Source organism: Saccopteryx bilineata, chromosome 5, assembly GCF_036850765.1.
Source record: "Saccopteryx bilineata isolate mSacBil1 chromosome 5, mSacBil1_pri_phased_curated, whole genome shotgun sequence".
NCBI classification, from domain to species: Eukaryota; Metazoa; Chordata; class Mammalia; order Chiroptera; family Emballonuridae; genus Saccopteryx; species Saccopteryx bilineata.
Window position 1 is genome coordinate 60,293,358 of NC_089494.1, and position 144,179 is coordinate 60,437,536.

At 36.5% G+C, this 144,179-nt stretch overlaps 1 protein-coding gene across 4 annotated transcripts; it reads left to right on the forward strand.

The window, feature by feature from the left end:
* Positions 1 to 20,064: 20,064 nt before the first annotated feature.
* LNPK (lunapark, ER junction formation factor) lies at positions 20,065 to 112,370 on the forward strand. 4 transcript variants are annotated; one of them, XM_066280842.1, is made up of 14 exons: positions 20,065 to 20,210; positions 25,912 to 26,004; position 26,048; positions 32,473 to 32,514; positions 34,941 to 35,128; positions 45,655 to 45,713; positions 50,011 to 50,051; positions 56,575 to 56,658; positions 56,742 to 56,793; positions 76,726 to 76,938; positions 100,737 to 100,842; positions 102,945 to 103,015; positions 103,796 to 103,966; positions 110,846 to 112,370. In XM_066280842.1, exons 1-14 carry the CDS (start codon positions 20,080 to 20,082, stop codon positions 111,082 to 111,084), a joined length of 1,491 nt encoding a protein of 496 aa, XP_066136939.1. In that variant the 5' UTR covers positions 20,065 to 20,079; the 3' UTR covers positions 111,085 to 112,370. The 4 variants fall into 4 exon arrangements, with proteins under 4 accessions (XP_066136939.1, XP_066136938.1, XP_066136937.1 ...); XM_066280841.1 differs by lacking the exon at position 26,048 and adding an exon at positions 105,464 to 105,546 and having other exon boundaries at positions 20,099 to 20,210; positions 25,912 to 26,000; positions 110,846 to 110,981; XM_066280840.1 differs by lacking the exons at position 26,048; positions 110,846 to 112,370 and adding exons at positions 105,464 to 105,546; positions 105,723 to 106,588 and having other exon boundaries at positions 20,099 to 20,210; positions 25,912 to 26,000.
* The last annotated feature ends 31,809 nt before the right edge of the window (positions 112,371 to 144,179 follow it).

Below are 144,179 nucleotides of genomic sequence, written 5' to 3' on the forward strand. Positions count from 1 at the left end.
TGAAAAAAAAAGGATGAAGGGCACCTTGGTAACTGCCTTTTGCATCTTAGAAAGCTGATTATAAAGAGGTTGCTGACCAACTGTTTCCATGTCTGCAGAGGAAAAACTAGCAGGAAAGAGCTTAAACTGACCTGACAGTAATAGTGATTAAACATTAGAAAAGGCTCCAGAGTAATATTGTAGAATCTCCGTCCCTAGTGAATTTTAAGGACAAACCATTTGTCTTAGACATTTCAGGCAAAGCATTGCAGAAAGAGAGAGGTCTAGATTAAAGGATTCTTTGAGCTGGCTCCCTTTCAATTTCAGGAGTCTGTGCTACTTACTATACAGAGTAGCAGGGAATCTGGCAGCGACATCTCTCACTCCAGTGACGCGACATCTCTCACTCCAGTGACCAGTGAACTGATTAATTGACATCTCTTATCTGTACCTTGAGGGAGTTATTTCTCTGGCTAAGGCTGATGGTATAGGGTGAGATAGTAGGAAGGAAAAAGATCAATTTCTCAAATTAATGATATTAAGAAGTATATTTTGTATCTAGAACTCTAAGATGTTAAGTAATTTTCTTATGATCAATACAAACTAATTAGAAAACTCCTGAGATTTTTGATACATTTCAAGTGCTAGGTTTTATTTAGTAAGATTTAATGTCTATTATAATGATGGAACTATAATAAGTGAATGTCAACAGTGAAATGACACAGAACATAGAGAAACATTTCTTTTGATATTAACTTATAATATTTATTTACATTGGTGTTGCAAATCTAGCAACAGTGTAAAAGCTATTCATGGATACTGCATTAAGATTTATACTATATCTATATTACTCATCAATGGTCATGTTAGAAGTCTCTAAAAACAAACTTTCACTTTTTGGAAGTGAAATTTAGAAGAGAAATTTTTCAAGTCTTAGAAGTTTGGTTTTTCATTACTAAATATCACAGCTATAGTTTTGACGAAAACCTTTTTTATTGGTGTATATAATTTGTCATGTAATTTTGAAAAACAATTAAAATAGAGGATTTATATATTGTGGGGATTTTACTAATAGGTAATTTTAGTGAAACTTTACATGTTCATTACAAGTCCAAAGATGAACTTTTTTCTTTCAGAAAAAGTAGGAAAACTCTGCTTTTATATTCTAAGATGTTGTAGTATTTTATCTATCTATCTATCTATCTATCTATCATCTATCATCTATCAATCTATCTTTCTATCTAAACAGCAGATGTTATAAAGTTGTAACTCAGTAGAAGGTTTTTCTTTCAATGAAGGAAAAAAAACCTAGTCAAATTTAGAAGTGAAGTATTGACCATTTTTAATGTAATGCATCTTGAAAGTAAATATTGTTCTTGAACACATGAAGTGGAGTTCAACCTCCCTCATAATTAGAAAAATATAAAACTACAATGAGATATTATTTTTAAAGGCCTAGTATACTCTAAATTAAAAAAAAATGTAATCATACACTCTATTGTCCAGGATGAGGAAGGAGGCGCATTACCGGTGGTACTGTGATTCAGAACAGCCTCTATAAAGGATAATTTGGCAGTATCTATTGAAATCACAGTTGTATATATCCTTTAACCCAGCATTTTCACTTCTAGGGATTCTTTCTTATGGATGTATATTGATGCACAAAGAAATGGCACATGCACAAGGTTATAGATTGCTGCATTGTTTGTAATTGTAAAAGATTAGAAACAACCTAAATGTTCATTAGTAGGAGATTAGATGAGGAATGCTCTAACCTTTCAATTGGATATAGTGTAGCCACTAAAAAGATGAAGAATTCTTAAGATATGTGCAGAATAGTGTATAAAATGAATTACTTTATACAAAATAAAAATTTAAAAATATATAAAAAGAGAGAGAGAACTATATATTTACAAAATATATCTGAAAAGCTGCCTAAGAACTGACAACAGTGGTTGTCCATAGTCAGGGGAACTATGAGTCCTGAGGATGAAGTTAGAGAGAGACTTGGTTTTCACTGAATGCTTTTTTGCAACTTTTGAGTTTTGTAACATATGCATGTGTTATCCATTCAAAAATAAACAAAATAATTAAAAAGAGAAATATAAGAAATAGTATAAAAACCCATTTATTCTTAGTTTGAAGAATATTACATTATTATTATTTAGATTTAATATAAAATTATCTTCAATTTTTAAGACTCTGTCATACTTTCTGAGAGAATTACTAATATTTAAAATATGAAGACACACTTCAAAGCAATTTTAAAATATCACCCTATGTAAAAATCATAAGATACTCTTTTCTACTTCAAGTGTGAGGTCCTTGAAGCCAGGGACCCAATACACTTTTATCCAGAATGATAGAATGAAAGAAACCTACTTCTTTAAAAATTATTGTTTTAATTATAAAAGTAGTATGTGCCATGCATATTTCAAAGTTGGTCATTCTTTCAAATTGACCTTAAACAAGTACCAGTTTATACTTCTACCAATAGTGTATGAGAATACACATTACAGAGCATATCTCAAGTAAAATATTTGATAGTATGTTACTCCATTATCTCGGAGAAATAGTCATAGATATATTTGGCTAGACAATTTAGATAGAAAACTTACTGATATATATGTAGAGTTCCTATAGGAAGTATACATATAAGGTCTCCAAAGTACTGTGAAATGAACCATTTTGCAAAAGGTTCAAAGTGAAATTTAAATAGTGTAGGAAAACATGGAGTAGATTATTCTAGAGTGAAATTATCTCTAATAGAAATTACTAAAAGATGTCCAAAACAGTAAGCAGTTTTAAATAGAACAATGTTTAACATTGTTCTATTTAAAGATATGTAAGATAAAACACAGATAACTTGGTCATATTTATCTGTTGTGGAGAGTCAAGCTTTAATGCTAGAAAAATTATTTTTGGAGGTGTTGAAAAATGACATCTGTAGAAATAACTGAATTAAATTCAAATTTGAATTTGAATCATTGAATTTGAAACTGAAAATAATTCAAATTTGCTTTGAATAATTATAAAAAGAAATATTTTAAGTTCTTTCATCAAATTTTGATCACTAGAACTAATGTGAGCCATATAAGAGTCTAAAGGCAAAAGAAAAAAAATCAGTAAATGGATCCTGTCTTTATATAAAATGTTGATATTTTATTCATCACAGATTTTTAATAATCTTGAATTAAAATACTTTTATATTGATAACTCAGTTTTTTCTCAATGTTTCTTATATTTTGGACTTGAAGAAAATGCCTCACTCACTTCATCCTGGTTTGTTCTGCTGATCACCCTAATAGCAAAATATTGAAAGAAGGGAAATAAATAAAGTCTCTCTTAAGCACCGTTTTCTCAATGTTCTTAATAGTCTATGGAGAGATGTTAAAATGAGAAGAACAGGATTGATGAAATGCTGAATTAAAAAAAAATTCTTACAAGTCTGCAAGGTGTATATATATATTTTCTTATCCATATTTTATGGATGAAGAAATTGAGACACTAAGAAGTTAGTAATTTGCTTGTGACACACAAATGGCACATGACCCACCCAATATTAAAGCTCAAGTTTTTTCCAATACACTAGGTTCTTTCTCAGGGAATTATTGACATTTGAATCAAGTCCTGAAAGAAGAGTAGGTATAGCCAGGAGCAGAAAAAGGAATCAGACATTCCAGACAGTGGGGGAGAAATTGTGGATAAAGCCTGGAAGTAATGTTCAGAGACAGATTTACCATGAAACTAACTAAGGAGGTTGATGTGTCACGGCTCCTTGGTAGAAACTGTTACAAAGCTTCGTGACAGGGACTCAAATGGCTTCGCAGAATCAGGTATTTTAGCAACATTTGCCCTGGTTAGTTATTTTTATTCCAATCAGAGAAGATGGCTCTGTCATTCCCTTTTGGCTTTCCCTCCATCTTATTTCCCCTTGTGCCAGGTGGCTTTGTAATTGCTCAGGCATTTTTAGGATCTAGTTTAGGGGCAGTTGATTTGGAGATGGGCTATTTTGGGTTTAGTGCGATAATACTTACATGGTTTACAGCCACTCCTGTCGTGATTGCTAGCCCTCTCGGGGTAAGAATAACTTCTAGGCATATTCCAATTGCTCATTCTGCCGATTGACTTGGTTTGACGGTATAAAGGTGCAAGGCCAGAGACTATCACAAAATGAGTGGTACCAGGGTAGTGGGAATATGTTATTAGTGGAGCAGAAACAAGGTTTGCAATATATGAAGCTGGAGACTAGTCTGTGAAAAATTCTTTCAGTCATCAGATGAGTAAAATTTAAGAGAATGATTGAGTTCCCATTAACATCTAATGAAATTAAATGTTCTTTCTTATCAGGAATGTACTTGATAATACAACATATGTAATTATATATGACTTACATGGTTTTTCTTTTTTGGTGGGCACTGTGAAAAATAGAGTTTATCTGAATTTCTGTGTTTGTAGGACACATACTTATAGCAAAACTAAAACAATAAGCATTTTGTGCATTTTTCTGCATCCCAATGTATTGTAAGGTATCTAAGCCTTATTCATCTTATCCTGACAATGTCTGGTTGTTCAGGGGACTACGTATGCAAAGTTGCTATGAACACAGTGCAGAGAAGTAGTCCAGTGACAAAATTCCTGCATATATTTATCAATAAATCAATGTATGCAATATGAGTAATTTGCACAATTTTTCAGTTCATTACAATACAGCAACAAATTAAAAATGCATTTGAGTTACTCCTTTGCATGTTTTAATTTCAGGATTTAAAAAAATGTAGGCTTATTGTTCATTCTAAACATTCAAATATAGCTAGAAAAAAAGTGTCCTTTTGGAAGGCAAAAATTTAAACTGAAGATTCACAAAAGCTTCAAAATCTCTTATTATATTGGAGTGTGCACTGAATGTGTCAACATCATGAAGAAAGCATTTGAGAGAGCAAGAAAATCTATACAATTAAGATGACAACAGAAAAGATGAGATTATAAGAATCAGGACACTCGCGAAGAGGAAATAAAAAAATGAAATAAAAAATAGTAAAGTAAAATACAATTTGCATAGTCAACAAAGGTTGGAAATAGCTTTATGTTAATGACTTCATTGACTTTAATAAATATTATGGTGTTTCACTGTGGCCTGCTACAAAAAGTAATAATGTTATTTAATAATTTAAACTTTTTTCTTCAATCTTGTGATTTCAATATTTATATAAAATCAACAGAATATGAAATGGGCAAAAAATATTTCTCAAAAAAATTAAAAAATAAATAGTCATACTTTTAGATTCTAGCTGGTTTATTTCAAGGGATAAAAATGGTCATAAATATTGCTTGTTTGTAAATTATTTCCAATAAGACAGACGTTACTTATACTGGATGGTTTTTCAGACTTAATATATTGAAAAAACTGAGCACAAGACAACTATCTTTTCTTAGATTACAAAATCAAAAATCAGCTAAGAATGTTCTATTTTACTTTGAAGTGCTAAAAAGAGTAGTTGGGGTTATTGCATTTTGAGGGAAACTCCAGAGGTCATGATGAAGATAATGATCATTGTTTAAAAAAAACAAATTTAATAAGAATCCTAAGTAATTGTTAAATTTAACTCATTTTTGCATGAGAACTTGGGGAAAACCCCCAAATGAAAGGGTTAACAAATAATAAACCAGACACCAAATATTGCTTCATTATTGTAGGTTCTATGCCGGATGTGTCCAACACTGATTAGGTGGCCATTATTGTGCTCTACTGCTGTGACTGAAAACTGTATAGTTTTAAACTTTTTCACTGACTGAAAACCAGCCTGTGGCTTTATTCAACAATGCGGAATAATAACATTTGGACAATAGTAACCTGTGGTTGAAAACATTCATGGAGTGTTGTCCAACAACATGGCTGCTATGAAAGGTGAGGAAAAGGGCTCCTAGCACTCTTTAAAGATATTAATAAGTGTGCAGGATGTACACCATGTGCGGCTCATTTCTTTAATCTGGTAAGAGAAAATGCTGCCTCCACAGTTGTTAACCACGTTGGCATTTTACGACACGTATTTTCCTTTCAGGTTCTTCTCATAAATGAAGTATTTTACATACACATATTAACTTGGATTAAAAAAAGTCTAAGTGTAATTTAATGCGTTGTCCATTATAAAGCTGTTCAAGTCTTGCAACATGGGTCAAGGACATTTTATGGACTCTAAAACATATTTTTCAAAGATTTGAAAGAAGAACTGCAACACACAAAAAGCAAAAAGCTTATTGAAAAAGATGATAGAAATAAAATATGATACTTTAATTGCAATTCAGACACTTTGAAAAGTTTCTGTAAGATATTTAAGAAACAGCAATCATGTAATCTCAATTATACGAAGGAGATAATCTTTTGTCATTTTTAAATCCATTTGTTAAGACCTGAGAAAAAAATTCAGGAAGAAAATGGAATATAAAACAAAAGTTAAAAAAAAAAAAGCAATTAAATCAATAGAAAGTATTCTGATATCAAGAAGTATTTGTAACAAAAAATATTTTAAATCACCACTAAAAGCATGAATTCACTAGAAGGAAGAGATACATTTCAAATAGAAATAATGAATAGGCTCTTGGATTATTTGCTAATCCAGTTAATGAGAGGTGGGAGTCATATAAACACATTGGAAAAGGATTTAACGTACTTGTTGATAAAATTATTACTTTGAAAAAGTAATATTGGGTGATGGACACACAACACAATCAACAGTTCAAACGCTATAGAGATGTTTACCTGAAATCTATGTATTCTTATTGATCAATGTCACCCCATTAAATTTAACTTCTAAATAAGAAAAAGAGAAAAGTAATATAAAACTCATAATTTGCTATGACAACAGGGATATCACTGATGGGTAATAACTGTCACTGATTCAAGGAACACTTCAGATTAATTATTGCACAAGGAAATTTGCAAAGTCCTGACATGTAACGGTATATATATGGAAAAACAAACAAACAACTAACAACCTGGTAGTACTTTTCCCTCATTTGACAACCAGTCTAAAAATCTATATAAAATTAATACAAAGCTGAAATGTTTTCCTAAAATATAAATAATGCAAATTTTGTTAATCAATTAAAAGACTGAGTTGTCTATTTTTTTTTATAGAAAATGACATTTTACAAAATCATTGTCATATAAAGAGGCAATTAAAAAGTATACAGGTTGAACTTCTGATGTGGCCAAGGTGGAGTAAGGCCATTGAAGCCTACCTCTCTGCTAATTACAATTCAAATCTGTAGACAAAATACACAAAGCAACTATCTGAGGACTTTGAAAAGTTAAGCAGGTAGATTGGGGAAAGGGGTCAAAACCTAGAGTGGTGAATTGTATAGGGGTGAGTTTCCCATTTCCCCTCCTCTTTTTGCTCATGGTCTTAAGCCAAGGGTGGGCCCCTGGCAAAGCTGGGGTATCCAGACTGCAGACAGCTAAGACTCAGAGAAATCCCATCTTTTTGTCCAGAAGACCAGGAAAGGGGATACTGTGGACAAGGGAGTGTGGGGATAATACCTTTTTTCTTTTATATCACCCCCCCCCCCCCCATTTATGGCTTACAGAGGCCTGGCCGATGGTAGAGCTGGAGCAGTGGGTTTCCTGTCTTTCCGTTCAGACAGGTTGACATAGGGATCCAAGGGCCAGGAGAAGGTGGGGAGAATTTTTTTAACTTTTTATTTTTTTCATCTCTGCCTTGCCCCATGAGTGGCCCCAATTGTTGGAACTGTGCAGCAGCATGGGCATCTAAGAATCGAAGAGTAATCCCATCTTTCAGTCCAGAAAATCAGAAAAAAGGACCCGACGGCTGGAGAGTGTGGGGAGATCCTGGGAAGAAGTGACTTGGAGAAAATGATCTTCCAGTTCCGTAATGAACCAGCATATCAATCGGCCTTACCACTGAGTTGTGCATGTGTGGCTGAGCTGTTTTTACTCACAATACTTCTAACATCAAATGTGTTATTTTTTTTCCTGCATGCCAACCAGTTTTCTAACTCTGGACATCAACTGGGTATCCTACAATTCAATTCTGAGACCAGTGGTGGAGTTAGCCTCAGACTCCACGGATTTAAGGGCTCAGTCTCACAAGACTGCCTTCACTTCAGATGCCAGTCACAAATATTGAGTCTCCAGGTTACCCACACTTTCATCTGATTTAGCTATAAATCAGGGGTTTCCACAACCTTCTTCCCTCTGGTTCAATAATTTGCTCAAACATCTCATAGAACTAAGGAAAACAGTGTACTTACTATTTCTAAATTTATTATTAAGGCTACAACTCAGGAACAGCCAAATGGGAGAGAAGCACAGGGCAGGGTGAGGAAGAGGAGAGAGTAACTCAAAGCTCTGTGCCCTCTCTGGGCCCACCACCTCCTAGTACCTCAATGTGTTCACCAAGCCAGGAGCTCCTTGCACCGTGTAGTTTAGGGTTTTTATGGAAGTTTCATTTATATAATAAGCACAATTGACGGAATCATTGGCCATTGGTAATCACCCTCCCATCTTACCTTCCTAAAGGTCAGTGGATGGGACTGAAAGCTTAAAAAGGTTTGATCTTGGCCTGACCTGTGGTGGCACTGTGGATAAAGTGACAACCTGGAATGCTGAGGGCTGAAGTTGACAGTTTGAAACCTTGGGCTTGCCTGGTCAAGGCACATATGGGAGTTGATGCTTCCTGCTCCTCCCCCTTCTCTCTCTCTCTCTCTCTCTCTCCTCTCTAAAATGAATAAATAAAATCTTAAAAAAAAATATTTGGTCTTTCTAGTGACTAGCTCTTATCCTGAAACTATCTTGGAGCCCCTGAGACAACAGTCATCTCTTAGTTTGCCAAAGGAATTTTTATATAGGAGAATGCAAGGGTTTTTAGGAGTTTAGTGCCAGGACCCAGAAACAAAGACCAAATAAAAATATTTTTATTTTACCACAGTAGGAGACACAAAGTTACATAGCCAAGGCTTTGAGAATGGAATTAAAAACCTTAAAACTTAGACTAAGTAAAACATGAGACAAACACAAAACAGCCTAGCAAATCAATCACTCAAAACAAAACAAAACAAATCCTGAACACTGGAACCATCACCTATAGAAGGAATGGTGAAACTTGTGTGTTGAGCCTAAATTGATTGCATGCTACCTAGAGTTAGCTAAAGTGTGAAGTTTAAGAGTACAGGTTTCCAGATAGCCAAGTCTACCTAAGTTTACTGACACAAACTGCAAGTTCAGAGGGGTTCTCAAAACCACATTCAGGTTTGATCATTCACTAGAAAGATGCACAGAACTTAGAATTATTATACTTATGGTCACAGTTTTGTACAGGATTTAAGAGTGAAAATCAGTATCATTCATCGTATCTTCTCAGTGAAAAAGAAAAACCATGTGATCAGTCCAGTAGATGTTTCAAAAGCATTTCACAATATATATTTTTTATCAGATAATTCTCTGAGTATGACCTATTTGGGGAATAAAGAGAAGTCTATATAGCTTCTGAGTCTACAAAGGTAATGCCAGAAGATGGTTTGGGCACAGGAAGTTGGTCTTTATCTTATAGGAAAACATTTTGCCTTATTTCAGTACTGATTCATTGGGACTTATGTGTATATATAAGGAAAAACGGGCCCTGGCTAGTTGCCTCAGTGGTAGAGCATCAGCCTGGCGTGTGGATGTCCTGCGTTCTTTTCCTGGTCAGGTAACACAGGAGAAGTGCCCATCTGCTTTGCCACCCCTCCCCCTCTCAGTTCTCTCTTTCTCTCTCTCTCTTTCTCCCTCTCCTCCTCTTGCAGTCATGGCTTGATTGGAGCAAGTTGGCCCTGGGCACTGAGAATGGCTCTATGGCCTTCACCTCAGGGGTTAAGAGCTCAGTTGCTGAGCAACAGAGCAAGGCTCCAGATGGGCAGAGCATCACCCCCTAGTGGGCTTGCTGGGCAGATCCAGGTCAGGGTGCATGTGGGAGCCTGCCTCTACTGTCCCTCCTTTCACTGAATTAAAAAAAAAGAGAGAGAGAAAAGAAAATTAGTGCTTCTAAAGTGAAATTTCTATAACACTAAAGCTCAAAAATATCCTTAACTTTTTAAGTTGTTCACAATTCAGCTGCATAAAGATCTGTATGGGGCCCTGGCCGGTTGGCTCAGCGGTAGAGCGTCGGCCTAGCGTGCGGAGGACCCGGGTTTGATTCCCGGCCAGGGCACACAGGAGAAGCGCCCATTTTGCTTCTCCACCCCTCTGCCGCGCTTTCCTCTCTGTCTCTCTCTTCCCCTCCCGCAGCCAAGGCTCCATTGGAGCAAAGATGGCCCGGGCGCTGGTGATGGCTCCTTGGCCACTGCCCCAGGTGCTAGAGTGGCTCTGGTCGCAACATGGCGACGCCCAGGATGGGCAGAGCATCGCCCCCTGGTGGGCAGAGCGTTGCCCCATGGTGGGCGTGCCGGGTGGATCCCGGTCGGTTGCATGCGGGAGTCTGTCTGACTGTCTCTCCCTGTTTCCAGCTTCAGAAAAATGAAAAAAAAAAAAAAAAAAAAAAAAGATCTGTATGGAATTACATATATAGATACATATGTTTTAGATAGAATAATATGGCTTGAACAGAGGTTTGGTTTAATATCTATTGTTTGGGAAAACAAGATCTTAAGTTTTATAACAAATGAATTATATAGTTAGAATTTTCAGTTGTCTAATTTTTGTCAAGCAAATCAATCTTACTTTCTTTTTCACATATTGGTTTGTATCTTATAGCACCAAGTCTTTTCATCCACCTTTATCTTCCTCTTTCCTCATTTCTTAGAACTTTGTCTTTCATTTCTCTCAGCTCTTTTTCACCCTTTGAGCTTTCAATGTTGCCTTTTACCCAAATCCCTGGAGTTTTCCAATTCTCTATTTTTATAGGACATCTATTTTAGGACATCCATTGGTGATCACTTTGTAAATCACCATGACTTAATATTTTTCCTGTTAGCTATTGCATGCACATGTTTTACTAAGCTCTTCAGGGAAGAAAATTTGTCTTTCATATTTTATGCTTTGTAAAGCGCCATGTACTCTTATGACTTTTATAAACAATAAATCTTATTATGACTTAGCTAAAGCTATGTGTTATTTTATGTGTAAGCTTTACATGCATACAAGAGAAAATTCAAGTTTCACCAGCTACCTGATTTGTCATGTGTATCATTGTTTTTTAAGTAGCATTAGAATGCCACCTTTTGGAATTACTAGATATCAAGCCAAGAATTATTTTAACCTGCTTAATTTACATATATATGTTATATATATATATATATTTTTTCAGAACAAGCAAAGTTTTTTTGTATTGTAAGAAGGAAATGTTTCTCTTCTTCAAAAACTAGATTGAGTTCACATGGAATTGTGTACATCCAGATACCTTGTGTTTTAATTTTAAATCATGATTTTCAGATACAAATAGCTTCTGGAATTATGCATTTATGATAATAGGAATCTTTAATTTAATGTTAGCCTTGACAAATGTCAATATAAAAATACATTGTCTTTTCACAGGGGTATAGACTTTATTTTCTACTTTTTTATTGGAACATGGGAACCAAGGTTAGCATACATTGCTCCAGGAGAGTGTGATGGATGAGTTTATAGTGAAGTGAGCAAGCTGTGGTTGAGGAGCCACACTGTTCATTCTGCTCCATTCCGAGCTCTTGACTTAGGTGCTGTCCTTTCCCTGACTTGTCCCTCTTCTCCCAATACTCTCTTATCTTGTCTACCCAACCTACCTTCTGGAGGCAGCTCAGAGTAGCTTTAAGTTGCCACCTGCCTTAGATATATGTGCATTTGTAGTCTGGATCCTAAAAGGTCAATCTCAACTGTAGGATTTGAGTAGTGCAACCTTCCTGGTTTCATTCTGCATAAAGGCTTACTTGATGAGCCAACAAACATATTTTAGTTTAATAAGAAAGGTATTAGTTTTATTTTCCTGCCATAACACATTATCACAACTTGAGCATCTTAAAACAGCACTCATTTATTAATATTATTTCACAGTTCTGTAGATCAGAAATCCAGGCAGTTGTGGCTCAGTTGGTTCTGTGCTCTGGGTTTCATGAGGCTGAAATAAAAGTTTCAGCAGATGATGCACCTTTCTGGAGATTGCAAGGGAGAATATATTTCTAAGTTCATTCAGGTTGTTGACAGAATTCTGATCCATACAGTTGTGTACTGAGCTTTCTATTTGCTTGCTAGCTATCAGCCAGGAGGCATTCTCAGCTTTTAGAGCTGCCTGCACTCCTTGGTTTATGATTCTTGTCCTTCATTTTCAAAGTTAGGAAGAATGGGTCAAGTCCTTCTTATGCTTTAATGTCTCTCACCTCTTCTGCTGCATTTCTCTTCAGCTTTCCTCTTATGCCACATCTCTGTGACTCTGGCTAGAAAATTTCTGTTTTAAGGGGCTCAAGTGGTTAGATTATTCAAGATAATGTATAACTTTAATTACATCTGTAATTGTCCTTCACAGTAGTACCTAGACTAGTATTTTATTTACTAACCAGGGGATGGGAATCTTGAAGAAACATTTTCAGCCTGACCTGTGGTGGCACAGTGGATAAAATGTCAAGCTGGAATGCTGAGGCTGCCAGTTCAAACTCTGGGCTTGCCTGGTAAAGGCACATATGAGAGTTGATGCTTCTTGCTCCTCCTACCCCCTCTCTAAAATGCATAAATAAAATCCAAAAGAAAAGAAAAGAAACATTTTAAGAATTCTACCTACTATAAGGTATGAGATCTATATGATAAAAAAATTTTTTTGAAGAACACATGAGGTCAAATGTAGAGCTAAACCATATTCCAGAACAGGTTCATGTCTAAGAATGTCATTCTCCCTGAAATTAATATACACAATTAAATAAATATTAATAAAAATAGAAATGTTTTTTTGGGGGGTTCTTGACAATTTTATTGCAAAAACAAGAAGAGTAAGTGGGTAAAAATGTCAATAGAGAGAAAAAAGAAATTATATTTCCCAACTCATTTTATGAAGCTAGCTAGTATAACTGATACCAAATCCAAAGGATATTACAAGAAAGAAAAATTACAGATCAATCTTATTCAAAGAGTTTTCCACCACCCTCCCAATCTAAGTCTTAAAAAATATTAGCATGTTGAATCTAGTAACATATAAAAAAATAAAATAGGCCAATGGAACAGAAGATCAAGGTCAAAACAAATCCACGCATATATGACTTCCTGATTTATGACCAAGATAGCACTGCAAGTTAGAGGGCAGAGAACCACCTGTCAACAAATGGTGGTTGTTTACATTTCCACATTGGAAGAAGGTGGAGGAAAGTGAGTACTACAGATGTCTTAATTTCTTCATACATAAAAAAGTTAATTTCAGGTCTGCTTAGAACTAAATTTGAAAAGCAAAACAATATACTTTTAGAAGACAGTGTGCCTTTAGGGTAGGAAAAATCTCTTAAACAGAATACAGACATCCCTAATTATAAAGGAAAAGAGTGATAAATTTGACTCCATTAAAAATTTCTTTTCATCAAAAGACATTATTAACAGAGTGAAAAGGCAAGCCAGAGAGTGGAAAAAATACGTGTAGCACACATAATCAACCAAATACTTGTTTCCACACTCTATAATCAATTAATACAAATAGATAAGAAAAAAGACAAACAACTCAATATAAAAATGGGGAAATACCTGAAGAATGAGGCAATACTCACATGAAAAGATTCTATTCTTCATTAATAATCAGAGAAATGCAAAACAGTGTCACGATAAGTTGGCAATACACATCCATTAGATTGACAAAAATTAAAAATGTTCGACAATGTTGGTTATATAAATTGGTACAATTATTTTGAAAAAGTCTAGCATAGTCTTGTAGAGAGGAAGATAAACATCCCTATGAATCAGGAATTCCATTCCAAGGTAAAGATTCTATAGAAATCAGTGTTTATGTGTTCCAGTACACACACACACACACACACACACACACACACACACAACAGCATTCTTTATAATAGCCCACAGTTTGAAATAGGCTATATGTCCATCAATAGTATAGTAGATAAATTATAGCATATCCGTGCAGCATAGTAATGTAAGCAATGAAAATGAATAAACGACAGCCACATTCCATGTCTGAATCTTAAGGACATAAGATTGATCAAAAAACTTTAAGATGTGAAAAAAACTTATTCTATAATTCCATTTACATAGAGTTCAAAAACAGATATAAACTATATTGTTTAAAAGTGAGCAATTAGGCAGTACAACAACAAAGGAAAGCGAGAAAATGAGTAATTTGATAATCATGACAGAGGTGATAACTAGGTACTTGGGGAAGGGGCACATTGGGGTCTTTTGGTAGTCCTACTTTTTGGCCTCTTGTAGTTACATGAGTGTTATAGTCTTTACATAGTATATTTCTGTTCCAGAACCTTTTCTGTTTGTTATATTTCCTATCACAAAAAAATAATTCTAGTCTTCTTTTCCCTCTATTCTTCCTGATTATTTCTCTAGTTAGAAGCATCTATAGTGCCTCATAGAGACTTAGAATTGTTCTAGCAAGACTACAAAGAGAACAAACAATTCAGTCTTTAAAAACACTTCCAAAGTAGGTTTTCAGGAATTAAAAAAAAGAAAAAGTTTGCGGAGAGTGAAATATAACATTTCACCTTATTTCCCTCCCAGTCCTGGCCAGATTAATTATAAAACTATTGAACTGGAAGGAGTACAAGGTAGGGAATTGGGAGGCCAGGGAGGGAAGGTTGAGGTTTGATGGGAGTAGTGGAAAAAGAGCATCAGAGAGGGCTGAGTGCTATTGCAGTGGACAGGGAAGGAAGCTCGGCCAGGAAAGCTGTTATCAGAGCAGCTTTCAAGGCCTGCCTACTGCGTATGTATACATCACCCAGCAAAGGACATCAGCTTTCCTCTGAACCTGGTAGTGAGCCTACAAAACTTCTGTCAAATATGGAGGCTGGGATTGTACAATTTTCCTCTTTCCATTCATCCCACCCATTATACCCCTAGAGATTTTAGTCTGCAGGGCCCAAGAATCTACATTTTAGCAAGCCCCTTGGATAATTCTCATGCAGGTGGCCTCTGGTACTGGAGTACCATCACCCACGGAAACTCCCACCAGTGTCACTTGTTAAAAATTCAAATTTGCCCTGGCTGGTTGGCTCAGCGGTAGAGTGTCGGCCTGGTGTGCGGGGGACCCGGGTTCGATTCCTGGCCAGGGCACATAGGAGAAGCGCCCATTTGCTTCTCCACCCCCTCCCCTTCCTTCCTCTCTGTCTCTCTCTTCCCCTCCTGCAGTTGAGGCTCCATTGGAGCAAAGATGGCCCGGGCGCTGAGGATGGCTCCCTGGCCTCTGCCCCAGGCGCTAGAGTGCTCTCCCGTTTCCAGCTTCAGAAAAATACAAAAAAAAAAAAAAAAAAAAAAAAAAAATTCAAATTGATGTGCCTCATACCAGACATGTAGAATCAGAATTTCCAGAGAAGGGTTCTGAGAATTTGTTTTTTTTTTAAAACAAAGACCCCAGTGATTCACAGGGAAGTCTGGAAAACTGCTCTAGAGATGTTTATTTATTTTTTGTTTTTCAACAATGTGGTTAAAAACAAAACATTTAGCCCTGGCCGGTTGGCTCAGCGGTAGAGTGTTGGCCTAGCGTGTGGAGGACCCAGGTTCGATTCCCGGCCAGGGCACACAGGAGAAGTGCCCATTTGCTTCTCCACTCCTCCGCTGCGCCTTCCTCTCTGTCTCTCTCTTCCCCTCCCGCAGCCAAGGCTCCATTGGAGCAAAGATGGCCCGGGCGCTGGGGATGGCTCTGTGGCCTCTGCCTCAGGCGCTAGAGTGGCTCTGGTCTCAACATGGCGACGACCAGGATGGGCTGAGCATCGCCCCCTGGTGGGTGTGCCGCGTGGATCCCGGTCGGGCGCATGCGGGAGTCTGTCTGACTGTCTCTCCCTGTTTCCAGCTTCAGAAAAATGCAAAAAAACCCCCAAAAACAAACAAACAAAAAAAAACAAAACATTTAATTTTATTTTGAAAACAAAACAAAACAAAACAAAAAACCACAAGTATCTTGTGGGAAAGAACAGATTAGAAACAGTAAAATGTTTTTTCTCCAGTCCAGATTTCTCTTCAGTGCTGAAGATCCATAATCCTTAATTTGTTTACAGGACATCTCTCCTGGTAGTCACAAAAACATCTCAAACTCACTGTGTTCAAACTGACATCACCATCTTCTTCGAAACCCAACTCTTATTTCATTGTTCCTACATGTCATTAATAGCATGACTATCCTCTCACTGGGCCTGACAGAAATCCTGTTATCTCTGACTCCTCCCTCTCCTTCAATCCCCATTTGACCCCACCAAATCTAAATCCATTACCAAGAGCTAACATTTTACATCCTAAATTGTTCCATTTCCTAATGTGTCTTCATCTCCTTGTTTCCACCCCAATCCACTTGAACTACTACCAACACGTTAACCCAGGGGTCCCCAAACTTTTTACACAGGGGGCCAGTTTACTGTCCCTCAGACCGTTGGAGGGCCAGACTATAAAATAAACTATGAACAAATCCCTATGCACACTGCACATATCTTATTTTAAAGTAAAAAAACAAAATGGGAACAAATATTATACAATATTTAAAATAAAGAACAAGTAAATTTAAATCAACAAACTGACCAGTATTTCAATGGGAACCATGCTCCTCTCACTGACCACCAATGAAAGAGGTGCGCCTTCCAGAAGTGCGGTGGGGGCTGGATAAATGGCCTCAGGGGGCCGCATGCAGCCCACGGGCCGTAGTTTGGAGACCCCTGCGTTAACCACTACCAATAAATCCTAATTGGTCCAGTGTTGATCCTGTTTGTATTCTAACATTGCCACTGGAATGATCTTTTCAAAACACAGATCTGGGCCCTGGCCAGTTGGCTCAGTGGTAGAGCATCGACCTGGCTTATGGAAGTTCTGGGTTCGATTCCCAGTCAGGGCACACAAGGGAGGTGACCATCTGCTTCTCCCCTTGTCCCCTCCAATATCTCTCTCTCTTCCCCTCCCTCTCCTGTGGCCACAGTGGTACAGTGTTACTTGCAACCATGTACATAATGGCTTGATTGATTCGAGCACATAGGCCTCGGCACTGAGGATGGCTCCAATAAGCCTCCGCCTCATGCTAAAATAGCTTGGTTGCAAGCACGGCCCCAGATGGGCAGAGAATTGGCCCCAGACAGGGGTTGCCAGGTGGAGCCCAGTTGGGCGCATGCGGGAGTCTGTCTCTGTATATTCCCTACTCTCACTAAAACAAAAACAAAAACACCAAACCCCAAAAAACCACACAGATCTGATCTGATCAAATCTCTTCCCCACTTTGTTCTCAAGAAAATAAATGACGGTTCTTAGTACGGCCAATGAGGTAGAGTTCACTATGCTTTTAGTGCTTCACACTGTAGCACCATCTCCCTGCAACTATACCGTAGCCACAATGGCCTACTTTCAATCCATCAGGTTTGTCATGCTCTGTGCTGACAAAAGACCTTAACACAAAGTGTTCCTTGTTTCCTTTTCTCCTTTCTTCAGGTTACTATCCTTTAGATTTCTGTTCCGGAGTTACTTCCTCAAAGAGGTCTTCCCTTAACTTTCTGATTAGATCAATGAATGACTCCACTGTAGCCCTCATGGCGCCTATCTCTTGCAACTTTTATTTATTTCTCTAAATAAATGTGGTTCACTTATTTAATTAGACCTTTTTAGAATTCCTTTGGCTAGTGTGGTTTATTTCCTTTCCATCTTTTCTGGTGCTCTTCCAATTTTACTTTCTTGTAATTTATCATGGTATAATTTTAGGATTACTAGGGAATAACTAATATTTAGACTCAGCAAAAGCACCACTTTCACTGGTTGTCCCGTATCACTTCTGGCTGTTGCCTTATTATTTTTCAGTCTCTTGAACATTTGTATGTCACAGTACTTATTTGCTCTCTATTTTTTTGTTTTCTTGTAGGTTTCTTTCACTAGTGTCAGTTGCTTTAGGGCAGCTGTTTTATTTATTTCTGTATCCTCAGCACTTACACAAGGTATAGTCCTCAATAAATATTTAGAAGGACACCTATAGCCTGTAGTCCAGCAATACAGTGCATCTGTTGATTTCTCAGCTTGTAATGTCTTCCCTCATTGTGTCTAACAAATCTTACCACTTGATATAAAGTACAGTGTTACTTGCAACCATGTACATAATCTTTTTATTTTTTAGTTTCCTCATTTGAGAAATAATACTTACCTTAAAAGTTTGTTGGGAGGATTAAAAGCATTAATGATTCAGTACTTCTTTTCCTCCCCTTGACAGGCCAAATCTCTGCTCTTCTGGAGCAATTACCTATAAAATTTTGTCATTGGATTAGGTTTTTGGAATTTCTTGAATAGAGCTAGTTCTTGTCTCCTATCTTTTGTCCCCCCCCCCCCTTTACAAATAGACCTTGATGGCTCAATTAAAACTAGAGAACAGCCTGATCAGGCGGTGGCACAGTGGATAGAGCATCCGCCTGGGACGCTAAGGCACTGGGTTCGAAACCCTAAGGTTGCTGGCTTGAGCAAGGGGTCACTTGCTCAGTTGGAGCCCCCTGGTCAAGGCACAAATGAGAAAGCAATCAATGAACAACTAAAGTGCTTAACACTTGAGTTGTTAAGCTAAATTAACAAGTTAATGCTTCTCATCTCCCTGTCTCTCTTGCTCGCTAAAATAAGCAAAAAACAACAACAACTAGAGAACAAATTAGCAAGTGGAAAACATTTCTTTCTTATTTTCTTAAGAAAAGAGATCTTCCTGAGGTTAGATCTAATAATTGCATAACTGCACAGCCCTCACCTTCCCCTTAAAATTAATACGTTGAAATAGCAAAGGTTGAAAAAACGGTTTCTATATCAAAATAGGTGAAACCTTTTCTTTTTTCTTATTTTCTTCTTGACTTGTGAAGTGTCTGACCCAGAACACCCAACAAGCAAACTTTGGTTCCCTTTCTTTCATTTTGTAACTAAAGACTTGAGCAGCTACTACAGGCAACTCCACACTGAATTATCTGGTAGCTTACAGGATAAATTCTTCTTACCAGCTAGATACTACGTTTTCTTTTCTTTCTTTCCTTGTTTGCATATTAAAACAAGTATATTCTTTAAAAGTAATCCTTTTTTTTTTTAGAGTGTGTAAGTAAAATAGAAAAATCTCATGAAAATGTTAGCACATACGGTTAAAACACGTCATGGGGGTAATACAGGACAAAAAGCTTTTGCTGAAGTTTCTCTGCCCTTGTCCTACGTTACCCTGACGGTTCAATTATCTTTTCATTTAGGATTGTCATGCCCAGTTGGCTAGGAAATTGAATGCTTTTCGGTAATGTTTCAAATCTGAGGCAAATGTAGGCTGGGTGGTTCAATGTGGGCCCACCTATCAGGTGCTGTGGGAGTGTTTTCGGAAAATTCGCCTTATGTTGTTATCCACAGTTTGAAATCAAACTCATTTGGCATCTGAAGCTTGCCACGCCCGGGTGAGGTAAGCGTCCAGTTATCAAATGACTCATTTTGACGTCCTTGGGGATACGAGCCTCCAGCACTGCTGGAAGCGAGGCTGAGTTTTCTCCACTATCTTCTTCGGGAACCGGTGTCTTCTAATACGTGTAGTACTACTACCTTGCTCTGCTGCCCGCTGGACGACAGCCAATCGGGGACTCTTCAGGGAGCAGTACCTCCCAGAAGCACCCACCTCCACCTTCAACCCCCCTCCTCCCTCGCGGCGGTCTGCCACCAGTTTCGAGGATTTCCTTTCTTCAGTGAGGTTTGCAGAAAGAGCTTTAAAAGAAAAGGAGGGGGCAGAGCAAGACTAAGAATTAACTGTAGTGGTACGAGTCAAAATTAGCAGCATCACACCTCTGGGACGCGACGACGAGCACCACATTTGACCGTAAAGTAACAAGAGAAGGGGTCCCGGGCAGAGCGAGCAGCTCGCCCTCCCCAACCACCCGCTCGAGTCACAGTCACGTGGCGGGGGAGCGGCGCGCGCGGGTCGCGGCGCCGATTGGCCGGCGGCGGGAGCGCGGGGTTTGATGGGAAGGAATTGGCCGGCTGCGTTTCTCAGTCAGGGGCGGCTGCTGCTTGCTCCGGAGGCGGGCTGTGGAGTGGCGGCCGAAGCTGGCAGACGTGAACGCCAGCGCCGGGCTTTGCCCGCTTCCCGAAGGTAGAGCTCTTAAAATGAGGGCCGTTGGAAGGGCTCAGCGGAGAAGAGGCGCGCTGAGCTTTTTCTTGGGCAGTGCGCTCCCGCTGCCCCCGTGCCGAGTGGCCTAAGAGCTTTGCGGTGAAGGCTAGTCTGCTTCACTCCCGGCTGCGCGCCGACCCAGTGTCGCCGCCCGGTCTCTGCTCTCCCCGCACTGGGGCCGGGGTGGCTCTGGACTGCTGGAGACCCCGTTCTTCCTCCCCAGGGGCGGCGGTTCCCAGCCCTGTCTCGGCGGGGCCGGGGGCGGGGGCCGGGGGTCCTGGGGTGAGCTGAGCGGCGGCTAGTCGGCCCACCTACGTGGAGGCGAGGCGAGGGGTCAGGAGAGCCTGCGTTACGCTTTTGTTGAGAGGAGCCTACCCAGGTCTTTCAGAGGTTTGCCGGCCGCCACGGGTTGGAGACACCGGGAGGGACCGAAAACTGTCAGTGTCATGCGGCTCGGCCCAGGCGTGTGGGCGTGGATTGTGTGCAGTTTAGAGGAGCTTGTGTACAATTGTCCTTATTTGAGGAATGGTGGGCGGTGTCGGGGGGGGGGGGGGGGTTAGGGCAAGATTGTTGTCATAAAAGCATGGCAGAAGGAGACCGAATCTAAAAGTACATCGATAGTTTTAATTCTTTTAATATTGTATATGGGGGTTGAGAGAGAATTGTGTTTGGTGAACTCAGTTATCCTGATGGTTCCCTGACAGTACTAAGTAAAACCCGTGACTCACTGAGTTTTCCATGTTCTGCTTTTCCTAGTTGGATCCTGGTTTGTGGTGCCTAGTGTCGGCTGTTTCCTCCTTTCTCTGTGGCCTGGCTGTCACAATTGGCAAAACTGACACTATTCAGCAGGGGTTTATGTGGATGTGTGTAGGCTTGGTTTCAGGTATATGTTCAAACAGGCAGAGAATGCTAATTTCTTGTCCCCATAGTTGCGATTTAGGAGGACCAAGTTGATTTTGAACACATTAAAAACAAAAACAAAAACAAAACATGAGTGATGCGTTTAATATTAGAATTTTAAGTTTCTCTGTCATCTACTGAGATCAGCCAATGCTATTAATAAACATATAGTGTTTATGCATATATTGTTAAACTGAAAAAGAAGAAAAGGAAGAAGTTATTGGCTATCATAACTTCATACAGAAATCTTTTAAATCAAATGATTATTTTTGGTAGTGTTTAATTCAGAATGAATGTTGACTTACCATGAAGACCAGAACTGAATCATCATATAGTAAAAGTGCTTTGCAGGTGTACTTCTTTTCCAATAATTTTATTTTTAAGTAATAAATGTGGCAGTTTGGGATATTTCAGAATTGCCTTTTCAATTATGATATTTCCAAGTTAGAGTTCTAGAACAAATCACTTTTAACCTTAAATTGAATAGTACAATGTGTTAGGTACTGTTGAAAGTGATTGAATAGTTTCTACTTAAGTTTTAAACTTGATAAACATAAAACTAAACTTCTTTTGCACTTAATAGCCATCATGTTACTTTATGGAAGAGTCTGCAGAGTATTTTGCTTTATATTTTATACTAGAGAAAATGCGAGCTATACAATTTCAGTTAAAATACAAACTACAATTTTATTTTTCAATTTTAAAATTATGAAACATTCTTTCTTTATAGGAAGTAAGAAATGTGTTCCATATTAGAAGTATTGTCTGTACTACATGTGTTTTTTGATAATAGTAATAACAATGGCTTATTTTATTACGCATTTAAAATTTGTTGGACACTGTGCCGGGTGGTATATAATTTCATTTAATTCATACAATAATTCTATGAAGTATAGATATTTTGCCAGTTTACAAATGTGGAATCTGAGGCTTAGAGAGTTTAATTTACCCAACATCACATAGCTAGTATGTGGCTGAGTCATATTTTGAACCTTAGACCTTTTCTACTCCGTTATTTTAACATAACTTGAAATAAGCTGAAAATTTAAAAAGAGCATGCCCCAAGACTTTAAATTCATCCAAACCTGAGTGTGAGTTGTAATTAATAGCAAAAACATCCAAATAATATGAAAGCATTATTATTCATTGGAAACATGTTAGATGCACCTAGCTTTTAAGGTCATGTCAGGTCCCATTGTGATATCAGAGTGGAAAGAGACTCTGTACATGTTCATGGGAGAGTTGGGGACAAGCCACTTGAGATTGAACCATCTGTCTACTCAAGAGCAAGCAAACTGATTTATACTTGAGCAAGAAATGCTGGTTATTTGGTTCCAATGTAATTAATATGTGGAAAGGAAGCAGAGTAGGGCTAGAAAACAGCAATGATCACAGCAGTTAAAACAACAATTTGTATTGAGAAATTAATATGGGTCAGGCACTGTTGTAAATAGTTTAGAATGCATTATGTCATTGAAGCCTTTTAACATTTAAGAGGGTCCTTAACTATCCTTTTTTTGCAGATGAAGATATTGAGTAACTGAGAGGGTAGGTAACTTATTTGCTCAAGGTTTCATAGTAAATAATGGGCCACAGGAGTTGAAGTCAAGATGTTTCAGTGGCAAGGAAGGAGAAAGTGTTTGAAAATAGAAGAGATATGAAATTAAAGCTATAAATAAATAGTTGATTTATTTAATTTTGTTATGTTTTTGTATCTTTTGGTACTACCATTTCATGTGCATTATAGTAAATCATCTATTTAAACAAATACCAGAATTTAATAGGAAAATTGCTGGAACAATGACAGTTGACTGTCTCTTTGATTATGAACCTGAAAGCATGGATATGGCGTTTAATGACTGTTACTCTAATGTTGTTAGAGGACAAATTGAAAAGCACAGTCCTTTGCTTCAGGGATCTTGAAGGCTAAGCCTTAGTTTGTTTCATTAACATCAAAATATCTTTCCAAGCAAACGACTGATGTCAAAGTCAGTATGAATTGCAATTTTATGCATATATTTCATGTTGCACTTATTTTAAAAGTGATATAGAGTAAGCAAGTAAAAGAAGTGCTTGCAGATTTCTAGTGCCAGTTTTGTCCCTAGCTGGAGTTGTCTGATTTTGGCAAATCATTTAGCATCTGTTCCATGAAGATTTATGCATTCAAAGTTAACCAAATGAAGGAATTAGACTACATGATACACTGTACTAACACTGTCTCTTGTGTTTATAACTCACTTTCCACTTAAGTAGCTCTGTTTACCAGCTATTTGAGATTGTCAGAGGTATTTTCATGTATTTTATATATAAATATTCCAATCTAATTAAGCAGATTTTATTTCTAATTTTGTGTTATTGGGAATAACTGGTTGCCTTAAAAATATCAAAACTAAGATGCGATGTCTGTCTCTACTAGTTAATATTTTTGGGGCCTTAATAAATCACTTCTCTAGCCTCAATTTCTTCACTTATTAAATGAAGCAATAGAAGTATCTAAATGATACAATTTTTATAATGCATTTGTTATAGGATCTGCTAGAGATTAAGTGCTTACCAAGTGTTTAACTGATGTTATTGTTGTTATTACTTTCAAATATTAAAAATTTTGATTTGTGATGGCTACAAATTTAACTTGGAGGAATGTAAGTTTGTTACAAACCAAAATATGTAGGTCAGTTGTGTAGACTCTATACATTAGTTCCAAAATAGTGGGATGATATTTACTTTGAAAATACCAAGGTAAAGTGGATCATCTGAATCTCTTCTCCCCGCCTTTTTTGGTCTAATTATTTTTAGTATCTTAAGGTTTTAAGATCTATTTAATGTCTTAACTCAGAAATTTATACTTTCATTCATTAAAGTTTCTGGATTTCCTACAACTGCATTTTAGAAATTTGAATACTGAGTTAATATTGAAGGATTAATAATATTTAGATTGCAACTTGAATATGGCTTGTAACATTCATTATATTTATAAACTTCAAAAAAATTCAGGACAGATTATAGTTATTTCTGTCCCTGTAAATTACTTTGTAAGTTCAAGTATTTCATAATGAGGCTCTTTATTACTTCTCTAGCCCAAAAAATCCAAGATGTGTATGGTTTATGCTAATTTTAACCTATTAACAGTGTTGTAGAGAGTACTTACTTGGTGTTGGCATTATTTTTTTTATTATATTTATGGTTTTAAAAAAATAAGAATCAAAGTGTAAGAATCATTGGCCTAACTTTTTTTTTTTTTTTTAATGGAAATGAGGTAATTTTATACGTTGGCAGTATGTAACTATAATCTGGTAAAATATATATAAGTTTGAAAGTGTATTTTCATTGGTTTAACTTAAAGGAATAGAAATTTATATAATTATTGACTGGTAAATTGATTTAGAATATAATGTTGATACGTTTTCAAACATATGGTAATATAATTAAACATTTCAGAGTAATAGAAAAACAACTAAACAAAAAGGGGATATACAGGTAGTTGACATGAAAGTCAACTAACTCAAGGGGTACTTAGACATAGTTTCAGAGAAAAATGTTTATTTGGATATTGAACAGTAGTGAACAAATGAGAATTCTGCAGATAGAGTGGCTTTGGGCCTTGTTTCTTCTGAGCTATTGGGCAAATCACTAAACCTCCTTTCACTTAATTTTCTTATCTGTAAAATGGTAATAAGGCTATCCTGTGAAAAGTGGTTAGTATTATTAACTCTAATTTACAGAAAAGAAAATTAAAGTTCAAAAACATTCATTGATTTGCTCAAGGTCACAGGTTGCCTTTAGACTCTTATTTTCTTACTCAGAATTACAGTTGGCTTTCTATTACTTGTAAAATGATGTTATTCTAAACATTGTAAAACACCCTTACTTCCAAAGAACTAGTTTAGTTGGGAGATAGGCGAAGGATAGAAAGTGTTGTGTCATGTAGAATGAAAATAATACAAGAAAAGCTCAGGGTACCTATCGTATTTCCCCATGTATAAGACACACCTTTTTTGAAAAATTTGGGGTCTAAAAACTGGGTGCATCTTATGTAGTGCTTGTAGATTTTTTTTTTACTTGCATTTCTCGCTTTTTCGCTCGGATAAGGAGTTGTATGAATTTTATGATGAATAAAACTTGAGTTCAATAACTTTATTGTAATACATTTTTTTTTCAAATTTTGGGCCCCAAAATTAAGGTGCGTCTTATACATGGGAGCATCTTATACATGGGGAAATATGGTACTTTAAAAAACAGAAAATCACAAAGTGGTATGAATACACACTTCTAAAATGCCTTGCTATTAACCCATTGATGTTGGAGGTTGAAATTTTTGAAATTCAGTTCTTCAAAAATATTCTAAAAATTCACAGCACCTTTTGACAAGTTCCCAGCACACCAGTATCTGCAGCAGTGACTAACTCTGTGTACCACATGATAACATGTACCTTCAGGAGGCAGACATGTGCGAAAAATCAGACCCCGGCAGTGACCTTGAGCATTAGGATATAAATAACTCCCATGTTATTATCGTTCCAGTAGTGGAAGATGAGGCATAAATAGTTTAAAAAAAATCTTTCCAACTTTATTTTCACTTTTAAATATGTTCTGGCTTGGAAGAAACGATTTTTTAAAAGGTGGATTCTATCCCAAGACTTTCTAAAATAAAATTTCACAAAATTGGAGTGCACAGAAATTAATCTTCTATAGTATTTTTAAGCAGTATTACAACATATAGATTTTATAGTGGGTAGGCTGTGTGTTGTAACTTACAATTTTAAAATACTTGCTTTATTTCTAGCTGTGGATTTCTTTGGACAATTGATGATACTTATCATTGTGCCCAGTTTCTACAAATAAAAGATGGGTGGATTATTTTCTCGCTGGAGGGTAAGTTACTTTTTTTTTAAATTGATTTTAATTTGTTGTGTTTACAGAGTTACAAGTTACCCCCTGAATATATCTCCCTCCTTCCCCCTTTGTTCTCCTTGATACCTCCGCCCCTAACACCTTCCCCACTTCCTCCATGATTTACTATCCTGCCCTCTATCTCTCTGTGTTATGTGTATATACTTTCACTAATGACTTTCCTTTCTTTGTTCCCCTCCTCTCATTCCCTTTCCTTCTGCCCACTTTCCTTCTGGACTCTTTGACCCCTTCTGCCTCTCTTCCGTTCCTAAGTTCACATTGTTCATTCGATTCCTCATATGAGTGAAGTCATATGTTATTTTTCTTTCTCTGCCTGGCTTCTTTTGCTTAGCATAATAGACTCTGGGTCCATCCATGTTGTTGCAAAGGGTAAGACTTCCTTTTTCATGGCCAAGTAGTATTCCGTTGTGTATATATACCACAGCCTTTTAATCCACTTGTCTACTGATGGACACTTGGGCTGTTTCCAGATCTTGGCTATTGTAAACAATGCTGCAATAAACATGGGGGTGTTTTATTTATTTTGTCCTCTAATTCTTCGTTTGAATCAGTGATTTGTTATTCTTAGAATATATTCCTAGAAGTGGGATAGCTAGGTCAAAAAGCAGTTTGATTTTTAATTTTTTGAGGAATCTCCATACTGTTTTCCACAGTGGCTGCACCAGTCTGCATTCCCACCAGCAGTGCAGGAGGGTTCCCTTTTCTCCGCACTCTCACCAGCACTTGTTAATGAGCGCCATTCTAACTGGTGTGAGGTAGTATCTCATTGTGGTTTTAATTTACATTTCTCTAATGATTAGTGATGTTGAACATTTTTTCATATACCCATTTGACATCAGTATGTCCTCTTTGGAGAAGTGTCAATTCAGTTCTTTTGCCCAATTTTTGATTAAATTGTTTACTTTCCTGGTGTTAAGTTTTACAAGTTCTTTGTAGATTTTGGTTATTAACACCTTATCGGACATGTTGGCAAATATGTTCTCCCATTGTGTGGTTTGTCTTTTGCTGTGCAAAAGGTTTTTAGTTTGATATAGTCCCATTTGTTCATCCTGTCCTTTATTTTACTTGCCTGTGGAGATACATCAGCAAATATATTGCTACGAGAGATGTCGGAGAGCTTACTGCCTATGTTTTCTTCCAAGATGATTATGGTTTCATGACTACATTTAAGTCTTTTATCTATTTTGAGTTTATTTTTGTGAAGGGTTTAAGTTGGTGGTCTAGTTTCATTTTTTTGCAGATATCTATTCAATTTTCCCAACACCATTTGTTAAAGAGACTGTTTTTACTCCATTGTATGCTCTTACCTTCTTTGTCAAATATCAATTGTCCATACAAGTGTGGGTTTATTTTTGGGTTCTCTATTCTGTTCCATTGATCTATATGCCTTTTCTTATGCCAGTACCAGGCTGTTTTCAGTACAATGGCCTTGTAATAAAACTTGATATCAGGAAGTGTGATATTACCCACTTTATTTTTCTTTGTCAAGATTGGTGAGGCTATTTGTGTTCTTTTTTGGTTCCATATAAATTTTTGGAATCTTTGTTCTATATCTTCAAAGTATGACATTGGTAATTTAATAGGAATTGCATTGAATTTATATATTGCTTTGGGTAGTATAGACACTTTAATTATATTTATTCTTCCTATCCATGAATATGGCATATGCTTCTATTTGTTTATATCTTTTATGATTTCTTTTATCAATATTTTATAGTTTTTCGAGTACAGGTCTTTAACCTGCTGCATAAAGAATTCTTGGTTGTGGCCTCTTGTTTTGCATTACTTTGAATATTTCTTGCCATTCCTTTCTGGCCTCAAGTGTTTCTCTTAAAAAGTCAGATATCATCCTTATGGGAGCTTCTCTATATAGGTAATTGACTTGTTTTCTCTTGCTGCTTTTAGTATTTTTTCTATCTTTTAACTTTGGTATTTTAATTATGATGTGTCTTGATGTAGGCTTCAGAGGATTTCTCTTTACCAGGACTCTCTGTGTTTCTTGAACTTGTGTGTCTTTTTCCTTCATCAATTTTCATCTATGATTTCTTCTAACAGGTTCTCTATCCCTTGTTTTTTCTCTTCTTCTTCAGGAACCCCTATGATGCAGATGTGATTTTTCTTCATATTGTCACAGAGTTCTCTTATAGTTTCCTCAGACTTTTTGAACCTCTTTTCTTTTTGCTACTCTGTTTCTGTGTTTTTATTTATTTTGTCCTCTAATTCGCTGATTTGATCCTCTGCTTCATCCAGCTTCTGTTGATTCCTTCTAGTGTAGTCTTTATTTTTGATATTGTAATTGCCATTTCTGATTTATTCTTTTTTATGATTTCAGTGTCCTTTTTGATGCTTGCAGTTTCTTTATTTAGGTGCTCATTAAGTCCATCCATTGTAGCTCTGAGATCCTTAAGCATCCTAACAATTATTATTTTAAACTCTGCATCTGGTAATTTGGTTACTTCCATCCCATTCAGTTCTTTTTCTGGGGATTTCTCTTGTTGATTCATATGGTTTACATTCCTCTGTCTTCCCATTCTTTCTTTGTGCAGTTTGCAAGCTTGTTAGAGTTGTTGATTTGATGTTGGTTTATGGAATGCAGCTTCTCCTCCAGGACTTTATCCCTCAGCCTCTGCTGGTTGCTTGGATTTTAATTCTCCCTAACTAGTAGAGTCACTTAAAAGTTTTAATTTCCCTGCTGTTTGTTTGCTGAGCCCAGCAGGGAGTTTCTGTGTTTGCTGAGCCTAGCAGGGAGCTTCTGTGTTTGTTTGGGGGGAGTAGGTATATCTTGATCTTTGGCCCCAGTTGAAACTCTATCCAGGAATGCGGTGGATGTGACCTCTGAGAACCAGAAGGTGTGATCTGCTCAGTGTCTCTCCAGGGGCAGGCACATTCTCCATATCAGAAGGAGAAGGTGTAGCTCACGTCTCCCCAGAAACCTGAGTCACTGCCCCTCCCCTTTACTTCCTCCTTTCCGCACAATGTTTCATGCTGATTGGAGCTGGATAGCTTTTTGGAGGTTCGTCAGCTGGGTCCATGCTAGGTTTGTGCTGGACAGAGGGAGTGACCTCTCCCCCAGCTATGGCCACCTCAGCACTGGAGAATGACTCAGCTCAGGTATTCCTCTCTCCATCACCATTTGTGTCCCCGTGCCTTGAACTCCCCACTCTCCTCATGCAAAACCTGTCCTCTCAGCCCTCCACGCCCCTGGAGCCCCAGGTAAGTGGCTGTGTGCGATGTTTTCTTCACTGGCCCTTTAAGGCTGCAACTTCTTTTGGCAGCCGTTTCCCACAGACAGAACTTCCACTCTTCTCCTTACTCAATGCTGTCATGCTATCTCCTCCAGTACCTGGGTTTCTAGGCTGGGGCTCCAGTCCTGGGACTGAGGATCCCCACCTCTCAGGGTCTTTCTCCTCGCAATGAGAAACTCTCTGGACTTCAGCCTCAGCCTCCCCTCGCTCCTGGGAGCTGGGGAGCCCCCACCGTGCCCCTGCACTCCCTCCCAGTCTCAGTGTGGTTTCTTCAGTGCTCCTTGGTTTTTGAGTCCTGTTCTTTTAGTCCAAAGTTGGTTTTTCATGATGATTGTTCTTAAATTAATTTGTAATCCAGTTTGGTCACAAGAGATGTCAGTCTGTGCATCTGCCTATTCCTCTACCATCTTGGAATTTCCTAAGTTACTTTCCTTTATAGACAGTTTTTAGTCTAATATGAAAGTGTCAGATAAAGCTATTTTTAAAAGTTTTGTTTGACATGTAGACTTGATAAGTAGTTTGATATTATCCTAGACTCTAAGTTTTCTTTCTTTTCTTATAAGTTAGTTTTTTATTTGTACGTTAATATGTAGTTCTACTTGCTATATAGGTATCTAATAACTCTGTTTAACAGAAATATTTCACTCTGACTTATGAATTGTTTTTATTTCTCTATGTATTCACTGTAAAAATAGTTATCTTGTTTTTATCTCATAGTGCCTAAGTTTCAATCTTGTTTGAAAGATAATTGAACTTAGTGTATTGTATAATACTAATGTTTTTACAGGCAATATATTTTTGCTTAAAACTTTTTACAGGCCCTGGCCAGTTGGCTCAGTTGTAGAGAGTCAGCCTGGCATGTGAAAATCCCATCCCACGTTTGATTTCCAGCCAGAGCAAACAGAAGTGCCCACCTTCTTTTCCACTTTTCTTCCCCTTCTCATTTTTCTCTTTCTCTTCCCCTCCTGCAGCCAAGGCTCCGTTAGAGCAAAGTTGGCCTAGGTGCTGAGGATGGCTCCATGGCCTCTACCTCAGGCACTAATATGGCTCCAGTTGCAAAGGAGCAATGTCCCAGATGGGCAGAGCATCGCCCCCTAGTGGGCATGCCAAGTGGATCCTGGTCGGGCATATGCTGGAGTCTGTCTCTCTGCCTCCCTGCTTCTCTCACTTTAGAAAAATACAAAAGAAAACACCAAACTTGTTACAAATATTTACTGAAGTCATACTAAATGTACTTTTAGAAAATATAGGTTAAACATGATTAGAAATGTAGTCTGAGTTTATTGGTTAAGCCCTTAGAGGAAGTAGCTCAACTTTAGAGCTTGAAAAATATAAAATATATTGATAAATGCTCTTATGTAATATAAGAGGAGATAATATAGTCTAGGAAAAATTACTTTGCTTTATTTTCAGACTCTTTTTTCCCATAATGATGGAGTCTAGCAGTACTTGGTATACAATTTACTTTTGAACTATTTTGGAACTGTTCTTTTTGAATCGGCATTATATGGGCCCTTTTATAAACCTTTTACAGTTCTACCTGAAGATCAAATTTATCTGTTCTTTCTTTATCCTTCTTGTTCGGTTGAACCATATAAAATTGCCAATATTCAGCAGCTTTGACTTAAATGAAAAGCAATTTCATATGGTTCAACCTAATGTTAATAAGTCTTGTGGGATCTACAATGAATTGATATTCATTACCGTCCTAGATTGTGGAGTATATAGTTGGTAAATATTTTCTCAAGTGTTGTATGAGTCATTTTGGCTGGTTTTTATTCTAGGTGACATAAAAAAAAACCCTTTAACAAACAAGCTTTGTTATAATGAAGTATTCTTAGATGTTCTTTTTAAATCTGATCTTCAGAAAAGTACTTCGGGAATTCACAATGAAAGTAGCCTATTTATTTTGACCTCCAGAGTCCTAAGTGAACTTTTAAAAAAATTTATTGGTTTTAGAGCGTGAGAACAGAGCAAGAGAAAGAGGGAGAAAGAGAGAGAGAAAACATTGATTTTGTTGTTCTACCCAGCCGTTCATTCATTAGTTGCTTCTTGCACATGCCGTTACTAGTGATCAAACCCACAACCTTGGTGTATTGGGATGATGCTCTAACTAACTGAGCCTACCTGGTCAGGGCCTAAGTGAACTTTTTTTTTTTTTTGAACATTTATTTATTTATTTTTTTATTGACTGTAGAGAGAGAAGGGAGGGGGAGAGAGAGAGACAGACAGACAGACAACATAGGAACATCGTTTTGTTCCTGTATGTGCCCTGGCCAGGGATTGAACTGTCAATTTCTGTGCTTCAGTACAACGCTCCAGCCAGCTGAGCTATCCGGCCAGGGCCTAAGTGAACTTTTTATTTATTTATTTATTATTTATTTATTTTTTTGTATTTTTCTGAAGCTGGAAACGGGGAGAGACAGTCAGACAGACTCCCGCATGCGCCCGACCGGGATCCAACCAGCACGCCCACCAGGGGCGAGGCTCTGCCCACCAGGGGGCGATGCTCTGCCCCTCCGGGGCATCGTTCGGCCGCGACCATAGCCACTCTAGCGCCTGGGGCAGAGGCCAAGGAGCCATCACCAGCGCCCGGGCCATCTTTGTTCCAATGGAGCCTTGGCTGCGGGAGGGGAAGAGAGAGACAGAGAGGAAGGAGAGGGGGGGGGGGGAGAAGCAAATGGGCGCTTCTCCTGTGTGCCCTGGCCGGGAATCTAACCCGGATCCCCCGCACGCCAGGCCGACGCTCTACCGCTGAGCCAACTGGCCAGGGCCCTAAGTGAACTTTTTAACAAGAGCAAATCAGACCAATGTTAGTCTTGAATTTTTAATATATGAATATTTTGAATAATCAGTGCCTAAGAAAATTTTTCTTCTAGGAATTTTTTTTCTCTTGATAAAGGTATGTTCTGTTGGGATTAAGAATGGTAAAATTGAGCTAACAGAATTGAAAGCACTTCTAGGACTAAAAAAAAGTAGAAAAATGCTTATTTAATCATTTCATCCTGTTTATAATTATAATTTTTTATTTATATCTAAATCTTATAAACAAACAGGAATTCACATTGCTTGCCATAACATATGAAAAACAGTTTTGGATGAAAGTGTTCTTTTCTGATTATATAAATCAAGGTGTTTCTAAATTTGCAATAAAAAGTTTTAATGTCTCATTTCTATTTCTATAACAGACAAAACCTTCAACTGTAGAAGTTCTGGAAAATATAGATAAGGTATGGTCTTTGCATCTGGGGTGTTTCATTTAGGTGTTACCCTAAATATTATTTTGAAGACTGGATCTGGTATGAGAATTTAGAGATGATAGAGAGTAAGCATGAGAACTTCAATGTTACATGATCTCAGAGAAAAAGCCAAGTCTGTCACTGACTTAAGACTGTCACATAGTAGAGCTTGTTCAAATGAAATTAGATGTATAACATTGTATGAATAAGTGAAAGGTAGGATAAAGTAGATTATAAGATAGTCTGCAACAATTTTTATTAGTCTGCAAACTTCTCAGCTTTTTATGCTTTCCATGATTATTAAAAATGTCTATTTCATGCGAATACTGAGAGTGATAAATTGAAAAAAAATAGATCACTGTTTCAATGTTTATTCTTTTTATAGTCAGATGTTTTATAGACTTCTTTAAAAATTTTTTTTAAATTAATTTTAATGGGTTGACATTGATTAATTAGGGTACATAGATTCAAAGAAAACATCTCCAGGTTATTTTGACATTTGATTATGTTGTATACTCATCACCCAAGTCAAATTGTCTTCCATCACCTTCTATTTGGTTTTATTTGTGCCCCTCTCCTCCCCCCACCCCTCCCTCTCATCCCTTCCCCTCCCCCTGGTAACCACTACACTCTTGTCCATGTCCCTGAGTCTCATTTTTGTGTCCCACCTATGTATGGAATCATATAGTTCTTAGTTTTTTTCCGATTTACTTATTTCACTCAGTATATTATCAAGGTTCGTCCATGTTGTTGTAAATGATCCTATGTAATCATTTTTTACGACTGAATAGTGTTCCATAGTATATATGTACCACATCTTCTTTATCCAAACATCTACTGAGGGGTATTTTGGTTGTTTCCATGTCTTGGCCACTGTGAACAGTGCTGCAATGAACATGGGGCTGCATGTGTCTTTACATACCAATGTTTTTGAGTTTTGGGGGTATATACCCAGTAGAGGAATTGCTGGGTCATATGGTAGTTCTATTCTTCATTTTTTGAGGAACCACCATACTTTCTTCCATAATGGTTGTACTACTTTACATTCCCACCAACAGTAGATGAGGGTTCCTTTTCTCCACAGCCTCTCCAACACTTATTACCTGTCTTGTTGATAATAGCTAATCTAACAGGTGTGAGGTGGTATCTCATTGTAGTTTTGATTTGCTTTTCTCTAATAGCTAATGAAGATGAGCATCTTTTCATATATCTGTTGGCCATTTGTATTTCTTCTTGGGAGAAGTGTCTGTTCATGTCCTTTTCCCATTTTTTTTATTAGATTGTTTGCTTTGTTGTTGAGTTTTATGAGTTCTTTGTATATTTGGATATTAGGCCCTTATCTGTGCTGTTGTTTGAAAATATCATCTCCCATTTAGTTGGCTGTCTGTTTTGTTGTCAGTTTCTCTTGCTGTGTAAAAGCTTCTTAGTCTGATGTAGTCCCATTTACTGTATTTATCTTTGCCTTCACTTCTCTTGGCTTTGGAGCCACATGCAAAAGAATGAAACTTGACTACAGTTTGTCCCCGTGTACTAAAATTAATTTAAAATTCATCAAAAACCTAAATATAAGACCTGAAACAATAAATTACATAGAAGAAAACATAGGTACTAAACTCATGGACCTTGGCCATAAAGAGCACTTTATAGACTTTACACAGGAGAATAGTTGTTTGGTTTGACAAATACTATGTATTGGTGCTAATTTTGTATCTCTGACCTTTACTAATTTGATAGGTTAAAAGTACTATCTTAATATTAAATTTTAAAAAGTTATTTATTTTAGTATAATGTTATCAACGTCCATCCATGTTGTTGTAAGTGATGCTATGTCATCATTTCTTATGGCTGAGTAGTATTCCATAGTGTGTGTGTGTGTATATATATTTTACTGAGTGAAATAAGTAAATCAGAAAAAGCTATGAATTGTATGATTGCATACATAGGTGGGACACAAAATTGAGGCTTATGAACATAGATAAGAGTGCAGTGGTTACCAGGGTAAGGGGAAGGGAGGAGAAAGAGGGAGATGGGGAGAGGGGAAGGGGCGTAAAGAGAAACAAATAAAAGGTGACGGAGGATGATTTGACTTTGGATGATGGGTATACAACATAATCAAATGTCCAAATGATGTGGAGATGTTTTTTCTAAATCTATGTACTCTAGTTGACCAGTGTTACCCTGTTAAAATTAATTGTCTAAATAAAAAGAAAAAAAGTTATTTGTCAGAAGAGGCATTTTTATTTATTTTTAACTTTATTTTCAGTTTTTCATATTCTGTTTTAAAATATTTAGGTGTTAGAAACGTTTCATTGTATTTTAAGAGTTCTTTCTATATAACCTATCATGTGAAAAAATTTTAACATTTTATTCTTTATGAAATTTGAAATTTAATAGTATAAAAATTTTTTTCTTAACAGGAAATTCAAGCATTGGAAGAATTTAGGGAAAAAAATCAGAGACTACAAAAATTATGGGTTGGAAGATTAATTCTTTACTCCTCAATTCTCTATCTGTTTACATGTTTAATTGTATATTTGTGGTATCTTCCTGATGAATTTACAGCAAGACTTGCCATGACACTCCCATTTTTTGCTTTTCCACTGATGTAAGTAAATTGTTCTTTTTGTTGACCTTTCCTTATTCTTCTGATGAGTTAATATATTCAATCTTTTTATTAGAAAAAAAGCAGTGTCTCAGATTGAATGAATTTTCCTTTTCTTTATAGTTTGAAAAATGTTCTTTTGAAAAAGTAGCACAATGTTTTAAACCTTTATTTACTTGAAGAATATGACCCTGTAGCATTAGTAATAATGTCTCTATATGGCAGTCTTTGCTGATTCTCTAATAGATGGTTATGCTTCCCTTCATAACTGGAATAGGCATTTCAGCTTGTGGTTAGTGGCAAGTGAGGGAGGGTTTGTAAAACAAAAAAGGACAACCGCTTCAGTGATTCTGAATATATTCCATTCATCCTACCTATCTTCCCCTCTTTTTTGTCACTGTTATAAACAGTAGGCACTTATGATAGAAATATTTTATTATATAGTACATTACAGAAGGTATGTTGTGGATTGACAATTTTGAGAGACAATTGAATAAAAAATTTATTCCATCAACAAATCTCTATGGCTGCCAATTGTGTAGACATTGGAATGGTGTTTGGTACACAAAAATACAGAATTTCCAACTGTAGATCTTAGCTTGCATATATTAAGTAATAAGTACCTTTAACGGGGGCATTTACACTGCCTAGGTTGAAGGAGGGTGTCAGGAAAGGGCCTTTATATTCACTTTTTATTGCTGCCACAAATTTAGTGGCTTACGGCAATACCCGTTTATAATATCAGAGTTGTAAAGGTCAAAACAGATGGCTTGACTGGATTCTCTGTGTAGGATCTTACAGGTTTAAATCAAGGTTATCAGCTGGTCTGGAGTCTCTGTAGGGAGAGTCTTCTTACACTCACTCAGGGTATTGGCATCTCTCTGACTTCCTATTCTGCCTTTGGGCCTAGAAAGCTCTGATTGTAAGGGTTTAGCTGATTATATTAGACCCACTAGGATAATCTCTATTTTAAAATCAATGGGGTAATAATTGTATCTAAAAAATTTCTTCATAGCTGTACCTAGATGAATATTTGATTGTATAGCCAGAGGATAAAAATCTTGGTTAAGGAGCAGGATAGCTTTAGTATTCTGCCTACTGCAGGCTCTCTCTAGAAGTGATGTTTGAGTTTGAGACTCAAAAGGATGAGTGTGTGTATCAAGGTGCAGTGCCTTGGTGGGTAGTGTTCTGGCAGAAGGAATAGCATATTTGAAAGCCTTGAGGAAGGATAGAGCATGGAAGGTTTTAAGAATTAAAAGAACTGTTAGAAGGAAAGGAGAATGTTTTGTGGAACATTTGGGTTTTTTTTTTGTGTGTGGCAGTTTTTAAGTTATTAGTTTTTATAATCGGTACTTTTTAATGGAAACAACTTGACCAAAAATCTATCACAGAATTTTGAGACCTATTAAAACAAAGTTTAATGAGATAAATAAGCCTGACCAGGCGGTGTCACAGTGGATAGGTGTTGACTTGGTTTATGCTGAGGACCCAGGTTCGAAACTCCAGGGTCACTGGCTTGAATGCAGGCTCATCTGGCTTGAGCGTTGGCTCACCAAGCTTGAAGCATGGTGTCACCATCTTGAGCATGAGATTCTAGACATGATCCCATGGTCGCTTGCTTGAGCCCAGTGGTCACTGGCTTGAATCTGAAAGATGCTGGTTTGAGAAAGGGGTCACTGGCTCAGCTGGAGAACCCCTGTGAGGGCATGTATGAGAAGGCAATCAATGAACAACTAAAGTGCTGCAGCTATGAGTTGATGCTTCTCCTCTCTCTCCCCTTCTGTATGTTTGTCTGTTAGTCTGTCTACCTCTCTTGCTTAAAAAATAAAAAGAAAAAAGAATCAAAAGAAGGCCGAAGACTGGATTATAGAGAAAAATATAAGTAGCCAGGCAAGTGATATTTCTTGTGGGCCTTCTAGTTCATAATAAAGATTTTAGGCTCTAATCTAAGAGTATTGGGAAGCCATTGAAGATTTTAAAGAAGGAATACAACATGATCATATTGTTATTTTAAAAATACCATTGAGGCTATGGTATGGAGAATCAATTAGAGGAGAATAAGAATGGGTCTGGAACAGCAAGTTAGAAGTTATTGTAGTTTTCTAGGGAAGAAATGATTGATGGTGATTTGCACTTGACTACTGGTAGCAGCGAAGCACAATGGATAGATTGAAGAGATTTAGGAGGTAGAAATGAGGCAATATGGAGAGGCTCTTGATGGTTAGTTGGGTTTGGGGTAAGGGGGGAGAATTCCATCAAGGATAAAATTCAAGTTTATGGCTTGGGAAATTTGATTGATGGTAGTGCTATTAAAATAGGGTGTTCAACAGCCTCAGGAGGAGCAGGTTTGGTGACCTACTGAGACCGAAATACTCATGTTCTATTCAGATAGAGTTGCCAAGTGGGATGCTTAAGTATGATTATGGAGCTCAGGAGAAAAATTTGAAGAGGAGATACAGGATTTGTCAGTTTATAACTGTTAATCAAAGCCATCTGTTTATTCTTTAATATTGGGTACTTGCAATCTGTTAGGTATTAGATTAGACCTTAGTGATAGAGAATGTAGTGACAAGATTCGTGCCCTGGAACTTACATTCTATTAAAGTTGGACAGACAAAAAATGAAGAGACAAACATAAGTAATTTAGAGATAAGTGCAATGAAGAAAATAAAACAGTGATCTGAGCAAGAGAAATAAGCTACTTTAGGTTGGTCCTGAAAGGTCTCTTTTGAGGAGGTGGTATTTGAATTGAGAACTAAAGTATGAGAAAGAACCAGCATGGAAAGAATTGGAATTTATGGAATATTATTAATAGATGTGGTATATAGTAGCACATTTATCCATAGGTAGATGTAGGAAAGGGTTAACCTAAAATTATTAATGGTAATTCTCTCTAGGTGGTAGAAAGCAGCTTTTTTTCATATTCTTTTGGTATTGTATGAATTTTTTACTTCAGTGTGTTCCTCAAGTCCTAAAAACAAAACCAAAATTCAAGTCCTGAGAGAGCTTTCCAAGAGGAGAGAACGAAAAATGCTAAGGTCAAACAGTAGGAGAGAGCATGACTTATTTGAGCATCAAAAAGATATCTGGAATGTGTAATGGAAAAGAAGAGTGATAATGAAGCAATCTTGCAGAATCGGGCATGATCTAGATTATGAAGAATTGTAGAGAGAAGTTTGAATTTCATTTCGGGCAAAACAGGAAGTTTGTAAAGGTTTTAGAGGAAGAATGGCATGATTTGTTTTTAAGTTGAGAGATTCAAGTGCACTGCCTTGTAGAGATTAAGACAAGAATGAGTAGAGAGGATAAGAGTAGAAACAGGGAGGAGCCTGTTATAGAAGTTTAATCTGAAGATGGAAGATGAAAAAAAAAAAAAAATAAATAAAGATGGAAGATGGATTGGATTGCCCTGTGGCAGTGGAGATGAGTAGATGGCTTGTGAATTATTTGGAAGTAAAATTTGAGAAAACTTGATGAGAGGAAATTATAGGTAAGGAAAAAGGAGAAATCACAATGATACTTAGGTTTATTTTGTTTGACATGGGGGAGGGATAGGGATCTTTTTATTTGGGCCTATAGTAATTTTGTGTGTGTGTGTGTGTGTGTGTGACATTTTTAAAATTGGAACTCCTGGACCTCATGAAATTTTACCTTTGAATGTGAATAAGAGAGCCAAAAATGGAATGCATACATACTACAAAATAAATGTCTCTGCCATTTTATTTTCCTTCTCTTTTGAAATCCTTTGGAATGCTTCTTATTTTAGGTATAATAGCAGATTTTTTTAATGTCGTGCTTCCTTATGTTTCCCTTGTATTTTTTCATGAAAAGGGAAGAGAAAAGAAATTTAGAAAGGAAATTAGCATTACTGGGCTCATTTTAATGGCTACCCACAAATTGAGATCTAATGTATCTGTTCCTATGATTTAGAAGACTTTTTTTTTTTTTTGGCAAATCATATACTGATTGTTTTTAAAAGCAGAGAAGAACTTCAATTCCTTAAAAATGTTTGCTTTTTCTTCAGTTTGATCTTTCTAGTCCTTTGAGTGTGAGGCTTTATTATTCTTACGGTGTCCTCTGCCTGTTCTGCATCACCTGCATCTAGTATGTCTTGGCTTGTTAAGCTTCAGAGCCATTTCTCACTTTGTCTCATTCATATCTGTGACCTGGTTCTCAACTGCTGCAGCTTCTATTTCAGCAAGCTTTTCACTTTTGGAAGCATAAGCCAGTTACCCAACAAAGAATAGAATTGTCCTTCTGATTGATGACAATCAAAAAAGCATGAAATAAAATACAACAACGTAAAAGTGGATGTTGTGGAAGATAGAAGGAAGACTTACCAAGGGACATTTTCTTTTCTGTGTAATATGAGCTGTTGCCCAAGCTTATTCCTGGACTTTTTTCCTTTGAAAATAAATGTTTTGAGGTCTGGACCTGGGTTTACTTAAAGGGATGGAGGTAGAAGGAGCAATAAAATGTATAGATTTATTCATCACTGTTTACATAGATGTCAAAGCTTAGAAATCTACCCAGTAACTGCAAAAAGTTACTGCTCTATCTGTAGTCCAAGTTTTCCAAATGCTTTTACTGGACAGAGAGGCCATGGATTCAGGGCAAAGCATATATTGCATAATCATAACTATTCCAATATTATCTTCTTCTTCTTTTTTTTTTTTGTAAGAGACAAATGAGAAGCATCAACTTGTAGTTGCGTCACTTTAGTTGTTCATTGATTGCTTTTCATACGATCCTTGACCAGGGGGCTCTCGCCGACCCAGTGACCTCTTGCTCAAGCCAGCAACCTTGGGCTTCAAACCAGCGACCTTTGGGCTCAAGCCAGTGACCATGGGGTCATGTCTGTGATCCCATGCTCAAGCTGGTGACCCTGTGTTCAAGCTGAATGATCCTGTGCTCAAGCCAGTGACTTTGGGGTTTCGAACCTGGATCCTCAGCGTCCCAGGTTGATGTTCTATCCACTGCGCCACCACCTGGTCAGGATCCAGATGATCTTTTATGGTATCAATACATTACATGAGATACTTTAAGATTTTTATTATATCTTTTCAGGAGGTAATGTGAAGGAACTAACTGTGATTCCAACCTGTTTTTCTACTTTTCAGATTCACTACTATGTATGTCTCTGATCTTTTCAACTCCTATGAAACTGAAATTATAATATAAATGCTGAATTTAGAAGTCATTAAGGCTATGCTTAGTGAGGGAAGATATGGGTTATGGTTGGATTTTTGTATTTCTGCCTTATACTGGCAGGTATGCATTACCTTGAGAGTTGCTTCATTTTCTAACAGTGAACGAACATTAAACTTTGCCTCTACTTTAACTGACTCTATAAGCAATCTTAGAGGTTTTTACTCCTGGATACCTTATTTTTACAGATTATAACTTTCTAGAAGTTTCATTCTCTGTAAGATCCTTTTAGAGACCAATTAGCATAAAATGTTGACATCCCCAGATGATTATTTTCCCTCTGTGTGCTTTTTTTTTCATTTTAAATGGGGTTATTGGGGAAAATTTTAAGCAAAAGAACTAAGGAAAGGTGGTTCTGTCCCAGTTTCTTATGTTTTCTTATTTTCAGTGATTTTCAATCTTTTTCATCTTATGACACATGTAAACTAATTACTAAAATTCTGTGGTACACCAAAAAAATGTAGTTTTTGCTGATCTGACAAAAAAATAGGTATAATTTTGATTCATTCACACTATACGGCTATTGTTTTGACTGTTGTCATTTTTATTTGACAGTCTAAGGAAAAAGAGGTCAGTGTTTCTGATAAAATAGTTAAGTATTGCACATTTTAAAAATTCTTGTGGCATACACTGGTCCAAAATCGCTGTTCTATTAAATAGCACATTATTTGAGGATAGGGCTTTGATTTTTGTATAATTTCCGTCTTTGCATTCCTCCTCCCAACTGATTTGTAACAGATTTTCTCAATCTAGATTAACAAATATAATTTGTAGACTTTTGAGGAAAGTTAAACATTTGTTTCATGGCACTCTAATAAAAATACAAAGTGTCTCTCATCAAGTACAGTTGGCTCTTAAAGGAGAAGTTATCCGTGAATATTTCCTGATATTTACTCAAGGAGAGTACAGTTCACCCTTCAACAATGTGAGGGTTAGGGGCAACGACTCCCACCCTCTTGTGCAGTTAGAAACCCACATATAGCTTTTTAACTCCCCAAAGTCTTAATTACTAATAACCTATTGCCTGGAAGCCTTACTGATAACATAAACAGTTAATTAATATATATTTTATATGTTGTATGTATTATGTACTGTATTTTTTTTTTTTTTTTTGTATTTTTCTGAAGCTAGAAACGGGGAGAGACAGTCAGACAGACTCCCGCATGCGCCTGATTGGGATCCACTGGGCATGCCCACCAGGGGGCGATGCTCTGCTCCTCTGGGGCGTTGCTCTGTTGCGACCAGAGCCACTCTAGCCCCTGGGGCAGAGGCCAAGGAGCCATCCCCAGCGCCTGGGCCATCTTTGCTCCAATGGAGCCTTGGCTGCAGGAGGGGAAGAGAGAGAGAGAGAGAGAGAGAGAGAGAGGAAGGAGAGGGGGAGGGGTGGAGAAGTAGATGGGCGCTTCCCCTGTGTGCCCTGGCCGGGAATCGAACCCAGGACCTCTGCACGCCAGGCCGACGCTCTACCACTGAGCCAACCAGCCAGGGCCATGTACTGTATTCTTTTTTTTTTTTTTCATTTTTTCTCTGAAGCTGGAAACGGGGAGAGACAGTCAGACAAACTCCCGCATGCGCCCGACCGGGATCCACCCGGCACACCTACCAGGGGCGACGCTCTGCCCACCAGGAGGCGACGCTCTGCCCCTGGGGGGGGGTCGCTCTGCCGCCACCAAAGCCACTCTAGCTCCTGGGGCAGAGGCCAAAGAGCCATCCCCAGCGCCCGGGCCATCTTTGCTCCAATGGAGCCCTGGCTGCGGGAGGGGAAGAGAGAGACAGAGAGGAAGGAGGGGGGGTGGGGAAGCAAATGGGCGCTTCTCCTATGTGCCCTGGCCGGGAATCGAACCCAGGCCCCCCGCACGCCAGGCCGACGCTCTACTGCTGAGCCAACCGGCCAGGGCCATGTACTGTATTCTTAAAGTGAGCTAGAGAAAAGAAAATGTTGTTAATAAATCATAAGGAAGAGAAAATAAATTTATTGAAAAAAATCCACGTATAAGTGGACCCACACAGTTCAACCTGTGTTGTTCAAGGATCAGCTGTATTTACTTTGGTGGATAAGAAAATTACTTTTCAAGCCTTCCTTTTGCAATATTAATAAATATTTGAATATTTATAAATATTCACTTGATAGGATTTTGTAAAGAATTATGTACTGAGACTTGAATGAAGCACATCTTATTCTTGGATGAGAAGAGTCATTGCAATGAGATCAATTCTCCCTAAATTAATCTAAAAATGTGTGATGATAAAAATGCCAACAATACTTTTAAACTTGGCACACTTCTATAATTTTAGTGGAAAAATCAGCACATAAGAATAGACTTGAAAATTCTAAAAAAGAGAAGTCTACCAGATATCAAATACATTATAAAAGTTTATTAACTAAAAGTTTGGTATAGTGTATAACTATAAACACAGACCGAAGAAAGAAACACAGAATCCAGAAATAAATTCCAAAAGGAATTTTTATGTGTGATTTGTTTTATATATAATAGAGATGACAATTCTGGTCATTGGGGGTGTTAGCTATATTGAAAAATAAGTAGATAAAAATAAGATTTAAAGCTTGATTCCTGTTTTACTCCTTATATCAAAATAAATCATTGTTTTTTGTCTGAATATGAAGGTTATTCTTGCTAAAGCCTTTGGTAGTTAAATAAACAGACAAAATATTCAACATAGTTATAAATATTCAGATCTATTTTTTTTTTCATTTTTAGTTTTGTTTAGTATTTAAATCTCATCTAAAACATTTCAATAATTTGGATAAGGGCTTGTGTGGTTTTTGGAAAAAGAACACTTAAGTTTGGCAGAAAGAATAATTTCTCTTTAGGCTCTTCCTTCTCTGTGTTATTGTTGGAACCAAACTGGGGAGTTTCGGCCTGTAGCATGTGTATCTTATTTTCCTTGTTATAAACAAGGGTTTTAGGTTTTACACTTTGAGAAGTTTATCTTGCTGCCTCTTTGTGAGATAAGCCGTTGTCCTTTGTTTCTACTCTTTTGAGCCCCTGCATGATCTCCATTGCTTTTGAGAGCCCTTCCACATATTTTGAGTGTTGGGTTTTAGCTATCTCTTCATTTTATTATAGAAGGAATTTGTGTTTTTGTTTTTGTTCTTTGGATTATTTCTAAGAAGAGGGGGAGGAAATGTTGATTGATTATGCCACTATTCTCAAATTGGGAGTCAGTAATATCTTTAATATCTTCCCAAAATATGTTGCCACATTTTCATAAATTTATTGATTCCTGAAATACTTTAATTCTTTTTCTAAATTTTATTTTAGAAATGCCAAAGTGTTTCATTTAATTTAGTGTTAAAGAATATCTTACATGTTACCTTTTCAAGTCTTGAAGACTTGATACATGGAAAATTGATAGCTCATTTTCTCCTGCAGTAGTTCTGGTAAAAACCAAAAGGAGAATTTATTGTCCACAAAGGGGGACTAATGAGTTTTATTTTGAAATAAGGGAATCTTTCAATTCTTGTAGTTTTTATGCTTTGAAAATTGCATATGCTTCTTAGAAAGTATCTACTCATTAAAGAAAATTAACTGATTTTCTATAGAATTCCAGTCACTATCTCTGCAGTTCCTTCTCTTGTGTTCTCTGTTTTCTTTCTCTGTATTTTTTTTCTAAATCATTTCTCTCAGCTTGCCACTGTTTTAGTGTAATTGAAGTAGAGAAATATTATGGGACTTTTTTTACTGTGGTAGGATCCTTGAGGATTATGAGCACTATGTTTAACAACTCTTCTCTCATGTTCCTTTCCTTGATAAAGACAATGCTGATTTTCTTTTCTTTTTTTTTTGTTTGTTTTTTGCTTAGGTTGTTGTCCAAGTACCATGTGGGAATTTGGTGCTGGTTATTGTGCCTTTTTAAATCATGAAAATAAAGTATAACGATATAATAACCATGTTTTAGTTATTATGTAACAAATTGTCCCAGAATTTAGTAGTTTAAACCAACAATTATTTACTATCTCTCATAGTTCTTGAGGAATAGGAATGTGGGAGCAGCTTAGTTGGGTAGTTCTGGCTCAGAGTCTATTATGTATATACAGGGTGTATGAATTTCATTTAAACTGTTCACTGGGGCTGTAATCATCTCAAGACTTAACTGAGGCTGGAGAGTTCACTTCTTAGCTCACACATGTAGTTGTTTGCAGGCCTCAGCTCCTCATTGGCTGTTAGCCAGGGACCTCTGTTCCTCACCACGTGGGCATTTCTGTAGCGTTCCCTGAAAGTCCTCATGTCATAGCAGCTGGCTTCTCACGGAATGAGTAATCCAAGAGAAAATAAGATAATGAGTGGACGAGGAGGTCTAAAATGGAAGCTGGTAGCCTTTTATAACCTAATTTTGATGTGATACACTATCACTCTTGTCATATGCTGTTGGTCACACAGACCAACACTGGTGAGAGAGGACTACACAGGAATGTGTATACCAGGAGATAGGGTTCACTTATGACTCCTTTCAGGCTGACTCCCAAGAGTAGCAATGACATTTTAGAGTAATAAACTGATTTTCATTCTTACTTGAATTTATAATCAGATACCATGTATTCTTTTATAAAGTGATGTATTCTGCCATAGAGAGAGGTATTTTGCTATATTTACATTAAATTTAAATGATGACCTTGACAAATTTGTGATTAGGATTATTGTTTGATTTCCTTTAAAATTTTTAAAATGTCATTTACTATCTTACTAATACATGGTTTAAACAATTATCCTCATAAAAATCTTAGGAAGGAAGTATTTAGCTAAATTTGCTTATCAAATGATTATTTTTAAAGGTAAGAATTTTTTTCCCTCCAGATAGCTTATTTCATTTAGTAGAAAAAGATCCCTCCAATGTTAAATAACAGGGAAGGAGCAGCAACTTACATTTGTATAAAGCTCTGGATTTTTAAAACGTTCTTTTTCCTTAATGTGTGGAATAGACAAAGTAAGCTGAGACTTACTTAGTAAGAAGGGATTCTAAAACTTTTTTCTAATCTTTTGTTGAGGTTCAAAACTCCTTTGAGAATGGTGAAAGCAGTGGTCTCTCCAGAGAAACAAATTTTTATATACCAAGACAATTTTGCAATTTAGAGGATCTTCAGAAGGTCCATGGATTTTATATTGAGAACTCCTCCTTTGAAAGCACAGGTAGAATTCTGGTCATCTCTGAAAGAAGAGGAGTACTTTTTGATTTTTAACATATAACAAGAAATATTGGACCTAAATCTAATTGGAAATGAATATTTGTTTTTATTTTATATGGCTTCTAATTTCTTATCCTAATGATGGTTTTGTTTCTTAATTTTGCCTTTTCTTTAGCATCTGGAGCATAAGAACAGTGCTTATTTTCTTCTTTTCCAAGAGAACAGAAAGAAATAGTAAGTTTAATTTCTTAAGTTTTTATAAATGCCTTAGAAAACTTATAGTGCACTGGTTTATAATTAAATGATAGGTTGTACAATAGTGATTGAAATAACAATGTGGTAAATATTGAAGGTTGTTTGCTGTGAAGCATAAGAAAGGTTATAAATGATCAAGATGGTTCTATTTTTTATTTGTGTTATTTCTGTCTTGTTCAGAGTTTTTATTTACACATAACTAATTCATTTCTTTAGGTCAAGAAAAATTATATTTGTTAAATCAATCTTTATAGGAAACTTGTTATTATGGAGTAAAATATGGTTAAATTCCTTTTGATTTATTATTTTAATTGTACCATTCTCTTTAACCTCAGAACCCCTAGGCTGTTTTTATTGAAATATGCAAATTATGATAAAATAGTTCATATTTGTCCTGTATGTGTACAGATTTTAAGAATTTTCAGGTCTTAAAACTATGAGCTATAATTAAGCAAAGATATGCAGATTTAATTTTTAATAAAATTTATATGTGACTTATTTTTTCTTTTTTGAAACACAATACATTATAACAGCTAAAAAAGAATTTAAAAAAACCCTGAGGTTAACATTGGTTAATAACATTATATAAGGTTTAGGTGTATGACATTATAATTTGGTATCTATATACACTATATAGTGAGCTCACTACCAATAATCTAGTTTCCATCCATCCCCATATATTTGACCCTCACTGACCCCTTCCCCTCTGGAAACCATCAATCTATTATCTGTGTCTACAAGAGGTATTTTTTGTTTCTTTGTTCATGCTTCTTTAAAAAAATTCATTTTTTTTTTAAACTTTAGTGAGAGGAGGGGAGGCAGAGGCAGACTCCCACATGTGTCCCGACTGGGATCCACCTAGCAAGCCCACTGAAGGGTGATGCTCTGCCCATCTGGGGTCCTTGCTCTGCTGCAACTGGAGCGATTTTTTAGTGCCCGAGGCAGAGTTCATGGAGCCATCTTCAGCGCCTGCGACCAACTCACTCTAATTGAACCATGGCTGCAGGAAAGGAGAAGAGAGAGAGAGAGGGAGAGATAGAGAAGTGAGAGGAGGATGGGTGGAGAAGCAGATGGGTACTTCTGTGTGCCTTGACTGGAATCAAACCCGGGACTTACACACACCAGGCCAACGCTCTACCACTGAGCCAACCAGCCAGGGCTAAAAAAATTCTTAATTTCATAAAATTTGAAAGTATTAAATATTAAGTTATCTCATAAATATAATTTTCTCTAAACTATTTTGTTTGTTTGACTCAGGATCTAAATAAGTGTCATACATATGACTTTCAAACTGCTCTCTTTCTCACGATTTGAACTCAGTTTGGATTCTTCGGTTTAACCCAATGACTATCCCTTGCAGATTCCCTTGACTTCTTTGCCCCCTTCCCAATCTACTTGTCTGGCAAACCATACCCTGTTTAAATATAATTATATGCTTACTCAATGACTGGCAAAACCCTACCTGGTTAAAAACATTTATATGCTTTTTTTTTCTGTATCAGAAAAGCTAAACATGTTAGGGGAAAATCATATAACATGTTGACCAGACCTACTTAAAAGTATATATGATTGCAAACACCATATGTACACTCAACACTGCTACACAGTCTTATTTTATAGTTCCCTAGTAAATTCACTTTTTTTTCTAGAGCATTGTTTGAAATTTTATTTCTTCTCAAATTACTAATACCCACCTCCCTACCAAAACCCCCAAACCAAACCGGAATAAAACCAACCACCAAATAAACTACCTAATCAAATAAAAATTCAAAAGCCACAAACAAATAAAACCCCACAAAATCTACATGGTGATTCTCACCTGATAGTCTCACTTTATGGAGAAAATAGATGTAAACAGATGGGAGCTACCGCTGCCTCCAAATATATTGTTAGCTCCAACTGTTAGTATGTTGTCATCCTTCATGGTATTCTGAAAGAATAATTTTGATTCCATCTATGGCTAAACTCTCCATTTGTGCCCTGGATTCTAGATACTCTGGACATTTTTACAACTTTGCTTTTGCAGTTATCTCTTCCTGGAATTATCCTCTCTTTTGCATTATCTATTTCTGTTGGATTTTTTTTACTGGCATATAATCCTGCCTCAAAGCAGTCATTGGGGTTGGGGTGGGGGACCTGTCCTGACTCTATATTCCCTTTAACCTGCATTTTTTTCTCCTCTTCAAAGTCCTGTTATCTTTACCTCCAAAATTATCTTGAATCTTACCACTTCTAACCTTTACTACTGCTACAGTTCTTAATTGGGTCATCATTTCTAGCTGGTAGTACTGCAATGGCTTCATAAACAGACTTTTTAAGGTGTAGTTCAGATCTTCTGTCTCTTCTGCTTAAAATTTCTAATGGTTTCTTATCGCAACCAGAGTAAAATATGAAATCCGAACTCTGGATTATTTCATCATTCAAATGTGTTAGTATTTTAACTTACAAATAGGCACATCAGGACATGGTTATTATATAAAAGGATTTTTACTTTAAAAATTTGTTTTAGGGATCCTTTCATTTAAAGATTTTACTAATTTGGTGGCCCTGGCCGGTTGGCTCAGTGGTAGAGCATCGGCCTGGCGTGCAGGAGTCCCGGGTTCGATTCTGGCCAGGGCACACAGGAGAAGCACCCATCTGCTTCTCCACCCCTCCCCTTCTCCTTCCTTTCTGTCTCTCTCTTCCCCTCCCACAGCCAAGGCTCCATTGGAGCAAAGTTGGCCCAGGCGCTGAGGATGGCTCTATGGCCTCTTCCTCATGCGCTAGAATGGCTCTGGTTGCAACAGAGCAACGGCCCAGATGGGCGGAGCATCGCCCGCTGGTGGGCATGCTGGTTGGATCCCGGTCAGGCTCATGCGGGAGTCTGTCTGACTGCCTCCCTGTTTCCAACTCCAGAATAATTAAAAATAAAATAAAAATTTTTTTTTACTAATTTGAATAGGTATTGCATGTATGTTTCAAGTAGACTTCATAAAAGATTGTCTTTTAGTCTTATACTTTTTTTAACATAAAGCCAAGTACTATATATTTTTAAATTAAATTTAATGTTACATTGGTTAATAGAATCATATAGGTTTCAAGTGTACATCTCTTGATACATGATCTATATATTGCAGTGTGCTCAATATATATATATATTATTAAGCCTGAAGCTATTTTTCCTGTTTTTTTCATTTTCTATTTTATTTCTTTTGTTGGATCTATTATAGATTAAATTAAGGGTTGGTCATCTTATCTAACTGAAGATGACTATTCTCATTAAAAATGTCAGCATATTTTCCATCCTTTAATAATAAGTCTGCTAGCTTATTAAAGGCTACTTAATGTATTTTGGAAAAAAATTTATATTAATAATATCTTTTCTGTCAGTTCTTATTTCTTTGGGATTTTTACATAAATGATATAGTTTGAATTGGATATTCAGATGTTTACTACCCCAGAACTTCAGTAAAGAGATAATTTTTTTATATATTTAATTAAAAATTAAGAATAATTATTTAAATTTTCTTTGATAAAATATTTAAATCAAATTAAAACTCTTTCCAGATGAAATAATATTCCTACTTGCACTAGCTAAATATTTTTAGATTAAAACTAGAAACCTAAATTAACTTGTAAGGTAGATATTAACAGTATTTCTAGAGAAGAACTAGAAACCTAAAATACGTTTGTAAAGGAAACATTGATTCATACATTATTTTTTGAATTGATTCTTCACCGTGTCAACCTAAATAAACAGACAAATCTTAGAAAAGTTTAATTTTGTAAAAAGTGATTAGTATCTCTTTCCTTTCCAAGCCCCTCCTCAAGTATAATACTATAGATTTTCAAAAGATTTTCTTTATTAATGCTCAATATCTTAAAGGTTGAGTAACATAATAAAATATATTATGTACTTATTTCTTTATAAAAAACCATTTTTTATTACTAATGTTTAAAAAGATTTGGTATCTTATAAATTTGGGTGAATGTTGAAAGAAAGAAGAAACAGTAAATGTTTCTGAAAACATTTAAAATATATTTTTAAATTTGGGAAGGTATTGTAGTCTGTGTTGGTGTTTTTTGTTCGTCTACTTAGCTTATAATGTATAATATAAGCAAAAATATAAAAGATACATGGATAAAAATTGAGAATTTTTATCTACATATCGGTGAGAAATACTGAAATGATAAAGTTTTCTTGTGTTTGCTTAATGTATATCTTTTGACATGATTTTTCTTTATATCTAAGTGTCTTAATATTTGATTTAGCTTTGATTTAAATCTTGTTTTCTAGATGAAGCATTGGATGATTTAAAATCCCAGAAGAAAAAAATAGTAAGTTCACTTTTACTATTAAGTTCACTCTTACTATTATAAATTAAGAACTGAATAATTAATAGTTTTATGTGTAAGTAATGACTAAGAAACATATATTGTCAGATAGCATTTTAATGATGAAGCTAAATTATGAATATTTTTGCTAGTAAATAATGATTGATAAGAAAAAGTAGTTAAATGGACTTGAGACCCTGAGACCTATGGCCTTTGGAAGCTGAGAAGTAAGTAAATTGTACTGGAGGACTAAATAAGGCAGAGGGGTAAAAAAAGTGGGTGTCCAGATTAATTATTGATTAGGCCCAAAAAAGGACCAAACATTTACATATGTCAGTTCTCGGGTTTTCTTGGCACAATAAGGCTAGGAGAAAGGGAATCAAGAAGATTGGTTTAAGAGACAAAATTTAACATGAATAGGCTAAAGTAAGGTGGGGAAGAGAGAACATTTTTTTCTTTGGTTTCTTCCATTTTCTGTTAGCAGCTCTGATTACATGGGTAACTATGTGGGGCCAGTTAAATGCATCCTTTGGACTTATTGGAAAGAGAGCAAAGAGTAAGAGAAAGGGCCCTAGATATTTAGAAATTGATATATAACAGTCTGTAATAAGTGAATTGAACTTGATTTTGACTTAAATTTATATGTACCTTTTTAACGTAATTATTTTTGAAGTATGAAAATGATCATTGATAGCACTATCATGTTATATGGAACATTATTTAATGAAATTTAATCAGATGCAAATGGTCAATGTATTTTAGTCTAATATAATGTAACAATCATGTGTGGAAGTAATAAAAATTATTATGGTTAAGAGTAATATTAAAAATTGTTCTGTGAATTGGTAATAAAAGACATTGGTCTTGAAGGTTTTAAGTACCTGCAAAATAAAGGAACTTTTAATTCTGAAGTCTTCCTTACCTGTTTTGTTTAATGTTTCTTCAGTGTTCTGTGAAGTATTGATCAAAACTGCAGTAACATTTTTGATGGCCCTAAATTAAAACATAGCAATAATTCCATTATATTGTATTGTATTTCTGGCATTCTGTACATTATTGGAGCAGCCAGAATTCAAAGTGAGAAAATATTGAAAAAGAATATTGAATTACGTAAAGTGTAATTGAAAAAACACAAAGTGAGGAAATACTAATGGTTCTCAGTAATATAGAAGCTGTGATGTGATTGGTTTGCTCTGCTGCTATGATAAAAACAAGAGGTGGTAGTGGTAGTAGGAGCCAAGGCCTACATGTACCAAAATATCGATTAAAGTAGGAAAGACAAGGAGGAAGACAAAAGAAAAAGAAAATAAACCGAAGAAAATAAAAAATTCCAATGATAAGAAACTGTCCCAATTTTAGTGGCATCATATCACCAGAAAACAGTATCTTGAAGAACATACATATAATTGAGGGAAAACTCTCGATAGAGTAACAGAGCAGACTTGGGAACTTCTTTGAAAGGCAAGGCAAGATCTTTAACAGTCCTTGAAAGACTTACAACATAAAAGATGCTTCATCTAGTCCTGACAGTGGGAAATTCTTTTCAGTGTTTAACAGTTATATCAAAATGGTATTACAGAATAGTTCAGTATGACGTTTTTCTTGCAGTATGATTAAAGAAAACAGTTGACTGTTCTAGCTTATTAATTAGGGAACACAATTTACATTGACTTGACTGTTGCTGATTATAATACTGTTGCTACTGGGAACTAGTCCCTGGCCTTTATTTTTTTGATTTTCTTTTTTTTTCTTTTTTTGTGACAGAAAGGGACAGAGAGAGGGACAGATAGGGACAAAAAGAAGGGAGAGAGATGAAAAGCATCAATTCTTTGTTGCGGCACCTTAGTTATTCCTTAATTGCTTTCTCATATGTGCCTTGACTGGTGGGTGGGCTACAGTAGAGTGAGTGACCCCTTGCTCAAGCCTTGCTCAGTCCCTGGCCTTTATTGCTCAAGCCCTTAACAAAGCTTTGTTAGAATAGCTTTATACTTTGTTTAGAACAATTGATGTTAAGGGTGAATTAGTCACCGAGTTAAGTTAAGCTTAATTTTCTAAGTAAAGTTTAAATTAAAAAGAAAAGTGAATTAGTAAATAGTGCAAGACTAGCTAATGACTGTGCTGGTGATGAGAAGAAAAAAAAATGGACATTACTTTGAGCAAAAGCTAATTGTAATCAAAACTGAACTTGTATCATTGAAGCCTAAGTTTAAACTCTACATTTATGGTTTAAAAATACTTTTATTGTTAAAATGTCTGCAGGAAAAATGACTTGGTTTAAAATTATCCAATTCCTAAACTTTCTCTTTTATTAACAAAATTAATGCAAGTTATAGTTACTACTTGACATTTTATTAAAGGTGGTTTTCTTAGGGAATGCATCTCTTTATTATGAATAGATTTGTAATGTAATTTGTAACTTGTAAAAGTAATTTGTAACAATGAACGTGAATTATAAATTGGTTAAAAAGTTAAATTACTTAGAAAGGAAAATGAGTGTTTTAAATCTAAGAACTTAATATATTTGCTTATTAAAATAAGGCTAGGAATTAATCTTTAGCTATCTGAAAAACTTGCAAGTCTGGATGTGTATATTTTGCCATTCACATAATTTATGGCCTTTAAAGAGAAAAAAAAATTTCTATTAGACAATCCCTGTTCAATACATAATCCCTCTGCATCCTATCAAAACAGTTCAAAAATTAAGATCCTAACCACCTGAATCAAAATGACCTCTTCAAGTGGCTTCATGAACATGCTGTGCTTTCCCAAAATGATATTTCTCTGTGGTAATTCCTTTCTGGCATTTCTCAAGAAATTTGCCAAACGCTGGGAAAAATCAGTTGAGAAATTGGGAATATGTGAAGAAGTGTTATAACTCTGAGAATTAAAGCTTAACAGCCAACTACAAATATTACTGTTTCAAAGGAATCCACTAATGTCAGTTGAAAGCAAGAGCAAGAAATGCTGACATGCTAGGTTGTAGGTTAATGTGGACATTTCTGGGAACAGGACAAGACCATGTAGAAGAGAAATGGCACCATCTAATTAGTCAGTCTTGCTCTTGTGGCCATGTAAGAAGTATGTTTTATGGGCCTGTTATTAATGGTGAGTTCTTACAAATAAATAATATAAGTTCATATACATAGTATACTTTATACAAAATCCTGCAAATGATATTCCATGAAATAAATTTTGGAAGCAAAGAATGTCCTTAAATTGGCAATTTCAGCATGTGATTCTGTGCAGCACTGTAACCTCTTTAGATGTTTCAAAGGTTACATTTTTATATTATCCAGTAATGTTGCTGGCATTTTTCAGTGTTTGAATATTCACTATAGGGAACAGATCTTTGTAAATATATATTTTAACAGAAATGCAGAGAGAGATATTGTGACTATTATTGTAAAATATTCCTATATGAAATCAGAAAATGATATAAAATCTCAATTAGTAAAAACAATATTAATTTCAACAGAAAAACCTAAATTAGGGTAAACAGACAATATTTTCATTGCTGTAAAAAGATGAGTTTAAATGATGCAACTTATACCATTAAAGATGCCTTTGCTCACACTCTTAATAATTTGACCAAAGTCAATGCCAAATGAAATAAATTTTTCTATGAGATATTTGTCATGAAATAAAAATCAAGAATATTGGATAGGACAATTAGTAATTTATTTTAAAATTTTATTTCAAGAATAATTTAAATATTTGTAGAATTATTTTTAAAAATTAAAATAATTTTTGACATTTATTTTGTGTTAGTGTTTCTGTTTAGTGTTCTCTATGATGAAATGTGTATATACCAGGTTGAAATGTTACATATTAAAATATATAACCTTGTCAAAATAATGTTGATTAATATATTATAACCATGATATATAATATGATTGAATAATAAATTAATAACTGTGTATTTATTTTCTTAAATAAAAAACTAAAGCTTTCAGTCTAACCATATCATTGAAAAACAATTTACTCTGTTGTATTATTATTTAATATATATAAAATATTGTGAAAAATGCATAGTAACTTATAATTTAGGGAATTCAGAGAATCCAGTCTTTTACTTCTGAATCCTAGGATTAATATGTTGGGTATTTGGAAACACTGCTTGTTTCAGACCCATTCTGAGTAATTGAGGTATTATTGAAGATTATGTGTTGTTTTATTAGGTACTGTGGTAGACTTCTTCTCCTACGTTATTATATTTAAATTGCATGACAGTTCTATGAAGAAAATCAATGTGTCTTACAAAAGGAGAAACTGAGGCTAACAGACTTGCTAAAGTCTTTCCAGCTGATTAAGAATGGAGATATGCTTTGAACCTCGAAGTTCCAAATTTATATTCTTTCCCACTGATCAGAATGTCTATTTAAAACAAAATTTACTTAAAATGTGTATATATAAGTATGTTAAAACTGTTGAGTGAAAAAATTTTAGCTAGGAGTAAATGCAAAAGTAGAATGGATTTATATATTTTAGTGCTTTTAAAAATGATTTATTTAAACACTTTATATGTATATGGATATAAACATGGAGTATTTGTTGAATGATGTACCAGGAATTACAATCTGATGAAGTGGTATTTTGGTTTTGAGTTTTGTGTCGTTTTAAAGATCACAGTTGTATCTAATTATTTTAAACCTAGTGGTAGTCTTGATTTAGAATTGTACTGTCCAAATCAGTAGCCACTAGCTCCATGTAGCTTTTTAAATTTGCACTATTTAAAATGGAATAAAATTACAGTTCAGTTCCTCAGTTGCACAAGGAACATTTTAAGTGCCCATTTATTACATATGGCTTAGTGGCTACTGTATTGTGCAATAAATAAATTTTAAAAAGAAGATATAAATCATTTATTTATTTATGTATGTATTTATTTATTAAATTTTTTTTGGTGAGAGAAGGGGAGACAGAGAGACAGACTCCTGCATGCTCCGCAACTGGCCGCCTTTGTTTGCTCCATTGCAACCTGAGCTATTTTTTTAGTGCCTGAGGCCAACTCAGAGGGAAGGAGAGAGAGCCAGAGACAGAGAGAAGGGGTAGGGATGGAGAAGCAGATGGTTGCTTCTCCAGTGTACCCTGACTGGGAATTGAACCCGGGACTTCTACATGAGCTCTACAGCTGAGCCAACTGGCCAGGGCTGATATAAACCATTTCTATCACTACATTAAATTCTATCGGTACACTTGTCTAAAACATCCAAAATTAATTTATAGAGATCAGGGATTCAGCTCTTTGATACTCCATTGATTTGGGGATATAGCCAATTATATATCTTCTCTTTACCCTCATTCCTAGTTTTTCCCCAATTTTAAAGTGATATCACAGACATTTCCTTTACATCATAAAATTAAATGTGCTTGCTTTGAGAACTTATTATTATTTTGAAATAATTAGGAAAATGTTTTAGTTTCACTACACCAAGGTTAATCATTTAAGCACTTGGCTTCTTAAATGTTAAATTGAGTTTTTAATGAGGAGTCTATTAACTACTATTGTGGTAGCATATTTTTAACTTGGTAAGTATGTTCTGTTTTGCATTTTATAATAAATGTCCTTTGGAATATGACATTTTATGAGTACAAGTGGCTATTAGTGGCCACCGAGAAGGAAAAGGTCCCATTCCAATTTTGGCAAAAGCATTTTATTCTACACAGTAGCTATTTGTCATACTATGATTGTCTTGTACTAAAGTTAAACCTTTTCTGACATTGGGTCATAACTGCTAAAATGATACTTTACTAGTAATTACTTTTAAATTAAACCCATGTATTAAGCCATAAAGTGACTTGGATACATTGTAAATAAAATGCTATAATAATGAAGTGTTTTAATTACAGTCCCTAGTGTGAGCATAGAACTCAGTAAAAGTTTTACTTTAATTCTTACTATGTTCATGTTTTTTCCCTGTAGTTGTTTTACTCTAAGTAAAAAAAGGGAGCTTCAGCTTTTAAAGTCATTTGAACAAAATCTGTGGCTGTTCTCCCATTTAGTGAGTGTTCACTGCATTTGCAGCAAGCTAATTGCTTCTGCTAATAAATAATCTAAAATCGATGCTGACAGCAGTTAATTGGCACAGAGATTTTATTTTGTAAAGCTCTTGGCTAACGACCTTCTTTAAATTAATAGCATTAAGTGCTATGAGGAAATAAATCTGAGGAATTGCCTGTCATTTGCTTGTCATGTCTAATAACTTCCAATAATGATGGCTGATAGATTTTTGCACATTCCATTATTAAAGTTGGTGCATGTAATTATTCTCCTCATTATATGTAAACAATTAGCAATATTTGGTATTTCCTTGCAGTAAAGCTGTTAAATACAAGTAACATATTACAGGTTAGAAGTCATTTTAAAATCTGGATTTTAATTATTTGTATGTAGGAAGTCTTTCATGCTGTCTGGAGATATTATATGCTGTTTAAGCCTTATACTTATACACTTTTTGAATAGGACTTATGAAATAAGTAGTGTGTTTCTTAAAATATGCCAATTTATGGAATTTTTTGTTTGCAGCTTGAAGAAGTCATGGAAAAAGAGACTTATAAAACAGCTAAATTAATTCTTGAAAGATTTGATCCAGACTCAAAGAAAGCAAAGGTAAGGCTGTGATATCACTACTATTTTATTGTAAGTTATACATTGTAATAGGTCACTTGCAATAACATTATTGTGATTGACAGGAGTTTGAGCCGCCATCTGCTGGAGCAGCTGTAACTGCGAGACCTGGACAAGGTAAATAACTTTGTAGAAACTGCTGCTGCTGTTGGAAAGATCCATATTTACCCAAGTGAGTTCAAAAGTATGGTAGAAGTGTTTGAAAACTTGCATAGAATGCTTTTAAGTTAATTTTTATTTTGTAATGTGGGATAAGACTTAGAGTGACAGCAATAAATTTATTTCATTTTGATTTTATTATATTATGTTGATAGAGATAACTTTTGAGACTAAATATACAATTGGTTTTAATCTTTTGAAATCTAAATAATTTCACCAATATTATGTAAATTCCCCCCCTTTAAGTATTTCTTGGGATATCTCTTGTTAATAAAATTTTTACATTTCTGTGATTTATTTTTGAGATAAATTTTTATTAAGATTTTATATTTAAAGTTTATTTGGCCCTGGATGGTTGGCTCAGTGGTAGAATCAAACCTAAAACACTGTGGGGGTGTTTTAAGTTTGATTCCCAGTCAGCACAAGAGAAGCAACCATCTGCTTCTCCACCCCTCCCCCCTTTCCTTCTGTCTGTCTATCTGTTTGTCCCTCTCTCATCCCCTCCCACAGTCATGGCTTGATTGGTTCTAGCAAATCAGCCCTGGGCTCCGAGGATGACTCTGTGGAGCCCCTGCCTCAGGCACTAAAAATAGCCCAGATGGGCAGAGCATTGGCCCCAGACAGAGGTTGCCGGGTGGATGGCACATGAAGGAGCTATCTCTCTATCTCTCCTCTTCTCACTTGGAAAAGAAGAAAAAGTTTTTGAAATTTCTTCTAAAATGACACTTTTATTTAGGAAGAGAATAAAATAACTTAGAAATAAGAAAAAATTGAATTACTGCTATGTAATAACATTAACATTTTCTTTTGGTAGTTGTATTACCAGGTTATTAGTGAAATCATCACTGTTATATCAATTATTATATAAAATTTAAAAGTCATTATTTTAAGTAGTTACATAAAGTTTTACCAAGAATGGCATGTGAAAAGGTATTTTTGAGTTTGCTTTGGCTTCCCTCTTTGTTCTCTTTTCTAGAATATAATAATATAGTTTGTAAGGCTTTTGTTGAAATACAGAGTATGTTGTTTTCAAGAAATTTAACATCTGTTCTTATAAAGCATCAGAATTGGAGCCTGGTTTATGAAGTTAGGATGGCATTTAGAACTTTGAGAATTTAATTCTTTTATAAATGGTCCACAAAGACTATGGGTACTAAATAAACCATAATAGTTTTAGCTTTTCTAATTGGCAGAGCTATGTGGGAAGAATCCCACTCTCTTCCATTCATATTCCTTAAGTAGGATTTTGGTTTTTAGAAATATTAGTCTGCTCAGTTTACATATGATTAAAATGAATTAGGCATAGATACTTACAATGAAACTCCTATTTTTATGATCAGTTTAAATTTTTCTACAATTCATACTTTCTAGTAATTTAAAAATGTTTTTTGACCTATAGGCTAGGCTTATATAATTTTTACAATATTTTGTATAACTGGGAATAACTTTTAAATAATATTAGGGAATATATTTTTAAAATGTGATATTTTGCTGAAAGCTGTTGCTAGCAGTTACTTTTTTTAAAAACATCTGTTCTTTTCTCTCATTAAAAAGGTACAGATGTATGATCCTCTTTACTGACATTGTTAAGAATTTATTAGTATTTAGGCAACATAACTTCTTTCAAGAAGCTAAACTATCTTTCCTTAGAAGCTTTGATATTCAAATACATTTTTGCCTCTGATGTCATAATTATTGAAAAACCATTGCTTAAAAAAAGTAAAAAGAAAAACCATTGCTGATCTTTTTGTTTTAGATTCTAGTGGCACTACTTTTAAATATTCCTTTCTGGGAAATTAACACTTAGATATATATAAGTGAATTGTTTATTTAAAACAATGTATAACCCATGTGCAGGCACCATTGAGAATAAACAGTGATATAAAGTTTTTTTGTTTGTTTGTTTGTTTGTTTTTTACCTTAAGCTGATAACTGTTTTAAAATATTTATTCTGAAGTGTATTTTTCCAGTATTTCTGGCTCTTCCAGGTCTGTTGTAGTTAACTGCTGTTTGGAGGTGTGGTTGTAAAGAACGGGGTTAATTTGGGATATGTATGTTTGAGATGCCTGTTAGACATCCAAATGGAGATTTTAAGGAAGCAGCTGAGTATGAGTATGGCAAACAGGAATTACCTGGGCTGGCGATATAAATTTGGGTGTGATCAGTATGTTGATGTTGTTAAAACCATGAGACTGGATGAGATTACCAAGGATTAAATGTGGAGAAAGAAAAGGGGCAAACCATGTCACCCCAATAAATTAGAGGGAAAAAGAAAAAGAGAAGGACCAAGGCCTCCATAGGACATGCTAACATGAAAGTGTTGAGAGTAATGAAGAGGAACCAGAAAAAGAAACTGAAAAGAAGTACTTATGAGATAGGAAACCCAGGAGAGTGTGGAGTCCTGACGGCTAACTGAAGAGAATGTTTCGAAATCGTGATCATCTGTGACTGAAACTGCTGCCAAGTAAGCTCAGAGTCAAGAACTGACAATTGATTTTCAGCAATGTTGAGGTCCTTGAAAAGAACAGTTTTTGGTGGAAGAATGGGGTCAAAGCCTGATTAGGGTGGGTTTAAGAAATAAGAGTAGAGAAGTTGGAGATAATTTGAAGAGACAATCTTTTTGAATGACGGAGTGGAAAAATGGGTAACTGAAGGCAGAAGTATTTGCATGTGTGGGTGAACATAGAAAGAAATTGTAGCATGTTTGTGTGCTACTGGGAATGGCCTAGAAGACATGGAATAATTGATGTTGAAGGAGAGAGTGGGGACAGTTGTTGAACAGTACTTGAGGCTAGAGGGATGGGATTTAGGGTACAAATGGAGGAGCAGGCTTTTGATAGGAGTACACACGGTTCCTATATAGTAAGGAGGAAAGACAGAGAACATGGATAGATAGCGTAGGTGATGGACATTTTCTTCTGGTTTTATCTGTTTTCTTAATGAAAATAAGGATGGGGAAGATGTTGCAGTCCTGACAAGAAGGTATAAAATAATTCTCTAGGAGTATAAGAGAGTAAGTGGATTAGGAAAATGTAGGAATGTCAGGGATACTAACGTCCACTTAATAAAGTTAATGGTTATGAATTTAAAGCATTGTTGTGAATTTTCTGATTGTGTTTAGCTGTATCAGTACCAGAAGTAGGCAGAGTTAGCTTTAACCAGGGCTGAGATTTTGCCTAATGGATCGGATAAAGTAGTAAAGGGGCAGGGAAGTGAAATTTATATACAAGGGAATGATTAAAACGCTGTATTAAGAAATCTAATATGATCATGAGGGAAATAGTGGACAGTCAGAAGGTGTTGGTACTATTAATGTAAGGGGTCCGCAAACTACTGCTTACAAATCTGGGCCAAAATCTTTTTTATTTATTTTTATTTTTTATTTTTTTATTTTTTTTATAAATAAATTTTTATTTTAATGGGGTGACATCAATAAATCAGGGTACATACATTCAAAGAAAACATTTCCAGGTTATCTTGTCATTTAGTTATGTTGCATACCCATCACCCAAAGAGAGATCGTCCTCCGCCACCCTCCATCCAGTTCTCTCTGTACCCCTCCCCCAACCCCTCTCCCTCCTTCCCTCCCCCCAGCCCCCATAGCCACCACACTCCTGTTCATGCCTCTTAGTCTCGCTTTTATGTCCCACCAATGTATGGAATCCTGCAGTTCCTGTTTTTTTCTGATTCGCTTATTTCACCCCGCACAATGCTACCAATTCCACCATTCCGCTATAAGTGATGGCTCTTGAGCTTAGAATTGTTTTTACATTTTAAAGTGTTCTAAAAAACCAAAACAAAGAAGAATAAGAATATGCAACAGAAACCATATTTGGTCAACAAAATGTAAAACATTTACTGTCTGACCTTTTACAAAAAAGCAGGGAACTGAAGTGTGGTTTCAAAGTAGGATGATTGACCTTGAGAGAGGTGCAGTTTTCCTTAGTTGCAAAGGATAGACTAGATTCTGACCATTGCTAAGAGTGAATGACTGAAGTAGGGAGGTTGATAAGATTATTGAAGCATGTCATCAGAAAGCTAACATAAATTCTTAACAGACCCTTCTGTATTTGTTTTAAAAGGAAGCCACCTGTACATTCTCTTTTACCTTTGTATATAACACTGCATCATCTCTACTAATGAAATTTAACAAAAGAAAAGTCAGTTGTAACCTGCCACAGCCAAATTTGAAATCTAGAACTATTGCAGAAAAATTTAATGGCTCTAGCAAATAAATAACAATTTATTTTTTTCCTTTTTTTTTTTTTTTTTTTTTTGATGGGCCATCATCTTTAATCCTAGCTTGCACCCGGCAGGCAAGTACAAACACACACTGGGCTCCAAAACCCACTCACATTCAGTGCTCACAAAGCCACTGACTTATCCGAGTTTCCTAGAATCAAAGGTTTCTAGCTCACAGACTTATTCACCTCTGTTCCCCATCTCCTTCCTTCTCCCAGATACAAACTCTGCACAAACTGCCTCTCACTCAACACTCCACCATCTTGGCTGCTTTTCCTGGCCTCCTCCACGTGGCCTTTCTCTGCTCTCCTCTGCTATCTCCTCTAATATTAATCTCAGGAACCGAGAGAGCAAGCTCCTGTTCTACCCCCATTTTATAGTGTCTATTTTTTTCCTTTTTTAGTGAGCGCAAGAGAGAGGGAGGACAGATAGGTACAGACAGACAGGAAGGGAGAGAGATGAGAAGCATCAGCCCATAGTTGCGGTACCTTAGTTGTTTATTGATTGCTTTCTCATATGTGCCTTGACTGGGGGGCTCCAGCCGAGCCAGTGACCCCTTGCTCAATCCAGCGACCTTTGGGCTCAAGCCAGCGACCATGGGGTTATGTCTGTGATCCCACTCAAACCAGCAGCCCTGTGCTCAAGCTGGTGATCCCGTGCTCAAGCCTGCAACCTCAGGGTTTTGAACCTTGCTTGCTGCTCAGCATCCCAAGCCCACACTCTATCCACTGTGCCACCACCTGGCCAGGCTACCCCTTCTTTTTTTTTTAATTAAGTGAGAGCTGGGGAAGCAGAAAGACAGACTCCCACATGCACTCTGATGGGGATTCACCTGGCAAGGCCCCTATGGGGCAATGCTCTTCCTGTCTGGGGCATTGCTCTATTACTACACAATTAAGATATTTTTAGTGTCTGAGGTGAAGGCCATGGAGCCATCCTCAGCATTCAGAGCCAACTTGCCTGAGCGAATCAAGCCATAGTTGCAAGAGGGGGGAGAGAGAGAGAGAAGAGAGGGTGAGTGGAGAAGCAGATGGTTGCTTCTCCTGTGTGCTCTGACTTAGAATTGAACCTGGGACATCCACACACCAGGCCGACGCTCTACCACACAGCCAACTGGCCAGGGCCTACAACTTCTTATTTAAGTAAGGTTTTAGAGCTTACTCACTTGTGTTTCATGGCATATATGGAAGATTAAAGTAGAAATCATTAATCTTTTTCATCTTGAGAGCAAACAGAATGGTACTTCATATTTTGGTGTGGGTTTTTTGTTTTGTTTGTTTTTTTGAGGAGTGTACATTTGACTAAGAAAATCTGGAAAATACTTTATAATGAAGTAAATTCACTTGTTTGTGTGTTCTTTACTCAAGTGTCATACCTATACTGTTATAGTTATCTATTGTGTAACAAACTACTTTAAAACTTAGTAGCTTAAAACAACATTCATTTGTTTTGCTTGTGAATTTGTAATTTCGGCCAAGTTTGGTAGAATCATCTCATCTCTGTCTCATTGGTTTGGAGGTACCTGATTAGGGCTGGAGGATCTATTACCAAGATGGCTTACTCACAAGCCTGACAATTTGGTGCTGGCTGTTGGTTTGTCTCCACTTGGATGTCTTTAATGAGGTCATTTGGGCTTGCTTCTAATGTGGTGGCTGGGTTCAAAGAGTAAGCAGTTCAAGAGACAGAAACTAGTCCTAAAAACTGGCACAAATATATTTCTGTGGTCAAACAGTAACAGAGCAGCACAGCTTTAAGGGAGGTGATGTATATTCTTTTCCTCTATTTGATGAGAGGCAAATCAAAGAATTTTGAACTCATTTTAAAAATGCCACATGTACCTTAATACAGTTAACAAGGGCATTTCTGTCTACATCTGTTTTCAGTGTTCATCTTAAATGTCATCATTATTATGAACCCTTCATCTTGTTACTGAGCATCTCCCTTGAACTCTCCATGGAACCCTGTTGGTTCCTTTTTTATGGCACTTACCTTGCGTGTTTGTGTTTTGTAATTTTGTATTATCTTTGCTTGCCCACCTCTATATGCAGCTCTGAATCCTTTTCAGTAGTGCCTTACTCATGGTGATTGCTTAATAAATGTGTTCAGCTGAGGAAAATAAGAGGAAACTTTTTTCTTAGCTCTTAAATTTTGTTTAAATGTTATAAAATAGTAATTTACTGAATGGGATCTTGGTGAACTGTAAGGTACAGGTTGTTTAAAGTTTAGAGAGGTAGGTGACAAACCAGAGTAGAAATAACTATCAAGGTGATGGAAAAAAGTAAATGTTGAGATAAAGAACTATAAAGCAAAATGTATTCTTAATTCAAAAAGCAGAACAGGGCCCTGGCTGGTTGGCTCAGTGGTAGAGCTTTGGCCTGGCATGTGGAAGTCCTGGATTTGATTCCCAGTCAGGGCACACAGGAGAAGCAACCATTTACTTCTCCACCCCTCCTTTCCTCCTCCTCCTCCTCCCTCTCCTTCTCCCTCCCCCTCTCCCTCTCCCCCTCCCCCTCTCCCCCTCCCCTCTCCTTCTTCCCCTCCCCTCCCCCTCCCCCTCCCCTCCCCCTCCCCATCCCCCTCCCTCTTCCCTTCTCCCTCTCTCTCTCCTTCCTGCAGCATGGCTCCATTGGAGTGAGTTGGCCCAGGTGCTGAGGATGGCTCCATGGCCTCTGCCTCAAGCTCTAAGAGCTCTCAGTTGCTGAGCAATGGAGCAATGCCACAGATGGGCAGAGCATTGCCCTCTAGTGGGCTTTCTGGGTGGATCCCGGTTGGGGAACATGTGGGAGTCTGTCTCTCTGCTTCCCCTCTCACTGAATTAAAAAAAAAAAAAAAAAGGAAAAAAGAAAGCAGAACTACAAAAAAAAAAACTCAACTAAAGTCTGGCAAGTGGTATAATTAGTGAATTTTCTGCTTGAATATAGTATTTTTCCTGGTCTCCTGAAGTTCAACTGAAATTCTCAGTGCAGCAGGCAATACAGATTCAATTGATTAACAATCTAAATTTCACCTGCAATGTTAATTCTTCTTGTATGTAATGAACCATATCTTTACAGGTTCTGGTGATGAGGAAGTGGATGTGTTTGGGAGGCCAGTCTGCCTACTATACTATGTAAGTTGTATAGTAGGCAGTTGGAAATTTGGTACTGAAATGCAGGAGAAAAGCAGATTTAAATTTTAGACCTTTATTAAGTTCATACTTTGTGCCAGTTACATTACCGTATCTCGGGACTACAAAAATGCAGTTCTGGTCCATTAGCTTTTGGTTTAAAAATGGGTGTGTATGTGTAAATAATCTTAGCACACTAAGGACCACAAAGAAGGTAAGCACAAATCATGGTGCATTATAAATTTTAATAACATTTTGCTTTGAGAACACACCTGAATAAAAGACAAGAAGAGGGAAACAACTTGGTACCTAGAGGGACTGTAAATAGTGCCATATGCCTGAAAAAGGGCAGTAGAGTTTAGATGAGGGACGGGTAATTATGAAAGATTTTGTATGCAATATTATGGAGATTAGGCCTTTGTCTTATAAGCAATATGGAAAGCCACTGGAGGCTTTGCATTTTATTTTTGATTTTTATTTTTTTAGTGGGTTAATGTTAAGATTTTATTTTCTCATCATAATAAAAAGTCCAATGATAATATTTATCTCCCTATATGGCTTGACTAAGGACTCAAATGACATTGGAAGCTTTGCATTTTAGAAAAATACTTTTATGTAATATGGAAATAGATTGGAGAGAACAAAGCTAAAATCATGGAGATCGGTTTGGATTGCACTGAGCCTGCACTAGATAACTTGTGGCAGAATCAGAAAAGGAGTTGAAAAGATTTAAGAGTAGATTGACAGGACTTGGTGGCGATTAGATGTATAAAGTGGGGAGTGAGAAGAGTCATCAAAATACTGCCTAGGTTTTTGGCTTAGGTCACTGGTCAGATGTTAGTGTTTTAAGCAAGATAAGGAATTTAAGAATTGGAATAGTAGGTTTGTGTAGAAGATAATTAATTTGTTTTTGCATCTGTAGAGTGGGAATTAACATTTTGGTGGTGCAGTATAGGAAGTTGATTCTGTATTTTCCCATGTATAATACATTTTCCCAAAAAATTTGTGGTCTCAAAACTGGGTGCGTCTCATACAATGGTTGTGGCGTTTCTAATGCCATAGATGGAACTGAGGATGAGGCAATATATGAAAGACAGTGATTCATCATCAGATATAGAGGAGGACAAGCTAATGGATGGGAGTTTTGACAGTGATGAGGAATTGTATCAATTTTATGGTGAATAAAACTTGAGATCAGTAACTTTATGTAATACATTTCCCCCCCCAAATTTTGGGCCCCAAAATTAAGGTGCATTTTATACATGGGAGCGTCTTAAACATGGGGAAATACGGTATTTCATGTGGAGCTCAGGAAAAAAGTTGAGGTTGTAATTACAGATTAGGAATTATAGGAAAGTATAAGTGACAGTTACTGAAACCATGGGATTGAGTGAAATTGCTCAGGCAGGGAAAACAGTAAGAGGACCTGTGGCAGAATGCCAGGGAACATTGATATGTAAGGATAGATGGAGAAACAGGAACCCAGGAAAAAGAAGGCTTGAGCAGAGTTAAAAGCAGAACTAAACTGGTATCTAAAAGTTGAAGTATAGTAAAGATGGCATCCACTGTCATAGTCTGCAAAGAGTCAAGTAAGTAGATGACAAATGAGGCCATTGCATCTGACAGGTTTTACAACACAGTGAGGGCATAGTCATAAAAACTGGGATTTGAACCTTGGCTTCAGCTCTTATTTTACTGTGAGATTCTGCAAGTTACTTATCCTCTGAGTTTTGGTTTCTTCTGAAAACTGAGGGATAGGAGTTATCTCAAGGAGTTGGTCTAAATGTCACATAAATTAGTAAACTCACAGAAAGCACTTAGTATAGTTCCTAGCAGATAATACCCATTTGATAAACAGCAGCTGTGCTGATAACAATAATGGTGATATAACCAAAGCAGTGATACTTTCAGTGGTGGGTTACACTGTGGTAGCTACAAAGGAGCACGAGCATAAGATTGTGCTGTGTTGAGGAGTGAAATATTGGGCAAGTTTTTCTTTTTTCAAAAAGCTTTACCTCTATGGGAAGGAAGATATGTTAGGGGGTCATTTTTTAAAATAAAAAGCCATCAACCTATTGAGAAAATAATTTCAGTGGAGAAGTAGGGCAGAAACTGTAATTAAAGGAGCTTGGTATGAGTAGGATGTGAAGAAGATGATATAGTGAATGTAGATTTCAGAAAACTTGGAAATAAAAGGAAGAGACAGAAGCATGGTCTTTATTATATTAGTTATTCAAAGGAATTACATAAATTTAAATAATGAGATCTGAAATTATATAAATTGAAAAATAGAAACTCTCCTGATGATATATCCCTGTATCCCTCCTAACCTCTCAATGATACTTATAAAAAGCCAAATTTAAATTGGCCTTAAATTTAATTTTCTACATATGCATACATGGGTCATTCATAGGCTTAAAGATTTTTTTCTCTTGAGACTTAGAACTGGACACAATAGGTCAGAAAGCCTTTGACCAGTTCTAAGGAAAATATGAGAATTGTGTTTGTAGTTTTGCCAGCACTGTTTAGGAGAAAATTGAAATCCAGAATGGATAAAAGGCTTTTTAGCTCACAAGTGCTATTAGTTAGGGTGAAAATCCACACCTCCTAAATATTATATGGTGTTCTTACTACAACTGAAAACCAAAACATAAAACTTTCTACCAATATGTAAAGAAGCAGTATTTAAAAATTTGATAAATTAAGAGGTAATTATTTGTATTATAGCACATTTATCTCAAGAATTATTTAATAGTAAGCTAGGGCTATAGATTTAAGTTTCTTGGTAAATTGTGAATTTACATATTAAAATAAGTTCACAAATAACTAGAAAAACATTTAATATATAAATTAATATCTTTTATTTTAATAACTGATTTTAAAATTCTAGATTACTTTGCTATTTATTATAATTTCTGGAACCTTTAGAAGTATATACTTCTAGTTACTGCTTATTAAGTCATTTTTCTGTGCTCTAGCTAAGCTCTGCATTGATGATCTCATTTAACCTTATTTTAAAATTTATTAATTTTTTTCCTTTTTATTGAAAATTGGGGTGACACTGGTTAACAAAATTGTACAGGTTTCAGGTGCACAATTCCACAACACATCATCTATATAGTTTATTGTGTGTTCACCACCCCAAATCAGATCTCCATCTTTTTTTATTTATTTTTTATTTTTTATTTTTAATTTTTATATTTTTTGAAGTAAAAAGAGGGATGCAGAGAGACAGACTCCCACATGCGCCCTACTGGATCCATCCGGCATGCCCAACAGGGGTCGATGCTCCGTTGCAACTGGAGCCATTCTAACGCGTGAGGCAGAGGCCACAGAGCCATCCTCAGTGCCCTGGCCAACTTTGCTCCAGTGAAACCTTGGCTGCAGGAGGGGAAGATTGAGATAGAGAGGAAGGAGAGGGGGAAGGGTGGAGAAGCAGATGGGCGCTTCTTCTGTGTGTCCTGGTTGGGAATCGAACCTTGGACTTACACACGCCCGGTTGACACTCTGCCATCAGGTCTCCATCTTTTTTTTTTTTTGTATTTTTCTGAAGCTGGAAACGGGGAGAGACAGTCAGACAGACTCCCGCATGCACGCGACCAGGATCCACCCGGCACGCCCACCAGGGGCGATGCTCTGCCCACCAGGGGGCGATGCTCTGCCCCTCTGGGGGGTTGCTCTGCCGCGACTAGAGCCACTCTAGCACCTGGGGCAGAGGCCAAGGAGCCATCCCCAGCGCCCGGGCCATCTTTGCTCCAATGGAGCCTTGGCCACGGGAGGGGAAGAGAGAGACAGAGAGGAAGGAGGGGGAGGGGTGGAGACGCAAATGGGCGCTTCTCCTATATGCCCTGGCTGGGAATCGAACCCGGGACTTCTGCACGCCAGGCCGATGCTCTACCGCTGAGCCAACTGGCCAGGGCCCAGGTCTCCATCTTTTATCGTGTATACCCACCATACCCTCCTCCATCTGCCCCCACTTCCCTTTTCCTCTAGCAGTGACCATGCTGTTTTCTGTGCCCATGAAGTTTTTTATTTCTTTTTCTTTTCTTTTTTTTTCTTAGTCCCTTGACCTGCCCCTACCCAGGCCCCAGTTCCCCCAACTTTGACAACTGTCAGCCTGCTCTCTGTCTGTGAGTCTGTCTCTGTTTTGCTTGTTAATTCATTTTGTTCATCAGATTCTACTTATGAGTGAAATCACAGGGTATTTGTCTTTCTCTGACTGGTGTATTTCATTTAGCAATGCTCTCTGGGTCCATCTGTGCTGTCACAAAGGATAAAATTTCCTTCTTTTTTTACTGCTGAGTAATATTCCATTGTGTAAATGTACCACAGCTTCTTTGTTCACTCATCTATTGATGAGCACTTGGGCTGCTTCCACATGTTGGCTATTGTAAATAATACTGCAGTGAGCATAGGGGTGCATATATTCTTTTAAATTAGTGTTTCAGGTTACTTCAGATAAATTTCTAGAAATAGAATTGCTGGGTCATGAGGCAGTTCCATTTTTAATTTTTTGAGGTAACTCCATACTGCTTTCCAAAGTGGTTACACCAGTCTGCATTTCCACCATCAGTGCATAAGGATTCCCTTGTCTCCACATCTTTGCCAATACTTGTTTTTTGTGGATGTATTGATAATAGCCATTCTGACAGGTGTGAGGCGATGTCTCATTGTGGTTTTAATTTGCATTTCTTTGGTAATTAGTGACATTGAACATCTTTTTATATGTCTATTGGCCATTGTGTCCTCTTTGGAGAAGTCTCTACTCAGGTCCTTTGACTATTTTTTAATTGGATTGGGGGTTTTTTTTGGTGTTGAGTTTATAAGTTCTTTATTAATTTTGAATATTAACCCCTTATCAGATGTATCAGTTAATATGTTTTTCCATTCAGTGGGTTGTCTTTTCATTTTGTTGGTGCTTACCATCGCTGTGCAAAAGCTTTTTATTTTGATTTAGTCCTATTTATTTTTTCTTTTGTTTTTCTTGCCCAAGGCAATATATCAGAAAAAGTATTGCCAAGAAAAATGTCTGACATTTTACTGCCCATGTTTTCTTCTAGGATTTTTATGGTTTCAGGTGTAACATTTAAGTCTTTAATCCATTTTGAGTTTCTTATGTACGGTATGAAAAGGTGGTCTAGTTTCCCTTTTTTGCACTTATCTGTCCAACTTTGCCAACACCATTTATTTAATAGAGTATTTTTACCCTATTGTATGTTTTTGCCTCCTAAGTAAAATAATAATTGACTATAAAGATGTAGATTTATTTCTGGGCTCTCTATTCTGTTCCGTTGATCTGTATGTCTGTTTTTATGCCAGTACCATTCTGTTTTGGTTACTGTGACCTTGTAATATAGTTTCATACCATGTGGCGTGATTCCTCTTTGTTCTTTCTCCAGATTGCTGTGGTTATTTGGGTTCTTTTGTGGTGTGTTTGCATAGAAGTTTTTGGAATATTTGTTCTAGTTCTATCAAATACGCCATTGGTATTTTGATAGGAAATGTGTTGAATCTGTAGATTGCTTTGGTTAGTATGGACATTTTATGATGTAAATTCTTCATATCCATGAACATGGTATATGCTCCCACTTATTTTTATCTTCTTCGGTTTCTTTCTTCAGTATCTTTTACTTTTCTGAGTACAGGTCTTTTACATCCTTGGTTAAGTTTATTCCTAGGTATTTTATTCTTTTTGAAGCAATTGTGAATGGGATTGTTTTCTTAGTTTCCCTTTCTGGTAGTTCATTATTGGTGTATAAAAATGCAACTGATTTTTGGATATTTATTTTGTATTCTTTACTGAATTCATTTATCAGTTTTAGTAGATTTTTGGTGGGATCTTCAGGGCTCTCTATATTGTAGTATTTTGTCATCTGCAAATAATGACAGTTTTGCTTCTTTCTTTCCAATTGGGATGCCTTTTATTCTTGTCTGATTGCTGTGGCTAGGACTTTCAGTGCTATGTTGAATGAGAGTGGTGAAAGTGGGCATCCCTGTCTTGTAATTTTTTTACCTGTTGAGTATGATGTTGGCTGCAGGGTTGACATACATGGCCTTTTTTACATTGAGGTATGGTACCTCTATTCCCACTTTGCTGAGAGTTTTTATCATAAATGGATGCTGTATTTTATCAGATGTTTTTTCTGCATCTATTGATGTGATCATATGGTTATTATTCTTCATTTTATTTATGTGGTGTATCACGTTTATTGATTTGTGGATAGTGTATCAGCCTTGAATCTCCAGAATAAATTCCATTTGATCATAGTATATGATCTTTTCAATGTATTACTGGATCCAGTTGGTAATAATTTGTTGACTATTTTAGTATCTGTGTTTATCAGGGATATTGGCCTGTTAATTTCTTTCTTTGTAGTGTCTATATCTGGTTTTGGAATTAGGATAATGCTGGCCTCATAAAATGAGTTTGGGGGTCTTTCCACTTTGAATTTTTAGGATGTTTGGTAAAATTCCCTAGTGATCCCATCCAGTCCAGGACTTTGTTTGGAGTTTTTTGATTAAGGCCTTAATTTTACTAGTTGTAATTTGTCTATTCAGATTCTACCCAGTTCAGTTTTAGAAGATTGTGTTTCTAAGAATTTATCCATTTCACCCAGATTGTCCAATTTATCGACATATGGTTATTTGTAATATTTTCTTACAACCCTCTTTATTTCTTTGGTATCAGTTGTTACTTCTCCTTTTTCATTTCTGATTTTAATTATTTGAGTCCTCTCTTTTTTTTAACTGATGAGTCTGGTTAAAAGTTTGTCAGTCTTGTTTATTTTTTCAAAGAACCAGCTCTTGCTTTCATTGATCTTTTGTATTGTTCTTTTAGACTCTTATTTCATTAATTCTGCTCTTACTTTTATTGTTTCCTTCCTTTTACTCACATTGAGCTGTATTTGTTGTTATTTTTCCGAATTCCCTTAGGGTGTTTATTTAAGGTTTTTCTTGTTTCCTTTTTTTTTTTTTTTTTTTTTTTTTTTTTTTTTACAGAGACAGAGTCAGAGAGAGGGATAGATAGGGACAGACAGGAATGGAGAGAGATGAGAAGCATCAATCATTAGTTTTTTGTTGTGACACCTTAGTTGTTCATTGATAGCTTTCTCATATGTGCCTTGACTGTGGAACTACAGCAGATGGAGTAACCCCTAGCTCAAGCCAGCGACCTTGGATCCAAGCTTGTGAGCTTTGCTCAAACCAGATGAGCCTGCGCTCAGGCTGGCGACCTCGGGGTCTTGAACCTGGGTCCTCTGCATCCCAGTCCGATGTTCTATTCACTGTGCCACCACCTGGTCAGGCAAGATTTTTTTTGTTTCTTGAGATAGGCCTGTGATGCCATGAATTTCCCTCTTAGGACTGCTTTTGCTATGTCTCGTAGATTTTGGGTTGTATTCTCCTTTTGAGTTTTTCCTTGATCTCATTGTTAACCCATTCATTGTTTAGTAACATGTTATTTAGCCTCCATGTCTTTGTGTGTTTTTAAGTGTTTTTTTGTGATTGATTTCTAGTTTCATACTCTTATCGCCAGAGAAGATGCTTGTTATGATTTCAGTCTTCTTAAATTTATTGAGAATTGTTTTGTGTCCTAACATGGTCTGTTGTAGAAAATGTTTAATGTGCACTTTAAAAGAATGTATATTCTGTTGCTTTGGGGTGAAATACTCTCAAGATAACAATTTAAATTCATGTGATGTAGTGTGTTATATAAGGCTACTGTTTTCTTGTTGATTTTCTGTCTGGAAGTTCTATTCATTGATGTCTGTGGGGTGTTAACATCCCCTACTATTACATTATTGCTGTCCTTCTCTCCCTTTATGTCTATCAAGATTTGCTTTACATATTTAAATTCTCCTATGTTGGGTACAGATATGGTTTTTTTTTAAATTTTTTTTTACTTTATTCATTTTAGAGAGGGAGAGAGAAAGACAGAGAGAGAGAGAGAGAGAGAGAGAGAGACAGGGGGGAGGAGCTGGAAGCATCAACTCCCATATGTGCCTTGACCAGGCAAGCCCAGGTTTCGAACCGGCGACCTCAGCATTTCCAGGTCGACGCTTTATCCACTGCACCACCACAGGTCAGGCGGGTACAGATATGTTTATAAGGATTATATCTTTTCTTAGACTGCTCTCTTTATAATTATGTAATATCCTTCTTTGTCCTTTACTGTAGCCTTTGTTTTAAAGTCTGTTTTGTCATATGTAAGTATTGCTACTCCAGCTTTTATTCCTTTCCATTTACATTAAATATATTTTTCCATTTCTTTACTTTTAGTCTGTGTATTTCATGCTGGGGTAGGTCTCTTATAGACAGCATGATCTCATTTAATCTTTACAAGAACCTTAAGAGGTAAGTATTCTCATTATGAGGAAGCTGAACTGAGACATGTTATCGACTTGGAAAGGTTGCATGCCCATCTAATAGATAGGGTGTAGCCAAAATTTAAATAGAAACAGTTTGATCTCAGAGTGTATGTATGCTCTAGAAACTATCCTGTTTTATCCTTATTTAAAATTTTTCTTCCGTTTATCATAATATAATAGTTTTTAATCTTATTTTGATTTTAAAAGTATAGGTATGTCCTCATATTCAATGAGCATGATTTGATTAGCCATTGATAAGGACATTAATACATCCTCCAGTCAAGAATTGACCTTTTATACTTTTTAGGATACTATACCAGATTGACATAGAACACTTGGTAAATCTTTTTGGGAGATGCTATTTTATATTTAAATGCTGGAAGTGTTGAATATAACCAACAAAATTACCTTGTTGAATACTAGAAACTTTTTGGAGTGGTAACAGTACAAGGCATTTGTGAGTGGAAAGTGATTAAAAGTTGAGAAATCTTAGATATTTTAACTTGAGACTAACAGAATATTTTATAACACTTTACCAAATATAGATTTACTGTATTGCTAGCTATTTTTAACTAGTGATATTGTAACTCTTTTTTTATTTTTTTTATTAAGTGAAAGACAGGGAGCAGAGAGACAGATTCCTGCATGCGCCCTAATTGGGACCCAACCGCAAGCCCTCTGTGGGGCGATACTCTGCCCATCAGAGCATTGCTGTATTGATTGGCAACTGAGCTATTTTAGCACCTGAGTGGAGGCCTTGGAGTCATCCTCAGCATCTGGGGCCAACTTGCTGGAACCATTTGAGCCATGGCTGCAGGAGAGAGAGATATGGGGGAGGTGAAGGGTGGAGAAGCAGATGGTTGCTTCTTCTGTGTGCCCTCACTGGTATTTGAACCCAGGACTTCCACATGCTGGGCCAGTGCTCTACCACTTAGCCAACTGGCCAAGCCATAAGTCTTTTAAAAAATGTAAGTTTATTGGGGTGACATTGGTTAATAAAATTATAGGTTTCAAATGACAATTTTATAATAATGAATCATCTGTACATTGTATGTTCATCACCCAAAGTGAAGTCTCCTTTTCTCACCATTTATCCCCATTTTACCCTACTTTCCCTCTGGTAATCACTTTGTTACCTGCTTTTCTATATCACTTTCCCCACTTTGTCCGCCTAAATTTAAATTTAGAAATTATTATGCCAGGTTTCTTTTACGGAATGCTAGACATGGTGTTTTTTTCTTACAAGTTATAAATCTCACCAATCAGTAACACATAAATGATGTTAAAAGTGTGCTTTGGTTAATTTTCACTGGGTATATGCACATTAAGAGGAAGCAGTCTCAAGTCGTTGTCCAATAAGTGAAAAGATAATAACTACATTTATTATAGTCTAATAAATGTTAAACTTTATCTGGAAGAAAATGTCCTCTTTTGAGTTATGTTTTTTATGAAAATCAGCTAAAAATGATTTATAATGCAGGCAGTCCCCACATTATGAATGAGGTACTTGGTTCTGTAGGTTTGAAAATGTTTAAGTATTTATATGCACAGAACGGTAAAAATACGTACTATGTTAAGATGAAAATCTGTCTGAGTTGTATTTAATATGTAAATGTACCTGTTCCAACTTCCATACAAATTCAACTGAAGAACAAGCCTACAGAACCTATCTTGTTCATTACCTGGGGATTACCTTACCTGTATTTGATACCTTGTTTTTTAAAATTAACAAGTGATAACCTTAATATGATTTCATTGATCTAAGTACCTTTTGTATCATTTAATGACTTTCCTAATTTGTCACTACTTTCAAGGTGTTCCTTGTGATTATTAAGTGACCAGCTAATTTGCAGGAGATGTTAGGATGTAATTAGTTTAGGTAAAATCTGAAATTTTCTATATAAATTGCATGGGAAATAGCCAAGTATAAAGGCAGTTCCATTTATATTGTATAATGATGGCATGCTTGAAATTTATTATTGCAGTTGCTAGGTTAGAGACTACATTAAGAATCAGAACATTAGTTAGTCCCAGTAATTACAGTTAACAGGTCATTTGAAAATACTTAATTGTGGCCTGGCCTGTTGGCTCAGTGGTAGAGCATTGGCCCAGCAGGTGGTTGTTCTAGGTTCGAATACTGGTCTGGGCACACAGGAGTGACCATCTGCTTCTCTACCACTTCCCCTTACTCTCTTTCTTTCTCTCTCTCTCTCTCTCTCTCTCTTTCTCTCTGTCTCTCTTCCCTTCCTGCAGCCATGGCTCAGTTGGTTTGAGTGCATCAGCCCCTGGCACTGAGGATGGCTCCATGGAGCCTACAACTCAGGTGCTAAAAATAGCTGGGTTGCGAGCATGGCCCCAGACGAGGGTTGCTGGGTGGGTCCCGGTCAGGGCGCATGCTGAAGTCTGTCTCTATCTCCTCTCCTCTCACTTGGAAAAGAAGAAAAAAACAATTGCCTGGCCTGTGGTGATGCAGTGGATAAAGCATCCATCTGGAATGCTGAGTTCACTGGTTGGAAGCCATGGACACATACAAGAAGCAACTACTACAAGTTGATACTTCCTATTCTTCCCCTCACCCCTTCTCTTTCTCTCCCTCCCCTCTCTCTCACTCTCTCTAAAAAAAAAAAAAAAAAAAAAAATAGATCACTTTCTTTGGTCTGGCCTGTGGTGGCACAGTGGATAGCATCGACCTGGAATGCTGAGGTTGCCAGTTCAAAACCCTGGGCTTGGTCAAGGCATATATGGGAGTTGATGCTTCCTGCTCCTCCCCTCTTTCTCTCTAAAAAAAAAAATAAGGTCTTAAAGAAAATACTTAATTGTCTGAAAATGCTGTCATCTGAAATAATATGTGTTTAATAAATGTGACCTATGAATTTACAGATATCTTATTTAATACTCATAAAAATTCAGTGAGTTAAGAATTGACTTTGTGAAGTTAACCCATCTAAGGTAATGTAGCAACAGCCAGGATTCTAACCAAACCTTTCTGACCACAGAACTCAGGCTCTTAACTAGTAGATTGGATTGTAGTTAACTAAAATCTGATGCTAGAGCTGTACTTCTTATTGCAATGAACTGTTTATGGAAATCTTTAACTGTCAAAGTTCAAATCTAAAGTAGTTTGCTTGTGGAAGTGTGCATTTTAGTAATGATGCCAATTAAAATTTAACTTCTTTAGTTTCAGCCTATTATTTCAAGATTTGCAATAATTTAATGTGATATGTAGAATTTAAAAGATACAATGTGCTTCTTTACTTGAGATGTTACCATCAACATTCAAGTAAGGTATTTGTGGGAATGGGGAATGATAGAATTGAGTTTTATGTTATTGAGTTAGTGGATTATAAAACTTTCTGTAAAGGGCCAGATAGTAAATAGTAAATGGCTTTGAGAGCCATATGGTCTCTGTTGCAACTACTCAACTCTTTTAAAGCAGCTGTAGACAGAATGTAAACAAAAGAGCACTGTTGTGTTTCAGTTATACTACAAAAACAGCAGTAACCTGGATGTGGCACTTTTGCCAACTCATTACAGAAAATCTTGTAATTTTTGCAACTAAATATAAAATTTATTTAGGATGATACATTATTTGTGCTAAATGAACAGTTTCCTTTACTGAATGTATTGGCAAAAATAAATTTACTAAAAAGACAGTAATAGTAAAAAGGTAAATGGGCATGGTACTTAATAGTAAAGACACTTTTTCAGAATTTCTATAACTATTTAATTACCTTATAAATTATTTGATAATTCCAGAATATACTTACTCGTTTCTTAGGGTTACCATTATTTTTATCTTGAGAAACATATCTGCAATTTTCACTAATTTTGATAAACTGTCTTTTCCTTCTTATAAATTAGGAGGATATTGTAAAAGACACGACACATAATTGGGTGATGATTTGAATTTATTTTGAGAAGTGGTATCAGTAGATAGACTGAGATTAACACTTGTGTAAATATATGCAGTTGACTTGTAAGTTCAGAAATGTAGTACTCTGTTATAGTCAGTTTTCACTGTTACATTTTATAGGTTTCTTATTACAAGCAATTTTGGCCCTGTAGGTACCTTTTGGTGGTATAAAACTTTATAAATGTTAAGTAATACTTGTGGTATTGGCTAATGTGTTATATTGGATATTAAATCTAATAAATACTTTTTATTCTTATCCTCAGAGATTCGTCATAGAACTACAGCTCAAAGAAACCTTTCTCCAACACCAGCAAGCTCTAGGCAGGGCCCTCCTCCACAAGTTCCAGGATCTCCTGGACCAGCAAAGGACACTTCAGCCCCTGGTGGACCCCCAGAAAGAACTGTTACTCCAGCCTCATCATCAGATGTATTACCAAGACGTCTTGGATCTCCTGCTACTTCAGTGCCTGGAATGGGTAAACAGAGCACTTAACGTTATTTACAGTTTATATTGTTTTCTCTGGTTACCAATAAAACGGGCCATTTTCAGACAGTATGGAAATGGCATTTCATTTGGAAATAGCAGAACAGTTATCTGATTAAGCAGGAGTTCCATATTCAATTAGCCATAACTCTTTACAGCTGGCACCTTGTGATACTGAAACCTATTTCTTGAGCTCATTTAACTGTTATGGCTTCTTTGTTTAAATGGCAATAAAACTTTGTAGTATTCTGTAGTCAACAGTATAGCATATCTTTTTATATTCAGCTTTAGAATGACTCCAGATTTATATAAAATGGGAGATAGAAGAGAACACTTTTGGAATATATTTATGTGTTTTGCTACATCTTTCACAGATATTTTTAAACATGACAATTACTTAACATATTTCAGGAAGACTATTCCTTCTCTGTGGTATACAATACTACTGTTGTTAATATGGACTGGTATTAAAGTTTTCTTTTTTTAAGCCAAAGAATCTTAATATTTTCTGACAGATACTTTAGTCGTATTAAATTAACATGTTACCTTTACTACTGTTTTATTCTTTTGGTTTCTCCTTTTTTAGTGTGGTAGATTACTAGGCTCAGATTCCATTTTCAGAGCATAATAGATTGTATTGCCCTGCAATTATCTTTTGGGGTATGATTGGAACTCAGAAGTTCACTGCTTTAGCAGATCACATTATTTTATGTAAATTTCCTTGTTAGGTTCTTGAATGTAAATTATCTTACTTTAGGATATTTAATTTTAATTTAGATTATTTTGGTATTTTTATGACTAATTACTAACAATTTATAATGATATTGAGGCTAATCAGTAGTTGGTATTGGGTATTCAGGGTATTTATGTAATAAAATCAATAAGCAATCTAAATGTTAATATCAGTAGATTTTTTTTCCTACTCTTCCCTTCAAAAAAAACAGCATAAGATTTAAGAAAACTATTAATTTACAAACATTATGAAATCTGCTGAAAATAAAATGTATACAAATCATAATTTTTTAAATAGTTGCTGAAAAAATACTTTTAAACTTGGCAATAATGATGTCCCTTAAGGTATTCATGTATTTTATGAAATTGAAAAAAATTAAATTGATTGAAAATTATTCATTTTTCAGTTGTTATCTGACTGATTTGAGATACCCATGATTTGTAATGTTCTTAGTTGTTTAATGAAATAACTTTGTTTTTCTTCTTTTTTTCCAAGTGAGAGGAGGGGAGATAGAGGGACAGACTCTTATATGCCACTCAACCGGGATCCACCCGGCAACCCCTATCTGGGGCTGATGCTCTGTCCATCTGGGGTTGTGCTCGCAGCTAATCTATTATTAGCACTGAGGCACAGGCTTCTTGGAGCCATCCTCAGCGCCCAGGATTGATGCTCTCGAAACAATCAAACTATGGCTGCAGGAGGAGAAAAGGGAGAGAGAGAAGGAAAAGGGTGGAGAAGCAGATAGTTGCTTCTCCTGAGTGCTTTGACTGGGAATTAAACCTGGGACATCCACCTGCCAAGCCAGTGCTCTACCACTGAGCCAGCCAGCCAGGGCCTGGAATAACTTTTCTTTGTGAGAATAAATGTATTATATACATTTGTGTATCTAGTGAAATAAGAACTTAGCAACTTACATAAAGTAATAAAACTGTATTCCACATGTAAGAATAGGGTTAGAAGAAATAATGGCCTAAATTTGTGATCATGTTAATACAACATATTTGACTAAAGTTTTTAATTATTTCCTGTGTAAAAGACTTTGTATTTAAGTTGTACATTGCCAAAAATATGAATGAGTTAAGTGATTTCTTATAGAGAAGATTAATAATTCATTTTTTCATTATGCCATATTTGTGGAAGAGAATCAATTTAATGTGTAGTACCACAGAGCTCCCATATGTTTGAAAATTAATAACCAGCAGGTACTTGATAATTTGCCAAGCTGTATAAAAATGACCAGTATTCCCACAATGATTGCTCTTGATGTTTGTATTAATTACTGTTATCCTTAACAGAATGAATATGAAGATGAGTTACTTTAAAAGTTCCTAAGTATATAAGGATTTTAATATATTTTTATGAAATCTGTTGTTTTATGTATTCAGATTCTTCTATGAACATTTTTATTTAAACATGTAGAAGTAAAATATTCTAGCAAAAGTTAAGCTAGCTTAAATGCTTTCAGAATCTAATTTGACATATGCTTATTCAAGTTGAAAATTTTATAAGTGATGACAGTGTCTGCATTGAAGTCTATTTTTGGTGATAATGATTGAATGTTGTTAGTATAAGTAAACAAATAACATACTTGATAAAAGCAGAAAAATGTACTTGATTTGTACTAAGAACTGTTTCTAGAACCTAAATTTCATTTACTAATAGTTATAATTTTGATGTTATTTCCCCTTTTTTAGTTATTAACAGCTTTTAGATTTGCTTATTTTCAAAGAAAATCTTTTTTGTTTTTTTAAAAGAATATTAGAATAATATTCTTATCCTAAAGCGTATCTTGGATGCTTTAAAGTTTTTGTCAAAGTCAATTAGAAAAAATTTGTATCCTTGTATTGCAAGGGTTGTTCCAGCAAGGCCTCATTTTGTTTTAAAGGCTTCTATGAGGTTTCCATGTAAATCTCCATTTTTGCCCATCTTATTCTTATGTTTTATCTTGCCTGTTTTACAAAGGCAAACATCACATTTAATTTATCCTCCCACTTTCTTCTCACTGACTCTTCTATGTTGTCTCTCAATTCAGAGTATTTCCTGCAAACAGTTCTCTTTCACTTTTGAGAGATTGTGGAATAACAATTCATAAAGTTTGGATGAGTAACTCTTTATTCTTGTTGTTACTGTTTTTTATATGATGTAAATCATTAACTAAATTCTAGATTATTATTCTAGTCCTCACTCTTCATTCCTCTCTTCTGATATTACCTAATTTATTACCTGAACACAGTATATTTTTTTCATTTTAGGTCTTTAGTTTCCATCAGCACTGTTTTATAGTGTTCAGTATATAGGTTTTGCACATTTTTTGTTAAATGTACATCTAATTATTTTACATTTTTGATCAAATTGTAAATGGTATTTAAAAAAAACAACTTCCCATTGTTCATTGTTTGTATATAGAAATACAATTGATTTTTGTCTATTGATCTTATAGTCTATAATTTTGTTAAGCTCATTTATTCTAAGAGCTTTTTCATAGATTCCCTAGTATTTTCTACTAGGACTATCAAATTGTCTGTGAATAGAGACAATTCTTCTTTCTTTCTAATCTTGATTCCTTTTTCTTGCCTTATTACACTAGCTAGAACCTTTAGTACAATATTGACTAGAAGTGGTGAGAGCAGACATCCTAGTGTTATTGCTGATCTTAGGAGGGAAGCATGGTGTTAGCTACAGTTTGCTGATTTTTTATGGATAAGATTTATCAGTTTTCAGAAATAGAAGTACCTTCCTATTACTAGGTAGCTGAAGGTTTTTATTAGTAATTGACTGAATTTTGTCAAATGCTTTTTTGCATCTTTTGAGATGCTTAAATGGAGTGTTAGGTTTTTTGTTTGTATTGTTTTGTTTTAACATGTTTATTTAGTATAAATATATTGATTGATTTTTAAATGTTAAACTACCTTGCTTTTCTGGAATAAATCTCACTTGGTTATAATGCTTTATTTTCTATATATATTGCTGAAATCAGTTTACTAAAATTTTGTTTAAAATATTTTTACATCAATTTTTCTTAAAAATATTGGCCTATTGTATTTTTTTTTTGTAATGTCTTTGCCTGGTTTTGATATCAGTGTAAAACTGACCTTATATGAGTATACCCTTATCTACCCTTATCTTTAATTTTAAGGACAAGTTTGTGTAGAATTGATTCATTTCTTTTTAAATATTTAGTAGAATTTACGATTTAAAATATCTTGGCATGTTTTATTTGTAGAAGAATATTTTTAATAAAAAATTTAATATTTTTTAAAGAAAAATGATGAATATCTCTCATGAACATAGATGCAAAAATTCTTTTTTTTTTTTTTTTACAGAGAGAGAGTCAGAGAGAGGGACAGACAGGAACAGAGAGAGATGAGAAGCATCAATCATCAGTTTTTCGTTGCGATACCTTGGTTGCTCATTGATTGCTTTCTCACATATGCCCTGACCATGGGGCTACAGCAGACCAAGTAGCCCCTTGCTCGAGCCAGCAACCTTGGGTCCAAGCTGGTGAGCTTTTGCTCAAACCAGATGAGCCCACACTCAAGCTGGCGACCTCGGGGTCTTGAACCTGGGTCCTCCGCATCCCAGTCCAATGCTCTATCCAGTGCACCACCTCCTGGTCAGGCTATGCAAAAATTCTTAACAAAATTTTGGCAAGTTGAAGTTACATTTTCTTCTTTTAAAGATTTTATTTATTGATTTTAGGAGGTAAGGTAGACAAGTAGTTGCTTCATTCTGTTCATTGGTTGTTGTATGTGCTGTGACCAGGCAAGCCTCAAAACAACAACCTCAGGATTCCAGGTAGGCACTCTCTCTTCTGCGCCACCACAAGCTAGGCTGAATAGTTATTTCTTGTTGAGTGAGCTGTGGTAACTTTGTAGTCTTTCAAAGAACCTGTCTCTGTCATCTAACTTATAAAATTATTTGGCATAAAATTATTCACAATATACCCTTATTATTTTTTACTGTTTTTACAGTCTGGATTTATGCCACTTCTTTCATTCTTGATATTAGTATTTTGTATCTTCCCTCTTTTTTTTTCTGATAAGTCTGGCTAGAGGTTTACCAATTTTATTGCTCTTCTCAAAGATCCAGCTTTTCTTTATGATTTTTATAATTTGTTTTATTTATTTCCTCCCTGATCTTTATTACTTTTTATTCTATTTACATTGGGTTTTGTTTGCTCCTCATTTTAGTTTCTTAAGCTGAAAACTGATTTATGTATTTCAAACCTATCATCTTTTGTTTAGCGTTACAGGATTTAGTGTTATAAAATTTCCTCTAAGTACTACTTTAGCTGCATATACTGTATTTTTTGCTCCATAAGATGCACCTGACCATAAGACACACCTAGGGTTTTAGGAGGAAAATTAAAAAAAAATATTATGAGCCAAAAGGTGTGTTAAAATATTTAATAAAATACTGTATTTTTCGCTCCGTAGTACGCATGGGCTTTTTCCTTTCCACCTTTAGGGGGGAAAAGTTCATCTTATGGAGTGAAAAATACGGTAATAATTTGATGTTTTAAAATTCTTTTATTTATTTAAAAATACTTTGTAATTTTCCTTTGAGGTCTGGATTATTTATATATATATTATTTCACCTACAAATATTTGCAGGTTTTTCTGATGTCTTTTTGTTGTTGATTTTTTAATTTAATTCTATTAAGACCAGAAAATATATTTTGTATTATTTGAATCTTCTTAAATGTATTGAGACTTGTCTTATGTCTTAGAATATCATAATATGTAGTTGTGTACCACATAATGATGTTTTGGTCAGATATGATGGTGGTCCCATAGATTATAATGGAGATGAATTTCCTGTAAGAAATGGAAGCATATGTGGTTCAGGAGGAATTTTTTTTTTCTTTGACAGGAACAATATCTGTTGGACTTGGCAATAGATTCCCTCTCACTCTCAGCACCTCAAATTTGACTGTACAGATTACATCCGTCAGTCAGCTACTGAACTGTTTCAGCACAGAGGAACTGTTTCCCCAGCACTCTATATTCATAGGGCAGGCACCACAGCCCTCCCAGGTCTAGCTTATGGTGTTCAGAGTACATTGCTGTAAATTTATTTTTTTTTTAAGTGAGAGTAAGGGAGATACAGAGACAGACTCCCACATGCACCCTGACCAGGATGCACCTGGCAACCACTGTCTGGGGCCGATTTCTGCCCATTTGGAGCTGCTGTCAACCTAACTATTTTTAGTGCCTGAGGTGGAGGCTCCATGGAACCATCCTCAATGCTTGGGGGCCGACGTGCTTGAATCAATTGAGCTATGGCTGCAGGAGGAGAACAGAGAGAGACAGCGAGAGGAGGGGGTGAGGGAAAAGCAGATGATTGCTTCTCCTGTGTGCCCTGACTGGATATCGAACTTGGGACTTTCACATGCTGGGTTGATGCTCTACCATTGAGCCAACTGGCCAGGGCTAACTGCTGTAAATATTTTGTTGAACAACTAAGATTCTGTACAAAACCACAAGTTCACAGGAGCTACCTTAAAAAGTATTAAATGCTGCTGTCACTTTAGTGAAAGCTTTCTGAGGTAGTGTGGAGCCAACCTGTCTCTGAACTTTAGAAATATTTTCAGGTCATAAGGATGTAAAGCGTAGATAAGTTTTATTTCTTCCATCAGTTCAATTCCATTGACCTTATCTGACAGTGCCCTGTGTGTCAGATAGGGTCAATGGAACCAAAAACAAATTTCCAAAGTAAAAATATTGAGCCCTCAATTCTGTATCCTTTCTATATTAAACATACTTTTTCCCTCTGTGAATACCATAAAGTTTCTTAATCTGACCACTGCTCCAATGTACAGTAGCAGAAACCACATTGCCATGACAATCCTTTATGTTTCTTTATCTCTTCATCTTGATTTCTTATTCCTGCTGGTCCTTTAGGCAACCTTTCACTCCCTCCTGACAGTCACTGTTATGCTGATCTCTGCCTTACCCAGCCAGTTCTTCCTCAATATTTCCAGTTGTTCAGCTCACATCCCTGTTCATACAGCAGCTTTGAGAGCTTTGGTGGTCTATTTCTGACCTGTTGGAAGGAAGCGAGGGGAGGGCTTATGGAACAGTGTTTATAAAGTCTAGCAGGCTTCCCCAAACTACGGCTCGCCGCCCCCTGAGGCCATTTATCCGGCCCCCCCACCACACTTCCAGAAGGGGCACCTCTTTCATTGGTGGTCAGTGAGAGGAGCACTGTATGTGGCGGCCCTTCAATGGTCTGAGGGACAGTGAACTGGCCCCCTGTGTAAAAAGTTTGGAGACCCCTGGGAATGTTTTAGGCCCTCCCATTCACCCACCACTCATTCACTGACTCACCCAGAGCAACTTCCAGTCCTGTAGACTCCATTCATGGTAAGTGCACTCTACAGGTGTACCATTTTTTTTTATCAGTTACAGTTTTTCCATAGTTTTTCTATGTTTAGATACACAAATACTTACCATTGTGTTACAATTGCCTGTAGTAATCAGTATAGTAGTATGCTGAGCAGGTTTGTATTCTAGGAGCAATAGGCCATATTATACCATATAGCTTAGGTGTGTAATAGGCTATATACTGTCTAGGTTTGTGTAAGTGCACTCTATAATATTTGCACAATGATGAAATTACCTAATGATGCAGTTTTCAGAATGTATTTCCATCATTAAGTATGACTGTATGCTGTTTCTGTTAGTTAGAGAGGCTATAAATGTCAATCAGGTCAAGTTGGTGGTAGGCAGTGTTCTATATTAACACTATATTATTACTGGTTTGTTGTCTGTTGATTCTGTAAACTATTGAGAGAAGGCTGTTGAAATCTCCAATTATAATTGTGTATTTCTTTTTGTTTAGCTTTTGCTTTATGTAAGTTAAAGCTCTGTTTTGTTGCACACATATATTTAGGATTGCTATGCCCTTTTGATGAATTGACTCCTTTGTCACAAAATTACTTTTTTATCCCTGAGAACATCAGCCCAGCATATGGACATCCCAGGCTTGATTCCCAGTTAGGGCACACAGGAGAAGTGACTACCTGCTTCGCTTCCCCCCACTACTCCCCCTTTTATCCCTCTTTCCCTCCTGCAGCTAGTGTCTAGATTGGTTCGAGCATGGCCCCGGGCACTGAGGATGGCTTGGTTGATCTGAGCACATTAGCCTCAGGTGCTAAAAATAGCTTGGTACTTTAGCATCAGCCCAAGATGGTGTTGCTGGGTGTATCCTGGTCAGGGCAGAGGTGGGAGTCTGCCTCACTTTCTCCCATTCTCTCACTAAAAAAAAACCCACCAAAAAAACTTTGATATTAATACATGCACTACAGGTTTCTTTTTGATTAGTGTATTTTATATGGATATTTTTTCTATCATTTACTGTTAACTTATTTGATGTTTATATTTCTTTTTATTTTTTATTTTTGTAAGCAACTTATGATACATCTTGCCTTTGTATTTATTCTGGCAATCTTTTTCTCATAATATGGGTGTTCAGGACACATGCATTTAATGTAATGATTGGTATTTATAGGTTTGAGTTTAAATGTTCTATGTGCTATTTTTTTTCCATTTGTCTTACTTGTTCTGTTATCTTTCTTTTCTTGTTCTACCTTCTTTTGGATTGAAGTTTTTTTTATGATTCTATTTTATAGTTTTGTTGCCTTATTAGCTATATTGCTTTTATTGTGTGATTTTAATGAGGAATGTGCAGTTTACAGTATATATCTTTGGTTTATCTCAATTTACCTGCAAGTGATAGGGAGGGTACCAGTCCACATAAAGTTTAAGAATCTAACAACAGTATATATACTTTCATTGATCTCTTCCTGGCCTTTGTGCTGTTGTAGTCATACATTTTGCTTCTACATATGTTGTAAACCCCATAAAAAATTATTTTTTGCCTTTATGCCGTCAATTATCTTTTAAAAGATTTAAATAATAAAAGTTTTGTATATTTACCCACATGGTAACCATTTCTGCTACTCCTCTTTCCTTTGTGTTGATCCAGCTTTTCATCTGGTATCATTTTCCTTCTGCTTGAAGGACTTATTTTAACATATCTTGTAGTGAAATTCTTCCAGTGATGAATTGTTTCAGTTTTTATGTCTGAAAAGTCTTCATTTTTGCCTTCCTTTTAAAATATTTTTTTCACTAATATGGAATTTTAATTTGATAGTTTTCCCCCCAGAACTTCAGTGTTTTATTGTCTTTTGGCTTGCTTATATTTTCTTTTTTTTTTTCATTTTTAAAAATTTTTTAGTAATTTTAATTTATTGTGTTTATATAGATTCAAGTGTCCCACCGAATATATCTCTCTCCCCTACCTCCGTGTTCCCTTCAGCATCCCGTGTGCTGCCCTCCCCCTAACGCCTTCCCCCTTTCCCTCCAGCATTTGCTTTTGTGCTCTCTATAACCGTGTTATGTGTATACAATTTCACTAATCTCTTTTCCTTTTCTGATCCCATCCTCTCATCCCCTTTCACTCTGACCATTTTCTCTCTGATCCGTTTGATCCCGCCTCTGTCTCTCTTCCAGTTCTTAGTTCACATTGTTCATTAGATTCCTCAAATGAGTGAGGTCATATGATATTTTTCTTTCTCTGCCAGCTTATTTCACTTAACATAATAGTTTCCGTGTCCATCCATGTTGTTGCAAAAGGTAAGATTTCCTTCTTCTTCATGGCCCCATAGTATTCCATTGTATATATGTACCACTCGTCCACTGACAGATACTTGAGTTGTTTCCTGATCTTGGCTATTGTAAACAATGCTGCAGTAAACATTGGGGTGCATTTCTTCTTTTGAACCAGTGATTTGTTATTCTTAGGATATATTCCTAAAAGTGGGGTGGCTGGGTCAAAAGGCAGTTCGATTTTTAATTTTTTGAGGAATCTCCATACTATTTTCCACAGTGGCTGCACCAGTCTGCATTCCCACCAGCAGTGCAGGAGGGTTTCCTTTTCTCCACGCCCTCGTCAGCACTTGTTATGTGTTGTTTTGTTAATGAGCGCCGTTTTGACTGGTGTGAGGTGGTATCTCATTGTGGTTTTAATTTGCATTTCTCTAATGATTAATGATGTTGAACATTTTTTCATCTGCCAATTGGCCATCTGTATGTCCTCTTTGGAGAAGTGTCTATTCTTCTTTTGCCCATTTTTTGATTGGATTGTTTATTTTCCTGATGTTGAGTTTTACAAGTTCTTTATAAATTTTGGTTATTAACCCCTTATCAGATGTATTGTCGAATATGTTCTCCCATTGTGTGGTTTGTCTTTTTATTCTGTTCATATCATCTTTAGCTGTGCAAAAACTTTTTGGTTTGATATAGTCCCATTTGTTCATCCTGTCCTTTATTTCCCTTGCCCGTGGAGATAAATCAGCAAATATATTGCTGCGAGAGATGTTGGAGAACTTACTGCCTATGTTTTCTTCCAATATGATTATGGTTTCATGCCTTACATTTAAGTCTTTTATCCATTTTGAGTTTATTTTTGTGAATGGTGTAAGTTGGTGGTCTAGTTTTATTTTTTTGCAGGTAGCTGTCCAATTTTCCCAACACCATTAGTTGAGGAGACTGTTTTTACTCCATTGTATGTTCTTAACTCCTTTGTCAAGTATCAATTATCCATAAAGGTGTGGATTTATTTCTGGGTTCTCTGTTCTGTTCCATTGATCTATATGCCTGTTCTTATGCCAGTATGAAGCTGTTTTCAGTACGATGGCCTTGTAATAAAACTTGATATCAGGAAGTGTGATACCACCCACTTTATTCTTCTTTGTCAAGATTGGTGAGGCTATTCATGTTCTTTTTTGGTTCCAAATAAATTTTTGGAATATTTGTTCTATATCTTTGAAGTATGATAATTGGTATTTTAATAAGAATTGCATTGAATTTATAAATTGCTTTGGGTAATACAGACATTTTAATGATATTTATTCTTCCTATCCATGAACACGGTATACGCTTCCAGTTGTTTATTCCTTCCTTGCTTTCTTTTATTAATGTTTTATAATTTTCCGAGTACAAGTCTTTAACCTCCTTAGTTAAATATACTCCTAGGTACTTTTTTTGTTGTTGCAATAGTGAAGGGAATTGTTTTCTTAATTTCTCTTTCAGATAGTTCATTATTGATATATAAAAATGCCTCTGATATCTGAATATTAATTTTATATTCTGCCACCTTGCTGAATTCATTTATCAGGTCCAGTAGTTTTTTGATTAAGACTTTAGGGTTTTCTATGTACAGTATCATATCATCAGCAAATAATGATAGTTTTACTTCTTCTTTTCCAATTTGAATGCCTTTTATTTCTTCTTGTCTGATTGTTGTGGCTAGGACTTGCAGAACTATGTTGAAGAAGAGTGGTAAAGGGGTACCCCTGCCTTGTTCCGGATCTTAAAGGGGTTGCTTCAGATTTTTTCCCATTGAGTATGATGTTGGCTGTGGGTTTGTCACAGATGGCCTTTATTATGTTGTATTACCACTTTGCTGAGAGTTTTGATCATAAATGGGTGCTGAATTTTATCAAATGCTTTTTCTGCATCTAATGATATTATCATGTGATTTTTCTCTTTTCTTTTGTTTATATGATGAATCACATTGATTGATTTGCAAATATTGTACCAGCCTTGCCTTCCCAGAATAAAGCCCATTTGATGATGATGAATGATTTTTTTCATGTATTGCTGGATTCAGTTTGCAAATATTTGGTTGAGAATTTTAGCATCTAAATTTATCAGGGATACTGGCCTATAGTTTTCTTTCTTTGTATTGTCTTTGCCTGGTTTTGAAATGAGGATTATGCTCGCCTCATAAAACGAGGTTGGAAGTCTTCCCTCTTCTTGAATTTTTTGAAATAGCTTGAGAAGAATACGAGTTAGTTCTTCTTTGAATATTTGGTAGAATATGCCTGGGAAGTCATCTGGCCCAGGGCTTTTGTTTGTTGGGAGTTTTTTGATAACTGTTTCAATTTTGTTTGTTGTAATCAGTCTGATTAGGTTTTCTGATTCTTCCAGATTGAGTTTTGAAAGATTATATGTTTCAAGGAATTTGTCCATTTCACCTAGGTTGTCTAATTTTTTGGCAGACAGTTCTTCATAGTTTCTTACAATCCTTTCTGTTTCTGTGGTGTCAGTTGTTACTTCTCCACTCTCATTTCTAATTTTACTTATTTGAGTCCTCTCTCTTTTTTTCTTGATGTGTCTGGTTAAAGTTTCATCAATCTTGTTTACCTTTTCAAAGGACCAGCTCCGGTTTTATTGATCTTCTGTATTTTTTTTTTTTAGCCTCTATATTATTTATTTCCTCTCTGATCTTTATTATTTCCTTCCTTCTACTACATTTGGGCTTTACTTGCTGTTGTTTTTCTAGTTCTTTTAGATGCAGGGTTAAGTTGTTTATTTGAGCTTTTTCTTGCTTCTTAAGGTATGCTTGTAAGACTATGAATTTATCTCTCAGGGCTGCTCTTGCTGTGTCTCATAATTTTTGAGTTCTTTGTTCATTTTTATTTGTTTAAAGGAAATTTTTTATTTCTTCCTTGATCTTACTGTTAACCTATTCATTATTTAATAACATGCTATTTAGTTTCCAAGGATTTGAATTTTTTCAGTTTTTCTATTATAGTTGATTTCTGTTTTCATGCCGATGTGATCAGAGAAGTTGCTTGATATTTCAGTCTTCTTAAATTTATTGAGATTTGTGTTGTATCCTAACATGTGGTGTATACTAGAGAATGTACCATGAGTACTTGAAAAGAATGTATAATATATTCTGCTGCTTTAGGGTGAAAAGTTCTGAAGATATCTATTAAATCCCATTGATCTATTGTGTCCTTTAAGTCTACTGTTTCTTTGTCAGTTTTATTTCTTGAGTATCTTTCAGTTGATGTTAGTGGGGTATTGAAATCCCCTACTATTATAGTATTGCTGTTGATCTCGCCCTTTATTTCCATCAAAATCTGCTTTATATATTTAGGTGCTCCTCTATTAGGCTCATAATGATTATACTTCATGTTGGATTGCTCCCTTTATCATTATGTACTGACCTTCTCTATCCCTTACTATAGCCTTTGTTTTAAAGTCTATTTTGTCAGATATAAGTATTGCTACCCCAGCTTTTTTTTTCATTTCCATTTGCATGAAATATTTTTTTCCATCCCTTTACTTTCAGTGTATGTGTATCTTTTGTTTTGAGGCGGGTCTCTTGTAGACAGCATATGTACAGATCCTGTGTTCTTATCCACGCAGCTACCCTATGTCTTTTGATTGGAGCATTTAATCCATTTACATTTAAGGTTATTATTGATATGTAGTTGTTTATTGCCATTTTATTCTTTAAATCTACATTCCTCTTTTACTAGATCCCCCCCCCCCCTTTTTTTGTTTACAACAGGCCCCTTAACAATTCTTGCAGCATTGGTTTGGTTGTAATGAATTCTGTGAATTTTTAATCTTTTTTTCTGGGAAACCTTTTATTTCTCTTTTAATTTTAAATGATAACTTTGCTGAATAAGTAAGTCTTGGTTGTAGGCTCTTATTTTGCATTACTTTGAATATTTCTTGCCATTCCCTTCTGCCCTCTGTTTCCATTGAAAAGTTGGATGTCATCCTTTTGGGGCTCCTTTGTAGGTGACTGCTTTTCTCTTGCAGCTTTTAGTATTCTTTATCTCTTAGCTTTGGTATTTTAATTATGATGTATCTTGGTGTATGTCTCTTTGGGTTCCTCTTTAATGGGATTCTCTGTGCTTCTTGAACTTGTATGACTTTTTGCTTTATCAATTTAGGGAAGTTTTTGGTTATGATTTCTTCAATCAGGTTCTCTATTCATTGTTCTTTCTCTTCTCCTTCAGGAACCTCTATTATGCAGATGTTGTTTCCTCTTCATGTTGTCACAGAGCTTTCTTAGAGTTTTCTAAGACTTTTTGATCCTTTTTTCTTTTTGCTGTTCTACTTCTGTGCTTTTGTTTATCTTGTCCTCTAAATCACTGATTCCATCCTTTGCTTCATCCAGCCTGCTTTTAATTCTTTCTAGTGTAGTCTTCATTTCTGATATTATATTTGTGATTTCTCTCTGATTCTTTATGATTTCAGTGTCCTTTTTGATGCTTTATCTCTTTATTTAGGTGCTCATTATGTCAGTCCATTGTTGCTCTAAGATCCATGAGCATCCTAACAATCATTATTCTAAACACTGGATCTGGTGTCTTGGTTATTTCCGTCTCATTCAGTTCTTTTTCTGGGGATTTCTCTTGTTGATTCATTTGGATTGCATTTCTCTGTCTTCTCATTTTGTCTCTGTATATACTGCTCCTTTGGATGTGCTCTTTGTGTAGCTAGCTGAGTATATAGGATTGGTGTTATCTGCCTCCAGGTTTCAGTTCTTTTGTTTCTAGATCTTCTTGGGTTGGCCTTAGCTGTTGTTTTTAATCTGCTGTGGACTACTTGTATTCTGCTACTGCTCTTTTTACTGTTGTGTCAGCATTTTCTGTGCCTTAGGTGGGTCAGGTGTGAGGAGCCCTTTCTTAAGATACCACTCCTAACTAGGGTTGTTAGGTCCAGAGCTGATGCTTTTTGTATCTGGCCACTGGATGTGCCAGCCCTGGACCTCCCTGGCTGGAACCTGGCACAGACCAGTGGGGGATCACTCCTTATGACCGGTCCTGAGCAACCTTAGAGCTACAAGCGATCCAGAATTTATGGCTGCCTCTGCTGGGCTCAGATGCCGTTGTAAATATCAGCTGCACTCCTAGGCTGGCCTTTATCTACTCTTAACCAGTGTGTGTGGCCTCTCTATTCCCGAGGTGTGATCTGTTTGCTGGCCCACCACTGTTGCCGCCTCCTTGGGCACTCGGGCACTGGCACTGCTGTGCATGTGGACTCACGGGCCACAGGTCAGGCTGCCCCGTGGGTACAGAATGCCTCACTGGGCTCAGTCCCCTGCCACTGGCGTGCAGGCCCCTGGGCTACCCCACCGCTACTGCCACATGGGCTGCCTCGCCAGGTTCTGCTCCCTGCCACTGTGTGGCCTGAGCACTGCAGCTGCAGCTTAGCCCTCCTGCCCTTGGGAGGGTACTCAGCAGTTTGGGAGGGGCAGTGTAGCCCAGACCTCAGCGCTCAAAACCTGTTTCCCTGATGTGCCTCCTGCTTCTAAGCGATTCTTTGCACTGACTGGAGCAGGAGAGCCTCTGGTAGGTGGGGTAATTGCTTCCCTTTGCTGGCATTGGTTCACCCAGGAAAAATGGCCACTTCACAAGGGTCAGGGTGGCTGTCCCCTACAGTCTCTCCTTGTGCCCCCAAGACTACACTGTCTTCTCACAACTCTAGTCTCCTCGGAGGTCCCTGCTCCCGGGCATAAGTGGCTGTGAACAAGGTTTTCTGCGCAGTCCCTTTAAGACAGAGTTTGGGTCTGAGAGTTCTGTCTCCCTTTTGCAAATAGTAACCCGGCTCTTTTTTTTTTTTTTTTTTTTTTGTATTTTTCTGAAGTTGGAAACGGGGAAGCAGTCAGACAGACTCCCGCATGCGCCCGACCGGGATCCACCCAGCATGCCCACCATGGGGTGATGCTCTGCCCATCTGGAGCATTGCTCTGTTGCAACCAGGGCCATTCTAGCACCTGAGGCAGAGGTCATGGAGCCATCCTCAGTGCCCAGGCCAACTTTTGCTCCAATGGAGCCTTGGCTGCGGGAGGGGAAGAGAGAGACAGGAAGGAGAGGGGGAGGGATGGAGAAGCAGATGGGCGCTTCTCCTGTGTGCCCTGGCCGGGAATCAAACCTGGGACTCCTGCACGCCAGGCTGATGCTCTACCACTGAGCCAACCGGCCAGGGCCAGTAACCCGGCTCTTATTTCAGCTAAGTACTGTCTGTATGCCTCCTCTAGTCTCTGGGGCTCCAGGCTGGGGTTCTGGTTCTGGAGTTGAGGACCCACAACTCTCTGGGAAAACCACCCCACCATGAGAGACCTTCTGGGCCGCCTCTTGCTCCTGGGAGCGGGGCAGCCCTTTCTGTGTCTCCGCCCTTCCTACCAGTCTCAGTGTGGTTTCTTTGATGATGCTTGGTTATAGATTCCTCTTAGTTTAGTCCAAAGTTGGTTTTTCAAGATGATTGTTCCTAAGTTGTAATCCACTTTGGTTCTGGGAAGTGGGAGTTGTAACATCCACCTACTCCATTGCCATTTTCTCTTCCTTACTGGCTTGCTTATTTTTCTGATGAGAATTGTGCTGTCATTCATCTGTTTCTCTGTACGTAATGTATCTTTGCTGACTGTTTTTAAGATTTTCTCTTTATCACTAGTTTTAAGCAATTTGAATATGCTGCATCTTGTTGCAAAATTATGTTTCTTGTGCTTGAAGTTTTTGATATTTTTGGATCAGTGGGTTTATAGTTTTCATCAAATATGAAAAATTTGTGTGCATTATTTCTTCAAATATTATTTAATTTACCTTCTCTTTTGTTTCTGGACTCCAATTATATGTATATTAGACAGCTCACTGATGAGTTTTTAATTTCAAAATATTTTTAGTCTTTGTGTTTCATTTTGTATGGTTTTGATTGCTATATCTTTATCAATTTTTTTTGTAATGCCCCAACTGCTGTTATCACATCTGTGGATTTTTCATCCTAGATGTAGTTTTTATCTGCAGAAGTTCAGTCTTGGTCTTCTACATTTTTTTTTTTATTTCTCTACTTAATATTGAATCTTTCCTCTAGATTTTCAAGCATATGGGATATACTCCTAAGTGTTTTAATGTCTACTAATTCTATTATCTGTCATTTCTGTTTCATTTTTTGTTGATTTTTCTCATTATGGATTGTATTTTTCTGCTTGCTTGGATGTTTAATAATTTTTTATCTGATGCCAGACATGAGTTTTTACCTTATTGGATGTGGGATGTTTTTATATTGCTATATAAAGCTCTGGATACTTAACCAGTCACCTGTGAGTTTGAAATTTTCCACTCTGGCTGGTGAAAACATGCAATAATTTTGGCTTCATGCAAGCTACTGTTACCTTTAATAATTTGGGACAGTCTTTCTCTGTCTTCAGATATTTTTGGTGTTCTTGCTCTGTGCATTCTCTTGTACCCGTTTCCCATGACCTCAAGCTGCTTTATCTTTCCCTATCAGCTTTATCCCCTATCTAAAGGAGACTGATTCAGTTCACTTGGGTTTACCGTTTCTGAGCTGTTGCCTGAAAATTAGCCAGCAAGCTGTGCCAATTAGAGGGGGGTCATCTTGTCTCTCAGAGAGTTTTAGCCTATGTTACCTGATATCCAGTGTCTTTAAAAGCGTTGTACCATAACATTTTCACAGTGTTTTAGTTGTTTTAAGTAGGAAGGTAAATATAACCCCTGTGACTCTATTATGGTTTAGAATGGACTTCTCTAATTTATTATTACACAAACTTTTAAGAGTCTGACCATTTTAAAAATTAATGTGTACAGAACCTATCATAGTTTCATGTCTTAATATATTACGTTGGTGGTTCTGAAATAGCTCATATTTAAACTTTTTTTTTTTATAGTGCAGTCTTTTGTTTTTTAAAGCAAGAGGAGTGGAGATAGTGGGGCTGACTCCCACATGCCCCCTGACCAGAATCCACTCAGCAACCCCCTGCTGGAGTCGATGCTCAAATCAACTGAGCTGTCAAGCTATCCTCAGCACCTGAGGCCATGTTCAAACCAATCGAGCCACTGGCTGCAGGAAGGGAAGAGGGAGAGAAAGAGGAGAGGGAGGGGGAGAGTAGCAGATGGTTGCTTCTCCTGTGTGCCCTGACCAAGAATCGAACCTGGGCACTGGTGGGATTAATTTAACAATCAGTTCTCTGCCCTAATGACCGTTTTAAGTATAAAAAACAATATACCGAAAGGTAGTTTATTATTTCATGCCTTTAATATTTAAAGAAGAACAATAAAAGAGGTACACAAAACCAGATTGTTATAAGAAAGTTTAAAAATATTAATGAAAAAATATTAAATAATACCTGACAACAATAAAACTGTTAAGATAATTCCACATGGCTTCTTCTTTTTTTTTTAATTTTTATTTTATTTATTCATTTTAGAGAGGAGAGAGAGAGAGAGAGAGAGAGAGAGAGAGAGAGAGAGACGGGGGGGGGGGGGGAGGAGCTGGAAGCATCAATTCCCATATGTGCCTTGACCAGGCAAGCCCAGGGTTTCGAACCGGCGACCTCAGCATTTCCAGGTCGACGCTTTATCCACTGCGCCACCACAGGTCAGGCCCACATGGCTTCTTGATTGGCATCCTCACTTGCAATTTTCTTTGCTTTTATCCGAGCATCATCGGCAATGTGATTTATACTTAACCATCTTTTCACTGTTGAAGTAAGATCCATTCCTTTACAGGTAGGCTGATTAGACTAATAGTCATTGTATAGTGTGTCCATAAAGTCATGGTACACTTTTGACCGGCCACAGGAAAGCAACAAAAGATGATAGAAATGTGAAATCTGCACCAAATAAAAGGAAAACTCTCCTAGTTTCATACCTATTCAGTGCAGTTCGATGTGGGCTCACACACAGATTTTTTAGGGCTCCTTAGGTAGCTATCCCGTATAGCCTCTACAGACTCGTCACTGACTGATGGCCTACCAGAACGGGGTTTCTCCACCAAACTGCTGGTTTCCTTCAACTGCTTATCCCACCGAGTAATGTTATTCCTATGTGGTGGCGCTTCGTTATAAATGTGCTGATATTCACGTTGCACGTTGGTCACAGATTCGAATTTAGTGAGCCACAAAACACTGAACTTTCCTCTGTACCATTCACATCTCGACTGGCATGGCTGTTGGCTGCTCCACTGTCTACACAGTGTTATGTCATCATCTGCACATGCGCACATGCTGCCACATCATCCTCCAGAAACTGGGAGGATTTTCCTTTTATTTGGTGCAGATTTCACATTTCTGTCGTCTTTTGTTGCTTTCCTGTGACCGGTCAAAAGTGCACCATGACTTTACAGACACACTGTATTTGATATATTAGAAACAGGCAACTTCTCTTCTCTGAACATATTATGTGCATCTTTGAAAACCCCTTTTTCACTCTGCTGAGCTTACAGCAATTATTCTGACACTATTTTTAGCTCTTTGAGCCCTTTCAGGAATTGCATAATTCTGGGAATTTAAAAAAATATTTTCCATAAAATCTTGATAATCAATAATAAAATGTCATTAAATATGTACAATTGTTCTTTAGCTGCTTTCCATGGAACTAGTATATCTTCAATATTCCAGTATTCTGGCTCAAAAAAATTGAAGAAATTATAATTTATTCCTATTTTGAAATTGGTTACAACATGCTTTTAAATGTTAATCCATTAGTCTCTTTTTCAAATTCGTTACGATGTTTTCAAACATCTTTCAAAAGTCTTTCCCAATGAAGCCCAACAAACTCATAATTTTCTATAAATTTTATATTTTTGAAGATTTCTGAAGTAATTAATTTATAACTTTTTTTCATATAGACTCTTCCTTTCCAAGCATTTGAAATGCTTTACTAAATCTTATCACAAGTTTTTCAGTCTTTATTATGTCTCTGTTTCTTGCCTGCAGTGCATTTGAAAGAAAATAAATTTTGTTTAAAATATCAATCATCATTGCCAAATCAATTATAAAATATATATTTTCAAGATGGGCAGCCATATCCGAGTACTTATTTGAATAAAAATAGTGATGTAGCACCGGATAAGTGCGCCCCACAGCTAGGGTTGACCTTAAACTACAGGCAGCCCATCTTAGTCCCAAAACTCTACCAAAATTTATAATTTTAATTCCAAGTTGTTTGAATATTTTGGTTAATTTAATTTGATTCTTATTGGATTGATGAAAAATAGTATATATCTTAATAAATATTTTTAAATTAATTGTTTTATTTCCTTTATTGGATCATCTAAAACAAGATGGAGGTAATGCTTTAAACAGTGCTATATTATTGTTTGGGAACTCTGCTATCCTAGTGCTCACTCCAGATTTTCTCCCAAGCCTGACACTGGCAACATCGGAGCAAAATCCTGTTAAATTTTTTCTAGTTCTTAGTAAGCCCAACATTATTTTAAACTTTCTATAACTGAAGAACATATTGTCTCTTCATCTTGTTTTTCAAATTCAGCTAGCTCAATGAAAATTGTTGGAGATGTAACTGAATCCTCAACTTTTTAGAAAAGTATAACTGGTTTGCAAGGTATCATTGAAGCTTCATCAATAGTCAAACATTTTCAGATTATTTTCAATAATTTCAGTAAATATTTTTTTTTAATTTCCTTTGCAATGAAATCAACTACTTTCACAGCAGTTTTATGTGAATGTAATCCTATTTCCATATCTATTCCATTTTTAATTTGTACTTCTGTCTCATCCTCTATGTGTAAAAGTGGTTTTATATATTTTTGCCAGGCTGTAAGCTGTAATAAATACTCTACAAGTAGTACTTAAATATGTTTCATTCATCATACCTATTACTTTTGTTATTGAATCCTGCTCACATTTTTTTAAGTTCTCTTTATAAATGTTAGGAGCTTTTGATGAAAAATGTTTTCATTTTTTCCTTAGAGAAGCTTGTTGTACCTCTTTATTTTTCCCTGATGTCTCAATCTGAAAACATTTCCATTCTTTTGGCACATGAACACTTTTCTCTTTTATGAAGGCATATTTTGCACAATACTTGCGCATAACTTTTTGTTAGAAATGACCAGTTTGTTATATTTTTCTTTAAAATTGTTATATTGTTGCACTGTCCAGCATTCAGGAAAACTATATTCAATTTTGGAGTTGTTATTATTTTTTATTTCAATAATTGATGTGCTGCTTTCTTCAAGATGGAGTGGTTGTGCTTGTGACAGTTTCTCACCATCCAAGGCCAATTCCAATATAACTGATTTCGATTTTGGGTTCTTATTGAAAAAAATTGTCAAAATCTGTTGCCTTTTTATCCTTTTAAGGTCAACTGCAAAAAAAATTTAAAGAATGTTTTATTTTAATTATTATAATAATATTTATATACAGACATTAATACCCTTAAAGATTACGAGATACTGTACAAAAACTTATTTAAAAATGTATGCATCAATAACTAAGCAAGGACATGTAATAAATAATGCAAAGCTTTACAACATATTACTACAATCACTATAGGAAATTATAGAATAAAGAGTAGGCTCCCTGGCTGGTTGGGTCAGCATTAGATCTTCTGCCTAGTGTATGGAAGTCCTGGGTTTGATTCCTGATCAGGGCACAGAGGAGAAGTAACCATCTGATTCTCCACCCCTCTTTCTTCTCTCTCTTCCTTTCCTGCAGCCATGGATCAAACAGTTTGAGCAAGTTGGTCCCAGGCACTGAGGATGGCTCTGTGGCCTCACTGCAGGCACTAAGATAGCTTGGTTGCCGAGCAACAGAGCAGCGGCCCCAGATGGGCAGAGCATCCCCTGGTAGAAGGCTTGCTGGGTGAATCCTGGTTGGTTGGGGCCCATGTGAGAGTTTGTTTCTGCCTCCCTGCCTCTCACTAAAAAAAAATAAATAAATAAAATAAAGAGTAGGCACTAATTACAAAAGAAAAAGGAAAAATTCTAAAAGATAAGCCAATGGCTGGGACAACACAAAATTATCACAAAAAATAAGCTGGTATTGCTCAAGTAAAAAAAAATATTATGTTTCAAAAAGTATGTATAAATAAAATCAGTATCAGTATTTAGAAATAAGGTATTTCAAGAATAAAGGACAGATATATAAAGGAACAAAAAAGAGTATGTAATCACAGAGCATGGAAAAAATAGAAAAAATAGAAAGTACCAACAGTGGAAGTTACATGGCAACAGATACATAGAATCACAATAGGAATTAAATTTAAATATAGGCAATAAGAGAGTACAAGTTATTAAGACATTATGCAGACAATAGCAAAGTAATAAATATTATAAACTGCATAATGATAAATTATATCGATATCAAGAGGCAGTTTGTTATATTCCTTCATCATTGTCTTTATGGCACTAAAATAAGTATAGTTTCTTCTACAGAAAACTCACATTAAAAAACTTGCTTCCTCTTGTTATGACTTTAGGAACATTGAAACGCAGGGTCTCAAGGAGAGCAGGACACTCAACAAGATTATTACAAAGTTTGTACATGAAATTTAAATCAATGACCCTCCTCCTTTGCAGTAATGTTGTTGGCTTAAGTACTTTCATAACATCGTAAGGTACATCATAAGTAACGTGGCCACGTTTATAGGATATCAATTTTGAGAACTTGTGCTGTATTCTTTTGATGCTATTTTGATGACTTTTGTAATATGGGTTCCAAACTGTTGTGTTAAATTCCAAGGTAGGTCAAATCAGGGTACAGTATAGTATTCTTAGCACGTTAATATTACAAAAATTCTTTGTGAAGGGATAAACAAAACCTAACATTTTAATGCTTTTGTTAACAATGCCTTGAAGGTGCAGTGCTTCTTTAGGGCATTTCAGCTCGACCTTTATGGGATGCATTTTGTTTGTAGCTGGTTTACCTAGTCTGTGACCTGTAATTTTGGATAAATTGAAGGAATTGATCTTAGAGAGCAAGGATTTTACTTGTTCAGTGTACGCTGTTTGATGTGGTGATTCCCCCAAGTTAAAAATCACTACATTGTTTGCTCTAAGACATCTGTCTTCAAACTCTCAGGAGAAATTTTTGTCCACATGTGGTCATATCATAAACTTATATAAACAAAGCACTGTGCTTATACTATTGATAAGTATTAATCAGAACATACATTTTCTTCATTTTATTGATACTAAATGAAAATTTCTAGGCTGAATAAATAAATGGCATAGGCTATGCAGATTAAATATGATCAAATAATGTGTATGACAAACCTGTTTGTGACAGGAAAGTTGTGATCATTCTTCCACTGCTTCTAAAATGGGTGATAGGCCCTGGCTGGTTGGCTCAGTGGTAGAGCGTCGGCCTGGCGTGCAGAAGTCCTGGGTTCGATTCCCGGCCAGGGCACACAGGAGAAGCACCCATCTGCTTCTCCACCCCTCCCCCTCTCCTTCCTCTCTGTCTCTCTCTTCCCCTCCTGCAGCCGAGGCTCCACTGGAGCAAAGATGGCCCAGGCGCTGGGGATGGCTTCTTGGCCTCTGCCTCAGGCGCTAGAGTGGCTCTGGTCACAACAGAGCGACGCCCTGGAGGGGCAGAGCATCGCCCCCTGGTGGGCAGAGCATCGCCCCTGGTGGGCGTGCCGGGTGGATCCCGGTCAGGCGCATGCGGGAGTCTGTCTGACTGTCTCTCCCCGTTTCCAGCTTCAGAAAAATACAAAAAAAAAAAAAAAAGTAAAATGGGTGATAAAATAACCCTTGAAATATTTCTATTGGTTCATTGTGTCCTAGCTTCCTATTGGTTTCACCATTTGGGGTACACCAGCACACTTGTAATATCTTGAGGAAATTTGAGGCTTAACACAAAGCTGAAACAAATGACAGCTTGTCACCCCCTGGTTGTTTGGCACTTTTTCTCTTTATGTTATATGTTTGTTTACTGAAGTAACAAACACGAGGGAATTAAAATATAGTATTCCATCAAAGGTATAATGAGTTTATGAAATGAATACATATTTCAAGCATAGTTCTGTCAAATTTTTTTCACCTATGGACAGAATGAACATTACTGCGGGTGCTTAGAATGAATACGCTGTTGCGCAGATGGACATTAAAAAAAAAGTAAAGAATGTAAATTTGTGATTTTCACACTGGACAGCTGCTCAGGCACCCACCTTAGAGAGAACCCTGATTACAAGTGCTGTCTTGACAGCCTTTTGCCGAACTCAACAAAAAGGTTTCGGTTCTGCCGAACCAGTGTGAACAGGCTGAATCTCACCACTGAACCTGGGACATTCAGACATGGGTCCAACACTCAATCCCCTGAACCACCAGCCAGGGCTTATAATGCAGTCTTCTTAATGAAAAATTGAAAGTTCTAGAGAGGTTTATAAAAATCAACATTATTTTCTGTTAATATAGTTTAATTTCTGAGAAGCATAGATAGTTCTTGGTAACTGAATTAAAATGTATTTGTTTATTTACCAGGTCTTCACCCGCCAGGTCCACCTTTAGCAAGACCCATTCTCCCCCGGGAACGAGGTGCTTTGGATAGAATTGTTGAATATTTAGTTGGTGATGGTCCACAAAACAGGTAGTGTTTACTAGGGTGGTGTTCATTTATTTAAATGAAAATGAAGAAAAAGTTTATTGGTCATGGTGTGTATGTTGAATGTGCACCCACTAGATTTCTATAGTTTTATGGCTCCTGTTTTCTTATTTTAAAACATAATGGAATATTTTATAGCCCTGCAAAAGAGTACCTATCCAAGTGTTTCTTTTTTTCCAGTAGGATAAAGTATCTAGATAAAAATAAAGAATAAAATATGTATAGTATATAACAGAAAATATAAGTATATTGTTGCCCTACTCTATTATAATTCTACCCTATGGTTATTTTTAGAAAAATTGATTCATTTCACTAAACTTTTAAACTTGAAGAGCACACAAATACTGAAAACATGGTAGGTTGTAAGAAATAGAGTTTTATAGATGTCAGTACTGGACTTGGTGATGGTGATAATTTTAATAAGGATAATTTACATGTATTTGGCATTTCCAGTTCTCAAAATGCTCTTCCAATTATTACTTGATTCTTAAATAATTCTAGGATTATGGTATGATTTGAGCAAAGCAATTGTCATAGAATAGACTTAAAAATTATTTGGGGGTAGTAGAGTAGATACTTGACAAGATTATTGGTTAATATTATCAATTTAATAAAGAGACTAGAATTTAAAGCTAATATAATAAATTGTAAAGTTATTCAAAACAGAATGCTGTTTAATAGGGCCAAATATTTTGTTAAGTACAATCACAGAGAGTAGAGTGAATTTATAAATAGAAAATGAGGAAGATGTTTGAGTATAACTGGGATAGATACAGGAATTAATTATGATGTATAAAAATTAACCTTTGGACTGTACTAAACAAATAATTTCTTTCTTACAAGACTTCCTCATTATGAATCTCTAAGAGGTTCCATCATTTCTAGTCTTACCTGACCACAGACCTGAAGCCTGTCGTCCCCAGGAATATACTTTAGTAAACACTGAAATTTATTTATTTATTTATTATTTTTTTAAAATAAATTTTTATTAATGTTAATGGGATGACATTAATAATTCAGGGTACATATATTCAAAGAAAACATGTCTAGGTTATCTTCTCATTAAATTATGTTGCATACCCCTCGCCCAGAGTCAGATTGTCCTCTGTCACCCTCTATCTAGTTTTCTCTGTGCCCCTCCCCCTCCCCCTAAATCTCTCCCTCCCTCCCTCCTGCATCCTTCCTCCCTCCACCCCTGGTAACCACCACACTCTTGTCCATGTCTCTTAGTCTCGTTTTTATGTTCCACCAATGTATGGAATCATGTAGTTCTTGTTTTTTTCTGATTTACTTATTTCACTCCATATAATGTTATCAAGATCCCACCATTTTGCTATAAATGATCTAATGTCATCATTTCTTATGGCTGAGTAGTATTCCATAGTGTATATGTGCCACATCTTCTTTATCCAATCTTCTGTTGAAGGGCTTTTTGGTTGTTTCCATGTCTTGGCCACTGTGAACAGTGCTGCTATGAACATGGGGCTACATGTGTCTTTACGTATCAATGATTCTGAGGTTTTGGGGTATATACCCAGTAGAGGGATTGCTGGGTCATAAGGTAGTTCTATTTTCAGTTTTTTGAAGAACCACCATACTTTCCTCCATAGTGGTTGTACTACTTTACATTCCCACCAACAGTGTATGAGGGTTCCTTTTTCTCCACAGCCTCTCCAACATTTGTTATTACCCGTCTTGTTGATAATAGCTAATCTAACAGGGGTGAGGTGGTATCTCATTGTAGTCTTGATCTGCATTTCTCTAATAACTAATGAAGCAGTAAACACTGAAATTTAAGTGTTCTATCATATTACCAAATATTTCTGCTAACTTAATAAGGATATATTCGTTTGATTGTTGCTTAGTTTATTTTTAATTTGGTGTATAAATTATATTTTAAAATAGTTGATATTTTGGCTGGTATGTTTAAAGAGTATTATTTATTGTTTACTTAAAATATCTAATCAGTTATGACATATTTAGCTATGCTAAAATATAAATGAGCTGTGATGGCTAAAGTAGCCCCCTCCCCCCATAGGCTTTGTTTGCATTTGTTACTAATTTGTTTATTTTTCCTTTCGGTATAGGTATGCCCTTATATGTCAACAGTGTTTTTCTCATAATGGCATGGCTTTGAAAGAAGAATTTGAATACATTGGTAAGAATTATTGGGCAGTTAGCTTTAAATATTTCACTCTCAAATATGTCATTCTATGCCCGTTCCCATGGAATACCATTTTATTTTTGGTACTGGCTCTGTATATATTGTTCAGGCATGTTGTTCTTATTTAGAACACAGAGCAAAGCAGGAAAGATAACAGGTTTTTTCACAACAGTGTACAACCTCTAGGCCAGTTGTTCATAAAGTTCACTGCATCAGAACCACCTGAAGAGCTTTTAAAAATTATGTCCAAGGCCCACCTACAAAAAGTCTGCTTTCATTGGTCTGGGGTAGGGTTCTAGGCATCAGCATGGTTTTAAAGCTCCTCAGGTGATTTTCATATGTAGCCACTATTAAAAAATATTGTACTAAATTAATTATGCTTCTCAACTATGACATACTACATTTTCTTGGGTAAATTAGTGAGTGAGGTTCTGGGTGTAAAAGTATCTTATGATTCTGGTGACTAGAAATTAATTTCTGTAATATGTTTAGGTCATTATATATTGTTTTGATATTAGTTAATGTGCTATATATAACTTATCTTTTCTGCTTTAAAATTAATATTCTAATAATAATTAGAAAGTATGCTTTAAAATTAGCTTTGGTTAGAACACCTGCAATAATATTACTAAAACCATATGTAATTTTACAAGGGATAAATAACTTTTGAAAGGTTCTTTGACTATTTGCAAAAGTAATCTTGAGAATTATTGATTAGTTTTTAAGTTTTCTTTGGTTTGTGATTTTATTTTATTTTTTTAAAATTGTCTGCAGCTTTTCGATGTGCCTACTGTTTTTTTTTGAACCCTGCAAGAAAAACAAGACCCCAAGCTCCAAGACTTCCAGAGTTTAGTTTTGAAAAGAGGCAGGCTGTGGAAGGCTCAAGTTCAGTTGGTCCCTTGCCCTCAGGAAGTATGATTTCATCAGAGAATGAGATCAGTCAAGGTATGAATATGTTAATGAAGAGTTTTGTCTTAATAATGTTTGCCATTTAACAATTACAGCATAATGCTTTAAATAAGAATAGATTTTTTTATCAGATTTTGCAGCATGCATATATCAGCTATTGCTCTGATACTGTAGCTTCCTGTGTGATTGGTATGATGTGTTTTAATTTTAAAATACAGGTTATATCTTGTTAAGCAACATCCAGCAATAGCTAGGTAAACATTGTTTAGAGTGACCTCTTCTAATAACTGTTAGATCTAACTAGTAATGTTTTTATGGAATCTTTTTAAAAATTTTACTTAAATGAAGCAGAATATTAGAATTATGAAACTATTACCTGTAGGGGTAAAGTTCTTACAAAGTTTATAATTAACATTGATAAAATAGGGTGTGCTTACCACTTGCGTTATTAGAGGTTACCATAAAGCAGGAAACTGGAATTGGAAGGTCATCCTTGTACTTTTATATGACTATGTTGATAGGACTGGTGTTTCTTTGAAACAATTTATCTTGGTCCAGGAGACTGACATTGCTGACACATGCCTTGATGTAAACAGCCTTATTTTAGAGAAACAGAACTTTTCAGAATTCATTGTTTTAGACCTCACCTTGCAAATTCTATTTTCAGAATGCTTGGGTAAGTTTCATGAAAAAGTAGAAAAGGTGAGTTAGAAGATTTGACTGTTAATTGCCAACTATTTCTTGCTGTTAATATGAAGTGAGGAGCTGTTTGTTAAGCAGCTCTGATTTATGAAGACTGATAAAATTATGACACAAGCCATGATATTTTGGTGTTAGGCCCAGTATAGAAAAAAAATCCATATTGGATGTTGAGTTCACCTAGTTTATTTAGCAATCAATATTTATTCTTTTAATTTCTAGGAATTATCATTGCTTTAACCAAGAGTAATTTGAGACAGGACTTTTCAGATATTAGAAGTTTATTATGAAAATTTGTGTGTGTCTTATTTTTTTTTTAACTTTGAAGAATTAACCTAAAATATGTGTGTTGATTTGGGTTTGGCTTTTGGCTTACTAACAAATACCAAAATGAGTTTGGATACAGAGAGCCATGACAAGAGGCCTGTATACTTCCGAAAGTGAATCGATGCATTCGTTTTTCTCCAAGTCTGCAACATCAACCCCAAACACAATATCACATTGTTTCTTTTGCTTAAGTCATGCTCTGAGCTGCATGCTGCCACATGCAAATCGTCCGCCTTGCCATTGAAGCCTCTTGGAACTGAAAAATGAAAGAATTTCATACTGAAGATGCCTAGTGGAAAAATTGAAGTTCTTTTCATGAGTAACCTTGCTTATGAAAGCTAAAGTGAATATTTGAAAGCCAATAGTTGGGACAAAAATAAAAAGAAAAATCTGCCAACAAAATAAAAATCTTGATTATGAGTCCAGTGCTTTATATCTTCTGCTAAGGTCGAGATGGATAGTTAGCACACAACACCCAGCTATACCTTTCCTTCTCATCTAATCTAGGAGGAGCAATATCCCAGATGTCTCATTTTCTGTCTGAATTCTCCGGAAGGAAGTCTAACTGTCTCATATTCAACCCTAATAAGGTAATATTAATAGGTGAAGACAAAACTTGAGTCAGGGTCTGATAATTTAACAGTACTAGAAACTGAAGCAACAGTTCCCTTTGGTTAAGAGAGCCTGTAGAGTAGTAACTTTTTCATACTTCTCTTTGGATTCATTTAAATGGCTATGAGTACCTTTTACTTCTTTGGCTTTCCAGAAGACTGAACTTTTCTCCAAGACTCCTATATCAACACTGCGATATACAGTAATCAGTTCCAGGCTGCATTCCTTTAGTAAGTGACTGGAAGTATTTCTTAAGAACAGAGAAGCTGCATTTGTTTTGGACACTGGAGACATACCTCTATGATTAAATTGAACTGTTAAGTAAGATCATATCATCTCAATCATCTACTCTGTGCTGGCACTATAATTGAAGGCTTGATTTCTGATTTCTGCATTCTTGCTATAAGAAACTTAAGGTCTAAAAAATTTTTTTCTGCTAGAATTTTTATATTTTTTAAGTATTGAAATGGCTTGTGGATAGCAGCAAAAACTGTATAGATTAGGTTATTGAATTTATAGATGGAATAAAAAGGTAACTTTTCTCCATCTGCATTTTTCTTTTACTGAATATTCTAAAACCATTTATATGAATAATTTAGAATCAATAAATCTGTGATGTGAGACTTTGAAATTAAGTTTTGTCTTGATTCTGCTACTGGAAGATTTTACATTTAGGATGAGGCACAAGGCTTTTGAAAATTTTGGGCCACTCCTTAGAACAACATATGAAATCTTGGGAAGTTTTCACTGAAGAGGAGACCTAGAAGAAATTCTTCCATTAATTGCTCATTTGAATTTCTAGAATATTTTCCTAGATTTGTGTATACAGATGCTTTGGTAATAGAGTATTAGAGAAACATAAGAAATTAGGACTATGGATTGGCTTTATCTAAGCATCCTAGTTATGGTATGCCAAATTAATGAACTGCTTTTAGGTTCCTTGGATTCTTTGATGTTTAAATAGATAATAGAGTAATACTTGAATCTCTGCTAAGTCACCTTAAAGTGGTTTATCAGTTTTGCTTTTTCAAAAAACACACATTTCAAAATACCTGATTATATAGCATTTTTTTATTAGATATAAGAGAGTAAGAGGTTTCTCCATTGTTAGTATACTAGTACAGTGATTTTAGGCTAGCATGTTTAAAAAATATTATTACTGTTTTCATTGCTCAATTATATATGTCTGGGTTTTATGTAATTATTTTAGGAGAAAATAGCTTTTATTCAACTGGAAATAACTTGCTAATAATAAAACTTATGGCATCTAATCAGTACTTTCAAAAATAGCATGTAAAATTTATATAGGGTGAAATTTATCTTGGTAATCTGATTTTTGCTCTTCCCTTCCTGTCTTTTAAGCAGTGTGCTGTTACTATTCGATTATGTTGAACTAGGGAAAATTCTATTTTTAATATTGTTTGTTATGTTGTTCTAGGATATTAAAGTACTTAATAATGTACATTTTGTTGAATTCTATATATTTGCCAGATTTAAAAAGCTTATACCTTTGTTTATATTTAATTATGACAGTTTACCTAATGTAAACTTCACTGTAGTGTGTTATTGCTTGCTTATTTTAGACATAGAGATCTTTTGGCCCTCTGATTTCCTTTCTAAAACACCTACACTGAATAATTTTATATCACTGCTTAATAATGATATTCTTATGCATCTAATAGATTTGTTCACCAATGGTAAATAAATAGTATTATGTGTATTGAATGAGCTATTTTCTCATAGTTGGTTATTATTTAATTAAGCCACTGGGGAGTTTTGGGATGAAATTTATATCTTTGTTGCTTAAAATAAGTTGGCCATTTCCCTTAAGACAGAAAAATCTTGTAAAAACTTTTTTGTTTAAAACCTATAAGTTCATAAACAAATTGTTTTAATTTAACAAATTTTCTTTGGACAGGTTTTATAGTTTATAGTGAGTACTGATGTGTTAGCAAGACGAATTTTGTTGTTAAACAGGAATAAAATATATATGAATTCACCAAAATATGAGGAGTTTTCAAAGGCATAATCTAAATAGAATCATGTATTTTTTGGTGGAAATTATATATTTCCTTTAGAAATATATGAAATTGTTTTGCTACAGTATCCTTTAATTTTCTTAGAAGATTATTTTCTCAAGAGATACACTAAAAACCTTAAGATAAGCTGATGTTTTTACATGTTGTTGCATGAGTGTGGTTTATAGGGGAGGCATTGTTACTGGTTTTACAGTTATACTCAGTTTTATGATTTTGAGTTGTCTAGTTGAGTTGAGGCTTCTCCCCCAAAGAACTGGAAGCCAATTTCTACCATTCGGTAGACAGAATTTCTGTTTTAAGATTACTGGTGTAGGGATGGAGAAAGGAACAAATTTCATGGGTCATTTTGTTTTGTCACATTGCAATACATTCTTTTCTTGGCATTACAGATGCCAAAGTTGATTTTAAAGATTTTCTTAAAGATGGAATTAGATTATTCAGGTAATGTTGTTTCAATTTTAATTTAAACTGATGTGACTCCAAAAGCTGCTGTTTCTTTTAATGTTTTATGCCCAAATGTTGACATCGTCTGTAATGTATTTTATACCACCAAGTTATTTTAAGTTACAACTTCACAGAAAATATTTATTGTTTTTTTTTTAGACTAGGCAAATGATACTATCCCATAGAAATAAAGTACCTTTAGAATACCCTTAATCATGTGATAAAGCTCTGTGGTTTAGTTATTAAACTAATAAGTATTTTTCTGCTTTTGGATATCTAGTTCACTTAAATCTTGTTTGGATCCGACTTCTCACAAAATAGCGTTAGCATCCAAACATTGAGTATCTATGTCATTTAGACTAGCCGGTATCTACATTATAGGCATCATGGCATATGCCAGTTTTTTTTGTAGTATTAATGCTGTTAAAATTACTTTTCTGCAGATTCACCTAGGAGAGGTGAAGTAGTCATTAATAGGCATTTTGGTTATTTTTAAGCACTACCTATTATTTCACCAATTTTGGTCTTTCATATATTCTCTGGACTGCAATGTGGTTTTGATGATCAAGCTTGCATATAATATTATTATCTAATTATATCAGCACACGGTATTTTTTAGAATTCACTATTGTAGACATTTAAAAACTAAATGGCCCTGGCTAGATAGCTCGGTTGGTTAGTGCATTGAGCACAGAGGTTGCTAGTCAATCCTCAGTCAAGGCACATACTGGAACAGATTGATGTTCCTGTCTGTATCACTCTGTCCCTTCTCTCTCACTAAAATGAATAAATAAATAAAAAAATTAAAAAATAAAAAATAAATGGATTTGAATAGTGATGTGTTTCTGAAAATAATTATATCACAGAACTTGAATATGAGAAACAATGAACTTTAATACCTCTCCTGTTCAGCACTGAGACGGTCTGTCAAACAAAATATGAAAAACTCTGGGTCTATATTCACGTAAAGACGTTTATTGTTGAGTCGAGTCCTGAATTTTGAGTTTTTAATTTTTAGTGTGACTTTATTGGCTTGTTTATGAAGGCTTTACTAAATTGTACCAAATTGTGAAGTTCTTGACAAGTAAGTATTAGTCTGTGACCAGAGAATGGTGGAAAACCATGACTTCAAATTCTATCCTGGATAAATTCGGTATGGGTAGAATTATAAGTGGTTGACAACTCCTGAAGTTTTCTTCTGAAGAACTAACTTGCCCCTGTAGCAGAAATGATCTGTACATGTCCATAGAATTTCATTTGCACTTTCTGCTTTTTCTTTATGCCCTGAAATATTCAAATAGCAAACTCAGATGACCTACTGCTTTTTACCTTGGATCTTTGTATTATTTGAAGTGGTGTAGCAATGCCATTTAAGTTCCTTTTAAGATAAAAATAATATTTTTGTGATATTTAGCAAAATATGATTCCTTTCTACTTTTTGTGATTATGTGATGTTTTCGTACAGTAAGACCTCATTAACTTGGATGTTCCTAACTTTGCAAATTTGGCCCTTTATTCTATATGAAAAAGAGGAAAGTTTGTAATTAATTCTGTAAACTAGAATCTAAAATATGTTTATAGAAATAATTCTTTTAAAATATTTTTAATCTTGGCATAGAGTATGAGATATAATTTATATTTAGTAAAACTGACATGTTAAAACCATGAACTTATAAAATTTTCAGGTTAACGTGTGTACATATAGCATTAATTTTTTTGTAAAGCTATTGATTAAATTTATTTAGCAAAATATGCACCTGCACACACACATTGTACTATACAAGGAACTAAAATAGAACTTTTTACTAATGTAGAATGGCCTTTTCTCCAAAAATTTCAAATCAATAACATTTGTAGTATTTTATAAAAGATTTTCTATGAAGGTAGGAAAATCTGCTTATTTGTTTAACTAATGTGGTTTGACCATTTTTTTTTAGCAAGAGTATTAGTTTCTATTTATTATAAAAACAAAGCGGTTCTTGTTATTCCATCTTCTATCCCATTCATTAAACTTTAAAGAATTATAGGGACTTTATTTACAAAATTTTATTATTATTAAATTATTATTAAGGGATTTGAATTTAATGAAACTCAAAGGAGTTTAAAGGGAACAAACTTCAGATAAGGGACCAAGACTGACTTTGTTTCTATAATAGATACTGGGATGAAAACCCCTTCCCTTTCGCTCCCTAGCATTCTAGGTATGTAGCTTATTCTGACCCAGATGTTTAAATCCTAAGCATTTGTCTTACACAGAGGGATGAAGGAAGACTTGTTATATTTTTGGAAAAGGTGGATCCTGACTTCTAAGTCCTTGGATAATAGAGATGTAAATCAGTGTGGGAAATAGCACTGCTACATACACACAAAAGTACACATTACATATTGCTCACATGGTTGTCTGGGCATAAGGGAGACCATTCCTTCAGGAAACATAATCTAAAAGTTAATACATTTACTTTGTTTGCTAGGCTGTTTTCTTATAGCACATAATTCTGTTGTGGCTTTGTTTGATTAGACATTCAACTTTCAAATACAGGCAAATTCCTAAATATTATGTAAGTTTCTAAATTTTATTAAAATATGGAGCTTTAGATAAAAGTATGTTAATGAGTTGTTTCCTCAGATTGTTTTTTCTTAATTTATATGCTATAGGAAGTTAAGAACGCACTTTAAAAAAATTAAGGATAATGTTAAATCATTCTACTGTTTCTTAGTCCATCTTATCTTTTGCTTATCTTATTTAGCAGTTTTAACATACGGTATTCCTGAAGTGTTAACTCTATCTTTTCAGAATCTTTAGAAGAACAAGATATTTTAAATAACACTTCAGAACAGACAGAGGACAAAATAACAGATACAGAGCAGACAAATGAAGTGATTGATAAAGGATCTGGCATAGAGGAACCAGAGGAAAAGCAAGAAGAGACCGAGAATGAGGAATCCTCAATGAATGAAGCCAAATCAACTGTTCCCAGAGCTGATTCTATTCCTAATCCTGAACTAAGTGGAGAATCTTTGATGACAATGTAGTAAATGCCTCCATGTGCCTTCAACTGGATATTTGGAGTTTTTTTGATGTCAGTTATTGCTTTTTAGGTGGTGCTTTTTTTTTCTGTTAGGATGTGCTTGATATCATTTGAATTCGGATTGCCTAGCTATTTCATGTCAAAGCTATATCTACTAGGTATTAAACTAAAAGCAAGTGATATCAGTAAAGTAAGATCATTTTGAATGTACAAAGACCTACACTGTTTAGACAGCTTTTGGAAAATTTTTTCCATTCTAAAAGTAAACAAACGTGATTGCAAACTTGTTTTTTATACGTGTAACCTGTAAATAATATCCATTTTGACATAGGAAGAACTTTGGTTAGGAATAAGTTCTAATAGTGTTTATTTTAAAGAATGAAACTCAGTTAAGATTTTTAATACTTCATCATTAAAAGTGGATAGAATTTTCACTTGCAAGATATTTTCCAGGGGGGAAATGTCTATTTAGGTATTTACATTAAGCAGTATGAAAGTTTTACCCATAGTTATATAGGCATTGGTACGAATTTCAGTACGAATGCAGTTGATCAGTCAAGTGCAGCGTTTCTTTTGCTGACTCATATTTTGCAGCTAGGCCAAAGGCACATAATGTATATAATTTATGTTTACATAATAACATATAGGAAATATTTCTGCACTTGACTGTACTTGAATTCTGAGTATTATTTATACTTGTAAAATAATGATAATATTGTGAATTTTGTGCTCTTGTGTGTATTTTGTTGAGGAAAATAAGGATCTGGCATTGTTTATTTTTGTTAAATATCTAGACTTCTTCAGACAGAATTTTAGTGGATGATAAGCTACCTGAAAAATCTTAGTAGGAAGAGTTCATGATACAGTAAGTCTATAAATACTGCTGAGGCAAAGTATGATGCTTTTATTCAGACTTGCTACCTTTTGAATTCAGAGATGAAGGGACATTTAGAGGTTCTAATCAGAGATTAGGTTTTTCTGATTCAAGAAAGCCATGGGCCATGTGTAATTTTTAATTTTGAGAGATATATAAGTTTTGTGAGAATAGGCTGTTACTGATATTTCATTGGATTTAATATGTGTATTAAAGATTAACTGGGAAGAAAAATTTAACCCACAATGGTAATTTTTGGACCTTAAAAGTGGTGTGGTTTTCTTTTCTGTCTTTTATTTCTCTTCTCCATTATTAAAAATAAATGAAATCAAGTTATGACAAAAGGAGAAATATATAGGAATGGTGTATATGGCAAATATTTCTAAGTTGTACACAGTTTAATAAAAAGTCAATAAAGTAACATTTAAAATTTATTGTTATGATTTAATTTATTATTTTTGGTAAGTATACTGCTCATGAAAATTAGGGGATATTTCAAAGTTAATATAAAGTGATAAAATATCCCCTAATTTTTGTGAGCAGTATATTTTTAAGGAACTCATTATGTTAATAGTCTGAGGCATCATGGCATAGTGACCAGAGTTTTCAAGATTATAGAACTGGGCTTAAATTCTGGTTCTGCAGTTTTGCACAAGTCACCTGATATCTCTGAGATGGCTTTTTCATTTGTAAAATGGGAAAAGTAATACTTTTTTGGGGTATGGAATATAAGGATGATTAAAAATAATTTATGTAATATGCCTACCTCACTTCCTGATAATAGATATTAAGTAAATGGTAGCATTTTATTTTATTTTTTTAAAGATTCATTTTTAGAGAGGAGAGAGAGAAGGGGGGAGAAGCAGGAAGCCTCAACTCCCATATGTGCCTTGACCAGGCAAGCCCAGGGTTTCGATCCAGCAACCTCAGTATTTCCAGGCCGATGCTTTATCCACTGCACCACCACAGATCAGGCATAAATGGTAGCATTTTATATTATTGATATCCTTGTGAAATTTGAAAAGACCATCAATTCTTCCTCTTGCAGATAAGGAAATGAAAAAATATGAACATATATATAATTTAGCTGCTCAGAATCAAGCCAATGTTTTCTGCATTAGTTTTTTATCTATCATATACTTGAATGTAGATATATAGATTAAGGAAATATGAACCTAAGACTATGGGATATAAATTCTATGGAATATCATCTTTTTTGGATGAATTTCATTAGGTTTTAGTAACACCTTGCTGAATCTTGTTATAAAACATTCAAATTCTGATGTACATTGCTTGAAAATGCCCCAGAGAAATATAATTTAGTGATAGAATCAAGCAAATATTATGAGAACTATCTTTGAAAGAAATATGAAATGTTAAAAGGGGATTAGTAAAGGCCCTGGCTGGTTGCTCAGTGGTAGAGCGTTGGCCTGGTGTGCAGGAGTCCCAGGTTTGATTCCCGTCCAGGGCACACAGGAGAAGTGCCCATCTGCTTCTCCACCTTCCCCTTCTCCTTCCTCTCTGTCTCTCTCTTCCCCTCCCGCAGCCAAGGCTGCATTGGAGCAAAGTTGGCCTGGGCGCTGAGGATGGCTCTGTGGCCTCTGCCTCAGGCACTAGAATGGCTCTGGTTGTAACAGAGTGATAACCCAGATGGGCAGAGCATCGCCCCCTGGTGGGCATGCCGGGTGGATCCCCGTAGGGAGCATGCGGGAGTCTGACTGCCTCCCGGTTTCAAACTTCAGAAAAATACAAAAAAAAAGGGGGGGATTAATAAAAATGTGACAAGTAATATGCCATAATTGTATAGTACCCTTTAAAATAGAAAAGTTTATTCTGATATTGTTATAATAAACAGTTAATAGTTGAAAGAGTGGTGAAATGTCCTATTTCTGATTATAAAGGCTAGTATATATGAGGGAAAGCAAACGACCCAGGGCTGTTAACTGGCATGACCTTAACTTCCGTATTTACATGCTCAACAGGTCATCATTAAAACTTTTCCCATTATGCCCTCGGCCTCAACTACAAACGTGGTGTGGCTTCTCTGTCTCCATCCCTCCTCCAACTGTTATGCTGTGGTCTCAACAGCTTCTTTCAGTTCTCTGATCATATAAGCCCTTTCTTGTTTCAGGTGTCAGTTTAAATTCTCCCTCCTCAGAGAAATGCACTGCGAACTTTATTATTTAAAGTGGCTTCTGCTTTTTACTCTCTGTTATGTCACTTTATCTCTACTATTTCAAACAAAATAGGTATTTTTTTACGGTCTATCTTCACAAGAAAGTCTGTGTGTGCAAGGCTCTATTTGTCTAACTTACTACTGCATTTCCAGGGCCTAGCACAAGGCCTGGCACATATTTAGATTGAGAATGAGTCGTTTGTTGTTGCTAGATCCACTGAAAACTCTCAGTTCTTACTTCACTGCAGTATTGATATGGCTGAGCACTCCCTTGTATTTGAAACACTTTTTCTTTTGGCGTTTGAGTTCTCACACTCTTGTTCTCTTATTTCTCAGGCTCCCCTTTCTCTTGGTGTCCTTAGTAGGCTGCTCTTCCCCTGCCCATCCGAGTGTTGCTGTTCCACAGCTTCTACCTGGTGTCAGGATGTCTTCACTCTATGCATCCTTTCTGCAGAGGCTCTCAGTAACCTCCATGCATGAAATTACCATCTGTTGCTCTGGTGCTCAGACCTCCAGCCTTGATCTGTTTTCTTCACTTCAGAACACTATATTCACCTGCCTGTCTCTCACAATCATATTAAAAATGGAACACTATTTTCTACTTTAGACCTTCAAAACTTTCAAACCACCTGTGTTTCTCATCGAATAAGAGCCATTATTCAAATCCAAAACTAGAGTCTAATTCTGATCCCCTTTGTCTTATATCTAAACTGTCCATTTCTGTCTTCTAAACATCTTTCAGTTAATATTCTCATTTCTCCGTCCCAGTAACAGTACATTAGTAATAAACATTTGCATTCTTACTCTGTGCCAGGCAACATGCTGTTTATGTGTATTATTTTATTTGTTCTTTGGCAACAACCCTATGAAGATTTTTATCTTTGGATTATAGAAAACAGGTGTAGAGAGAGTAAGTTGGTAAGTAGAAAAATTGGGATTTGAATGCAGGCAAATGACTTAATTTTGCTATTAATTGCTGTTGTACTGCCTTCTAATTCAGACATTCATCATCTCAAAACTGTCTCTTAACTAATATCCTGGTCTCCAGTCTTGACCTTTGCTACCTGTTCTGTGCATTTAGAGTCTGAAGAGTTCAAAGTTAGAAATTGAATCATACTACCACACCATTGCTGAAACCCTTTAATGATTGTCTGAATTTACAGATAGAGTCTACAAAGCCTGTGTAATTTTGCTGCTAATTACCTACCTCTGTCATTTCTCACCACAACTACTGTCCACACCACCGCCACCCCAGTCCCTACTCCACATACACTTTTAATGGGTCATACTGTTTTCTGTGGTTGGCATATGCAAAGTTTTCCTAATCCCCCAACCTCTGTGCTCTTCCTCTGCCTGCAGTATTCTCCCACTCACATAGACACAGGGACACTCAATAATAATTGTTAAATTGAAATAGTTTCTTAGACCCAAGTTTGGAAATTTTGCTAGTTAAGTTATGCCTTTTATTCTTGAAATTGGTCTTTCTCATTTTACGCATTAGACACACTCTTGTTATGAAGAACATAATTGAATCAGGAGAGCTATAGTTTTGTGTGTGTATATAAGAGAGAAATTTTACTTATCTAATAATATTCATTAAATACTGTATACTGAGTGTCAGAAAAGCTAAATGCTTTATGAAAGGTCATAGCATGTCAGCTAAGCCAGAAATCAGATCTTAGCTCTTAATTCAGGATGCTTTATATTGAAACACCAATTTTACACTGCCAGTCAATATTGTTAGAGTTTAACATTACTTTAAAAATGTAACATGTGCCTGACCAGGTGGTGGCATAGTGGATGGAGCGTCGGACTGGGATGCAGAGGACCCAGGTTCGAGACCCCAAGGTGGCCAGCTTGAGCGCGGGCTCATCTGGCTTGAGCAAAAAGCTCACCAGCTTGGAGCCAGGGTCGCTGGCTCGAGCAAAGGGTTACTCGGTCTGCTGAAGGCCCGTGGTCAGGGCACATATGAGAAAGCAATCAATGAACAACTAAGGTGTCACAACAAAAAACTGATGATTGATGCTTCTCATCTCTCTCCGTTTCTGTCTGTCCCTATCTATCCCTCTCTGATTCTCTGTCCCTGTTAAAAAAAACAAAAAGTAACAGCCCTGGCCAGTTGGCTCAGTGGTAGAGCATCAGCCTGGCGTGCAGGAGTCCTGGGTTCGATTCCCAGCCAGGGCACACAGGAGAAGCGCCCATCTGCTTCTCCACCCCTCCCCCTCTCCTTCCTCTCTGTCTCTCTCTTCCCCTCCCGCAGCCAAGGCTCCATTGGAGCAAAGTGGGCCCAGGCACTGAGGATGGCTCCATGGCTTCTGCCTCAGGCGCTAGAGTGGCTCTGGTAACAACAGAGCAACATCCTGGAGGGGCAGAGCATCGCCCCCTGGTGGGCATGCCGGGTGGATCCCGGTTGGGTGCATGCGGGAGTCTGTCTGACTCTCCCCGTTTCTGGCTTCGGGGGAAAAAATATGTTTACTTCTAATCCTAGCTGACGACAGCTACTTAATTAAAATTTTTCTTAATTTTATGATTTTACAATATCACCTGTTGAATTGTGTGCCAATCAGTTAGATGAAGAGTCAAAGAATAGCAATAACTTACGAAATTATGGATAGATTTTGAAACAATCATGGAGAACAAGGCCTCTTTAGAAAACGAAGAAAATGTGTTATTATCTGGTATGACTTTAATTCATTGTAAAAATTATATAAGATTTAGAGTTTATGAACTACTAAGGAGCTATTAAAATAATTTAAGTACTTATGTAGAGATAAGGCAAGATAGAGATGGTTGTGAATTGATGGTCTGCTAAATCTTAGTTTGTAATTTAACTCGTTTCAAAATTATTAGATCTAAATATAACTCTCCCCAGTTAATAATATATTCAGGCTCTAGATTTAGGTAGGTAAATATATAAACATAGAAAAGTACTTTTATTAGAATATAAACCTACAAATAAAAAATAAGTACAGGATTAAAACCTTATTAAAATTGTATCAATCTATGAACTATTGTCTCAGCCTAATTTCTTCCTCAGAAACTAATCTACATTTCATACTTTACTACTATTTAAAAATTCCTTTTCAGAAACTGTTGCATTTACTAGATAGTAGATTCCCCCCAATTGCCCTTAATAGTTTGCATTTGTATGAAATTAGATGCCATTTAATTTTCCATTTTTTTCTCTTTCAGAGGTCCTATTATGTGGTTTAATTTATGATACCTGTTGGCTGAAGAAGAAAACACTACCCACTTACATAGTTATATATTATTTTTTTAAACCTAGGTTTTCTGCTTTATGTATTTTTCTCTAGATTTTTTAAGAAATATTTTCCTTTGGCAGCAAACCTGATAGAAGTTGGAAGAACTCTGAGAAGATTAAAAAGTTTTTTAAAAAAATATTTCTCATAAATTAGTTTTTTAAAGTTCTTATTCCAGGATTACATGAGAATAGGCCAAATTTTTAGCTGCCGAAGACTTTTACCAGATCCCTGGCACTTGATTTAGGAAAACTGGGAAAAATAATTTATTTTAGTGAAAATAAATATTTCTATCTTAGTCTGCTTTTTGAAGGGTGAAGAAAGTGGGGAATTAAATGAACATTCTTTGAATACCTACTCTTGGTCAAGGACTGCTCTAGGTACGTCTATGTACATTCTCTTACAGTTCTCACAAGAACCATGTGAGGAGATGGAATCCTGTCAAGCCGGGATTAAGTTAATTCCCCAAGACCTCTTAATTTATGCATATTTTTAATGGAATTGGAACCTGGGATCTTTAGTCCTTGTCTTTTTCACTACCTATGATCTCTCTCCTTTGGTAGCTGAAAGAAATAGGCTAATGCTTTTTTGGGTTTTTCATATTTTCATGATAACTCAAGTGTTGCTTCATCAGGGCAGTCTCTTCTTAGCCCAACAGTTGTCAGACTCCACTCGTACACCCTCTCCTTGAAATTCATAGTATGAAGGCAGGGCCATATCTGTTTTTTGTGCATCGTTACATTCCTGGTGTCTGGCTTATGGGAGACAATAAATTATCTGTTGAATAGGTAGCAGGCATGCATATGCACACACACACAGAATGGAAAATACTACTGTAGTCTTAGTGCAGATTTTATAGTTTGGGGAATCTTGCAAATCTCAAATTTGTTGAATTATTCAGTAGGGTAAGGGCCAGATAACTTTTTTCTTATAATTTAGGCAAATTTCAGTTGACTCCTTTGTCTTTTTTTTTTTAATCCACATTGAGGTTGGAGCTTTCTAAAACAAAATTTTAAAAATATGGACAAGAGTGTGGTGGTTATGGGGTGGGGGGAGGAAAGAGAGGGAGGGGGTGGGAGGAGGGGAGGGGCACACAGAAACCCAGATAGAAGGTGACGGAAGACAATTTGACTTTGGGTTATGGGTATGCAACATAATCAAATTTCAAAATGACCTGGAGATGTTTTTTCTGAACCTATGTACCCTGATTGATCAATGTCACCCCATTAAAATTAATAAAAAACTAAAAAGAAATATTCTAAGGCTCATTTGTGGATGGCTGACTCCTTCGTTGGTTTGTAAGGATGCCCTTCAGAATTTAAATTACTTTTCAAGACTGCTCTCCCACTACCCTCCCTTATGCTCTGATCACAGATGAGTATTTCATATCATAACTTCTGAGAGATGCTCGGCACTGATCTTACATGATACTGTTCTTGTTAAACCCTTCCTTTTTTCCTCCCTCTTTTCCTCTCTCCCTCGCTTCTTTCCTTCCTTCTTTTCAGGAGGGGAGAGTGAGAGTGAGAGAAGGGAGAGAGGGTGAGAAGCATTAACTCTAGTTGCTTTCACTTTAATTGTACATTGAGCTTCTCGTATGTGCCTTGACTGGGGCCATGCCAGTGTCCCCTTACTCAAGCCAGTGACCTTGAGTTTTTATGCCAGCAACCTTTGGGCTCAAGTTGGAGAGCTCTGGGAAAGGATGACCCCAACTCAAGCTAGCAAGTCTGCGCTGATGAGCCTGTGTTCAGAAAGCAACCTTAGGATTTTGAACCTGTGACCTCAGTGTTCTGGGCTGATGCTTTATCCACTGCACCACCACTGGTCAGGCTAAACTCTCATTTATTTACGACATATCTTCATCTGTAATCTGAGTGGCATCTTTCTCAGTTTTCCTAAGCCATTACTTACTTTTTGTTTCCTTTGCCCTTTATATACTATATGTAACTTGTAGTGTTCTGACCTTTTGTTATTGTCAGCCCTCCTCACTTGACTAAATACTGTAGATAGGCATGTTTCTCAATTTATGTTTTCTCTTGTTCTCCTCAAACAAAACAACAAAATGAAGTGAAAACCTGCCATGGTGTCTGCTGTTTTTCAACTGCCAGTCTGCGGACCAGTATGCCAGAAGTTTGTGCCAGTCCACGAAAGAGTTAACCACCCTGTTATTGTATGAAGATTATAGACCCAGTGATCTTAGTCAAATTCGCTTATGCTCAGGGTGATTTCTGCCATAGCTGTCCTCTAAATAATTCTATTTTTCACCAGTTCCCAAGTGTAAAAGTTTGAATGAAAACCACTGTATATGTTTAGAGAGAGGATTTACATAAATAAGTGTTCGACCTGACTTTGTTAGCACTAACTAGTGGTTGGTGTGCTACTTCTATCTGAAACTCCAACAAATAAAGAAATTGGGACTAGAAAGTAAAGAGGACTAACTGTAGATATGAGAATATGAAAACTGACTGTGAGCACATTGAAGGTCGGGAGGAGTCATCTGTTTTTGTATTTTTAGTGCCTGACATAGATGCTCAATAACTACGAATAAACTGAGCTGGAGATGACCTCTGAGCCAACATGCCAGGGTGGAATTACAGTGTAGGAACTCTTTCCTTTTTTTTTTTTTTTTTTCATTTTTCTGAAGCTGGAAACGGGGAGAGACAGACAGACTCCCGCATGCGCCCGACAGGGATCCACCCGGCACGCCCACCAGGGGGGACGCTCTGCCCACCAGGGGGCGATGCTCTGCCCATCCTGGGCGTCGCCATGTTGCGACCAGAGCTACTCCAGCGCCTGAGGCAGAGGCCACAGAGCCATCCCCAGCGCCCGGGCCATCTTTGCTCCAATGGAGCCTTGGCTGCAGGAGGGGAAGAGAGAGACAGAGAGGAAAGCGCGGCGGAGGGGTGGAGAAGCAAATGGGCGCTTTTCCTGTGTGCCCTGGCCGGGAATCGAACCCGGGTCCTCCGCACACTAGGCCGACGCTCTACCGCTGAGCCAACCGGCCAGGGTAGGAACTCTTTCCTAATACACATGAATCCATTTGGTTAAGGTTTCTAAATTGTATATAAAATAATTTGTTTAACAAACTCCCATTCTTGAAGATTTCTACATTTTCCCCATCCCCTGATCCCATATTTTACTTTATGTAATGGAGTATTTAAAAATTTTTTTTTACTTTTCATGTTTATTCATTATCTCATTTCTGACTATTGAATGTTATAACTGGCCTGAAGTTAGGAATTTTCTGGATAAAGTTGCTTTTTGACATTAGTGAAGCCTGGATACACGCATACACTTATGTACATGCACACTCACACAATATAATTTAAGGATATTTTCACTTTCAGTATATAGGCCATACAAATTCAGACCTTAAAGTTGAGTACTTGCCTTAAAAAAAAAAACATTAAAAGGCAATGTATACTGTACATGGCAAGTATAATGAAAACTTGCACTAATGTATATTTTATGAACTATAGTCATCCAGTTTATTCATTATTTTTTTCTAAATATGAAACAAGCAACCTGTGCCTTACTGTCTATAGCAAGGATTCTGAAGGCTTTGCCTACCTGCCAAGAGTTGACACATTTTACAAAATTATAGTGGTTTGCTTTTTAAAAAGTCTTTTCCCTGTGAACAAAAAAGAATCGAATTTCGGAATGAACTTACAATCTCAATGATGAGTGTTTACATAGCCAAAGAAAATACATATTTTTGGAATAGGACGCTGTGAACATTGTAAAATAATCCAGACTGAGTCCAGTCTGAGATTAAACTGATATGCTTGGGTGGATGCTGTGAATTGTTTTCACATTTTTTTGTTTGTTTGTTTTTGAAGTCCTGGATTCTTTTTTGCAGGTTTAAATTCTCTTTCTTCTTTCCAATAAAACAAACTCCTGTAGCTGGGCTCAATGAAGTTAAATGGTATTTTATTCATTTAAGGACAACTACCACTATTACTGAAGAGTGGGCATTTTCTCTTGCCTGCAGTCCTCTACTCCTCCCACCCGCCATCCCCCGACCCAACAAGCAGCAGCTGTTCAGGTTTTAGTCGATTCTGATCAAACCAATTTATCTAACCAGCAAACAATTGTAAGCAATAGTTTGAAGCAAGCCTGAATGTCCAGCACTCCTTGTAGGTCAGGATGGCACAAGACTACTAAATTGTGTGTCAGGATAGTAGTGCTGTGTGTTCTTGGAGTCGGAAGAAGAGAAGTGGGAAGCAGATGCCTTGCCTTCTAATAAAGTGGCTGGATTTGAGGCTGCTGTGTTCAGATGACTAACAAGAGGTATGGCGGCTGACACTTCTGTTTTCTGTAGTGCCTCCAATAGTCATGTAAACAATTCAATTTGTGCATTATAGGTTTTATTGTCTCTAAAGAGTGATTTATGTCCTTATTTCTGCATTACTGTCCACAAGGTACTGCCCTCTGTCAGAGGGCTGGTACTATCTAATTTTTTAGACCTTTGTCTTCATTAGTACAGAAATTTTAGCTTGTAATCACGGTACTAGACCTCATTGATAAGCTACAACAGTACGAGATTCATAGTGCTGACATCTAACCTTGCTACTGGCTTCCTGACCCTTCTGCTTCCAAAACATGGGTTCATTTTTCTTTAAAGCCCAAGGTAGAACTCCATCTATTTTTCACGAACATTGTAGGCAGTTTAAAGGTTGGTCAGAATCAAATATTGTGCTTTCAAATTTGATAATGTATGAGTACAGAAGGATGACCTTTGATACATAGTCATACATCACCATGACATGAGCAGTAAATGCAGCAATTACCTCTCCTACATTGAAACGGTGCTTTAGGTTTCATCTTCAGAGCAATTATCGCAAGTAGAAAAAGTGCGTTTAAGTTCTTATTACAAAATTTTAAAAATTAAGTATCTTTAGAAATAGTCCTAATTTATGCACTTATTTTCAACATGAGTTTGGTTTTCATAAGATGCAGTAGTTAACTATCAAAAGATGTTAATCACTGACCTCATAGTCTTAGGCAGATTGTTGTAAAGCTACTTTGTGTTTTAGGAATAGGTTATTTTTCAAAAGGATTAAAAGCTGTTTTTGTAAAGAGTTTTACCATGTGTGTTTTAAAATATATTGAAATCTGTGTTCAGTGGTCTTTTTTTTTTTAAGACTTTATTCATTTTAGAGACAGAGAGAGACAGAGAGAGAAAGGGGGGGGGGGCGAGCAGGAAGCATCAACTCCTGTACGTGCCTTGACTGGGCGAGCCCAGGGTTTTGAACCAGTGACCTCAGCATTCCAAGTTGATGTTTATCCACTGCGCCACCACAGGTCAGGCTCCAGTGGTCTTTTAAAGAAATATTTAGTGGTCCTGGTCGGTTGGCTCAGCGGTAGAGCGTCGGCCTGGCGTGCGGGGGACCCAGGTTCGATTCCCGGCCAGGGCACATAGGAGAAGCGCCCATTTGCTTCTCCACCCCCCTCTTCCTTCCTCTCTGTCTCTCTCTTCCTCTCCCGCAGCCAAGGCTCCATTGGAGCAAAGATGGCCCGGGCGCTGGGGATGGCTCCTTGGCCTCTGCCCCAGGCGCTACAGTGGCTCTGGTCGTGGCAGAGCGACGCCCCGGAGGGGCAGAGCATCGCCCCCTGGTGGGCAGAGCGTTGCCCCCTGGTGGGCGTGCCGGGTGGATCCTGGTCGGGCGCATGCGGGAGTCTGACTGTCTCTCCCTGTTTCCAGCTTCAGAAAAATACAAAAAAAAAAAAAAAAAAAAGATTGATAAATTTAGCTACAATAAATCATTTAAAAAAAAAAGAAAAAAAAAAGAAATATTTAGTGATGACAAGGAGGACCTTTGTGTTGTGGTGACACACAGCCATATATAGCTTCTGCCATTGCCTATGGTATTGCTTCACGAATGTTTTCATTTATACATTCATTTATTTCTCCTTTAATGAGTACCTGCTATATATTAGGCACCGGAGATATAAAATGAGGTAGACATGGACACCACTCTCGGGGAGCTCACAGTCTAGCAGATGCATTTAGTCCCGCAGTTTAGTTCTATCGTGAGAAGTTCCAAGGTGAAAAAGCAGTAAGTTGACTTAGGAAGTGCAAAGTGAAATGTGCATTGGACATACAAAGTCAGGAGACCAGCTTTGCATTTTAACTCTGCCACTTCCCAGCAGTATGACCTTCTGGGGAAGTTACACAACTTCTCTGAAACTTAATTTCCTGAATATGAAAAAAATAATCTGTAATGCACAGAGCTACTCTGAAAAGTAAAGAATAGGAGAGTCTAGGCCAAGTCTGGCCCAGAATGAAAAACTTCCTTTTCTACTTTTCATCTTTCCTTTATCTCTCTTTTTACCTCTCAGCCAGCCAGTTTATGATTTCTCTATAAATTCTTCTTTTTCTGGTATAGAGGTTATTTAACAGGGATTCAGGGAGTCCAAGCACCTTTGGAAATTTTCTGCAGAATTTTGTACGTGTGCCTGCACATTTTTCCAGGAAGAGAATACACAGCTTTCATCTAATTTTCAAAGAGGAGCATGAGTCAGTAGAGCAGGAATGCTGTAGCTCTCTTCTAGGAGAAAAGCTATCAAAGATATTACTTAACATTACTGTAACATTTGGATTAATGATGTAAAAAAAATCAATAGGATCTCAAGTACCTTTTCTTTGGGCATTAAAGAACACTTAAAATTATCCCCATGGCCGGAAGCCGTATGCCGGATACAAAGCAGCAATTCATGCTAATGGCAAAATTAGTATAAAAATGAAACTATATTTCAGTATGTGCGTTTTGCATGTTTTTAGACTGCTGATAGCTTTAGCAATGATCACTTTCAGACATAAGAATTGCTTAAAACTTGTTAGTTTAGTGAAGTTGAATTTTAAAAATAAGATGTGGTATTGTAAAGAATCACAAGGCATCTTACTGAATTTTGATACTTTAAATATCACTACCCACACCACTTATTCTTTGATTGTCCCTGCCACCTCCCCCAATTATCCTCCTGCTCATGCAATAATGTCATATAATTAGTTTTTTCACCAAAACCTGCTGATTTTTCTCTTTTGGTTTTTAATATAAGAAATCTAAAAGCAAAACGATAAGAAAAAAAATTAAAACCTGTTTCACTGTATTCTATCATTGTAACACATTAACTGTTTTTTCTTAGGTTTTCTTTTAGTCTATTCCTTTTAGCTTCTATGCTTTAAAAATTGATATATACACAGTTGTATCCTTAAACCAAATTGTGTCTGGAAGAGGTGCTCTATGTGGGGTCCTACTTGCCTCTTGTAGCTTCTCTCACATCAACTGTGGTCAACTCCTGGGTCAATTACCAACCACTCTAGCACCTGAAGCCATGAACGTCTGGTCACTGGTAGAGGTTTGAACCTTAACTGTTTACAGATTAGGAGCAGCCATCAAGTGGTAATGACTTTCACCCCCTTATCTTCAGGCAAACATGCTGAGGGCTTGGATGCCTGGTCTCACTCCTTTCCCAAATAGCTCCTCTTTCATTTCTTCTTCAGAATATGTCTTGAGTTTGAGTTTGTACAATTTGCTTTTTAGGTCTAGACCTGTTGCATTATGAAATGCGGTTCATCACAGAATTATTGACGATCGTGAAAAAACAATTAGATGACCGAAATGTTTAAGAATGGGAGAGTGTTTAATGCATTTAAATATTTTAAAAGTATTTTTAATATGAGAAAATGCTTGTAATTCAATAGTAAGAGAAACGTGGATATAAGGTTACACAGTATATGTAGGTCTGGTCTCATATGCAAGGATACACACATGTCTGTATATGTGTTTGTCAATATATATAAAGACTGGGAAGAATTACAACAAATTTGCTCTTCATTTCCCTGTCCTCCAGGCCATGGAGCCCCGCTCCTAGAGCGGCCCCTTCACGCTTCCTTAGGAGCCAACCAACCGCCCACCGGATGTGCAAACCTCTCCGAGGTTCTTGGCATCCTGAGTATGTGGTAGTAACTCTTACACTCACTCCACAAATGACTCTTGGATGCCTGCCCTTTGGCAGAGAAATGAATGCGGCACAGCCCCTGTCCCCATAAAGAACTGTAGGATTGGGTGGAAGCGCCGTCACTCCTAGCAGCTGGAGAAAACCCACAGAGAGTACAGCCCTGAGCCCGGCAGGCGCTGCCACGTGGGCACTCAGGTGTTTTTGTTTGCTGTTCACTGATGTTTATTTCTCTTTTCTGTTTTATTATTATTTATTTTTCAAGTTACAGTTAATATTCAATATTATATTAGGTTCAGGTGTTTAGTGGTTTATATAACTTACTAAGGGATCCCCTCATAAGTCTAGTACCCATCCAACACCATACATAGTTGTTACAGTATTATCGACTCTACCCTATGCTCTACTATACATCTGGATAACTATTTTGTAACTACCAACTGGGACTTCTGATCCCCTCACCTTTTTCATCAGGTGTTTGGTGGATGGAGAGAGCATGCGGGTGGAAGAAAACTGGAAGTCATGAAAAGGTCTCCCTGTGCTGGTTGTGTGGGTGTCTAGAAACAAGCTGGAGAGGTAAGCAGGGAATCCTGAAGGACTTTGTTTGTATAAGAAAACATTTAAACAATGTCCTGAATAGCCTAAATGATATTTTAATCAGGACATCTGACCTCTGATTTGCACTTTAAAATACAACTTGTCAGCTATCTGGATTGGCTGAGGGAAAAATCTGAAGACTGTTGCATTATGGCAACAGAATAGAGGGGGTGGCCTGACATCACATATTTGTTTATTCATAAGCAGTCTTGTCTCTTCTACTAAGATGTAACTTCCAGGAGAGAAGGACTATATCTGTTTAGTTCATTTCTCTTACCCAGCACTTAGAAGACTACCAGGCACACTGTAAGCTCTGAACACATGTTTGTTGGATGGATGAATCCATTTCCATTGATAGGACTTCATAACTGATTGGATAGTAGATGAAAATGGGAAGTATTGGAGACCAATCCCTGAATAGTAGAAGAACATAAATACAGTAGTGACATCCTGTTCAGAGGGTATTTTCTGAGCACTTTACCTGGGCTCACCACTGACAAGATGCTATAGGGCAGAAGTCCAGAACAGGCTCCAACTTCTAGTCAAGGTGTAGTCAAGGAAGGGCCTGAAAGGTCTGGGACCGGGCAGGAGTCACATCAGCCACGCAGAGGCCAAAGTGTAGCAAAGAGTTATTGCCAACACCTGGGGTCAGGTGGGCTGAGTCCCATAAGAGTCAGCGCTGAGCAGGGGTGAGAGGGTTAGTTTTATACTCTGCTGCCTCCTTCTGGCAGTTTCTGTTGATGCTGGTTACTAGGCCTCCGGCCTGGGCTTGTTGTATTTCTTTGTTTTGGTTCTTGTCTCCTTTGGTAACGGGCTCCTTCTGTGTTTTGCCTCATGCCTCCATTGGTAATGGGTTCCTGTGGTAATGGGCTCCTGTTTGATCAACTTAGAGGTTAAGTACAGTTCATCATGTACTGACTGAGGAAGGGTTGGGAGGGGGCAGCTCTGAGCCCTGAGGATACATTTTTCCCTAACAGGGCCCAAGCCTAGAATCTGCTAATAAGCACCAGTTCTAGTTCTATCAACATGACTGGATTTGAGAACATGCTTGTTTGTTTTGTTTTGCATATTACTATCCACATATGTAGAACCTGTGACTAGTTGTTTATCTTCACAGATAATGCAGAAATGAGTATCTTTAGGCCTTCCCTTTTTTTCTTTTGTTGAATATTTTCTCATAGGAGAGTACTAGTCAAATAATATTACATCTTGTAGGTCTTATTATATATTGCCCAATTACTTTCCATAAAGTTAATCATGACAACAGCAATATCCATGTATGCAACAATTACAGATTGTCTACTGGAGCTGGACATTGAGCTGGGCTCTTGGGGCATTATATGAGCAAAATAGACACAGACCCTCTCCTCGTGTAGTTTCCAGTCTAGTACAAGAGGGTGTTGTTAATCAGACCACCACGCAATATGTAATTAGAAACTAACAACTCATGTAAATTAAAAATACAGTCGCTTGCAAAGAGACAGAAACTAGTTTTCCAACTATTTTAGCAGCAATGGTGGTGCTTTTCGGGCTTTTGTTTTTAATTTTACTATTGCATCAGCTAAAAAAATGGTTTCTCAGGATTGCTTTTACTGTTTTGGTTTCAGAATAATCTGGTTTGTGCCTTCTTAGTTTACCTGCTGCTTAAGGGAAGTCCTCTATTGTAAACCAACCAAAAACAATTAACATTGTTTTGGATTAGAAGAGTGTACTTAGGAACTTGTCCTATCTTCTCCTCCCATTAGTCCTTTGACTAACTCTTCCTCTCCCCTAAGTGCTTTTCCTCTTAGCTGAAGCAGGATCCAGATTTAAATCCAGGTCCTCCACTTCTAGCTAGTCTGCATGCCAGAGAAAATCTTCTCTAAGGAAATCTTAGAGCTGAGAACTCAGGTCAACAGGGCAACACATCTACCATCCTCCTCTCTCACACATTCAGTCCATCAGAAAATCCTGCCAACTGTACTTTCTGATCACATCTCCTAAATTCCTTGCCCTCCACTACTACTGCTGCAGACCCCCAGTGTCTCTTGCCTGGGCCACCACAGCAGCCTTCTAACTGACCTCTCACTTTTATTCTTGCTTTTATGCTCTTCCCCAACAGAAGCCAGAGGGAACCTTTCACAATGGATCATTTTACTCTACTGCTCAAAACCCAGGCTTCCCCATCACATGTAAATTAAATCCAGATTCCTTACCATTGTCTGCAAGGCTGTACGTGATCTGGCCCTGGCTATATCTCTGCCCTCATTTTCTGTCATTCCTTCCTTTGCCCATTCCACTCTAGTCACATTGGCTTCCTGGCTGGCCCTGAAACAACCCTTGAACGTTCCCTCCTCAGCATATTTGCACTGCTGCTCTGTCTGCCTGGAACGTTCTCTGTTTGCCTGTGTGGCTTATCCATTCACTTCAGTGCTCTTCCCAGGTGTCACCTCTCCAGAGGGAGCTTTTCTGGGCACTCTTCCCGTAGTGTCTTCTTCTCTCACAAGTCCTTTACCCTGTTTTATTCATTTTTATAGAAATTTCAACTCCTGACATTATTGTTTTTAGTTATATACCTTGTTCAATTATTTGTTTCTGTTTTCCCCACTAAAAGACAAGCTCCATGAGACAGGAATTTAACTTTATTCAGTGCTGCCCCTAGCACTTAAATAGTACCTGGCACATAGTAGGGGCTCCATAAGTATTTATTGAATGATTAAATCATGAATGAATGAATGAGCCAAATAAGCAAAAGGGGAGGGCTTAGATGCTCCAGATAGAGGGAACTGCCTGTGCATAGTGGCCACGGGGGGTTTTACAACTGAAAAAAGGCCTGTGGGGCCGGGGTACAGACAAGGAGTGTTAGTGTTAAAGGAATGACCACAGGCCCACAATGGTGTCACTTGTACCAAAGCCCATGATACATACCTAGATTTAATGCCTGACTGAACTGTTGTTTCAGCCTTTACCAGAAATGGAATCTGGGAAACGTAATCAACCAGTCTGGAATTACTTTATTGAAGGTATTCTGTCATGTGAATCCTCTCTAATCCCCACCACCAACCCCAATCTGCACGGTAAAATTCCTTGACACTCCCTTCCCTTCCAAAGGAGATGTCCTGGTCTAAAAGTAATCTTTTCTTCTGTATGTAATAGCTTCCTTGCCCCCCACCCCCACCCCGCTTCTTCCTATAAAAACCTTCCATTTTGTACAACCCCTTGGAGACCAAGTGGCTAGATGAAATGCTGCCTGATTCATGAGTTGTTCAATAAAGCCAATTAGATCTTTTCAAAAAAAGACATACAACAAATTTTACCTAATTATATTTGGGTTGTAGAATATGGGTAACTTTTATCTTTACCTTTTCCCCTGTATTTTCCAAATTTCTATTACTTATGGCAATGCTAATTTTAAAGGAAAAAAAATTTTAAATCTGGAATAGTGACCTATAACAAAATCACTGTTATGTATTTCTAAATTCATGTTAAGAGTTCAGTTATTCCCAAATTCAGAATGTTTTCATACATGCAAAGTCTTAAAAAAAAGAGTTGATTTAAGTTCAGATTTAAAATGAAGAGTAGAAAGGTGAGTAAAAATATAAACACCTTTCTTAACTTGGACTAAAGAAGAAAAATAAATGACTTATGAGTGATAAGGACTTAAAAATTAGGAAGGAATCGAAGAAGCTTAATATTGTTTCCTTCCTGCAGTTTAAATAAAGTGCTCTTAGCTTGTGGGGTGGTATGAAAAACTTCCCACATTTAGATATTTTCTCTGCTTCCCTTTGTAAGCACATATATAGGCATATCCAACTCAGTCATCCCTTTAATTTAAAAAAATGAATAAAAAGTTTTGTCTTCTAATAAGTAGTTGTTTTGTTATACACACTATCTCACCATAATCTTTTATTTTCCCTTAATATATTTCTTTAGAACTCTTATAACTGAGTTCATATTGAGACTGCTTATGAATGTTCAAATAATTCCCTAAAACTGGTTTCTGATAAACATTTAGAATCACTATGCAGTTTGTAGTAATGCATTTTAGTACAGTTTGATCCACAGTTGTCTTGTGATAACAGTTATAGCAAAATCTTATTCAAGCTTCCTAAACAGAATTTGTAATAATTTGTGATAGAAATAAAAATGAATTTTATGATTTAGAAGATTAGATAGATAAAGCTGTAGTATATGTATTTTATAGATTTTATAGATATGTTTACTAAGTGGGTAGTTATTTTAAATGTCTAATTATGTATAGCAGTACCTGGGACCACTCTGATATACTGGTTTCCTAGTGGAGGAATCATACTTGACAGAATATATACCCACCTGGCCGCTCATATACACACTGTCATTTGATCCTTAGGAGGATTCTTTGGAATAGGTAATTTTCATCTCTATCCTATAGATAAGGAATCTGAAGTTCATATAAATTTGTTAACTCATCTAAGGTCATACACCTAGTTAGTAACAAAGGCAGGATTTAAACTTAGGTTGATCCATAATGTTTCATGTATCACTGTCCATCCAGTCTTATTCCTTTGTTAAAGTTGGTTCTGTACTAGCAACACTGCCTGTACTATAATTCTTGTATACTTTAAATGATTAAAGTATCCTATAAAACTGTCCCATAGTAATACTTTTGTTTAATATTATGAAGAATATCTTGAAGTATCCCTTTAGTAAGATGACCATTCCTTAGGTTTCCCTAATTTTGTGAAACACTATTAGAGATGTTAACTATAATTTTAGAAGCTGAAAAAAGAAGATTGTCCTGCTTGCTGGCTTGTCCTCCACTTGGTAAGGCGTACTGTGCATTCTTTCCACTTTTCCTGTTGGCTTTCTCTTCTAGGATACTATGCAGAGTTGAGTTGATTTGTGACAACAGCAGAAAAGATGATTATAAGTTGCTCTGTACACAAATTATTCTTTTATTTTGGATACTAAGTGAATTTCTAAAACCAGCATCTAAATTCTTTGATTCTGTGCCTTTTAAAAAATTTGCTTTTCCAATGAGATTTACACTGAAAAATAACTAATATTTCTTGTCTATCAAAAGGTTTTTCTTAGCACATGTCAAGTGTTGGTCTGGTTTATACATAGGATGTAGACCTCTTCCTGGACTGTACATTCACTGAGGGACTAATTGTGTCTTAGGTACCATCAACTCTTCACTTAGAAAAATGTTTGTCAAACAGTATATTCTCCATGCATGCTTGTTGAGTTGAATTGTTTCTTAGCAGGACACTGTACTCTTAATATAAATGCTTGTCTTCTCTGAAATTTTGGATTCTTGAATAGAATGAAGAAACCTCCCATATTGGTTTTCCTTGTGCGCCTAGGTTTTCTATCGAAGCTAGGAAGGGAAGGGTATGGGTTGCTGTCATCTAGCGCTCCCATCTCCTTGGGCTTTACCCAGACGTTCAGGTTCTGATGAGCAGCTGCCTTTCTCCACTTAACCTTTGGTTAGAGGCACTGGCATCACTGAGAATCCTATTCTAGTCAGCTACCTTGCCTGGCCCTTCTCCTTCCTCCCTCTCCCATTTTCCCTCTGTGATCATCCTGCGCTCACTCAGCACTTGCATCACCAGTACTTTGCATGTCTTCCTATTGAATTTGGGGTGAGTATCAACCTTCAACCTTTCTCTTAGTCCTTATGGCTTTTTCATGTAGTTTTCATGACTCCTGTTGATTATATATAATTCATGCATTGTGATGGTTCTTTTCAGGAAGAGTATGCTTTCTATATAAACTTCTACTAACACATTTTGCTGTCAGACATTATTGCCAGATGTTTGGTAAGGCAGGTAAGGAATTAGTTTAAGGCTGTGAGATCAGGCCGTCCCTGGAGAGTGAGGAGGAAGTGGGCTAGCGTATTGCTTCCAGTCACTTCAACAGTTCTTTACTCAAATATCAACTTGCTTTCCCGACCTAACAATACCGTCCTTAAAATATTTGTATACTTCCCTTTTGTGCTTTCTTTCCCCTGCTAAGATGGCCTAAAATTTCTCTATTATAACTAACATTCAATAGCAATGTTATTATCTAACATACTATATATTTTGCATCTTTGTTTATTGTACCCCTTCCCTCAGTAGAAAATAATCTTATGTTGCCAGGATTTCTGAATGTTTTACTTCTTGTTGTATTCCCATTACCTAGCAGTTGGTAGGGTATCAGCAAATATTTGTATTCTCTAAACATAATCCATGAGCTCCAGAACATTAGTAAGTAAGCTGATTTTTCTTGGGACTTTTGCAAGAGAGATGGCCAGGATGGTTTATGTCCAAGAGAAGATTCTCTTTTCAGTTACTCCTTTCCTGAGAATAGAGTTCACATTGTTTTGACTTACAAGAGCTGCTCTCCAGGGTCTTGGATACCACTATAAACATATCCTTTTTGGGTCTGTACAACATTTAATCAGTCAGACTAGGTATAAAGTGCATGAGGAGTTGCGAGTGAGAGGTACCATAATGACAAAGTCAACTGGATTTTGGAGGAAAAAAGATTCATAAAAATTCTTTTTAATATTACTTTTGAATGCAATATAAGCATTTGACTTTTATAAGCCTAAATAAGTAACTGGAAAATTTTTTTCTATTTTTCCTATCCTCCAACCCTCAACCACCTCCCCCTTCACTCTACCAATGCCCCATTGATGAGGTAAAGCCTAATTCATTGTCCGAATGGTGGCTTATCCAAGCCCGTTACTTTTTCCTCATCCATTTTCTGTCTCTGGACTTTTGGCCATTTCTCTATTTATTACTGTTTCCCACCTGGGATGAAAATATAAGAGGATACAATTAAAGTAGCCCATGTTAGCATTTATGGTAAAAACTTGTGTGGTGAGAAAAGAACATCTATTGGCTAAAAGGAAACTTGAAGGGTCTATATGATTTGTAGCACCATGTATTTTATTAGCACACATAATTGATAGCCATAGTCATACTAGTGCATTAAAATTATATTTTAATCCCCAATTTGCATGATTAGTATACCTGTATTTCATTAACACATAAGCAAGAGCAATATGCATGTATTAACAAATGAGATTTTTTTTTTATTAGCCATTTTGCAGAGTTATTGAGTGGGCTATTTTTAAGGCTGATCTACTGGTATATGTAAATGTAAACACTTCTGTATACAATTGTGACATCTTTAACTAATTGAAAGCTCAGCATAAAAATTGTGCCCAGCCTTAAGACCATTCTCAGTTAAAAGGTTAAACCTTTTAATAGTTGAATAGGCTGCCCTCTCAGACATATCTCAGAGGAGAGAATTTATTATATAAAGTACTGTCTCATTGGGTATGCAAGGTAAATAACCTCATTAAGAGTGGAATGTGAAAGAGATACAATGCTATTCAAACAGGGCAGGGGGAGGCTGACAAGGTAAAACAAAAGGCAGTTATGGAAGTCAACCACTGACTTTATTTTGTGTTTCATATTTTGTATTGAATAAAGCAGATTAAAAGGGTGAGCTGCTTCGCTCCAAGAAGGGCCAAGAAAGAGGCCTGGATAAATTCTTTTGGTGGAAAATAATAAAGCACAACACAGTCTGTTGGCCATTTATGAATTGACCAGTCCCAAAAGGTAGACAGTGTTGGCAACCATGAGTATGTCTTCTAAGGACTATAAATGACGAGATTCTTCCTGGATCTAAAAACCCTGATAGACTTTGGCCACTTGTTTCCCAAAGGCATGGGTATACTCTGACGGAGGACTTGATTAGCTGTCTTCTTGTTTGACTGAGCTCCCTTGTTATGTAGGAATTTCTAAATAATTTCATCTTTATGAAAACTTCCTCTCCTACTTGAGGCACTGGGAAATGGTCTATCACCTGTTAATACCTACATTTTTTGTCATCTATATCTCCATCACCTACTGGTAATGTCACTTACCTATCATTAAAGGTTAAATTACTGTGGAGCCTCCAGAATTGAGTATTCCTAGAATGGAAGAGCTAGATGGACCTTGGAGGTTATTTGGTTTAGGCTTCTGCCTCTAGATGTTAAAGGAGTAATGCACATAGGACTCTTCAGTGTCTTAAATTTTCTCAAAAAATACCACATCAACATTTGGGCAATAGCTTCTCCAGTAATGTCTGTAGTATATTTCTATAGCATGAATTAGCTCTCATACAACTGGTAAATAAGAGAATGAGGCTAGTATGACTCAGATGTTATCTTGGTCATACATGAATTTTCTCAGGTCATTAGGGCTTAGCATCACCAAACAACAACAGCTGAATGCAGCAAGCTTTTGAAGAACATAGAATATAGAACAAACACTCAAACTTAAGTTAAGGAAAAGACCATCCTGTGAACAGTTTGACTGTATACTTTGTCTTGCTAGTGCTTATTGTATGGTTCTTTTTGATCTTTGGATATTTTGCTCTTGTCTCCCAAAATCAGCAGGCTCAATCCTTCTATTTATGTCTTCCATCCAACTATCTTCTATTTCTTTCTCTCTGCTTTTTTATTGTGGCAAAATATGCATCATTCTTTTCAGGGTAAAAATTCCTGTGTTGACAGTAGTCTTTTTAAAATCAGGACATTCACTTTACTTTTTTAAAACTGTGAAAATATTTTTATTAAGTTTATTATTCTTTTTGTTGGTGTTTTTTGTTATAAGGTTGCTTAATTTTGAGTGGCCTGCTTCTAACTTACCGTATTTCCCCATATATAACACACTCCCACGTATAAGATGCACCTTAATTTAGGGGCCTGAAATTAAAAAGAAATGTATTACATAAAGTTATTGAACTCAAGTTTTATCCATCATAAAATTTATACAACTCCTCATCACTGTCAAAACTCCCATTCATTAGCTTGTCCTCATCTGTGTCTGATGACAAAACACTGTCTTCAACAACGAGCGCAAAAACAAATGCAAAAAAGCGGAAAATGCAAGTAAAAAAACCTACAACCACTGTTTAATAAGATGCACCCAGTTTTTAGACCCCAAAATTTTTGAAAAAAGTGTGTCTTATACATGGGAAAATATGGTATTTTTCCTATAAGTCCTGTAAATTTTGCAGAAGGTATATATTTTTTGAAACACATATATCACTTAGAGCAGAAGTGCCTTTATTTTCTTTTCTTAATACATGTCATGTAGTTGTTATAACTGATCATCTTCAGGGTTTGTCTTAGGAAGCTAAACTAAGGTTGAAGCAGGTTTATCTATAAAGAATAAAACACTAAGAGGTTCCAAAATTTTTGTAGGTTTTTAGTGCCAAAGTTTAGAAGTCCCACAACCTATCAGTCTTAGTGTTCTTAGTCCCCAGGCCTCTCCCACTTTCAGCAAATGAGAATATAGAAAATGCTGCCTAAGCTTGTAAATGGTGACTTTTCTGAACCATCTTGCAATCGCTAGAAATAATTTTTAGTGTCAAGAATATAGTTTGCTCAGCACACAATGAAGCCTCTTTCTAAACCTTTTTCAGTTATATAAGAATTATAAATTTGCAGGTGGGATTTGAATTTTCTCTCCTCTCTCCTCTGCCCTCCCTAACCCCCAACCCCTTGCACTCAGGACTCTTGTTTTGTCCTCTGATGCTTCTGCTCTTTACTAATTGGGCAAATCACGTGGGTGGGTGATCTCAAGGGTGCTCTTTCAATTCAGTAAGCATATATTGAACACCTACTACATGTAGGGAACTATACTATGAGTTTCTGTTAACTCTCACAGATCAGAAATTGGTGTCTTACCAGAGACCTTCTAGAGGCAATGTCTTAACCCAAGACAGCAACCAGAATGGAATAGGGACTCAAGTATTCTTTAAGTGTCTCAAATCTCTTTAGGGACCAACCCTGATATTTTGCTGGATGACCTGTTTGCTATGGTGTGTGCAAACAAGCTGGGAGCTGAGAGAAGGAAGGTGGGAGTCTTATGGGTATCCATACCTTAGAAGCTACCTTATTTTGTATCTGGTTCATCCATGACATTAACTTAATGATATGTGTATGGTGGATGTGTATATGCATTCAGTTACTCCTCAAAAGACCATAAAATCTTAGGTGTCTGAACAACTAAATGTCTCTGTGTCACATAACGCCAAAGCCAGCCTGGAATAGCGAAATTCCAATGAAATTGACTTGATCCTCACATTATTGCTTAAATGATAAGACAGTAGAAACTTAAGAGCATATTAATGCTAATGGGAATTGCTCAGCTAATGCTGTGCAAGGCTAGTTGGGAAGTGCACTAGGAATGCTACAAAAAAGCTATTATGCTCATCTTTTCATAGATGCATGATTTGTTTTACTTTTAAAACATTTGAGGTTTAAAGGTTTTATACCATGCTTTATGAATAGATGTGTAATGAGGTTGAAAACCAAAATAGTGCTCACAACTGTGCAGAGAAATAGAAAAAGAAACCTTAGCTGATGCTGTCCATTTGAATCTCTTTTTCTAAAAATCTAATTTAATTTTTTATTACTTGTTTCATTAACCCCAAGATTTTGAATGTTGAATGCTACCTGAGTAAAATAAGAATGACAATGCAAAATATTTTTGAAGAGCTTAGTTTTTGTATCAATCTTCTCGTAAGCATTTTAAAATTAAAATGTCCTTACATTATAAAACCATTTTGCAATATGTATGTGATTTAATCTTATGTTTGCATCTACCTGCCTTAAATGCATACTGAGCTTTTATTTATGCTTTGAAAATATAGTAGATAAAAAACATAAGTGTTTCTGATATTATGTTTTGTCATCTTCAGCTACGAAGATTGAAATCTAGAGAAACAATTTTCTGAAGAAATGAAATTGTATGCCCTCCTGAACCCTTGGGGGAAAATAGCCTCTATGTTTGCTCAGAATATGAAACAGTAAAACAGTACAAGTGAAACAGACAGCCATGCCATGCATGTCACATTTCTATTCGTATTGTTTGAAATTATATTTTAAAAAGATTTTCTGGGATTTTATTTATTTATTTAAGAGATAACTGGTACAAATAATATTTGCACAATCTCACTGATGTGAGAGTTTCCAAATCAGTTGTATTTATTTTCTGGGAAACGTGAGAGATTGCTTTGTAACCCTTGCGTCTTATAACTTGACAGAAAATATGTTTAAAAAAAAGATTTTGGAAGTGTTCCATGGAGGTAACACTTCTGAAAAAGTGAAGAGGATCCTCCAACATCCTTGTCTCCTGGACCCTTAGAGAGCCCTTTGTAAACTCACTGGCCTCATGGGGTAGGCGAAAGAATACCTTATAGAGAAAAAAAAACTTTCAAAAAGGCAAAAAATGAAAAACATTGATTATATTTTAACTGCTATGTTTTCAAAGAGAAAGTGATCACATTTAGAGTAAAAAATTTCTGGATATTGTCACTTTTCATGTAATAAATGTCTCCCTTGGGCTAGATGATAGTCCAGGTAATTCAGTATTGTTGAAGTTGGAATGGAAGATTCTTTAAAATCCAAAATAATTTTTTTTAACAAGATGACACAATACATTCAAATAGTTTTGATGGCATACCACCTGCTTTTATTCTTAGATCCTGGTCTTAGGGATATTTTCTTTCTCCTCATTATAAATCTGATTAGGTCAATCATAGAAATAAGATTTAAAAACTTTACTTTGCAGGTAAACTATATTACAAAAACATAACAATATGTAAATGAGAAAAATCACTTGTCAGAGGCATTTTTTAAATAATGAAAGAAAAATCTATCTCTAAATTTATATTCAAATGTTATTTCTGAAACCAAGTGCTTTTCTAAGCTTGATTACTCACTTGAATGAACAACCTTGGCTCTAAATATTTATGCTCATTCTAAAAGCCTAGTCTGTTCTCTGATGGTAAAGATTGGTACCATTTTGAATATTCAGAGCATAAAGGCTGTGCCCAAAATGGAGTCCCAGCGCTGCTTTAAGAAATGGCAGGCTCGTAGATCATGTGGACAGTCCTAGGCTGATGGTTTTGAAGGAAAAAGCACACATCTTGGCTTTAGACTCTGGCATATTTATTTAAAAAGTGTTTGTTTTACTGTGGAGTCATATTTTGTGTGCCGTTTTGACTTAGAAATGCATCTCTTCCAGATTCTTTTAAAACTCAGGAAACTGCTGGGAGCTGCCGTGCTTTAAAGCACACAGCATCACGTAGCCCTAACAGTTCTGGGGTCAGAGAAGAAAGATGGTCTCAAGAGCTCTGGTTGAAACTGAACCACTTGGCAACATTAACGGAGTTGTTGGTTGCTGATCACTACCTTTAGGAAAGTGCTCCCTGATCAAATTCTCTCTATTTTGTGCTATTTATGTGCTATTTTAAATTGTGGTCTAGCAGCTCTTGCTTGCCGATGGTTCTGTAAATTTTTTGAGTATTTTTATGTGCGTTTATTATTTTTTTTCACTTTTTAAAAATGAGGGAAGAAGAAAAGTAGAAAATGACTGGACCTGGGATTAATCTGTTCTTATATGTGCCCTGACCTGGTATCGAACCAAACTATGTTTTTTGTTTTTGTTTTAATTTAATTTAATTTTTTTATTTTTTTTAATAATTTTATTTTTTTAATGGGGCGGCATCAATAAATCAGGATACATATATTCAAAGATAACATGTCCAGGTTATCTTGTCATTCAATTATGTTGCATACCCATCACCCAAAGTCAGATTGTCCTCTGTCACCTTCTATCTAGTTTTCTTTGTGCCCTTCCCCCTCCCCCTTTCCCTCTCCATCTCCCCCTCCCCCCGTAACCACCACACTCTTATCAATGTCTCTTAGTCTCACTTTTATGTCCCACCTACGTATGGAATAATGCAGTTCCTGGTTTTTTCTGATTTACTTATTTCACTTCACATAATGTTATCAAGATCCCATCATTTTACTGTAAATGATTCGATGTCATCATTTCTTATGGCTGAGTAGTATTCCATAGTGTATATGTAGCACATCTTCTTTATCCAGTCATCTATTGATGGGCTTTTTGGTTGTTTCCATGTCCTGGCCACTGTGAACAATGCTGCAATGAACATGGGGCTGCATGTGTCTTTACGTATCAATGTTTCTGAATTTTTGGGGTATATACCCAGTAGAGGGATTGCTGGGTCATAAGGTAGTTCTATTTTCAGTTTTTTGAGGAACCACCATACTTTCTTCCATAATGGTTGTACTACTTTACATTCCCACCAACAGTGTATGAGGGTTCCTTTTTCTCCACAGCCTCTCCAACATTTGCTATTACCCGTCTTGTTGATAATAGCTAATCTAACAGGTGTGAGGTGGTATCTCATTGCACAAACTATGCTTTGGGGACAATGCTCTAACCAACTGAGCTATCCAGTCTGGACTATGTGCATTCATTCTTTATACTTGTGTTATTCAGGACCTTTTTTGTAGGAATATGCTCTGAAAATATGCAGAGTTAGAATAGCAATCAGAGACAGGGCCCCCTAGGGTGAAAGCCCTGAGCAGATGAGAGTCCAGGGGTCTCTCTGACCCTGTGCTGGAAACAGCAAAACAGCAGGATAAGATTCAGCAACATAGAATATGTTTAGGCTCTAAGAACAGAGATTAGGAGTCAGCATGTTTCTTGTCCTTTACTTCACCCTCTGAAAACTTTTTCTGTCTGCTTCCTTGAGTTGGCTAATAAATATCTGAGTAAGGCTGGGGATGGGGCTTCAGTCCTTTGGTCTGTTGCCTCCCCTTGGCCCCTCGAAGCGTGTCATCTGGTCTCCGAGTAGTTTGTTGTTGTTGTGACACTTTTTGGCTGCAACTGGCAGGAAGGTTACAAATTTCATGTGATCTAAATTCAGGCAGGGAATTTATGTGGCTAGACCTGAGGAACATCAGGATTTAAACATTCAAATTTCCTCAGAACTCCTGCTCTCTCCAAATCTCAATTATATTTCTCTCTGCCTGTTGGCTTCACCCTCGACCACTACAGAGCAACATCCTCCACGTGGTGGAGAAAAGAAGCCTCGCAGCTCACAGCTCCTGTCACTAGATTCTCTACTTGTCATTTCCCGGTTCTCATTTAATCAAGCCCAGAAAAGCATACCTCTAGATCCATCAACTGTGGCCAAGAAGGTCATACAAGAACATGGCGGCCCTCACTGGAATCCCATGATTGAAGAGGAAGTGGCTGGGGAGAGAAGTTCGCAAGAGAAGGGAGGTTTGGGGCAGAAAACATGCTAGCACTCCACCAAAATTTCCAACCAGAAATATACGCCCCAAAGATAGAGGCAGTGGTGTCTCAATCTCAAGCAGAACGTTCTTATTGCATGTCCAAGACTGACTGCCCTCCAGATAACTTTTAGGACTAGAGAAATATCACTCTTATCCAAAGTACGGAATTGGTAAGAGCATATCTCCCACATTTTCTTGACCTCACCCCTTAGGTTATCTGTGATGAAACTGCATTTAATGGTGTGGGCTCCCTGAGTCGAAATCTACCCTTCTGGCTGTGTGACCTTGGGCAAATTGCTTAATCCCATGTCTCAATTCAATTTCCTCTTCTGTTAAGTGGAAATAATACCATCTCAGAGGGATATCTGAGAATTCATACCTGTACCTGGCAAATAGTTAAGAGCTTAGTTAGCTATTATTATTATTATTATTATTATTCTCATAGTAACATAATTAAAAAGAAGCTCTGCAGGAAAATGGCTATATGTCTGCGTGTGCTGCTCCTGCTAGGATGACCCTTTTCCTACTCTCTCAACATGCAAAGCTCCAACTGTGGCACAGATTCAGTTTCACGCCTCTGGCTCTTCAAAGCTCCCGGCAGGCAGAATGCACTGACGTGCTATTGCGTGCCTATTGCTGCTCTCCACGGGTCCTGTGAGAGCTTTGAGAGGATGGACTGTGTCTGGTTTGTTTTCATATTCTAAGAGTTTAGCAGACGAGAGGAGATCAATTTTTGGTGGGATGACTAAAAACATGTAAATTTTCATTTTCTGTTGGTTTTGCTCCTGCCATTCTACTGGTATTTCCCCTGACCAGCCAGCCAGGTTTCTGCAATCTCTTAGCACACTTTCCTCTCCGGTCACATGGCACTGTCATGTATTGTACGTATGGACTTACTCAGAAACAAATGCGACATAGAGGTTTTGTTCTTGCAGTTGCATAAAGGAACTATGTAGTCAAACAAATATATTTCTTGGCTTATTGGTAGAGTCTATATGACTAATCCTGGCTTAAAAAAATATTAGCCTAATGTATTTTTAAACATAGTTATGTATCTTTTAGCCAGTAAAGTACCCCTTTATTTCCTAAATTCTTATGCTTAATTTTAAAACTTGTAATCATATTCTTGGTAAAAAGATTGAGCCTATTAAAGCATTCATTTTATTATAAAGTATGTTGGTTGGCAATTCTGATTCCTGACTCTATTAATTCAAATAAGCATAGAGAAACCAAATAATCTTAAGCCAAAAGAAAATTTTCAGAAAGGAAGAAGAAATAAGTGAGATTTATGCTATTTTTTAGTAGGTTTTAGGGCTCAGATTAAAAAAGCAGCGAGCAGTCTACGGACAAAGCCCAGCTGCCAGTTTCGAAAATGTGAATTATAACTGCGGAGAGCCAATGTCCTAGGGGTCCTTAATTGTGAAAAGTTGTGGGCAGAAGTATTCTCAGTCTCAGGTTGTATAAAAATTCTTCTTTATGGTTCCAGTAGCCTTTCTTTTTTCCCCAACAAGGGGCACTGTGTTAGAGAGATGGGAACAACTCGGAGTTGGTTCTAGTTCCTGCTCAAGTCCCTGGCCTATACAGACAGAGGACATGAGACCCGTGTAGGAAAGGGTCCCTGGCCTATACAGACAGAGGACATGAGACCCGTGTAGGAAAGGGTCCCTGGCCTATACAGACAGAGGACATGAGACCCGTGTAGGAAAGGGTCCCTGGCCTATACAGACAGAGGACATGAGACCTATGTAGGAAAGGGTCCAAACAGGCAGCGTGAACCATTCACCGGGTGTTTTATCTAAACTTTCATTAGTATTAAAAAACAATGTCCTTTTAATACTTGAATGGTTATAGCAAAACTGTTAAATATTAAAAAGGAGAGGTGTGCGTGTGGGATTTTTTTCTAAGCACAGCTGATATTTTCCAGGCTGGTTTACTTAAAAAAACAAAATATTTTAAACTATTCTTTCAATTGACTGGCTTCTAAATAGGTCACTATGGCTCTGTCTTCAAAAGTCCAACAGAATAGGCTGAAACATTTTAAAAATGCAGGCATGCTGTGTCAAATAACTTACTAGACTGTTTTTTCTCTCTGGTGACTTGATGGATTTCCAGAGCTGATACTTTTGTCTGATTACATCTCCCAGCTTCCATCTCAAAACCTTGTATCATCTGCTTTTCTCTTCCCAGTTCCCTCCCCAATGTCTCCTCCTCTCCCCTCTTTACTAGTACTTTCTTATCAGCCCAGAGACTCAATCTTTTGATATCCTCAAAGAATTTCTGCATCCTGCCTCTCTAACACTTAGCTTGTTTCCTCCTCTTCCCCAGCCAAGTTATATGAAAAAGATGAGTCTGTTCATGCTTCCAACACTTTCACTCCAGATTCTGGCTTCTGCCTCCAGTGTTTACTGCCATTACTCTTGCAAAGCTCACCAGTGTCCAGCTAGTGCCTAGTTCAACGGCTTTTCACTACTGCCCTCTTCCACTAGGAGCTCTTAACAACTCCTCTCCATGTGGTCCATCTGCTCCTTTACTTTCCTTATTCTGGGTTTCCGCTAGTTCTGGCCTCCTTTCTCAGTCTTTTCCAGGGGCTCTCCTTCCTCCACCCACTGCACCATCAGTGGTTGACATTGCTTTGGATCCTCTCCTAACTTTTATACTTTTGTATTGGTGAACTCCCTCATTTCCATGGTTTTAACTATAGAGTGTGTTCACATGCTGATAACTCCAAAGTTGGTATTTCCAGAACCAAGATGGTCATAAATGACATCTGATCTCATAACTTTGTACTTCCAACTGTCTGTTTCCTGTATCACTATCAGTTATCTTAAAAAATATAATTCTAATTATGTCCCTTTCCTCCTTCAAATTTCCCAATGGCTCCTCACCATGTATATAGGATAAAGGCCAAACCCCCAAACATGGTATGGGTGTGTAAACTGCTTCCCAATCCCTACTTAAGCTTTAATCACATCAAATGCCAGAGTGTCCTTAAACTTGCTATGTCTTACATACATCTAGGCCTCTGCTCTAGCTGGTCTTCTCTCTGTCTTCTCCTCTTTGGTCTGATTCTTGAGGACTTCTTATTTTTAAGGTCCAATTTTCAACTCCTCTGTGAAACTTTCTCTAATTCTCCCTTCCCAGGATAGAAGCAACCCATTATACTGTTGTGCTTTTATCACACTTGGTTCATACTATTAGAGACACTATAATTAATAATGTGTCTGACTTCTGCTGAAATGTAGGAGCCCTGAGGGTTGGGATCACATTTCATTTATCTATCCATTTCATATTCTTAGTTCCTAACACAATCTGGTGCTTGTAAATGCTCAGTAGATGTGTACTGATTGATGGGTGACTAAATTGACTAAACCAATTGATGGTTTTGATGAAGTGTAGCTCAGCTTATAATTACATTGTATATCAGGAATCCAAATAAGATAAATTCCAAAAAATTATAATCACACTGATGTTTTCTCAGTATATAATCTTACTGTTCTTGGGACTTTATCAGCAATGATGCAGTATAAATGTTGTTCATTTTGATGATGACAGTTGTTTTTAAATTTTAGAGTCTCCTCCCATTTTCATCTAGAATTCTTAGTGTCACCCCTTGCCTTTATTTCCCACCAAAGCTAAGCTTTAAAAAAAAATTTATTTTTACCTCTGGCCATGTGACCTTGCCTGCTTCAACTGACAATTTTGTGTATGAGAACAGGTCCCGTAAGTGATGCCATCATTTGGGAAATCAGTAACTAGAAACTGCTGAGCTACTAGGAGTAGAGCAGAGAGGCTGGCACATGACTTGAAAATTACATACATTGGAAGTATCTTTTAAAAGTCAGTGAAAAAGAGAAAGGGTAGAAAAAAAATGGATTCAGGAACAAGGCTTATTCCAAAGTGCTTATTACAGCTGTCTAAATACTTGCTAGAGGCAATATTGAGTATTTCCAGCGTGACTCTGAGCTTTCCCACGGCTAGAAAGATGAGGGGAAATCTGATAAGCTATGTAACTCATGATGTCTGTAAGTAAAAGCAAAGCCAATCTCCCCACACAACTATTCCTCGCGCTAAGACCTGAGCGATAGCTCCTGAAGAGGATTCTGGGTAA

Coding starts and splice junctions, on each gene's coding strand:
- LNPK (XM_066280842.1), top strand. CDS start 20,080: ATGGGAAGGAATTGGCCGGCTGCGTTTCTCAGTCAGGGGCGGCTGCTG. Junction 50,052..56,574: donor AATCCCAGAAGAAAAAAATA/GTAAGTTCACTT, acceptor TTTTGTTTGCAG/CTTGAAGAAGTCATGGAAAA. Junction 76,939..100,736: donor TACTTCAGTGCCTGGAATGG/GTAAACAGAGCA, acceptor TTTATTTACCAG/GTCTTCACCCGCCAGGTCCA.